Here is a 144,179-nt window from a genome sequence, read left to right on the forward strand (position 1 = left end):
ATTACAGGCATGAGACACGGCGCCTGACCTGCCCAGCATACTTTCATTTCAATCTGAAGGACTCCTTTTAATATTTCTTCTAAGTCTAGCGTTGATTATATCCCTCATCATTTTTTTTTTCTAAATCTGGGAAAGTTTCATTCCTCTATGATTTTTGAAGGACAAATTTGCCAGATGTTATTCTCATTTGAAAAACTTTTTTTTTTAATTTCCTTGCAGCATTTTGAATATATTATCTCACTTACTTTTGGTTTGCATGATTTTTGCTGAGAATCTTGTTGATAATCTTATGGGAGTTTCTTTACATGTGGTAAGTCCCTTTTTTCTTGCTGCTTTCAAGATTTTCTTTTTGCTTATGACTTCTGAAACATTACCTTGTACATTGTTGCAGACTTCTTTGGATTATTCTCATTTGAACTTCACTGAGTTCTTGAATTTGTATGCCTATTATGCTCTGCAAAATTGGTAATTCTTTGTTCACTATTTCTCTCAAATATAATCTCTGCCCCAATATTTTACTCTTTTTTTACTAGGACTCTTATAATGCTTTATTGGTTAGCTTGATGGTGTATTTTAAGTTGTTTAGGCTGACTTCACTTTTTTATTGTGAATTTTTTCTTTAAATTTTTGCTCCCCTTCCTGAATAATTTCAAATAACCTATGTTCTTAAGTGTGTATTTTTTTTTATCTGTTTGATAAAGTCTTCTTGTGTTCTCCTCTAGTGAATGCTAAAAGTTCAGTTATTGTATTCTTCAGCTCCAGAATTTTTGCTTGGTTCTTTTTTTATAGAGTTTTACCTTTTCGTTAATGTTTTCATTTTTATAGGCACTATTTTTATTATTTTATATAGTTGTGTTCTCTCTTTGCTAATTGAGTATTTTAAAATGATAATTATGAATAATTTGACAAATAATTCATAGATCTTCATTTCCTTGAGGTTATTTTCTAGAAGTTTATTTTGGTCCCTTCATTGGGCCATGGTTTAGTGGTGTGTGTGTTTGTGTGTGTGTGTGGGGGGGGGGGTGTATGTATGCCTTGCTGCCTTGTGTTCTTTTGCTGCAATTTGGATATTTGAAAAAATAGCTGCATCTCCCATTATTTACTACTTAGCTTGATACAAAAGACTGTCTTCACCAGTCAGCCCAGCTAGAGATTCTGCAGGTCTCTCAAACCTTTTCTGGGAATGTGTCTTCTCTCAGCTTCTGTATGTAATTACCCAGATAAACTTTTTTTTTTTCTATTTCATCTTTAGGAGTTTGTAGTCTTTTGCTCCCTCTGCTGTCATTCTGTGGTAGGGCAGCCTTTTTAACACTGCCACTCGTGGTTTTGTTCTCAGTAGATCACAGGCATCCAAATTCTGCTAGTTCCTGTGATTTCTTTGAGTTAGGTGTCAGAAACTAGCCCCTTGTGCAGCCCCTCCAAAAACTAGAACATTAAAACACACTTTACTCTTCTCTTTCTTTCCTGTGGGAGAAGGTATGGCTAGGGAATTTTCTCCTAACTGTGCCATGCTGTACTGGCTGTACTCTATAGTGAGCCAATTCTGTGAAATTTCTTAGCAATTTCAATGAAGTTCTTCTTGGCTTTGCTCTTGCCTGGGGTGCTGAAATCTTTGAAATTGTTTCTGGAGTATTTTCATAAAGGCAATTTGGTATATATATATATATATATATTTGTTAAGTCCATTTCTCTGTGAAGAGGAAAGGAACACGGCTTTCCTATTCTGCCAACATCAGTCTCCCTCCACCTACACACCACATATCACTTTCAAAGGATATGTACTGACAACAAGGCAATACACTCTTATGTTCTATATTAGGTAATGAGACTATAGGCACTTATTTAAGTACTTTATACTATTTTGTCAGTTTGTAATATTTCATGTAATTTAAAAAGACTAGAAGATATGCCAAGAAATTCTTGCAATTAGAAAAAATAAAAATGGCATAGTTTTGGTGATGACATAATAATCCATTAGGCCATTATTTGATTTTAATTATAATAATTTATATAGAAATTTATATTCGTATTAATAAATGGGGTTATAATTTGATTTAAGTGTCTTCAGACCATGCTCAACCTAATGTGAACATGCTCCAAAGGTTTAGTTATAGCTGAGTAGTCTGGAATTTAAAATTTCTCTTTTTTTATAGAAACATCTTATATAAATGTATGGCTAACTGGCAAGATTCCAAAATACTAATATGTAAGTACTGACTAAGTATAAAAACAACAGAGCTGAAATATTAGTAGATAAAATGTATACATAAAATCATTAAATGTATAGTAGTCTTTAAAATCATTTAGAGGAAATCAGATGAGAAATTGATGAAGAAGTAGCAATAAGTAATATGGAAAATCTGCTTGTGGTGTTCAGGTCTATGATCGCAACCATTCTTGTGTAATTTATTTTGTTTCTTACATTGAGAAGTTGACTAAAGGCCTATAATGGCAGGGTGTCACAGAGAGTTGAGCCCATTAATATACATTTCAATAATAATACTTGTCCCATGAATCTATTAAGTATTAAATTAATTTATGATAGTCATATAACATGATTTCTGGTAAATTCACTGTAAGAAATCATATATAATAGTACACTAATGTAGCCTTATTAGAACATTTGTACATAAAAAAACAAATAATAATGATAATTTAAAACTTATTTCCTTTTGAGGAAAGCAAAACTTGAAGATAAAGCAAAATAGATTTTAAGGAGATAATTGCTGCTTATAAATAGAATGGATAAAACACGCAGAACAAAATATGAAGTGGAAGAAAAGAGCAAGACACTCATAATGCAAAAATACTTCCCTCCACAAGTTGTTTATGAAAAGAGATACCACGTATACTCATTCGCGGACTGGTGAATAGGTGACACTGTTGAGATAGATTAAAATAATATGAAAAGAGATTGTGACTAAATTCATGTACACCTGTCATGGAAACAAGAAGTGCCACCATTTTGTGAAGTATTAACACATTGGAATAACTCTTTTTTTTTTTTTTTTTTTTTTAGTTTTCCACTACTTTGATGGAAACTGTATGTAGATTTGATATACACAGACAGCTTGTATTTAATTTAGATAATAACTAATGGAATGACTGATAATTAATTAAATATCAATGAAAATAATAACTTCGTTCACTGTTTATCTAGACCTTAACCTAGTGTTTCCAATGTACTGCACATTGGAATCTGCTGGAGATCTTTATAAAACACAAAATCTGGCTCTTAATTCCAAAATCTGTTTTCATTGATATTCAAAATGGGCATCATTCTTGTCAAAAGCTCCCAAGACTGTGTCAATACACAGCAAAATTTGGAACAGCTGCCTTTATTTGATATGCAAAAAACACATATTTTCTATATATATAGGAGAAATGCAAATTTTTCTGCCTTCCCTTCTGATAACATATGAAAACATGACCCTTTCATTAAAAATATTCTTTCTCTCGCCTCCTTTCAATGATTCCCATGGGTTTTAGAACTCTATCCTTTCAGTTCCCTGTTAAAAAAGCAGAGTATCCCTGGACAATGTTGTGAGGGCAGCATAGGTGATCAGGAGAAAACATACCAAAGGCCAATGAGATTCTGATTCCAGTTATCTCAAAAGACAATGCCAAATTGAAGGCCAAGGAAAGTCTTATGAGAAACCATTACTGAGAAGCATAAAGTCTTCTATGCTACAGGTGGTCAGCTTCAGAGACCAAAGGGAGCCTCACAGTGTATGCAGGCTCGGCTGTCTGGATGGCCTCCCACCTTCACAGCATCTTAGCCAATCACTGCATTTAATTAAAGAGAATAGACAGCCTTAGAACAAATACAAACAGTTCTCTCGAGATTACAATAAAATGACAAGCATCATAGTACAAATCAGTATTAATTATTAAAAAAATTTTAAAGACATACCATATAAATTATTGTGCATTCTAAATATATACACATAATGGGGACAGGCTCATGCCTGTAATCCCAGCACTTTGGGAGGCCAAGGTGGGCGAATCACGAGGTCAGGAGTTCGAGACCAGCCTGACCAACGTGATGAAACCCTGTCTCTACTGAAAAAATTAGCCAGGCATGGTGGCATGCACCTGTAATCTCAGCTACTCAGAAGGCTGAGGTGGGAGAATCGCTTGAACCTGGAAGGCAGAGGTTGCCATGAGCCGAGATCTCATCACTGCACTCCAGCCTGGATGACAGAGCGGGACTCTGTCTTAAAAAAAAAAAAAAAAAAAATTTATATACACATCATGGCAATAATACTTAATTTTTCCTTTATATACTTGTTTTAAAACTGCAATTAATTTATAAATATACCCTTTTAAAATTTGTAAGGATTTCAAAAATTTTAGTAAGGCAATTGAGATCATTTATATCTTTAACAAATCAAGCACAAAAATTAAAACTTCAACTAGATATGCCACTAAGAATGTAAGAGATTGAACAGAATAAAAAATGTAATAGACAGGCATACCTCATTTTACTGTTCTTTGCTTTTTTTGAGCTTTGCAGTTATTGTTTTTAAAAAAATTTGAAGGTTTCTGACAACCCTGCATCCAGCAAGATTTTTAGTGTTATTTTTTCAGTATGTGTTTTCTTTGTGTTTTTGTGTCATATTTGGGTAATTTTCACAACATTTTAACTTTATTATTATTATATCTCTGATGACAATCTGCAATCAATGATTTCTGATGTTACTATTATAATTTGGCAGAGGGCTGGGGGGTACCACAATCCACGCCCATATAAGACTGCAAACATAATTGGTAAGTGTGTATATTCTGACTGTTCCACCAAATGGCCATTCTCATCTTTTTTCCCCTCTCCTTGGGCCTTCCTATTTTTTGAGACATAACAATACAATATTAGACCAATTAATAACTCTGCAATGGCCTTTACTTGTCCAAGTGAAAGGAAGAGTTGCACATCACTCACATAAAATCAAAAGCTAGAAATGAAACTTAGTAAGGAGGGCAGGTCAAAACCTGGATAGGCAGAAAGCTAGACTGCTTGCCAGTTAGCCAAGTTACAAATGCAAAAGAAAAAAAATTTAAAGCAATTAACAGTGCTATTCCAGTGAACACATAAAAGATAAGAAAGGGAAATAGGCGTATTGCTGATACGGAGAAAATTTTAGTGGTCTGGATAGAAGATCAAATTATTCTCAACATTCCCTGAAACCAAAGCCTAATCCAAAGCAAGGCCCTAACTCTCTGAATTCTATGAAGGCTGAGAGATGAGGATTCTGCAGATCAAAAGTTTGACACTAGTAGAGGTTGATTCATGAATTTAAGAAGCCATCTTCATAAAATAAGAGTGTAAGGTGAAGCAGCAAGTATTGATAAAGAAATTGCAAGTTATTAGAACAAAGGGGCTACAGGCCCCAGGCAACTCCAAAACCCAGCAGGACACTCATTAAATCTTAAAGCTTCAAAATAGTTTCCTTTGACTCCATGTCTCCCATCCAGGGCACACAGATGCAATGGGAGGGCTCTCAAGGCTTTGGGCAGCTCTGGCCCTGTGGATCTGCCTGTCTTTTTCTCATCTTCCTGTCTTTTTCTGAGCCCTCCAAACTGTTCCAACCTCTGCCCATTACCCAGCTCCAAAGTTGCTTCCACATTTTCAGGTATCTTTATAGCAACGCCCCACCTCTCTAGTTTCCTGTATTAGTTTGTTGTCACATTGTTCTCACATCTTCTGTATTACTTTGTTCTCACATTGTTCTCACATCTTCTGTATTACTTTGTTCTCACATTTGTTCCATATTGCTGTAAAGAACTACCTGAGACTGGGTAATTTATGAAGAAAAGAGGTTTAAATTACTCACAGTTTCCCAGGTTTTATAGGTGCCATGGCTGAGGAGGCCTCAGAAAACTTATAATTCTGAGAAGGTGAATGGGAAGCCAATATGTCCTACCTGACCAGAATAGGAGGAAGGTGGAGGGGAGCTGCTACACACTTTTAAACAACCAGATCTTCTGAAAACTCCATGACAAGACAGCACTTGGGGGGTTGTCCTAAACCATTAGACGTAGAATGCCCTCAAACTTCTCCATTTTACACAAACACTTGCAAATGGAAGCCCCATGAAGCCAAAAAATTGCCCCAATAGAGTTTTTCTCCTTGTCTTTCCTCATTCTTAAATTTTTTTCCCACTTTTTGTTCTTAAAAGGAGGAACCAAGCTGTGGCCTAGGGTTTTTTGTGTGGTGCATCAGTGTGTGATGATTATAAGTGAGACCCCACATGTTTTAATGTTGAGTTGTTTCTGCCTTCTTACATGTATTAGTGAATCTTTGAAATGCTTGTTCTTCAGTGCCATAAAGAAATAGCACTTGAAAATAAATTTAATTGCTTCAGCACGGCCATTTTTTTTTTAACTTTCTGCAGAAAGAGTAAACGCACCAGCAGTTTTGCCACAAGATTACACTGAACAAAGGAGACAGGGTCATTTATAACTTGATGCGTCCATCTTACTGCTGTGTCCAATTTCTATTGGCAGGAATAGGACCTCACATTCTGTATTTGTCCTGATTGGCTAACAACTTAGAACTTTAGTCAAAGGAGAACAAAGGAAGAAGGATGTAATTTGTTGAATGTTGAGAAAGGTTAAAAATATCTTCAAATAACTCTCAACAAACTAGGTATTGATGAGATGTATCTCAAAATAATAGCTATTTATGACAAACCCAAAGCCAATATCGTACTGAATGGGAAAAAACTGGAAGCATTCCCTTTGAAAACTGGCACAAGACAGGGATGCCCTCTCTCACCACTCCTATTCAACATTGTGTTGGAAGTTCTGGCCAGGGCAATCAGGCAGGAGGAATAAATAAAGGGTATTCTATTAAGAAAACAGGAAGTCAAATTGTCCCTTTTGCAGATGACATGATTGCAAAGTTAGAAAACCACATCATTTCAGCTCAGAATCTCCTTAAGCTGATAAACAACTTCAGCAAAGTCTCAAGATACAAAATCAATGGCAAAAATCACAAGCATTCATATACACAAAGAACAGACAAACAGAGAGTCAAATCATGAGTGAACTCCCATTCACAATTGCTTCAAAGAGAATAAAATACCTAGGAATCCAACTTACAAGGGATGTGAAGGACCTCTTCAAGGAGAACTACAAACCACTGCTCAATGAAATAAAAGAGGACACAAATGGAAGAACAGTCCGTGCTCATGAATATGAAGAATCAATATTGTGAAAATGGCCATACTGTCCAAAGTAATTTACAGATTCAATGCCATCCCCATCAAGCTACCAATGACTTTCTTCACAGAATTGGAAAAAACTACTTTAAAGTTCACATGGAAGCAAAAAAGAGCCGGCATTGCCAAGACAATCCTAAGCCAAAAGAACAAAGCTGGAGGCATCACACTGCCTGACTTCAAACTATACTACAAGGCTACTGTAGTAACCAAAACAACATGGTACTGGTACCAAAACAGAGATAAAGACCAGTAGAACAGAACAAAACCCCAGAAGTAATACCACATATCTACAACCATCTGATCTTTGGCAAGCCTGACAAAAACAAGAAATGGGGAAAGGATTCCCTATTTAATAAATGGTGCTGGGAAAACTGGCTAGCCATATGTAGAAAGCTGAAACAGGATCCCTTCCTTACATCTCATACAAAAATTAACTCAAGGTGGATTAAAGACTTAAATGTTAGAACTAAAACCATCAAAACCCTAGAAGAAAACCTAGGCAATACCAATAAGGACATAGGCATGGGCAAGGACTTCATGACTAAAACACCAAAAGCAATGGCAACAAAAGCCAACATTGACAAATGGGATCTAATTAAACTAAACAGCTTCTGTGCAGCAAAAGAAACTACCATCAGAGTGAACAGGCAACTGACAGAATGGGAGAAAATTTTCACAATCTACCCATCTGCCAAAGGGCTAGTATCCAGAATCTCCAAAGAACTTAAACAAATTTACAAGAAGAAATCAAACCACCCCATCAAAAAGTGGGCAGAGGACACTTGAACAGACACTTCTCAAAAGAAGACATTTATGCAGCCAACAGACACATGAAAAAATGTTCATCATCACTGGCCATCAGAGAAATGCAAATCAAAAACCACAATGAGATACCATCTCACAACAGTTAGAAAGGCAATCATTAAAGTCAGGAAACAACAGGTGCTGGAGAGGATGTGGAGAAATAGGAATGCTTTCACACTATTGGTGGGACTGTAAACTAGTTCAACCATTGTGGAAGACAGTGTGGCAATTCCTCAGGGATCTACAACTAGAAATACCATTTTACCCAGCCATCCCATTACTGGGTATATACCCAAAGGATTATAAATCATGCTGCTTTAAAGACACATGCAAACTTATGTTTATTGTGGCACTATTCACAATAGCAAAGACTTGGAACCAACTCAAATGTTCATCAATGATAGAGTGGGTTAAGAAAATGTGGCACATATACACCATGTAATACTATGCAGCCATAAAAAAATGAGTTCATGTCATTTGCAGGGACATGGATGAAGCTGGAAAACACCATTCTGAGCAAACTATCGCAAGAACAGAAAACCGAACAATTCATGTTCTCACACATAGGTGGGAATTGAACAAGGAGAACACTTGGACACAGGGACCATCACACACTGGAGCCTGTAGTTAGTGGAGTGGGGGGAGGGGGGAGTGGTAGCATTAAGAGATATACCTAATGTAAATGTGGAGTTAATGGGTGCAGCTAACAGGTGCAGCACACCAACATGGTACATATATACATATGTAACAAACCTGCACGTTGTGCACATGTACCCTAGAACTTAAAGTATAATAAAAAAATTAAAAAACAAAATAAAAATATAAAAATATAAAAGAAAAAAGTAAATGACCTATCCCTCACCCCCCCAAAAAAAATACCTTCAAATAAGGAAGAGGAACAGACTATATCCTAATGCTTGCTTTGACCAGTATAAGCATGCCAGAGTAAATATTTAGGCTCCATTGTAGGAGCTAAGAACATAAAGTACATAGATTTCTTTATTATGGCTAGCAGATATTTAAAAATGTCAGCACTGGTCTTTGAATAAATTTTGCTTCTAAGAGAACTTACTATTTATTCTTAATTAGATGGGGAGGAAAGTCTTTGAAGAGGAACTTCTACTTTAGTTTTTACAGTGAAGCAGCCTAGGGTCACTGGAGCAGTCTTGTTGTTTGAAGTATCACCAGGAGTTCTTTGTCTCAAGACCCAAAAAATTAAGGATCATGAACACCAACGGTAATGTTGGAAGAGAAGTTTAATAAGCGAAAGAGAAAAGCTGTCTACTATGAAGAGGAAGCATTCACAGTTGAATGCAGACTTTTCTATACAAAAATAAAAGCTAATGAGGCAGAGTGTTTCGTGTGCATAAGGCATGAAAAACCGGTTAGGAATGGATGTCTTATTTGCATACATACAAATTCTTGTTAGCTCCACCTCTTCCCTCTAGTGTGCATGCAGGTCCTTAGCCTGAGTTACTGCATGTTGTTTTATTTTGCTTACTGACTCTGTGTCACTGCGGACGTGTGTGGTTCTGTGTAACTTTCCTTATCTATACAGCTACAGGTCTGTCTTAGGAAAGCACCCTGTGCAAGTTCCTTTATCTGAGTATGTCAGAAAAGAAAAGGAATGTGCTCACTGAAGACCATCGTGAATAGACAGAGCTCACTGGTTGCACAGAAGACAAAGGCTTTGGACTTTTCTTCCTTACCTGCGCTTGCAGCTTGATTTCCTCCAGACTGTTATTTTTGGGGGAGGGCTTCTACCAAGAACCTTGTCCTAACTATTTGCCTAACTGGTTCCTTATTTTCTGTTCTCATTAGTTCTCTCTCCAGACGTCTATCACCTCCATGAGGTCTCAAAACACTGAGTGATCAGCTCTTACATACATTTGCTAGATGAGCTTTTTAAACTCATTGTGTTGGGGGAGTTCTCTGTTTGGCCACTATACATCGTGAAGGTTTAACACCCCAGACATTCCAAATAGGCCCCTTTCGCTTGGAGAAGCAAAATGTCCTTTCTCCTCAGTGCTGAGGAGCTCAGTCTCTCATCTCTCACTGATCTACAAAAATAATAGTTCGGCTCCTCATGCAAATGTGCAGACAAGCCATTTGAGCTTATCTTTGGGAGAAAAGGCAATGGAGAGGACCCTTTAGAATGTACTCCTGAACTATAATTAGGATTCTAAAAGACAACTTCCCAGGAGAAAAAAAAAATTCAGAAAAAAACAAGGACTATCAACCAAAGGGAGGTCCAGGGCTCAAGAAGACTTACCAGTCCCACCGAAGAAGAAGCTCAAAATTGGAGAGGCTTTCAGTGGACCTCTGTTGCTACCTTAGCTTCAAGTTCAGGCATGTTTTATGGTGTCCTGAGTTTTCTCTGAGGCCCCACATATTCAAATGTCAAGTTGTTATTGATGAAAAGAGTCAAACATTTTAAAATATTTAAAGAGTTTTATTCTGAGCCAAATATGAGTCAATGATGGCCTGTGACATAACACTCAGGAGATCCTAAGAATATTTCCCCATGGCGCTCAGGCTACAGCTTAGTTTTATGCAATTTAGAGAGACATTAGTCATCAATCAATACAGGTAAGTTATACATTGACATGGTCTGAATAGGCAGGACAACTGGGAGCAGGGGCTTCCAGGTCATAGGCTAATTCAAGGATTTTCTATTGGCAATTGGTTGAGTTATATTGTTGTCTAAAGATATAGAATTAATAGACAAGAATGTCTAGGTTAAGATAAGGGGCTGTGAATACCAAGGTTTTATCATGCAGATAAAGCGGTCAGGCAACAGGCTTGAGAGAATATAGATTGTAAATGTTTCTTATCAAACGTAATGAGTCTGTTCTATTGTCTTTAAGGTCTGTGTTGATGTTAGTGCTTGTAAGATTTTCCTGAGTTCAAAAAGCGAGGAGGGTATAATGAGGCATGTCCTATCCCACCACCCCACTTCCCATCATTGTCTGAACCAGTTTTTCAGATTAAGTTTGAAATGCTCTTTGCTGAGAGTAAGGGTCCATTTAGGTGGTTGAGGATGCTTAAAATTTTATTTTTGGTTTACATCTACATAGAGTTGTTGAATAATTAGAACATAATGATAATATTTTACCTAATGTCATTATTAGCCTTCTGCTTATTAACACAGAAACCAAAACCATGTCTTTTCTCCTATACATTTTTTCCCGTCTCAGATATTATCAGTAAATACAAATTTCAAATTAATTTCTCACATTTACTATTAACAATTTATGTTTTATTCCATAAGGTTGACATGTCTCAGTAACTAATATACAATTTTTATCATTTTCCCTGTTTCTAAACTCTTATCTTTACATATCACTCTATGTTGAGATGCAAGAATTTCTTGCTAAGGAAAAGCTCGATCTTGTGACTGTCCTTTAAAACTTGAGTAAGTAATTATTTGCCTATAAATTATCATTCAGACTAATAATTGTTTATTTAAAACTAATTTCTCCTATTTCAAACTAACTTTGTTCTGTAACGTCCTGCCCTGAACTTTCTCTGTGATCACTACTCACTGGAATGACTTTTAAATATCCTATACTTTCGTCATGCTTGTATTGATTGTGAAATGCTTCCTTTGGCAACAATAAATCCTAATGAAGCTTTCATCTCACCTCCTAAGTCAAATGTCTTACTAAAGCTTTTATTAATTATCAGATATTAAAGCAATTGTGCATTTTTCTCCTCTGAAATACTGAACACTTTGCACTTAGTATATAGAATTAATGAAAATAGTTACCCAAAGTCTCCAAGTGTATTCCCAGTAATTCTTTGTATTGTCCTTGTGAGCAAAGGATGTGAAACATGAGTTCTTCTAAACCATCTGACACCTTGGATTTAGTGTGGAATGAATGTAAATGTGGTTGTGTGCATATGTTTCTGCACATGAATTATTAAATCTAAAGAATTTTAAAAAATTTCTTTATCATCAATCCAGATAATAAAAGTATCTTTATGTGTTTTATTTCTAAGCTCTAGAAGGTTGGAACAAATTTTCCCTGATACATTGCAACATTGCATTTCTTTTTGATATCTTCAATAAATGTGAAGCTGGCAACCAACCAATGAACTTTATTTACACTTAAAATATTAATTTTTAACTTCTGTGCTTATATTGTCATTTCAATTTCATGCTTAGTAACTACAAAGCTAGTGCAGATCAGTGTGTGAGGGAAATGTCATCATGAGGCCCGAGAAGTCAGCTTTGGTATTTCGGCTCCTGCAACTCTTCTGTGCTAGTTGTGAATTCTGTGAGAAGGTCCTGGTGTGGCCCTGTGACATGAGCCATTGGCTTAATGTCAAGGTCATTCTAGAGGAGATCATAGTGAGGGGCCATGAGGTAACAGTATTGACTCACTCAAAGTCTTTGTTAATTGACTACAGGAAGCCCTCTGCACTGAAATTTGAGGTGGTCCATATGCCACAGGATAAAACAGAAAAAAATGAAATATTTGTTGACCTAGCTCTGAATGTCTTGCCAGGCTTAACAACCTGGCAATCAGTTATAAAATTAAATGTTTTTTTGTTGAAATAAGAGGAACTTTAAAAATAATGTGTCAGAGCGTTATCTACAATCAAACACTTATGAAGAAGCTACAGGAAACCAACTACGATGTAACGCTTATAGACCCTGTGATTCCCCGTGGAGACCTGATGGCTGAGTTGCTTCCAGTCCCTTTTGTGCTCACACCTAGAACTTCTCTAAGAGGCAAGATGGAGCGAAGCTGTGGGAAACTTCCAGCTCCACTTTCCTATGTACCTGTGCCTATGACAGGACTAACAGACAGAATGACCTTTCAGGAAAGATTAAAAATCCAATGCTTTCAGTTTTCTTCCACTTCTGGATTCAGGATTATGACCATCATTTTTGGGAAGAGTGTTAGAGTAAGGCATCAGGTAAGAGATTCTTATTTTATTTTTAATTTAATTATCAAAATAAATTTTTTTTAAAGTTGCCATACATCGTCTATGACACATATATGCAGGTTAATGAGTTTTTATTATAGAAAATGTTATAGCTGTTCTTCATAAAGAAAGTAGATTTGTTCTAAGTGTAAGGTAACCTACTTCCTTAATACCAGTAATAAACTTACAAATGATCATCATTAACAAGGAGATTATATTTTGTATTTCCTCCAAATAGCCCAAATCTACATCGCATATTTTTGAGAATCATTGATTGTTATTTTGACTGTTATACCATTTCTATTGAAACAAGATGCTAATCATTCTTTTCTCTCTCATCAAAAATTTCAAAAAAAAATCTTCAGAAAGTCCTCTTTGAATTATTTTCACAGAGGTGGTTAAATTGAAACATTTTCTAGAATTCTCTAATTTCTTAGTTGATTACTTCACAAAAACTTGAAAAAATATTACAAAAAGTTAAATGACTTATGGTCTTGTGGCGCATGAGATACAATTTTTACTTTACTGATATATATCTATTTGACTTATTTTTATTTCTTTGCTTTACTGATAAAAATTGTTTTACTTTGCAGTTTTCATACACCGTTGTGATCAGAGCTGGTAAATGCAAGACATGATTTTAATCCAAAAATGTTTGAGAAATATGTAGAAACATGAACAAAGGAACAGTCATAATAGACACTAAATTATTGTTTAAAGTATTCCACTGAATTCTAATACATAGATTGTTTCACAGAACTAATATTCAGAGGATCCCACTTCAAATGTCCTTAGCCTTAGACATGTTTTGAAATTACATGTATTGATTTCCTCTAATTAATTTTGTATTCAGTAAGCTCTGCCTAGCTTAACATTTTATTTCCATAAGTTGTTATGCATAGGCATATTTCATTTTATTATCCTTTGCTTTATTGTGCATCACAGAAATTGCAATTTACAAATTAAAGTTTTTTTATTATACTTTAAGTTTTAGGGTACATGTGCAAAACGTGCAGGTTAGTTACATATGTATACATGTACCATGTTGGTGTGCTGCACCCATTAACTTTTCATTTAACATTAGGTATATCTCCTAATGCTATCTCACCCCTCTCCCCCACCCCACAACAGACACCGCTGTGTGATGTTCCCCTTCCTGTTTCCATGTGTTTTCACTGTTCAATTTCCACCTGTGAGTGAGAACATGCGGTGTTTGGTTTTTTGTCCTTGCAATAGTTTGCTGAGAATGATGGTTTCCAGCTTTATCCATGTCCCTACAAAGGACGTGAACTCATCATTTTTTATGGCTGCGTAGTATTCCATAGTGTATATGTGCCTCATTTTCTTAATCCAGTCTATCATTGTTGGACATTTGGTTTGGTTCCAAGTCTTTGCTGTTGTGAATAGTGCTGCAATAAACATACGTGTGCATGTGTCTTTATAGCAGCAGGATGTATAATCCTTTGGGTATATACCCAGTAATGGGATTGCTGGGTCAAATGGTATCTCTAGTTCTAGATCCCTGAGGAATCACCACACCGACTTCCACAATGGTTGAACTAGTTTACAGTCCCACCAACAGTGTAAAAGTGTTCCTATTTCTCCACATCCTCTCCAGCACCTGTTGTTTCCTGACTTTTTAATGAACGCCATTCTAACTGGTGTGAGATGGTATCTCATTGTGGTTTTGATTTGCATTCTCTGATTGCCAGTGATGATGAGCATTTTTTCATGTTTCTTTTGGCTGCATAAATGTCTTCTTTTCAGAAGTGTCTGTTCATATCCTTTGCCCACTTTTTGATGGGGTCGTTTGTTTTTTTCTTGTAAATTTGTTTGAGTTCATTGTAGATTCTGGATATTAGCCCTTTATCAGATGAGTAGATTGCAAAAACTTTCTCCCATTCTGTAGGTTGCCTGTTCACTCTGATGATAGTTTCTTTTGCTGCACAGAAGCTGTTTAGTTTAATTAGATCCCATTTGTCAATTTTGGCTTTTGTTGCCATTGCTTTTGGTGTTTTAGACATGAAGTCCTTGCCCATGCCTATGTCCTGAATGGTATTGCCCAGTTTTCTTCTAGGGTTTTGATGGTTTTAGTTCTAACATTTAAGTCTTTAATCCACCTTGAATTAATTTTTGTATAAGGTGTAAGGAAGGGATCCAGTTTCAGCTTTCTACATATGGCTAGCCAGTTTTCCCAGCACCATTTGTTAAATAGGGAATCATTTCCCCATTTCTTGTTTTTGTCAGGTTTGTCAAAGATTAGATGGTTGTAGATGTGTGGTATTACTTCTGAGGGTTCTGTTCTGTTCCTTTGGTCTATATCTCTGTTTTGGTACCAGTACCATGCTATTTTGGTTACTGTAGCCTTGTAGTATAGTTTGAAGTCAGGTAGTGTGATGCCTCCAGCTTTGTTCTTTTGGCTTAGGATTGACTTGGCAATGTGGGCTCTTTTCTGGTTCCATATGAACTTTAAAGTAGTTTTTTCCAATTCTGTGAAGAAAGTCATTAGTAGCTTGATGGGGATGGCATTGAATCTATAAATAACCTTGGGCAGTATGGCCATTTTCATGATATTGATTCTTCCTATCCATGAGCATGGAATGTTCTTCCATTTGTTGGTATCCTCTTTTATTTCATTGAGCAGAGCTGTGTAGCTCTCCTTGAAAAGGTCTTTCACAGCTCTTGTAAGTTGGATTCCTGCATATTTTATTCTCTTTGAAGCAATTGTGAATGGGAGTTCACTCATGATTTGGCTGTTTGTCTGTTATTGCTGTATAAAAATTCTTGTGATTTTTGCACATGGATTTTGTATCCTGAGACTTTGCTGAAGTTGCCTATCAGCTTAAGGAGATTTGGGGCTGAGATGATGGGGTTTTCTAGACATACAATCATGTCATCTGCAAACAGGTACAATTTGACTTCCCGTTTTCTTAATAGAATACGCTTTATTTCTTCCTCCTGCCTGATTGCCCTGGCCAGAACTTCCAACACAATGTTGAACAGGAGTGGTGAGAGAGGGCATCCCTGTCTTGTGCCGGTTTTGAAAGGGAATGTTTCCAGTTTTTGCCCATTCAGTATGATATTGGCTGTGGGTTTGTCATAGGTAGCTCTTATTATTTTGAGATACATCCCATCAATACCTGATTTTTTGAGATTTTTTTAGCATGAAGCATTGTTGAATTTTGTCCAAGACCTTTTCTGCATCTATTGAGATAATCATATAGTTTTTGTCATTGGTTCTGTTTATATGCTGTATTATGTTTATTGATTTGAGTATGTTGAACCAGCCTTGCATCCCAGGAATGAAACCCATTTGATCATGGTGGATAAGCTTTTTGATGTGCTCCTGGATTCGGTTTGTCAGTATTTTATTGAGGATTTTTGCATCGATGTTCATCAGGGATATTGGTCTAAAATTCTCTTTCTTTGTTGTGTCTCTGCCAGGCTTTGGTATCAGGATGATGATGACCTCATAAAATGAGTTAGGGATGATTCCTTTTTTCTATTGATTGGAATAGTTTCAGAAGGAATGCTATCAGCTCCTCCTTGTACCTCTGGTAGAATTTGGCTGTGAATCCATCTGGTCCTGGATTTTTTTGGTTGGTAAGCTATTGATTATTGCCTCAATTTCAGAGCCTGTTATTGGTCTATTCAGAGATTCAACTTCTTGCTGGTTTAGTCTTGGGAGATGTATGTGTCGAGGAATTTATCCATTTCTTCTAGATTTTCTAGTTTATTTGCGTAGAGGTGTTTATACTATTCTCTGATGGTACTTTGTATTTCTGTGGGATCGGTGGTGATATCCCCTTTATCATTTTTCATTGTGTCTATTTGATTCTTCTTTCTTTTCTTATTTATTAGTCTTGCTATCAATTTTGTTGATCTTTTCAAAAAACCAACTCCTGGATTCATTGATTTTTTTGAAGGGTTTTTTTGTGTCTCTATATTCTTCAGTTCTGCTCTGATCTTAGTTATTTCTTGCCTTCTGCTAGCTTTTCAATTTGTTTGCTCTTGCTTCTCTAGTTCTTTTAATTGTGGGGTTACGGTGTCAATTTTAGATCTTTCCTGCTTTCTCTTGTGGGCATTTAGTGCTATAAATTTCCTTCTACAAACTGCTTTGAATGTGTCCCAGAGATTCTGGTATGTTGTGTCTTGGTTCTCCTTGGTTTCAAAGAACATCTTTATTTCTGCTTTCATTTCGTTATGTACCCAGTAGTCATTCAGGAGCAGGTTGTTCAGTTTCCATGTAGTTGAGCGGTTTTGAGTGAGTTTCTTAATCCTGAGTTCTGCTTTGATTGCACTGTGTTCTGAGAGACAGTGCAATTTGTTATAATTTCTCTTCTTGTACATTTGCTGAGGAGTGCTTTACTTCCAACTATGTGGTCAGTTTTGGAATAGGTGTGGTGTGGTGCTGAGAAGAATGTATATTCTGTTGATTTGGTGTGGAGAGTTCTGTAGATGTCTATTAGGTCTGCTTGGTGAAGAGCTGAGTACAATTCCTGGACATCCTTGTTAACTTCCTGTCTCGTTGATCAGTCTAATGTTGACAGTGCGGTGTTAAAGTCTCCCATTATTATTGTGTGGGAGTCTAAGTCTCCTTCTAGGACTCTAAGGATTTGCTTTATGAATCTGGGTACTCCTGTATGGCGTGCATATATATTTAGAATAGTTAGCTCTTCATGTTGAATTGATCCCTTTACCATTATGGCCTTCTTTGTCTCTTTTGATCTTTGTTGGTTTAAAGTCTCTTTTCATCACAGACTAGGATTGCAACTGCTGCATTTAAAAAAAATATTACCCAGTAGGCTGTACAACGATGCCAATACATAATGTCAAGTTGCAAGGCATGGATAATGGGAGAATGTGAGATGACGCTCTAATGGGTATAAAGCTTCCTTTTGAAGTGAAAAAAATTAATTTGGATCTAGATAGTGGTGGTAATGCCACAACATTTCAAATGTGTTACATGCCAATGAATCATACAGATTAAATGCTTAAAGTGTATAATTTTGTGGTGTGAAATTCGTATATCCGTTATTTTTTTTTAAACAATTACCTGACCAGATGTGATCGACCAAGAGGCCATAGTTTGTCAGCCCTTGGTTTATGCTCCAAGTTTAATTCCCACATGCTTGAAATAGTAAATGTGGGCATTTCTATCATTTGCATTAGAAACTTAGCATGTTTTGAAACTATAATGTATTATGCAATTATGTGAACACTAAAATTATTATTGTGGAAATTTTTTGACTTGTTTAATGATAATAGTACAAATTTTATTTTGCTGTACACACAATTGTTAGTACTTTGCAATATTAATTAATTTGTTCTTTAAATAACGCATGATATTGATAATGTGATGACAACTATTGCCATTTCATTGGTGAGAAAGCTGAGTCAAATAAAGTTCAAGTAACTTGTCCAGTCCCACATCATTATATAGTGATTTCTAAGGCTTGAATCAAGGCCATCTGGATCCAGAGTGCCAGCTCTTAACCACCAGGTTATATTGACTTTCCTATTTGGGGTACAGATATTTTCCAAGTGTAGTATCACAGTTTCCCATTATGTAGATATATATTAATTGTAATTTTATTACAAATGTATAATTTAAAATATGTAGAATTATTATTCCAGGTGTGTATCACTGCATAACAAATAGTTTTCAAATGTAGGGCCTTAAAACAACTGTAATCATTTTATTATCATGTCTCAGAATCTGTGTGTTAGGTGGGCTCAGTTATGTGTTCCTTCACAGAGTTTCTTAGGTAGCTACTTTTCTGTGGTGCCCGGGTCAATAATTATCTGAAGATCATTCACTTACATACTTAGAGATTCATGTTGAAAGGCTCCAAGTGCTAGTGGGCTACCAGGATTCCTTAGGCATATATTAGTGTCTCTCTACAAATTGTCATTTATTATGGGGAATACAGGTTGAGTTATTTAGTAATAGTGAGCGAAAAAAAAAAGACATGAAAAGAAGAAACAGAAAGAGCGAAAGAGAAACAGAGAATATGCTGTGTTTCCAGCAGTGCTTTGAAAGTTTAGCTGCATTATTTTCATTACATTCTTTTTGTTGAGACAGTTACAAAGTTTGCCAAACTTCAAAGGGAGGGAATATTGATAGGAAAATTGTCAGTGTATTTATAGTCATGTCTCAAAATAACAACAAATATAACCCTTTGAAGAAGGCAGCAGAAGTTATTAAACTATTGTAAAATTCATAAAATATTAAAAATGGTACAAGAAAAAATATTAAAATTACATGAATTTAGGTTTCTACAATTATTGCCATTTTTAAACATTGTGTTATATTTATTCATACATATTTTCAAAAATAGAACAAATGTCCTAAAAACAAGCTGCAAGTGGATAAAATAATATATGAGAAACATTGTCAAGTTTTTTGAATGACACTAGCGAATTAATAATGTGATGCCACATTTTGAAACTTCCTGTCTTAAATGGATGTGTTTATTTCACAAATTAAACTTTAAATATCATAATTAATACATGAAAACTTTCTGGAAAGTTAAACATTGCAGAATTATATAGAATAAAAATTTAAATTCTCATCCTTGTAATTACATGTGTTTTTCGAGATTCTTTCTTCTTTGTACCAGTTTGCATATATTTTATTTCATTGCAAAAAATACTTTTTTGTTTTTCTGGAAACTACTTTTTCTGTTTAGCAATGTGATAGTCAGCCTGTTTTCTGCAATGGCTCCCCTCATACATTTGTTGGAGGTACATGTGTTCAGTGGCTGAAAGCCATTTAAGTGCTGGAGGAATAATTCTGTTCATACATGTGCTGATGTGCATGGATTTTTCATGACAGATTCCTAAATGTAGAACTTCAGTTTCAAACGGCATATTTACATTTTATTATAAGGGTTATTTCAAATTATACTCCCTCAAAATAGATTTCTCAGGTTTTTATAGGGTGCAAATCTTCTGTATGACATCAATTTGTTGGCATTAATTCTATTTTACTGAGCATCAGTAACTTTTTAATCTTTTATGTCTTATGGGCCATTTTTACTTTGAATTGCTTCTTCATATTTTAATCACTTTTTAATTAGATTGTTTGTCAGTTTTGGTTAGTGATTTGTAGTTCTCACAGAACAATGGATACCAATCTTTTGTTATGTGTGTTATAGGATAGGTTTTATGTGAATTAATTCAGATTTATAAGCATGATAAAACAACATTATTAATCTTTGGCACTATATAAGTTCTGTGTTTCTTTATATCTGCATTAATTCCTAGATGATTTGTATAAAATTTTCTATAATCTCTCTATCTCATCAATGTTTTTGAGTGTGTGTGTATATGTATATTACATGATTTATCTATGTCTATATAATTATAAAGATACATATATGTATGTATATATGTTTTTAATCAGACCTTATGCTGTAGAATATTTTTGTGAGAAGTGATTAATGGCAAGACTTTTTAGTGACAAAGACAACTGGGTTTCTGTTAATCTGGACTAGTTTGATCATAAAGCGCTTCCCTGATGTGTAGATTAAAGGATATTTATGGCTTGATTTAGCTATTTTCCACAAAATTTATAAACTTTTTGTATCCTTTGTATATATTTTTTGGCTTACTAAAAATTTATGTTTCCATATTACATTTTTAGGAGCGATGAATCAAAAATCTCTGTGGAAAATAAAAAAATAGATATGATCATTTAAAGTACAGTTATGTATAATAATAATAATTATTTCAAGCTGTCTTCAAAATACACATTGAATTTCACCACACACCTATTAGCTAGTTAATTGATGCTGTGTCTTGTTTTAAAAGAAATGGACATATATGTGTACCTGTGTATTTAGCAAGATTGAAAAGTCACTAAGTCCCTTTAGAGTGTAATTTCTATATTATCACAACCTAAAATAAAGGACTTACATTTCTTACTAAAAGTCAAATATGATAATAAAACCCATATCAAATTTAGGATTTTTTTTCTAGTTCTCTTAAGCATGATGATGGTGTTTTGATGAGAATTGAATTGGATTTATAGATTTCTTTTCGCAATATGCTCATTTTCACAAAATTGATTCTACCCATCCATGAGCATGGGATGTATTTCCATTTGTTTGTGTCATCTATGACCTTTTTCAGCAGTGTTTAGCAGTTTTCTTTGTAGAGGTCTTTCACCTTCTTGGTTAGGTAGATTCCTTAGTAATTTGTTTTTTCTTTTTTTTTGCAACTATTTTCAAAATGGATGAGTTTTTTATTTGATTCTCAGCTTTGAAACCTGCATAGCCAAAGAAAGACTAAGAAAAAGAACAAACCTACAGGCATCACATTACCCAACATATTACAAGGCATATTGCAAGTTACCAAAACAACATGGTATCAGTATAAAAACAGGCATATCAATCAATGGAACGGAAGAGAGATTCCAGAAATAAAGACAAATACTTACAGCCCAATGAACTTTGACAAAGCAAACAGAAACATAAAGTGGGGAAATGACATCCTATTCAACAAATGGGGCTAGAATGATTGGCAGTCCCCATGTAGAAGAATGAAACTGCATCTTTGTCTCTCCCTTATAAAAAGCCAACTCAAGATGGATCAAATAATGAAATCTAAGACCTGAAACAATAAAAAATTCTAGAATGTAACATTGGAAAAACTCTTCTAGACATTAGGTTAGGTAAAAACCTCATGACCAAAAATCCAAAAGCAAACACAGCTAAAACAAAGATAAATAGTTGTGATTTAATTAAACTAAAAACTTCTGCCAGGAAAAGAAATAATCATCTGTGTAAACAGACAACTCACAGAATAGTGGAAAATATTCATGAACTATGCATCTGACAAAGGGCTAATGTCCAGAATCTTCAAATGGCAAAAAAAAAAAAAAAAAAAAAAAAAAAAAAAAATCCACAAGAGAAAAATAACCCCCAAAAATTAGGCTAAGGTAATAAATAGACAATTCTTAAAAGAAGATATATAAATGGCCAACATATATGAAAAAATGCTCAACTTCACTAATTATCAGGAAAATGCAAATCAAAACCACAATGCAATACCAGTATACTCCTGCAAGAATGGATATAATTTAAAAATCCAAAAATAATGAAATACTGGCATGAATATGGTAAAGAGGGGACACTTTTATGCTGCTATGGGAATGTAAACTAGTACAACTACTATGGAAAACCATATGAAGATTTCTATAAGAAATTACAGTAGAAGTACAATTTGATACACCTATCACTCTACTGTGTATCTTCCCAGAGGAAAGAAAATTTTTGTATGAAAAAGACCCCCACACATACATGTTTGCAACAGCACTATTTGCAATTAAAAAAAAAAGAATGGAACAAGCCTAAATGCCCATCAACCAACCAATAAGTGGATAAAGAAAATGTGGTATACATACATACACACACACACAGATGTTGCAGGAAGTCAGGGACCCAAATGGAGGGACTGGCTGAAGCTGACGCAGAGGAACATAAATTGTGAAGATTTCATTTTAATATGGACCGGTTCTCTGCTCTCGAACCCTGTTTTCTGTTGTTTAAAATGTTTATCAAGACAATACATGCACCACTGAACATAGACCCTTATCAGTAGTTCTGCTTTTGCAGTTTGCCTTGTGATCTCTGTTGGACCCTTATCAGTAGTTCTGCTTTGCCCTTTGTCCTGTTCCCTCAGAAGCATGTGATCTTTGTTCTGTCTTTTGCCCTTTGAAGCATGTGATCTTTGTACTTACTCCCTGTTCATATACCCCCTCCCCTTTTGAAACCCTTAAACAAAAACTTACTGGTGTGTGGGCATCACGGTCCTAGCAATATGTGATATCACCCCCGGCAGCCCAGCTGTAAAATTCCTCTCTTTGTACTCTTTCTCTTTATTTCTCAGCCATCCAACACTTATGGAAAATAGAAAGAACCTACATTGAAATATTGGGGGTGGGTTCCCCCAATAGTTGGCACACCAACATAGTTTTCTTTTTCCTAACTGCATGTGGGAAGCTGATTCCCTTTGGTAGATGAGGAGAAACGTTCATCTCTCTGGTCCACAGAAATGCTTGTTCAGCTCCCTGACAATTGGTGAGTTGTCTGAGTATTGTCTGGGGTAACTATGGGTCACATGGAGTCTAAACATTATGCTTATTTCTGCTATATTAAACTCTTGTTAAAACAGGGAGGAGTTTGAGTGCCCATGGAAAATATGGTCACCATATTCAGGGCAGTGGAGGACTACAGTCCTTGTTTTCCTGAAAAGCGAACATTAGATGTGGAACTATGGGATCATGTTGGTGCAAAATTCCAGGAACTGGTCCTGATGGGAAATTATGTTCCCATCACTGTTTGGGGTGATTGGACCTTGGTACGTGCTGTCCTAATGACATACCAATCCTGTGACCCCCTGCAGTTACCACAGTTTTCTGAATCTGGTGACCCTCTACCTCTTCCTCAGCTTTTCTCTCCCACTTGGCATTCGTTATCTGCTCAGCCTCTTCCCTTGCCTACTTTTCCTCCACCTGATGATGTTGAGGATTCAATATCTAACTCCGGTGACTTTGGCTTAACGTTCCCCCTGATGATCTTATTTCTTTTCATGAAGAGCCAGTATTTGTAGCTCCCACAGCCCCGACTTGGACAGCCTGGGACCATATCTACACTAACTCTTCCCTCTCCAACTCTTTGCAGTCTTAGCCTCCAGAGCCATCTAATCACTCTAGGACCAAACCACAATTTACCTGTAATTCTGCAAGTCCTCCCCCATCCACTGCAGCCCCTCACCCTCCTGTAATTTTGGTCCCTCAACCGGTCACTTTGCCATCCACTCAACCTGCTTCTCTGTACCCTTCTTCACACGTGGATGCCCCTGCCACTCTGGTTGCACAGGATTGGGCCAATAATCACCAGTATGTTTCTGCCTCTTCTGCTCCCCCAATGCCTCTTTCTCACACTCTTATACCAGTCCGACCTCCTCAACCTCAGTTTGCCTTGTCTACACATACTTTTTCTGTCACTTATATGCCAACTCCATCTCATGTGCCTGTTCTTGAAACTTTCATGCAATGCTTATTACTCCAGAATAAAGAAACAAGTGGATTAGACGCGTGGGCTTATCCAGTTGTGCTGGAATCTCCTAATGCTCAAGGGGTACAAGTGTGTCGATATGTGCCACTCAATCTTACCTTTTTAAAAGAATTCAAGGATGCTTGTACTCAGTATGCTCCTACTTCTACATATGTTAAAATGGTATTACAGACTCTTTGTACTGAGGTCATTTTGCTTCCTTTAGACTGGGACTTCTTGGCAAAAGCTGTTCTAACTCCATCTCAGCATTTACAATTCCATACCTGGTGGTCAGAGGAGGCCTGTCTACAGGCTCAGCTAAATCAGGCTGATGGCATTCTAATTACTCAGGCTCATTTCACAGGCTCCAGTAATTACTCTGACACTACCACCCAATTAGGCGTTGATGCTCTCACCATGGAACAAGTAACAAAGGTGTGTATGAGAGCTTGGGATAAATTTCACACCCTAAGCCAAGCTCCTGTTTCTTTTACTACTGTTAAACAGGGTCACAATGAATTTCATCCTGATTTTTTGGCTAAATAACAAGACGCTGTTCAAAAATCTGTCTCTGATGAGCACGTTCGAGGTATTCTCCTTCAAATGTTAGCTTTTGAGAATGTGAACCGTGAGTGTATAATGGCCATGCGTTCCATCCAATGAGAAAATTTACCTGATCATGAGGTGTTGCCTGCATATATTAAAGCTTGTGAAGGCATTGGATCAGAGACCCACAAAGCTATTCTGTGGGCATGGGCCATGAAGGACGGCAACTAAACTGGCTTGACTGATTCTTTTCTTGGAGCCTGCTATAATCATGGTCAACTTGTTCATACTCAAAAAATTTGCAGTGTTTAAAACTTAAAAGCTACCATGCCAGCTCAACAAACATGGCCAAAAGCTCCTGCTACTGTTTGCCCTCATTGTCATAAAGGTAAACATTGGGCAAGTACTTGCCACTCTAAGTCTGATACAGATGGAAATCCCTTGCCACAGAATCAGGGAAATGGGAAGCAGGGCTAGTCCCAGGCCCCAATATCAAATGGCACACCTCAGACTCAGACCAATGTTGCATTTCCAATTGAAGCGGTCCTAACGCAGCCCCCAGTACAAACAAATTTACCTACAGCAAACCCAGATGGGTCCCAGCCTCTTCTTCTGTCACAGTACACTGCTTGTCTACCTCCACAGTAGGGGGCAGGGTGGTTGATCTCCATAGTACCATTCCTCTAAATTTACTACCTAATTCTTGTCTTTTAATTGTCCCCACAGGGGTCACTGGCCCTTTACCTCAAGGTTCCATGGGCCTGGTGTTAGGTAGGACATCCACCTCTGCTAAAGGTATCATAGTTCCTACTGGTCTCATTAATTCTGATTCCTCTGATGAGATTAAACTTATGGTGTCTGCCAAGGTTCCTGTTTCCATTCCAGTTGGTGAGTCAATTGCTCAATTACTTTTATTACCTAATATTGTTTTAAACAAAGGAGATAAGACAGGGGGCTCTGGGATAGGCTCCAACAGTGAAAAAGCCGCTTATTGGATTAAAGTAATTTCTAAACAATGGCCCACCTGCACCATACACATTCAAGGAAAAAGGTTTGAGGGCATAGTGGATGCTGGGGCTGATGTTTCTATTATTTCCTCTAATGTATGGCCTTCCTTCTGGCTTAAACATCCCACTAACATGGGATAAGTAGGGGTTGGAAAAGCTGATGAAGTTCACCAGAGCACATTTATCTTGCCTTGCACTGGCCCTGATGGTCAAAAGGTACAATTCAGCCTTATATCACACCAATCCCCATTAATCTTTGAGGCAGAGATTAGCTGGAACAATGGGGGGCTGCAATTAATATTCCACATAGCTCTTATAGTGTTCCCAGTCTATATATAATGGAAAACATGACGTTTGTTCCTGGAATCGGTCTCGGTCCAAAACATGAAGGAATTACTAAACCTCTTCAAGTCACTATAAAAAAAGACAAGGCTGGTTTTAAATCATAATTCAACCACTCCTCATGCTCAATTACATTGAGCATTGTTTACTTTAAACTTTCTAAATGTTCCTAAAGTCAATACCCTGACTATAGCTGAACACCATTATACAGGCAAAAAATTCTCCCTAAATGAAAGCAAGCCAGTGTTATGGAAAAACTCCCAGATCAATACCTGGGAATCTGGAACAATTATAACATGGGGAAGAGGATATGCTTTTGTTTCACCAGGAGATCATCAGTCACCGGTCTGATTGCCCACTAGAAGACTTCGTGTGAATACTGACAAAACCACAGGGAAGAGACGTCCGCGTCGGAGACCACCCTCCTACCTGGTGAGATCTGTGCTGACTTCTCAAAAACTGGCATGCCAAATCAAAATGGGTCTGGTTCAATCCTCCCTAATGGCAACGGAGATCCCTCTAACCAATCCCACTTCTCCTAATTCCCTTTCTTTTTCTCCTTATGAACCTAAAAATCTCACCATTTCTATTAGCCTGAAAATAACGTCCCTCTGTTCTTCTCTTCCTCCTTCAGCACTGGATCTCACTTCCAATAGGTTTCATTTAATAATTCTCTTCTTTATACTTTCTGTGTCACCAGTTTCCCCCCTGAATGATCTGCTTCACAGAATTATTCCTACTGGGCTTAAGTGCCTTTTCCTCCACTTATTCAACCTCTCACCTAAATGGATGCTCCTGTGGAAATCTAAAGTAATGATATATGTGTGTATATATGTGTGTGTGTGCATGTATCGGGGGAACCCACCTGCAATATTTCAATGTAAGTTCTTTTTATTTTCCATAAGTGTTGGCCGGCTGAGAAATAAAGAGAAAGAGTAAAAAGAGAGGAATTTTACAGCTGGGTCATGGGGGGTGACATCACATATCAGTAGGACTGTGATGCCCCATAGCTACAGATGACTGTTGTCCCACTCAACCAGGAGAAGAAAGCACTGCGTTTAATGTTACTATGGGTTATAAGTACCCTCCCCTGTGCCTCACACATGCACCTGGTAGTATCCATTTAGAAACTCAAGTCTGGGCTGCTTATCTTCTGGAGATATTAGCTACAGGGGAATGGGGACATTTGGTCTCCGGCACCTCCCTTTCTTCTTTAAGACAAATGAAAAGGGGAGTAATAGGAGATACCCCATACCATCAATATAAACCTGTAGGAAAACAATGTCCTAAAAATTTTGAGTGCCCATCTAAAACTTTAAATTGGGAAGATTGTGTTCACTCACATACAGTATTATTAAAAAATGACTCATGGTTTAGTAATAGAGTGGGCACCAAAGGGCTATTTAAAAAACAATTGCTCCTCTGATGGAAGGGAATGCCTGGAGGCTACTTATTTTATTTCTTATTGGAAGGAAGAGGATCATCATCCTACTTTGCATAGGAGGTTCAGCTCATTCTTTCCCTTAAAATGGGAAGATAAAGGCATTACTCACCTGAGGCCTCATATGATATTCCCCTTTCTGAGCCCAGAACACTCAGAAATTTGGAAACTGGATATTGCCATGTCCAGACTGCGAGTATGGGAAGGAGAAAATTTTCTGTCTGTTGTCCCAATTACTGCCCCTCACATCCGTGATTATGAACCCCATGATAAATCCCGTTTGAACCCTTTTCCTCTGTTTGATGCCGATCCCCCTTTATGGGACTCCAATTGGCATTATGATGATTCTTCTCAACCCAGGTATGCTCCTCTACCTCTTCAGCATCCCCAGGCACCTTGGATTCCTTCTTTATGGCAGAGAACATTGGGCGTGGCCACAGCCACTCCTTTCCCTCAGTATCAGTGTAGATTCAAACATTCTGCTTTTTTTACCTCCAAGTTGTATTTTTCTATACAGTGTTGTGTTAAGCTTCCTTACATGCTGTTAATGGGAAATATCAAAATTTGGACAAACAATCAAACTGTCCAATGCACTAATTGTCATTTATACACTTGTGTTAACTTGTGTTTTGACTCCAGGAAAAGTAAAATGTTAGTTTGAGCTCGAGAAGGAATCTGGATACTGGTAACTTTACCCAGACCTTGGGAATCTTCCCCCTCAGTACATTTAATTAATGAAGTGTTACAATGAATTCTCAAAAGATCTAAGAGATTTGTTTTCACTTCATTCGCTGTGATCATGGGCCTAATCAGAGTCACTGCACTGGCAACCACTGCTGGAGTGGCATTATACCAATCTATTCAAACAGCTCATTTTGTCAATGATTAGCAAGTCAATTCCACCCAAATGTGGAATTCTCAACAAGACATTGATCAAAAATTAGCTAATCAAATTAATGATTTAAGACAGTCTGTTATTTGGCTTGGAAATCAGCTGATGAGTCTCGAACATCACATGCAAATGCAGTGTGATTTGAATACTTCTGATTTCTGTATCACACCATATTCCTACAATGAGACTGATCATTCATGGAAAATGGTCAAAGGACACCTTCTGGGTAGGGAAGATAATTTATTCTTGGACATAACTAAATTAAAGAAACAAATTTCTGAAGCCTCTCAAGCTCATTTACCCATTGTGTCTGGAGCTGAGGCGTTAGATCAGGTGGCAGAAAGTATTTCTGGACTAAACCCCACGACTTGGATTAAGTCTACTGGGGGCTCCACGGTAGTAAATTTTGGAATAATATTTCTCTGTTTAATCGACTTGTTTTTAGTGTGCTGGACCAGTCAAAGATTCCCGTGTCAAAACCTAGAGAACAAACAAGACTTTGCACCATGGCACATTTATATAAAAAGAAAGGGAGGGATGTTGTGGGAAGTCAGGGACCCTGAATGGAGGGACTGGCTGGAGCTGTGGCAGAGGAACATAAATTGTGAAGATTTCATTTTAATATGGACCTTTGTCAGTTCCCAAATAATACTTTTCTAATTTCTTATGCCTGTCTTACTTTAATCTCTTAATCCTGTTATCTTCATAACCTGAGGATGTATGTCACCTCAGGATCACTGTGATAATTGTGTTAACTGTACAAATTGCTTGTAAAACATGTGTGTTTGAACAATATGAAATCAGTGCACCTTGAAAAAGAACAGAATAACAGCAATTTTGAGGGAACAAGGGAAAACAACCGTAAGGTCTGACTCCCTGTGGGATCACACAAAAACAGCCGTATTTTCCTGCTTTCAGAGAGCCTATAAATGGACTTGCAAGTAGGGAAGATATCGCTAAATTCTTAGCCTAGCAAGAAATATTAATATTAGTACTCTGGGAAAGGAATGCATTCCTGGGGGGAGGTCTAAAACCAGCCACTCTGGGAATGTCTGTCTTATGTGGTTGAGATAAGGACTGAGGTATGCCCTGGTCTCCTGCAGTACCCTCAGGCTTATTAGGGTGGGGAAAATCTCCACCCTGGTAAATTTGTGGTCAGACCAGTTCTCTGCTCTCGAACCCTGTTTTCTGTTGTTTAAGATGTTTATCAATACATGCACCACTGAATATAGACCCTTATCAGTAGTTCTGCTTTGCCTTTTGTCCTGTTCCCTCAGAAGCATGTGATCTTTGTTCTGCCTTTTGCCCTTTGAAGCATGTGATCTTTGTACCTACTCCCTGTTCTTACACCCCCTCACCCCACCTTTTGAAACCCTTAATAGAAAACTTGCTAGTTTGAGGCTATGCTGGGCATCACGGTCCTAACAATAGGTGATGTCACCCCCGGTAGCCCAGCTGTAAAATTCCTCTCTTTATACTCTTTCTCTATTTCTCAGCTGGCCAACACTTATGGAAAATGGAAAGAACCTACATTGAAATATTGAACATGGGTTCCCCTGATACACACACACACACACACACACATATATATATACACATGCATATACATACTACGTATATATATACACCATGGAATACTACTAAGCTGTAAAAAGAAACAAACTAATGGCATTAACAGCAACTTGCATGAAGTGGGAGAGCATTATTCTAAGTGAAGAAATTCAGGAATAGAAAACTGAACATCATCAATTGTCACTTCTAAGTCAGATCTAAGCTATTAGGATGCAAAGGCATAAGGATGATGTAATGGGATCTAAGGATTCAGATGGGAGGCCGGGAGGGGGTGAGAGATACAAGACTATACATTCAGTGCAAGGTACACTTCTCACATGATATGTGCAACAAAACCTCAGAAATTACCACTAAAAAACGTACGCATCTAATCAAACACCACCTGTTCCCAAATAACTATTGAAGTAATTAAAAATATCAGAATAAAATCAACCAGACAAATATTTTTACATATCTGGAAAAAATAGAATTTGCTCATGAAACCAAAGATGTGGCAAAACAGTTCAATTTTACAGTAGGAAGCAGGTAAGAGTGGCTATATTTCTAATTCCACATAATTTCCACTGAGAAATGACATGAGCTCTTAAAACAGTAAACATTTGGCCATCAATTTTAGCAAAAAATGTGACAATGAAGCTGCATGCAGTGTAAAAGTAAAGGAATACTACTTATCTCAAAATATCAAAAGGAAGAGAGAGACTTTATATACAATTTAACTATGTAATAGTTTCTTTAGCAACAGTTAAAACAACAGAATCCTGTTCAAAATGAAGCCAAATTATTCTGAGGATGTGACTACTGATACTGTCAGTAGACTTCTTAATGTTCTTGTGTTTATGTAAAATGTGTGAAATATAGTTAAGCTGAGTAAATTTTTTCATGTAACTTGTGAATTCAAACAACAAATCTCAATATAAGTGCAACAAATTTCAATATGAGCTCAAATGGCTTTATATTATTTTTTAATTTTCCTAGTATTTTCTTCATTGCCACAAAATATTTCTAACCATTACCTGGGTGGTAAATCTCTGAAAAACAAATTTTTACTTGACAAGGTAGATTTGAAAATTTTTTTTTTTTTTTTTTTTTTGTCACAGGAAGAAAGAAATCTTGCATAACAATCTTTTCTTTCTTGCTGGAATAAACTGAAGTTGTCCTATCTATCTGGTTTTCCAGCTTCAAATGTCAGACATAACTAATCTCTTTTTCCCTTCTTCCCTTTTCTAGCAAACTTCCAGAAACAAAACAGACAAAACTTTGTGATGATAAATATCACAGTTGCCACACAGGCCAGCAGAAACCCAATCACATCCAAAGAGTGGTACTGGAACCAGGTGAGGTCATGGGCTGCAACTCGAAGGTGTTTGGCTCCTTTGTGGGGCATGACAAATTCAATCCAGAAGACTGCTCGATCCAGGGGCTTTACTGGTTGATCATGTTGAATTCTTGATAATTTCATAATATTCTCTTTATATCTGAAGGATAAAAATAAGGATACCAACACTGAAAGTAAGTTAATTTGCCTGTACATATCAAGTCTATGAAAGGCTTTTAAAGCATCAAATAATTCAAAATAAATGTCAAAGAATTGACAGAGAATTTGTGTATTTTAATTTGAGTTATCATAGATAGTTTGGCTTTTAAATTGGACTTTTCTCATTGACAAACATTTTTAAAGCAGAAATGGAAGGTCAGGTGAGAAAGTTAATTTTTTTCAAGCAGAGAAAATATAAGGCATTTTAACTGGCTTTTAATTGTTTAATGTTAAGTTTTTGTGGGTCCATATTAAGTGTATATATTTATAGGGTACATGAGATGTTTTGATACAATGTGAAATAATCACATCATGAAAAATGGGATATTCATCCTTTAAGCATTTATTCTTTGTATTATGAAAAATCCAATTACATTCTTAGTTCTCAAACAGGCATATGAGTACATGCTCAGCATCATGAGCCATTTTAAGTGCTGTAAGAAAGACTATGAAAATGCGATGTGAGAATTATCATCTGTAAGTTCCTAAAAAGGAATTTTATCAAGGTGAGTGACATACCTCATAGCTCGTCACTTTTCTTCTACATTACTCTTTTGTCTCCTACTGTTTCCCACCCTGTAGCCAGAATGATTTTTTGAAATTAATGTCAGACTATGGCACTCTTCTGATTAAGATTTTTGGCTGGCTTCTCATTCTTTTAATCATAAAATTCAACTCTGTTATTTGGTCTACAGAACCCTACATCGTAAGACACTGGCAAGCTTTTTTCTAACACTTTTCCTCTGCACACTGTCTTCTAGATTGGCCTTCTAATTTTCTTTAAGCTTCCAAAGGTGTTCTCATCTTAGAACTTTACACGTTTTGACCCTTCTCTCCTGCTCTTGGAGTATTCTTTCTTGCTACAACCCAAGGCATGTGTCTGTCCCTTTTTGTGGCTCTAAGTGTTACCTCTAAGAGAGGCTTTTACTGGACAATGATGGAGCCTCCAGGATTTTCTCTATTTTCTGTCCTTATTTTCTATTTGATTCCTAGAATTTTGTAAATGATTTATATATCTCATAAAATATACATTTAAATATAAAACACAAAAGATAAATATACATACACTAAGTGAATAGTTCAAAAATGGAAGATCATCTTGAACATTATCTTGAGATGAAGATACCAATTTACCTACTGTTCAGGTCCTGGTATAAGCTATCACAACCTGCCTACAATAATTCTCTTTTTCTGAACCTTTTAGTGACTACTTTTGTCCTCCAACTAAGGATTAGCCTGACTTCGAATAACAACATTAGTTTTGCTTGTTTATGTAATTGAATTACATAATACGTACTCAAAAGTGTCTTTTTCTTTAATGTAGCAGTTCTTGGGTAATTCCATTACTATGTAGCATTCCATTGATTGATAAACCACAGATTATGTCTTCATTTTATGATGAATAGATATTTGGGTTGCTAACAATTTTTGGACACTGTTGATAATTCTGTCACGAACACTCTGCTATACAGCATGAGATTTATATATTTATGTATATCTGTTGTGTATATAATTGAGAGTAGAATTGCTGAGATAAAAGTGCATGCAAACTTATGATTTACTTCTTGACTGTAAATTTTTTTGAAGTGTATTTTGTTAATTTCCAAAATTTAAAGATATTTTAGTAATAGTATTTTTAACCTCCTTTATTTCCAATATGGCTGGATCATATAGTCTTCATGATATTGAATCTTTTATATTTCGTAAGTCTTGATTTATTGCCCACCACACATCACTTCAAGGAAAGATTAAATATTTGACGTACTCTAGGAAAATGTGTCTTCAAGTTGATATATACAATACATACATGTGTATTGTATATGTATATATGTGTGTATGTCATTTTAGATTGTAAGACTCCATTTGTTAATTGTGTTCTTCAAATGTTTTATGTCCTTACTCATTATTTGCTCCTTTATTAAAAGTCTGTTTAGATTGAGTGAAAGTATTTGTATAATCACATTTAAATCTACCACATTGTTTTATGTTTCTTTTCTATTTGTCCAAGGTGGTTTGTGTTTCTTTTCAATTATTTCCCATCTTCTTTAAAGGTACATTGATCATTCGTTATCCTTCCATTTTCTTTGGGATAAAGTATTTTTAAAGTATTCCTTTAGATGATACCCTCCTTACACAAAAACTTTATTGAGAGTAGTTATAAATGCTGAATTGATGGTAGCTGGACTCCGCAGGTAATTTTTCACATTGTTATCTTTGGGGAGTGAACAAAATCAATTATTAAAAATTTAACTTAAAATTATATTTTTTGTGCTTCAAAGACCATCATCAAAAAGTAAAAAGTTAGTGCACCAAGATTGGGACAAAATATTTAAAAAGTATATATCTGATTTGTCCCATAATATATAAATAGTTCTTAAAACTTAATAATAAGACAAATAGAAAAGTTAAAAATGTTCCAAGCATTGGAATAGACATGTTTTCTAAGAAGATATATGAATGGTCAACAATCACATATAAAGATTCTCAACATCTTCAGCAGTAATGAAAATGCAATCCAAGACCAGGATGAGAGATCATTTTAAACCCTCTAAGAAGGTTGTAACAAAAAGAAAATAAGAGGTCTGGCAACAATGTGGAGGAATTGGAACCATGTTGTACTGCTGATGGTAGTGATGAATGCAACAAGTACTTTGGAAAACAGTTTAGCAGTTCTCCATAAACATACAGTTCTCACATGAGGCAGCAATTCCACTTATAGTATCAACTCAAAAGAAAGTAAAACATATTTATGCAAAAACAAGTATAGCAATATTCCTAGTAGCCACAATTGGAAACAATCAAAAGGCCAATGAACTGACAAATGAACAACTAAATTATGACATATCCATACTATAAAATATTACACAAGTGGAAAGGAAATGAAGTATTATAACACACAACAATATGAAGTAAAATAAAAACCATAAGAAAACAACAAAAAATTAGGCTATGTGAAATGTCATTTACACAGCACCTGAGACTGTATGATTCCATTTATATGAAATATCTAGAGAGAATAACTTATAGAGAAAGAAAACAAATTGGTGTTAGACTAGGACTAAGCAGTTATGAGAAGTGATTTTGGTGTCATTGCAGTTTCTTTTGTGTTGATAAAAATGTTCTAAAATTATATATATAATGGTGATACTTTAATGACTGTAAACATAGTAAAAATATTTGGATTTTATGGCATAAATAGGTGGATTTTAAGCTATCGAAATTAAATCTCATTTTCAAGTCTGTTAAAATAATGATGATAAAAATTAATTTTTCAGCAAGAAAATAGTTATATTCTGAGTCATTTTAGATATTTAATTAAAACATTTTATTATATTATTTCAAGTTTATTCTTCCTTTCTTCTATGGATTCATGTTAAAATTTTAAGAAATGTATTTTTTATATTATCTATATCATTTTAAAATTATTTTTGTTTAGAAAATTGCTTCACTAACTGGTTACTCATTAGATGTATGGGATTCAAACACAATTTTTAAATAATAGATGATAAAAACAAAGCAGATTTCAGATTGGTTATATCATTTAAATTCTTTCAAGATTACTCTCTTATAAAAAGGATGAAACTCATGCTCACTATTGACAAGAGAAGCTGTCCACAAATACCACCTAGTGAAAAACATTGTTCTACTCACAAAGGATCATTAATTACTGTCTTCAGTGCATTCAGCAGGTCTGTACTCGACATTGTGTTGAAGTCCAATCTAACAGCTGCTCCCTTGGCCTTCATGTGAGCAATGTTATCAGGTTGATCAAAAAACAATGGAATGCCCACCATAGGGATCCCATGGTAGATTGCCTCATAGATGCCATTGGCTCCACCATGAGTTATAAAAGCTCTGGTTTTTGGATGACCTAGGATTGGATGAATTTTAGCAAAATTATTCATAGGAATAAAATGAGATGCACAATGAAAGGTTCTGAAAGTGACAGTGTTTTCTAGATAACACATTGAACTAATTTGCTATTACTTTTCAGACTTCAGATGAAAAAGCACGTACTTGTTTAGGAGATGTAACTGAAAGCTATGTGGTGTGTGTGACTTCAGACTGCAAAACTTAATACAAGATTTTCAGTTGGACTAATGAAAAGTGCATTCTAGATTTTTTAAATGTGCACAAAAGAGGACAGCAAAGAGATGGGCATGAAATAAAGTTTTATTTTAACTACAGTCACAGAGTGTGATATGCGGGGTATGCAAGGCAGCAGGCAGTGGGTTGGTGGTGGTGCTAGGATTGAGGAAAGACAGGTCACACTTCATCATGAAATGTGTCGTTACTTTAAGATTAAGATTAGGAATTTAGTCCTCCAGAAAATACAGAGTTACTGGTGATAGAAGAGCTATTATATTTACTGGCATTTGAAATAATCCTGCAGGAGAGGAGAAAACAGGTGTAAAATTGTAGAAACAGGAGACAGAGAGACAGCCCAGGAAGATATTGAAAAATTCTGTGAGATATAATAGCACCTGAAATAAAGATTATCTCTGATTCTGACCATAAAGAATGTGATTATATATCATAAAATGCCAACAATTCTACCATATTCTTTTCCCCTAGGACTGGAAAATAAATACAAAGAAGTTCTTTTTTGTTTTCCTATAACAAATATTCAATAAGCATGTTTCATTAACCCTCTAATGTGCAGTTACTAATATATCCAGTATTTGTTCACCAGAGTGTTACCTAGAAGGTCATTCTGGGGTATCCACTTGTACAGCCGAGTATTGAGACCTAAGGCATCTGGTTTATTCCCGTCAAATCTCCACAGAACCTGTTACAGTAAAGAGAATATCTTATTCCATGAGTGGAACTCAAAAATTATAGAATGTTAGAACTGTAGAAAGCATAGGAATGAGATCAAGGGATGTTAGTAAATAAATCTACTCAAAGATTGATGTAAAAAGAATACTCACATTTTATTTTCTTAACTTTTATAATGATTTAGATATATAAGAAACCATGATTTTCCAAAACAGTACCATAGAAAAATAAGACTATCAATGAAAAGTTCAAATATTCAAAAAATTGTTACACTTTTTAAAAGAAGACCTACCTGCAGTCAACCATCATATGAAGAAAAATAACATCACAGATCATTAGAGAAATTCAAATCAAAACCATAATGAGATAGCATCTCACACCAATCAGAATGGCCATTATTAAAAATTCAAAAAATATCATGATGTTGGCGAGGTTGTATAGAAAAGGAATGCTTATACTCTGTTGGTTGGAATGTAAGTTAGTTCAACCATTGTGGAAGACAGTGTGGCCATTCCTCAGAAACCTAGAGGCAAAAATACCATGAAACCCAGCAATCCCATTACTGGGTATATAAGCAAAGGACTATAACTGGTTCTTTTATGAAGATCCATGAAAATATATGTTAGTTGCAGTACTATTCACAATAGCAAGGACATGCAGTCAACCTAAATGACCATCAATTATGGAATGAATAAAGAAAATATGGCATATATACACTACGGAATATTATGCAGCCATAAAAAAAACAAAAATATGTATTTTGCAGGGATAAGGATGGAGCTGGAGGCCGTTAGCCTTAGGAAACTAACATAGGAATTGAAATCCAAATGTGACATGTCCTCACTTATGAGTGGAAGCTAAAAGATGAGAACACGTGGACACATAGATGGCAACAACATACACTGAGATGTATTGGAGGGTGGAGGGTGGGAGGAAAGAGAGGATCAGGAAAAATAATAAACGAATATTAGTCTTAATACCTGAGTGATGACACAATCAGTACAACAAACCCCCATGACACAAGTTTACCTATGTAAAAAACCTGCACATGTACTCCTGAACTTAAAAGTTAAAAATAAAAGTTAAATTAATTTAATTTAAAAAATAAAAATATTACAAAAAAAGTGTAAAAAATTATATGGAGTGATTGTAATTCTAGTGTAATAAAACAGTTACTATTTAGTAATGACCTGTATGTTTGTTTTATGTATTTTATATTAGTTTTCATCTCCAAATTTAATTGTAATGTATTCGTTTATTTTTGAATAATATGAGAAGTAGTTTAAATGTATCTACTTGTCGGTAGGTTATTATATTGGAGCCTGTTGTCCTTTGATTGACAAAATAGCAAGTCTATAAAATAAGCTACTTATAAGAACTAAATAAATGCTGCCAAGATTTTATGTATAACTTCATTGGAATTACAAATTATCAAGCACTATTTCCCAGAAAAATTTCAAGCGACAATTTTTGACACAAATTCAGAATATTACCATTATTGTTAATTTTGGATTTTTTTTTGGCCTAGAAATGAGGAACCTTTTGGTATCATGAATAAAAATAAAGCTAATGAATAAACTCAAAATTGTACTTTGCTAAATTTGGTCAACTGATTATTAACACTTAGATAACGTGCTACAAATCTTTGTCAACAGTGATTAATATGTTCTGCTATAGCCAAGACATTCTTATTTTAAGTTACTAATTTTGAAACTCCAAAGCAATCCTCACAAACTGAACAATAATTTGCAGTGTTTAACTTTTATTTGCTACATCAGTGTTAAAGTAACTCAGGTTTCAGCAAAAAGTTAGAGGTCATTACAAGAAAGCTTTATCAGATAGGAAATTAAAAAGTCATTCACAAATACACAAAGGTCCCTGGTTTACTCTATACAGAAGAAAATATATTCCTACTATGTTCTATGGAGGGGACATCTGAACCTGTTCCCCTGCCTCTCTTCCTTCTGTTTGACTCCTTCCTATATTTCCTTCTGCTGCCTCCATTGGGAGGAGTTGTTAATCTGGTAGTTAGTGCTGAGTCCTTGTGGGACCATATTTTATACTGTACAGGATCCACCTTCAGGTCAGGATCCATCTCCATCCTTTCTCTTTCATCTTCCTGCTTCAGGCAGTGTTCTCTATTTGTTGTCACATATTTCACATAAGCATTTGACTTAAAGTACAAACAGAAATAGTACATTCCTTAATTGTAAACATTCACCAAGAGCTTCCAGAGTACGGTAAGTAATAGAGGTGGCCCAAGAGTAAGTGAAATCTTCTTCACTCATTGGATACTGCTGAGATTAGCAAAACAGCTTTGAAGAAAATGATCATAAGTCTTCCTTGTATTTCTACAAAGATGCAGTTCTGGATATATATTTTTAGTTGAAAACACTTGAAAGTCATTCTAAAGACTACATTAGGCACCATTTTCACTTACCTGAAATATATTCAGTTAATTTCAGCAGTATGTATGACTCTTAATATCAGAAATTAAAAATAACCATGAGTCTCAAGTTCCCTGTTGTGGATACCTACGGAGTACTGAGTTCCCACTGATACTAATAGGAGCCACTCATGAATACCAAGGGTAGTAACTCCCCCAGGGCCACATGTAACCACTAAGTCTGAGGCACAACTATTACTTGTGTTGGTGGAAGCAACATAAGCATATTTAAGGATGTATTTGGATGTAAAGAGTTCACTCTACTCTTAATATTCTTTCTATGTAGATCACAAACATTAACAGCCTCTTTCAGCAGTTTTCCACACCAGTAAGGCCCTTTATCTTACCTTTTGTGGGATCTTGGCAAGGGCTGTTGCAATTACATTGGCCCTTTCTGCTGTCATGTTACTTATCACTGACCCCAGAGAAAACACCACAACACCATTTTCTCCAGAGCTCTGTACAAACTCCTCCATTTCCTGTGAAAAAAAAATTGTTTCATCACAAAAGAGTATCACCACAGCAGGCACTACTGAAAGAATTGGTACCAAATATTAAAGAGAGAAAATCAAGTATTTTGAGGAATTATTGGAATTAATAATATTTTTTAACTGAATCATTCAGTTTCTTTGCAAGAAGATGTTTGAGATAGTTGGCCTCTGTTAAGGATATTTGTGTAAATATGTGTGTATATGTATGTATGTGTCTGCATGTGTGTAATGGAGGAAAGAAATGGAGCTATTACATTGTAGTCAGGGAGATAATGTTAAAAAATATACCCAGACCCTTCACTTATAATACTATAATTACTAATATAAGTTCTTGGAATAGTGGCACCACTCGGCTTTAATCCTATGTTTTTGTTCTACTAAATCACTTGTGTTTATTTCAGGCATGTTTTCTGTAGAATTCTTTTAGTTTGAAGCCATTAGTGGTCTACTTCCCTAAATATGAGCACTGAGGAAAAGATATTCACAGTTGGGATAATTTTATATCTACATTTATGTTCCTCTACAATGCTTTATGCTTCACTTAAAGTTTGTCAGAGTTTTCCAGTAGTTTTTCAAAAAATAAAAAATGAAAATAAAAGCTGGTGGTTAAGAATCACTGACATTCCTGAGTCTAGTATTGTGATTTGGAATTTTTATGAATCAGTCTTGGGAGTCTCATTTATCATATGGAATTGTAGAGTTTATAGTTAGTTGTTGAATAATTGTACCTTTTGGGTTTTTGTTTAGGTGGAGCACCTATTGCCCTGAAATCACACTGTTAAATTGATGTGCTATTTCTAACTGCATGTGAGGAACTCTCATCATCACTTTGTTGTGTCTCAGAGGCAGCACTGGCACCAGAATAGGAGAGGCCACCAGGCCTTTCTTCAGGAGAGATCTTGTCTCTCTTTTGAGTAGCTCACACACACCACATTACACTGCTGGTGAAGATGTGCTTGGCTGCCATTGATTGAGAATTATTCTGACTTGAGTTCCCCAATGTATACCAATATTTAAATTTAAGTATTTTCAGATTTAATCATTGGGGTAAAACTTTTCCAAATGGTTTTTAACAAAACAAAGAAAAAAACGTCTAAATGTAAACAGTGCATCACATATGGCAGAGTGTTTTCTTAAAATATGATTTTTAATCTTACATTAACGTGAGAGTCCTTGTACTACTATTCCACGTAATACCTGGGGCTTCTAGGTGTTGCGTGTGATTGCAGTTACCTGTAGCCACATTTAATGTAACTCGTTTTCAGTGTTTCATCTCACTGGCTTGATATCAGAGCCTTGTTTTTCTACTAGGTGTTGAAGGAATCTAATCTCTGTTTAGAGATTCATCACTGATATTGACTGGTTGTTTCTCCTTTTGTGATAATATTATAAAAATAATACAAAATTAATGTAAGAAATTGTATAAAAGTATGAAAAGTTTTTTAAAAAATAATTTTTCTAAAATTTCTACCTAGAGATATTATTTATAGAAAATATGTATTTTTTATTATGGATTTTGTCCTATTTATATAGGTCAATGTATACATGTGACACTTATTTAGAAAATTTTAATCTTATTGTATATACATTTTATCCTGCGAAAACTTCCATCTTGTTATATTTATCATTTTCCAACTCACTTTATTTGTACTATGGCTGATGGTGTAATTGAACATTTCATTGATAAAATTATTTTAATGCTATTGTATGCACATACATTTTAATCATTCTTTCATATAAGATGTTGGATTACTTGTAATGTTAATTTTGTGAATATTTTCCATAAGGTTTAATAGGTGCACCTTGATTTTTTTATGATTTCACGTGAATATATTATAAAATTAATAACTACGCATTTTTAAAACACTTGATGCAGTTTGTCAAGTGTCTTATTCTCTTAAAATATATAGAAATTATCTGAGAATGTAATATATAATTGAAAAGAATGCAACCTGGGTTAGCAATTATTTTACATAATAAACAGTTAAATAGCTGGTTTCACAACCGTTGACTTGCATTCAAAGCTTTCTGCAAGTTAATAACAAGACCTAGTATTAGTAATTACCACTATTGTACTACTAGTCAACCTTTTTTCTTGTCCTTTTACACCTCCTACTCTCTTCCTCCTCCAATTTGCACTGTCAGTTTCCCTTAATGTGAATGGGGAAATCTTTCAAGAGTAATGTAGAGTGACATAGATTTTTCATTAGTCTTACTTCAGCTTTTCTCTCTTGAGAAAGTGACTATATAAAGCCCATACAATTTGCATTAAACAGAGATACTGAGTTTTAACAATGGAATAAAATTTCAGTTTTATGTAAGCAAAAACGTTCTTTTAAGAGGTTGCATAATAATGCATTGAAGAATGCTTACTTTGTACATATGTCTTAAAATGTGATATTAATTTAAAATATGTGAGGTTCTTGTGTTCCTTCAAAAAGAATATAATCTTATATGCTGACAGAAGTTTCTTCATATTGAAACTAAGGGCACTATTCAGATACAAGTGGTAGAAATTATTTCGTCTTTATTATGCATGCATTGTTCACTATCTCTGTGCTTCTCTGTCAGGCACCTATGATGTTGAGACAAGTTCATCCAGAAAGCTTTACTGATTTGCTTGTCATAAGGCAGACATCATCTGCTCTAATAGGTATGTTTATGCTCTAAAATGTAAAATTCTGGGATCTCAATGCAGAAATGATTTTAAATACTTTGTTAAAGTCAAGTGAACCCTGGGTTTGTCTGCACATATTTGAGGTACACATTTATATTGTTGAGGAAGAGTTTTAAGCTGGAATACTGGTGAAGATCCTTGTTACTTATGGTAGAATTTTAGAATTTCAACTAGCTCATCTTACTGTCACAATTGGTATGTATAATTTTAATCAAGTCCACAGGGTATCTGTCATCTATGACTTTGCAAGAGAATATAACCTTGATGTGCTGAATAATCTGGTTCTCTTAAATGAGGAATGATATCTCAAGTGACTTGCACATGTTAAGTAGTTAGTAGTATTAGTAATAATCACAAAATAACCATAATTACAAAATTAATAACATTTCTGAGTCACTGACTATATGCCAGAGACATTTTAAGTGTTTTGTCTGTTTTAATATTTTTTCCACACAACACAATATGAAGTTGGCACTATTTCTGTAAATGTGGGCCTAATGATTTCTATCAACATTCTAGTCCACTTTTCCATCATCTGTTACCTGAATCCATGGAAAGTTTCCTGAATGGTTAGCTCTTTACAGTGTGGCCCTTCTGTAATTTAATCCATTGAATATCTTGGAGGCTTTTCTTAAAAAAGAGAATCGTTTCATATATATTTATTTCTTAACTCTTTTTAGTAGTTTTTCAATACTCTTAAGAAATATTTCCACTACTAATATGTATCCGGCTCTAATTTACCTCTTAGTATCATCTCATTCTTAGTCATTCCCTGAAAACAAAACCTGAGGACTTGAGAACTGTCCTGACCACTTTATCTGCTTTCCCTTTTTGTCTGCCCCTCCCCTTCATTCTTTTACCTATTCCTGCATATTTTTTAGCCCTCATCTTACTAATCAGTAACTCCAGGATACTTTCTATTATCTCCACTGATGCTTTTTTGACATTGGGTTTTTCCTTGAGATAATAGTTTTTTATAACATTTTCATTAATTACTTTTCTATATATCAAAGTAGAATGTAAGGTATGTGGGGACGGAAACTGTGTCTATTTTTTTTCTCTGAAATTTCTGCACTTACTTGTGTTTTGTGCTAATCCTTTTATAAGTATTATTTGAATGAATGACCAATACCTTCTTAGGTGTTGCATAATCAACATTTTACTTTAATCAACCCTACATTCAAAGTCTCCTTACTATTCCTCTCTATTTGTAATATGCATAAAACTCACATACGTGTGACGGTATTAACATATACATGAGTTTCTAATTAGTATCTGCTTTACACCACCTACTTCCCATCTTTCTTTCAGTGTAAGTCAAACATTTTGAATGAAAACTATAGACTCATTTCTACTGAAACTTCGAAGCCAACAAAATAAAACCAACAAAAGTATGTTTACCTTAGGTAGGGGTTTGGCAGGTTTGCAGTGGAATCCTCCAACAAAATCAACGTTTGGTAAGAATGGATGAGGAAATTGAAAACTCCAGGAGTTTCGCATAAGCCATATGTCAGCTTTTCCCATTGTCTCAAATAAGGTAGTGGGTCTTCCTGACAGGAATAAAGAAAAGAAAAAGTGGATGATGTAAGATAATTACTTTACATACCTTTCTGAAAAAGGTTAGAACAATGTAAGCAAAGATGTAGGTAAAGTTTATGTGCTTTGAAAAATATATAAATATATATGAATAATATATTATTATGTATTATATATTTTGTCCATGTTTATTTATAAGAAAGGCAAAGTGGTGGGAGAATTATGAGGTTAAGCGACATCTCTAATGTCAAGTCAGTATACTCACAATTATTAAAATAAGTCATAGATAATTAAACATCAATTTATTTTCTCTTTAAAGCTTCAATAGTTGCATATAGATATTTAAACAACTCTTTGAGCTCCATAATCAATTAATTCTACTGTACCCATAAAACCAATTTTCTAACAGTCCAGTTTACACAACTCATTAAGCTAATCCTTTTATCTTTGGTTCAAGTGAACTCTGTACTATTTTGAGTGTATGGCAGAAATCCTGGTACCAACTATTCATTTGGATTTGAGCTAAGATCTTAATAATATTATCATTTAAGTAAATATATTTGTAAATTATAGCTAGAAATTTTGAGAAATTATTGAAATAGAGAACTGTACTCAACCTTAATCTGTCTCATATTTTTAAATAAAGAGACATGGTTTCAATAAACTATATAGATATAACAACCTTCACACTTCAACAAGATAATTGGACTTCAAATGCATGATTTCCAATTCTTTAGTTAGGGAGTATAGAAATATTAGAAACTTCAAATCACCCTTATTGACTTTTGCATCTGAGATGTAGACATTATCTCTCTCTACTGTGAAGGAAACCTTCTGGAAACATGGGAATATCTTTCAATATCTAAATAAGAAAACTGAGATTTACAAGGAAAACTTTCTGCAGTTACATAGATAGTTGTAGAAAAATGTGTAATTACTCATTCTATATCTATGCATTCAGTAAGATGTTACTTGATGGATTTTACTGTTTTTAAGATCTAAAACATTATATAGTAAAACAGATGTGTAATTGCTTAAATTCTTAGGTGTACTAATATATAGGTTTATGATTTCCTGGGGTGTTCTGTTTGAGTGATGGCCACAGGGTTTTAACAGACCTTATAATTTAAGCTTTTCTATAATGTTTGTGAGATTGATAGATCATCTTGTATTTTCATTTCATAAATTCACTTACCAAAAACTCCACTTCCCTGACTTTATGGCTTTATAAAAGCTCTGCTTCAAAGACACAAATAAGTTAGATCTTCACGTTACCGATTAAACAAATTCTTACCTAAAACTTCACTGTAAAACTGATCCCACTTCTTCATATCAGACATTTGGAACCAAAAGTCAAAATAAAGCACATAGATCATATTTTTTACCCTCTCCATGAAAGTCATTTGATCACTTAATTTTGACATAACAATAGGTATGTAGGAAGGAGGGAAAATCAGTCCTCCACTGTGCCTTTCAATTGTGTAGCCAGGAGTAAAGCGGAGACTGTACACAAACCGTATGTTAAGTAGCGCAGCCAGCAGCTCACCACAGGGAAAAACAGCATCTGCAAAAACGATGTCAAATCTTGACTCTTGTAGTTTTTTCATAACTTTCTTATTTGAAACTACATCTTTACAGAAGTTTCTAAATATGTCATATAATTCCCACAGGATTTCTTGTTCTTGTGAAAAATATAACCAAAAGCTATCTTTTCGAATGTCTGACCATCTCTTAACCTGTTGCATGATGATATTCTCAAATTCAGTTTTAGTTAAAGATGTAGGATAAACTTCAAATTTAAGAGTGGATGCATCATTGGGATCAAAAAGAATGGAAGCTGAAGATGCCAGTACAGTCACCTCATGACCTCTCTGAACAAGCTCTTTCAGGATTGTCTTCATATTCATCCAATGGCTGTATTCTGCGGCCCACACCAGCACTTTTCCACAACTCCCAGAGCTAAAGTAACAACTGAGATGTATCAGCAGAAGAACTGAAGTCCATTTCAGAGTCATCCTGGTGCAATGCGATCATTCTTTTCCAGTCACTGTTTCTTTCTCATACTTATATACAGAGATAAATCAATCAAGTTAAAATATAACTCCTCCAATCCAAAGTAAATATATTATAGGAGCATCCTGAGTACATGGATGGCAAGGAGACAAACAAAGTTCGATTACTTCATATTTACTCAAGGATGTTTTATGTTTCTTTTATGTTTATATTCACTGTCATCCACCTAAGATTAATGACCTTGCAAGTACCCTGTTTTATGTAACCTACTTTATAATAGTGTCAAGAACAGTGGCAAGTGAGAGAGTCCTGCAGAGCCCTTGACACAGAATAAGAGATGAAATGATTGTACAATGCAAACAGCATTTTTGAATATCGTGGTTCAATGAATATCTTGTAAATCTTTGTTGGAGTATAATTCAAATACCATATGATTCATCAATTAGTATTTAAAATTAAGTATTTCCTAGTAAATTCACAGACTTGTGCATCCAACGTAACAATCAGTTTTATCTAAAAAAACAAAAAACTCCTGTGTATTAGTTCTCATCTCCCCACCAAATTTCTGCATCCACCCTGCACTAGGCAACCAGTAATCTAATTTCTGCCTCTAGAAACACACCTATTCAGGATCTTTTTAAAAGTAAACGGAACAATATAGTATGTGGTCTTTTGTGGCTGGCTTCTTTTATTTAGTTTAATGTTTTTAAAGGACCATCCGTAGAATAGTGTAAATAAGGACTTCATTTTTATTGCCAAATTGTATCAGATGCTATTTATAAACACAATTTATTTATTCATTTATAAGTTGATAGATATTGATTTTCTTCCACTTTTGGCCATTATGAATAGCATTGATTAACATTGATGTGCATGAATTCTGTGGACATGTTTTTATTTTTCTTGGGGATATGCCTAGAAAGGCAATTACTGAATTATGTGGTAAATGTAAATATAACCTTTTGAGGAATTGCTAGACTTTTTCAGAGTGAGTGAATAATTTTCTATTCTCACCAACAATGTATGAGGGTTTCAATGTCTCCACAACCTTGCCCACCCTTGTCTTTCACATAACCAAAAAAGTTATTTTTTATTTTAATTTATAAACACACTCCAACAGACCCAAAAAAGGAAGGTTTCCTTCCACATATTGGAGGGAAAAGTGAATAAATTAAATAATAACTTACCTAATACTTCACTGTAAAACTAATCTCACTTCTTTTTGTTAAAAATCTCAAATGCAAAGTCAAAATGAAGAAAATGCAACAGATTTTTCACCTTTCTACAAATGTGTTTTGGTACTAAGTTCTGATATGACAACAGTTACATCAGAAGGAGGTAATGTAAGTCCTCCACAGAGTTCTTGGTACATACTGCCAGTTGTAAATGGATGATAGTAGACCAAATGTATAACAAATGTTTAACAGACTAAGCTGTTCAGATAACAGCTCACTACTGAGAACTGACATCTGCAAGAATGACATAAATTCTGGAATCTTGTTGTTCCTCATAATTTTCTTGTTCAAAACAGCATACTCAATGAGCTTTTGAACAGTATCAGAACATTCATGATATGTAGTTTTTGCATCTTTGAATCATATGCCAACAATGTACTCTTTGGAAACTTATATGTCCACATCTTGATCAATTTCATAAATATGAAATCAAGTTCCTTCTGAGTAAAAGATGTGGGATAAACCTCAAATTTAACAGCAGATTGTTGGAATCAATGAGGATGGAAGCTGAAGGTGACAAGCACAGTTACCTCATGGTGTTCTGAGCAAGTTCATCAAGTATCAACATTAAATTGATACAAAGACTGTATTTCATCGGCCACACCAGCACATTCTCGCAGGATTCAGGGCTAAAATACAACTGTCAGCATAAGAAACAAAAAAGCCCATTTCTTAGACAACTTGTTAAAATGCTATCTTTCTTTATAACTTTCTCTAACTTGGTACATATCAATATCAATCAATGTCACAATGATTTAAGTATTGACAATAGAGGTTTTGGAAAGCAAGTGAATAAAGAAAAGGATGAATGATTTTGTGTTTGCATGTGTGAATAATAAATTTCATTCTTATTGTAAATATGGCTGTCTCCAGAACAAGAGATAATTTAATTGTATATGAAGAGTTTCTAGTATAAGAAAGCAGCATTGTGTCAACAATGAGGCAGGGGTGTGATCTATTCTTATTTATCTTAACATTCTCAAATAGACCGTCTTCATTTTCTCTATGTATTTTCACAATTATGATATTAGCATCATTTCATGTTTCCTGACATTATTTTTCTGACCATAGAAATTCATTTTCTTTTTATCCAAACAGATATGTTTTAAGTACAATTACAGTTACTTTGCTTCATTTGCAAATATTTTGTCTAAATTACAATATTTTATTTTTCTGAATATTTGCAGCATTCCTTATGTTTCTCACTCTTAGAAAGTATTTATCTTCTAAATGCCTACTCCTGAACTTGTTTCACAGATTGTCTTGTAATTCAGGTAATTTGTACTTTTAAAAAGTCTCACCAGAAATTTACATCAAAGTAGAATTAGGAAGGAAAAGATGCATGTCACAAAACAGACAAATTTGTTTTTATTCTATTAATAATCTGTTAACCTGAAATGAGATAAGTCTTTCTCAAAAGGATGTTGGAACACAGTTTCTGAGCAAATATTGCCTGCAGAGTGGCAATATTGTTCAATATTTTTAATGTCCTTGAGTGCATGCATTATGTGTCACCCAGATTTTCCCTTTGGGAATATACAAATTACTTTCCAGCTGATGAAGTGATTAACAACTGACATACCTCACCTATAAGCTCTCTGTCTCAGAACAGCACTGCTGAAAGCTATCTAGTATAAAGTGACCTTTCCAAGACAGCCCATATCCAATGCCTGGTCATATGTAAGATTTTGAAGGCCAATTCTCCTCATTTCAATGTGGACCAACTCTGAAGGGCTAACTTAGCTTCAAACTCCCAGTGGGTGAGATGAAACCTATGCTGAGACTGCATGTCTCAGCATGCTCAGGGTGCTATATAGAAAAATACCATACATTGCCTAGCATATAGACAAAAAAAATTTATTTGCCACAGTTCTTGAGGCTGAAATTTTCACAATCAAGATGCTGGTATTGGGCATTCCTCCAAGATGGCAGCCCGTCACCATGTCTTAATGGGGAAAAGAGATGAATGAGTTCTTGTGAGCAAATTTTGGAATGGAATTAATTCCACTAATGAGGACTCTGCCTTCGTGACCTAAACACCTCCTAAAAGGTTCTGTCTGCTAATACAGTCATTTTGGTTATAAGAATTTTAACATATTAATCTTTGGAGCACTCAAACATTCAAACCATTGAATTGAATTATATCCTAATTTGTTCCATAGTCCAATCTTGCTTCCTACTTTTTCACAGGTGTTATTTTCAATAAAACTCCCAAATTATCTTCCTCAAAAGCATATTCAGCTTAGAGTCTACTTCTTGGAGCCACCCAGCATTTGATAATATGTACCAAGAGAGGTCAGAAAAAAAGAACAGACAACAAAATGAGATTTTAGAGTTGGATCATTCACTACCAGTTGTAAGGAGAATCCTATCACTATTGGTAGGGAGAACACAAATAGACCCTGGAATGTGATAATTTAAATTTTTCATACTTTCAGTAATGGCAAATTATGATGGTAATCTTTTGAAAGGGAAAGTGTTACTTATTAGGATATATCACAAATGTATCAATATGGGAAAAGTAGAAATTATGACCACAATAGAGGCAAATGTTTTTTTCTTCAGAGTTAATGCTTGGGATAAAATAATAGAAGAGTGAGGACTAATAACCATCAAATTAAGGCAAACTATGAAAGCCAGAAAAGTCTCCTTGGAAGTGTTCCCAGATAAAGGGGCCTTGATTCAGACACCGAGAGAAGGTTCTCGGATTCCACACAGGAAGGAATTCAAGGTGAGTCACAGAGTGCAGTGAGAAAAGATAGTTCATTGAAAGCTATGACATTACAGAGTAGGGCATCCTCTGAAGGGAAAGAGTTGAATGCAACACCTTTGTTTCAAGTTTTTCTTATATAGGAGTTGTCTCTGTAAAGGACCTATTCACAAAAGTCCCTGGATTTTGTCTGCAGCTCCATCTCTGTGCAATTTCTGGGAGACCCCTCTGCCAGTCCACATGTCCTTGAAGGTATGGAGCCCCATCTAGCCAGAATTCCAGATGTCTATAGTGAGAGGGAGCTGTCTACTATTCCTTTGACTCACCTTTCCCTAGAAACCGCTCAGGGTAGAGAACCAGCTGTAGTATTCAGGCACCCCATTCAGCGTCCTCAGCCTTCTTTCTCTTCAGCCTCAGTGACTACTTCTTTCCTCCATCCACACTCAGTATTTTCTCTCCAAAGATCTGTTCAAATTATGTTGGTATGAAAAAAAAAACCTGGTGTTCCCCTGGTGGCAGTGGCACTTCCTGACTGCATCTAGTTGATCATCTTGAGCACATTCCTGTGTATATATTCTTTTGAGAATTCTTTCTTGATGTCCCTGCCCCATTTTTTAATGGAGTTGTTTGTGTATGTTTTATTAATTTGTTTAAGTTCCTTATAGATTTTTGATATTAGGCCTTTATCAGATGCATAGTTTACAATTATATTCGCCCGTTCTGTAAGTCATCTGTTTATTCTGTTGATAGTTACTTTTGTTGCACAGGGGCTTTTTAGTTCAGTTATGTTCTCTTCTATTGATTTTGTTCTAGGGTTTTATAGTTTATGATACTGTACTAGCGTTTTCTCATGCTGTTACTAAAGACATACCCGAGACTGGGTAATTTAAAAGGAAAGAGGTTTAGTAGATTCACAGTTACACATGGCTTGGGAGGCCTCGCAATGATGAGAAAAGGCAAATGAGAAGCAATGTTATGTAATACATGGAGGCAGGCAAGAAGACTTGTGTAGGGAAACTCTCCTTTATAAAACTATAAGATCTCAAGACACTTATTCACTATCATGGGAATAGCATGGGAAAAATGCGCTACAATGATTCAATTACCTCTCACCAAGTTCCTCCCACAACAGCTGGGAATTATAGGAGCTACAATTCCAGATGAAATTTCGGTGAGGGAACAGCCAAATCATATCATTCTTCCCTTGGCCCCTTCCAAATATCAGGTCCTCACATTTCAAAACCAATCCTGCAGTTCCCCAAAGTCTTAACTAATTTCAGCATTAACTCAAAAGTCCACAGTCCAGAGTCTCATCTGAGATAAGGCAAGTCCTTTTTGCCTATGAGCCTAAAAAACAAAAGCAAGTTAGTTACTTTCTAGATACAATGAAGAAACAGGCATTGGATAAATACACTCCTTCTAAATGGCAGAAATTGGCCAAGACAAAGGGGCTACAGGCTCCATGCAAGTCCGAAATCCAGGTAAGGCAATAAAATCCAGGGGACAGTCATTGCCAAAATGATCTTCTTTGACTCCATGCCTCAAATACAGGTCACACTGATATAAGCGGTGGGATTCCATGGTCTTCGGCAGTTCAACCCTTTAGTTTTGCAGGGTACAGGTCTCCTCTTGGCTGCTTTCATGGGCTGGCATTGAATGTCTGTGGTTTTTCCAGTTGCATGGTCTAAACTGTTTGTGGATGTATCATACTGTGGTCTGGAGGACGGTGGCCCACTTCTCACGGCTCCACTGGGTAGTGCTCTGGTGGTGACTCTCTGTGTGGGTGTGTTGGGGGTGGGGGGGCTCACACTACACATTTTGCACTCACACTGTGCTAACAGAGTTTCTTCATGATTGTCTCAACCATGTGTAAGACTATTTGTAGCTTGATGGCCTCGATCCTGAAGAAAACAAATTTGACAAGGAGGTTAAAAATGCAAGGCCCAAAAGCGAGTAATAGTAGGATGGCTGTCACAGGCCTACAAAAGGGAGGAGCCAAGGTATCCATTGGTTAAACATATTTCAGGGACCTAAGTGTTCAAGCTCCTTTTTTCTACTTTCTATTCATTCTCTTATTTCTTTGACCTTTTCAGTAATGATTCCTGACTGGTTAATGAAATGGCAACATTCTTCTCCTAAGAAGAGGCAGGTTCCTCCTCTTTCAACTGTTAATAAGTCTAGGGCTCTCCGATTTTGAAGGACTACCACAGTTAGAGAATTAAGCTGGCTTTGTAGGGTCACTAGAGAGTCGGTAGCTAATTCCATGTCATCATTTAATTCTCGTGATAATTTATAACAGAATTGTGTGGAGGAGGTTATGCCTCCAATTCCAGTCCCAAGCCTGCCTAGTATTCTGGCTCCTACAATAAAAGGGACAATAAGGGTTCGCGTGTGGCAAGATTGGGGTATAAGGAGACTTTGTAACTCTTGTTCAGTATATATGGACATGGGAGGTGCTAGAAAGGAGAGAAAGCACAGTTCTTTCGGAGTGCCATTTAGGCATGATAGGCTGTGATATCACAGATGAAAAAAATGCCTTAAGGTAGACAGGTGAAACCTGAGGTCTTGCACTAGTCTCCACTGACTATTTGGTTTTTGTATTCCTAGAATTGGGGTGTTCCAAGGACTGGTACATATTTTTACTAAACCTTGAGCTTTTAAATTTCTAACAATATCCTGTAATCCTTTGAGAGCTTCAGGCCTTTAGGGATATTGCCTTTGATAAGGAAAAATGGTGGGGCCTTTTAGCTTGATTTGGACTGGATGAGCATTCTTTGCCCTTCCAAATTGTCCTTCTAAGGCCCAGACCTCGAAGTTGATTTCTTCTTCAAGTAGGGGACAACAAATGGGTAATTTGTTCCCCATATTCATGTAGATAATGGCCCCAGCTTTGGCTAATATGTCCCTCCCTAATAAGGGTGTGGGACTTTCAGGCATTACAAGAAAGGCATGTGAAAGAGCAAAGTCTCCCAATTGCAGCTGAGGAGACGAGAGAAATACCTGGTTACAGGCTGTCCTAAGATTCCTCGGATAGAAACAGACTTTGAGGACAGTCATCTGGGGCAAGAGGTTAAAACTGAGAAGGCCACACCAGTGTCCAGGAGGAAGTCCACTTCCTGGCCCTCAATGGTCAAACTTACCTGGGGCTCTGTGAGGGTGACGGCATGAGCTGGCGCTTGCCCCAGGCACACTCAGTCCTGTTGCTGAATCATCTGGGTGGGTGCTTCTGGTCCAGAGGTCCTTCATCCTCTGGGGCAGTGCACCAATTGCACATGGGTGAGGGGGTGGTTTGTTTTTTGTTGAACACTCTTTCTTAAAGTGTCCTTGCAAACCGCACTGATAACAAGTCCTACTAGGCAATTGGCCTCTCCTCTCTTGATTCCCTCTGAGCCACCAAGGTCTGCCTGTCTGAGGGCCATGACTAAGGCTGCAGCCTTTCTCTTATCTCACTTTTCCCTTTTGGCCTGTTCCTCTTGGTCCCTGTTATAGAACACTGAGGTTGCCAGGTTTAATAATATCTCTAAATTTGTTCTGGGCCTAAGGCAGAGTTTTGGAGTTTTCTCCTAATGTCAGCCACTGATTGGGTGATAAGTTTATCCTTTAAAATAAGTTGGCCTTCAACGGAATCTGGAGTTAAGGAGCTGTGCTTTCTTAGGGCCTTCCTTAGCCTTTCTAGAAAAGCAGAGGGGTTTTCCTCCTTTCCCTTTGTAATTGTGGATAGCATTGAGTAGTTCACAGGCTTTTTCCTGGTCTTCCTCAACCCATCTAAAATGCAAGTTTGCAAATGCCAGCGGCCCCAGTCTCCATGATCTGAGTAAGTATCCCAATGAGGGTCTACACTGAGGACTGCCTGTTGCCCTGTGGGGAATTTTTGCCACTCCTCCAGGGTCATTCAATCATTTAGCTGGCTAAAGTACCATAGATCCCCAAATTACCAGGCTGCTGCTAAAGCTGCTTCTTTTTCAGTAGGACTTAAGGTCTGATCAAGAAGCAACTGATAACTGTCCATGTGAGATCAAAGGACTGCCCCAATTCTTGCAGGACATCTATACAGTCATCAGGATCATCTGAGAATTTCCCTAAATTTGCCTTTATCTGTTTCAAATCTTGAGAGTGAGAAGGGGGCATGCACATGAATGGGCCCAAATTCTCCTCCTACTGCTTATAAGGGACATAGTTTGGGTGCCTTATAAGCACCCAAGTTTAAGTTCTCTTTCCGATGCACCTTTAACACTTCAGTGGGGCTGGATGGAGGAGAGTCAGTGCAGGAGGAGAGTAGGGCTGAGGGAAAAGGCCCTGAGTATGGAGGCAATTGTGGCCCTCTGTCCTTTGGGCAAAGCTTGCAGGCTTGGCACAGGTCAGTACTGTCACGAAGGGCAAAGAAAGCTTGTACATAAGGGACATCACTCCATTTATCTTCCTGTTTACAGAAAAGATCTAGTTGTAGAAATGTGTTATAATTAATACTTCCCTCAGGGGACCACGTTTCTCCATTTTGTAAGGAATACTGTGGCCAGGCAGTGGTACAGAAGACAATCAGCCACTTCTTTTTTAAGGTTTCAGGGTTGAATTTGTCTCAGTTATTCAGGATATATCTTAAGGGAGTGTCCGGTTTGGTGCCCATCTGGAATTTTAAACACAGGGATGCCCGCACCGCTGGTTATTCCTGGGACTCATCTTCTCTTAGGGCGTCCCCCACAGGTCAGGCCCAGATGTGCTCAAAGCTCATGGCCACTTTTCCTGAGCCCTCCATCTACTGGATTTAACCATGCTTACCGGCAGGATGGAAACTTCCGTTGTCCCTGCTGTGCACCCACTGACCACTAAATGGAGCACAAGGACTGTTGGATTTATTGTGGTCCTTCTGCCAATGCATCCTACCTGTTCCAGGGTGGCAAGGCCTGGGACTGAGGCACCACTGATGCCTGCATGCTAAGGCCCAATTTACGTGGGCCTGGCCATAAAATTGTCCTTCAAGGAGAAATCTCTGAATTAGCAACAGGAGGCTTATTAAGCTTAAAGGGGGTGGTGGATGTTCTCTAGGCCAGGGCTGAGAGAACAGCTGCTGTACTCTAGGCTTCTGTCCCCACTTCCCATCAAAGGAGTAAGCCCCTCTCTTACGGTGGTCCAGTAATCTGTGTCCCAACTGACTATATTTTCTTCCTTCCAATACCAACTATTGAATGGTTCAAATAGCAATTCAATGGCTCTAAGAGCTGTACCCATGCACCACAGATTGTACTTGAGAGGTCCCAACAAGGGGGAAAGTCTATCTGGGGAGCAATGGAGGAAATGCCCTAAGGCTTCTACTATCCATATGATAATTACAGACCTATCTTTAAATTGTCTTGATGTGGGGAACCATACACTATGGTGGGGAACTGGCCCTTCAAAATGGCCATGGAACGGAAACACATGCCTGATCCTCGGAGGGCACCATGAACAGGGATCTTCCGGGCACCATCCCAAGAATTTAAGACTTTTAAATAGAGAATCTTCATCCTGCCTAGTGGGAATAACCTTGCTTGCGAGATGAGGAAAGAAGTCTGGCCGGCGGACATTAGGACCCAGGAGGAAGGGGTCAGAAGATGTGGTGGTCTCACACTCAGTAACCCTTGCAGGGAGAGCCTTTGGAGGGGCCATGGTCTCAACCAGGAAATCTGGGTGACTAGAATGTCTGCTGATAACTCCCAGGTGTACTTCCGGACCACCATGAAAAGTGAAAGAGTATGAACCGGATCCAGACTTACCAACATTCCCAGACCCAGAGGGTCAGGGTTGTTAGAGAGCCTTTTTCCAGAGAGCCTGACACCGGTGTCTTTAGTCTCATGGCCGCGCTAATCACCTTTAAGTGGCCCAGAGGTGCCCGGTTTAGCCTCTGAATTCTAAGGAAGGACAGGACAGAATTGCAAGCCAAAGAGGTCTGATCATACTCACCACGTGACGATGTAAATGCCTTTCCTGGAGATCCTCCTGGCTGGTTCACCAAAAATGTAATGCCAAAGGTTCTTGCCTTAGCCACGCCAAAGATTTGGTGTGGCAGCAGCCCTTGGTGAGGGTGAGAGAGAGACACGGATCAACCGAGAGAAAAAAAAAAAAAGCTGTAGGCTTTATCGAGCAGAGTGATGGTACAAAGCTTCCACAGCGTGGAAGGGGTCCCAAGCGGGTAGCTAGTGTTAGATTTTTCGCTCACCTTTTAAACTCTTTAAGGCGGGAAATACATGTGTGGGAAGATGTTACCAGAGCCAGAAACAAAGACAATTAACATGTCTTAGATCTTGAGGAAAACCAGAATTGTAACTTAAGTTTTATCTACTTTATAACCTGGCAGCACCATGGCAAAGGAGTCAGAATCTCACAAGATTTTACAAATTGTGTTTACAAGGAAGTGGAATTGGGAGCACAGACAAGGGCCGCTGGTCATAGAAAAACTGGCTTTTAACATTCCTTTTAGTTTCAGGGGAGGGGGAAGGGAGAGAGGGAGCAAAGACACAGGGAAGCTTACAGCTAAAGTTTCTCTGTGTATAGCTTCGTTGGGGAAGAAAACACATGCACAAATTCTGATGTTAGGAATATTTTAAGCATATATCTTCAATATGATTCATCCAGGACCAAAGTAAGTTCTAATGCAGGAAATGAGTGAGTTTCACAGTTTTCGGAGCCCCTACTTGACCCAGGAAACCGAGCTGGAACCTCCTCTCATTTGTACATACATTTTTTCTTCTGAAACTTTGCTGAAGTTGTTTTTCAGAAGTAGGAGCTTTTGGACAGAGGCTTTGGGGTTTTGTGTGTATAAAATAATACCATCTGAGAAGACAGATAGTTTGTCTTTCCCTCTTTCTATTTGGATGCCTTTTATTTTTCTCTCTTGCTCTGGCTAGGACTTCCAATACCCTACTGAATAGCAATGGTTAGAATGGACATCATTGCCTTGTTCCAGTTCTCAAGAGGAATCCTTTGAGCTTTTGCCCATTCAGTATGCTGTTGACTGTGAGTTTTCACAGATGGCTCATATTATTTTGGAGTATTTTCCTTTAATACATAATTTGCTCAGGGTTTTTTAGAGTAAAATTGAGACCAAACAATCAGAAAACATCAACAATACTGAAAGTTTTTTATTTGAAAGAATAAATAAGATTGATTAATTACTAGATAGACTACAAACGAATAAAAGAGAGATGATCCAAATAAACACACTCAGAAATGACAATCAAGAGATCATCATCAACCTCAGGAAAAACAAACTACCTGCAAAGACCATTATGACCATCTCTATGCATACAAACTTAAAAACCTAGAAGAAGCAGATAAATTTCTGGACACCTACATCGTCTCAAAGTTGAACCAGGTAGAAATAGAAACCCTGAACTGACCCAAAATGAGTTCCGAAACTGAATCAGTAATATAAAGTCCAGCAAACAAAAAAGACCTGATTCAGATAGATTCACAGCCCAATTATTTTATACATATAAAAATAAATACTAGACAGCCTACTGAAACGATTTCAACAAATTGAGGAGGAGGGACTCCTCCTTAACTCATTCTATGAGGCCAAGATTGCTCTGATACCAAAACCTTGCAGAGACACAGGAAGAAAAGAAAACATCAGGCCAATATCTATCATGAATATAACACAAGAATCCTCAACAAAGTACTAATTAATCGAATTCAGCAGCACATCAAAACCTAACTACCACAATCCTGTGTCCATGTGTTTTCATTGTTCAATTCCCACCTATGAGTGAGAACATGTGGTGTTTGGTTTACCTTCCTTGCGATAGTTTGCTGAGAATGACGGTTTCCAATTTCATCCATGTCCCTACAAAGGACATGAACTCATCATTTTTTATGGCTGCATAGTATTCCATGGTGTATATGTGCTACATTTTCTTAATCCAGTCTATCGTTGTTGGACATAGACATCTTATACAGTGCTGGAAATCTATCAAATATTTGCTGGTTGTAATGAATGTTCAACATGTCTATCCTTTGATAGGTCTTTTTTGACTTACCAATCTCACTGATACGATTTATGATCAGATATTGAAATAATAGAGACCTTCAGAAGGGAGATGGTCATAATACACATGAGCACTAAGACTGGGGTATTATCCAGAAAGACCTAATTTAGAAAGCTGTGTACATAGTAATAGAGAAGATAGCACTAGGGACAAAACAGATAGGTGACCAAGGGAATTTCTCAATCTGTAATACCAGAAGAGTTCAAGAATGGATACTAAAAAGTTGAGGGCAGCTGTTCTCACTAGAAATCACAGTAATCTGTCAAGGGTCTGGACCTAAGTTTGTTTTCAGACCTGAAATTTATTTACGGACAAAGACACCAGGCCCTTCAGGGAAAAAAATTCTGTAAAGCCAAATAAACTCCCATGATACTGATTCCATATTTTTTTTTTTTTTCCTGAAAAGGACAGTGACATCCCTAGGATAACTGGTGATTTCCTCAATTTCCAAAATGCGTAATTGTGTAGATACACTTTCTCTTTAGAAAAACCGTGAATTATATCATTGGTGCCTGGATACAAGTCATTTTAGTGGGAAAGGCCAAGTGGATTATCTTTGCATTAGTTTCTTGGGCTGCTTAAAATAGAAATTATTCTCTGATAGCTATCTAAGCCAGAAAGTCAAAATCTGTATTCTCAGGGTTCATTTGTTCTGGAGGCTCTAAGAGAAAAACAATTCAATGCCTGTCTCTTGGCCTTTACTGGTTGCTGACAATTCTTGGAGTCCCATGGCTTATGGCTTCTCACCAACTTCTCTTTCCTCAGCATCATCTTTTCTTTTCTTTCTTCCCAATTTTCTCCTGCCTTTATTCTTTTCAAAAAAATTTGTTTGCTTTTAATTTTTTGTAGAAGCGATGTCTTGCTATGTTGACTTGGCTGGTCTTGGATTCCTGGCCTCAAGGGATCCTCCTACCTTTCTCCTTATAAAGATATCTGTCATTGGATTTAGAGCACATCATAAATCCGGAATAAATTTGTCTTGATTTTCTTTGTTTACATACATCTGCAAAGATCTTCTCTCCAATAAAGTCACTTTAATAGATTCTGGAGGTTACTCACTGGACATATTTTTGGGGAAGACAACTCTTCAATTCACTAGATACATGAAGCTTCTTCATTCCTCCATTACCACAGATGTCAGGTGGCCCAGAAAATGGAAAATAAAATTGCATTGCATACCTGGGTATTGTGAAAATTAAAGACCTTGAAGGTATAAAAGATGCAGGATGATGGGCTCCATTACATCTTTGATTAAAAGTTTGACCACTGCAAAATCCAACAGATCCTAGAGTCTGGTAGTGGACTCCTGCAATTTCCACCAATATTTGCTCCACTGGCATCCCGTGTGTCAGGTGGAGTATCTTTGCTAGACCAGATGAACATTCATATTATTAAAATGGCTGTACTTCTGACAGTGATTAATGGATTTATTGCATTCTCTATTAAATTCCTATGGTATTTCTTATAGAATTGAAAAAAATCTTTAAATTTGTATGAAAACACAAAAGACTGTTAACATTCAAACCTGATTTTTTAAAAAAGCACAAGATGATCTTATATATTACTTTTAAAAAAGCAACTATAAGACTTTATAGAAAAAAGACTTTCTTTTTTTATAGGTTAAAACTGAATCTAGTCAGTTTTATTCAAGATTAAATCTGGCTACTTCTTCTTCACCTCAGAATGTTAAAGTTTTTATAGGGTTATTCAAAAATAGCTTAATTATGCCCTGTTCTCCATGTACAAGCCAGGAGACATTAAGTTCTGAGACTTATGTCCCAACTTTTTGGGACTGACTTTTGTTCCAATTGTGGGAATTGACATTTGGTCTTTCCTTTCTTCTACAGTCAAAATGTCAGTGGACTCATTTTGATCCGTGCCATCTCTCTCTAAAGAAATATGCTGTTTCCAAACTTTAAACTGTACTTAGCTTGGAAAAGAAGGCCTAGTAACAGAGATAGGAGTTATCATTACATATCTAGCTATCGTTACATAATGGAAGCCAGACCTTGTCAACTCAATCCTTTACCAAAATTTTAAACTCATTAATAGATGATTGAAATGATAACATGATTTCCTCTAGTGCTGCTCACAGGCTTCCCACTTTATTTAAGAAAATCCATTATTATAGAGCTTGGGTGATGGATAAAGTAAGGCATTCACTTGTTTTTTTTATGTTATAGACAGAAGCTGGGTTTCGGTCCATAAGATCAAAATGTCCTCTGTTATTTATATTGATATAACTTTCTGAAAACAGTGCAAGTCAAAATTTGCAGTGTTAAAGGCAACCTGGATTTTGAAATTTTATCTCTTTTTGTGGGAAGTAATTTTAAGAATAAGATATAGAGTTTAAAATTTAAATAAATTTCTGTCTGATCTAGGAAACATTATTTCGCTATATTTGTGTTTTTCTCTGTGAAATGTTTGATCATCAGTTCAAATAAAAACCACAATACTATTTTCCCAGACATCTCAATGAATTATTTGATTTCTTGTAGAGAAATAATTTGTACATCAATTTAAGAAATGCATCATATAAATTTCAAAAATAGATGCATATAATTTTAATAGCTTTATTGAAGTACAATTGATATAAAAAACCTGCAAGTATTTTATACATACATATATATATATATATATATATATATATATATATATATATATATATATAAATGGCTGAGTTTGGACATATACATGCACCCATGATGCTGTCATTATAACAGTGAAGGTAATAAACATATCCATCACCTGCAAAAGCTCTCTTTGTCACTCTTTCATTTTGATGGTAATAATGCTTGCGATTTACCCTCTTAGCACATTATTAAGTGCACAATACCACGTTGTTAACCATAGGCATTATATTGGAGAGGAAATCACTATGCTTATGCATAAGCATTAGTGAAACTTTATACCCACTGAGCAACAACTCCCAATTTCTCTCTCTCCCAAACCCCTGGAAAACACTATTTTATTGTCTGCTTCAATTAGTTTGCCTATTTTACTTAACTAATATAAGTGGAATCATAAAATATTTGTCCTTCTTGAACTTGCTTAATTTACTTAGCATAATATCTTCTAGGTTCATCCATTTTGTCAAAAATGGTATCTTTTGTCAAACCTTGGCAACTGAATTAACATTTCCATTGCTTCCATGTACAGAGAAACAATTCTAACTGAACTTGTGAAAATAATTATATTGATATTAAATTAAAATGCTTATGAATAATTTTTGTATTTTTGCAAGATCAGATATGGAGAAAAATCACAAATTTATCTTTATTTTAATGAATAAAAATATTTAGAATCTTGAAATAATTAGCTATGTGAAATTAATTTGGAGATTGTCAGATTATTCTACTGTGTTTTATTATTGACATAACATGATATATCATAGTTATATTTCTATATTTACTTTAAAATACGTTTATATATACATATATACATATACATATATAAATATAGACACTGTGAGTAAGTTAGTGTGTATGTCTTTGTGGGTATGTGTTTTTTTAATGGATTCTATAGTAGCAGTTATCTAGTGTATGTCATGTCCTAATTAATATTACATCCCGGAAGCAACTCCTAAAACTCCTTTGAATTTTTATATTTTCTGTACCTTCTTTTTAATAAATGCATGTATGATTGGAACAATACTGTCTGAATTGTTTCATTTTAGCATACTATGTAATAGTATGGTGAAGGGGTGTGAGGACAGGCAGACAGAGATGGGAATAACAGAGAGACAGAGATGGGAATAACAGAGAGACAGAGAGAGAAAGAAAGAAAGAGAGAAAGAAAGAGAGAAAGAAAGAAAGAGAGAAAGGAAGAAAGAGAAGTTATTATAGTGCAACCTTATTTATCTTTGTATTAGGAGAGGCTAGCTCAGGACCTGGCATGAATGGAGCTCATAAAGTGTATATTAAAAGAAATAGGCCACTTATGACAAGGATTAGGTCATTCATATTCCAAATTCAATGTAAGACTTTCATTCTAGTCTAAATATATACCTTCGGCTTTACAATATATATATATATCTTAGGCTTTACAATATAGTAAAATATTGTTACTTTTATACATATGATATAGGTTTAATTTTGAGAACACCCACAATATTTTTTTTAAAATGCTCCTTAAGTAAACTTAAAAATATACTTCTACATAAATATAATGTGATGTTAAAGATTTTATTATTGAGCCTCCCTTTTTTTCTTGTAAAAGGAACTTACAATGTTAATACATAAGTAAAACTGTCATAATTATACCTACTAGAGACATAAAAGCTTGGAATTGAAGAATAATTTTATAATAATCTGGGCTAGGTTATAATTTTAATTTAGAATTATGGTATTCTAAATTCTCAAACAGATATCATGACTATTTCTTAGTGATGGTACTGAATTCAATAGAATTTTAAATGTGCATCAATTCTGTGAGCTGACATAGAGGAATCATGATTAAGTAAATCAAAATAGTATTAATGCTCAATGATATGTGGTAGAGAGAAACATTTAGTTTTAAGTTAGAAATCAGGCATTCAAAAACAGGAATCACAGCAATAACAAACGAACATAACTCTGAACTATGCACACCAGATAAACATGAAATTTATTTTGCAAATGTTTTTGCAGTTTAGTCCTTTGCATCAGCTTATATTGTGGGAAAGTAAGGGATCAAGAGCAGCTGAAATGATATAGCATATAGAAATAGCAGAGAATTTTTATTATAAACAGATATAAGCTGAACTTGAAAACACCATTGATAAGAAATTAAAGGGGAATATATTTCCCACTTCTTCCTTCTGTATATAAGACCAAAGCCTAAAATTATGATTCTTTATGGAAATATCTCTCTACTTTTCAGTCATTTGTCAAAAGAAGACTAAAATCAATATTTATTTTTAGGACTATATTACTGCATCATGAACCTAAACTTAATTCTGACTCTAGAAACCAAGTGAAACCATTAAGAAATGTAAACAGTGTGCAAATGAGAATAAATGCAATAAAATCACAACCGATATAAAAGGCACAGAGATACTACAAAGAGTAAGATACATCAGAAAGGGTTTAGGTGAAAATATAACAAATATTCCTTTTCTAAAATGTTGTGGTAGCAATAGATTATTACATAGGTTAGAAAAAAAATTATCAGCATTTCCATACTTACCAAAATGAGTATGCAACCTCAAGCTCACTAAAACAGTATTTTTTTTAAACTATTACTATACTACAGTATCATTCAACAACGTTAAAGATTTAATCACAATTTAAATATTAAGTATTAATAATTAGGATAATAAGCCTTTACTATGACCTATGCTATTCATCCCATTCTGGAAATATAATATACAAGACTAGCAGATTACAAGTTAAATAGACCAAAACCCTCTCAAAACCAAGAACAAACAAACGAAAAATACAGACAAAAACATTCAGCTCTGCATTTAAGGGATGTTTTTCATTAATACTGATGTGCTGCCAGGAATATACAAAGAAGTGGTGAGACACCTGGCATTCCTATGGGAAACCAGAAACAAATATATAAATGAAATGTTGAGAAGCCCAGCCATCAACTGTCCGTAGTAAGCTAAAGGGTCAGCAAAACAAATAAACTTGGCCGCCTACGGCCTGCTCAGTAACTCCTCATTTATTACACACTGTCATACATACTTTCGGATATGTACAGTTTTATTTTTATATTCTATTTCTGACAATTTTATTTGCCTGCCACACCATGAAAGACTCTGCAGTTCTAAAGAAGCTGTAAGGAGAAAGGAATATATATCTTCTGTGAGGGTTTCTTAGTTACTGAAAGTAGGAGAACCTTCACATTAAAAGGAATCTTGGTATGATCAAGCAGGAGGCTTGGTGGAGGTACTAATATGGTTATCTCATGTCCATCACGCTGGAGTTTTTCTAGAATAACTTTTAAATTGAGTGACTAAAATTCATGGGCTGGACAAGCAATTTCCCAGACTTTCCAGAGTCGAAGAAACACAGATTCAGCAGGAAAAAAAAAAAAAAAAAAGCCATTCACAGTTTTCATGGCCAACTCTTCCTTTAATTTACTGTGGGCTTAAAATAAGTACAGCAAGCTCATAAGCCAGCAAGCTCATAAGCCACCTTAATCCTAAGTGTGTTTCATGCTTCAATTTCTCAATCAATTGATGGTGAATCAGTCCGGACTTTGGACAGCCTACTTATCTCAATAGTCAAAGTGGAATATAGCTGCCCTCATGGAAAAGATCATCCAATTAAGCAATTTACATAATTACATAAATTACAAATTACATAATTACAAATGACATAAAAGCTTTCTAAAATAATTTTACAGAATAGGAATTTGTGCACTTAAAATTACATGCAATGGAAAGGATTTCTCATTGAGTCTAAGAAAGTTTGCTATAAGACCTTAATTTTTTAATAAGTTGTTTTGCATTGTCTTCTTTAGATGTATTGGAATGTTCATGTGGACACCATATTTCACTTTGTTTATCTTAATGTTGGGAAAATAGAAAGTGTATATGTTGAGAATGCATACTCTACTATTGGTATTTTTTTGGTCAAAATGTATATTTTATTTTGAAATGTTAAATAGTGCTTATAGGCTGAATCATGGCTCATTACTCCGAATTCGTTTGTTTGTGATCTAACACCCAGTTCCTCAGAATAGGACTACATTTGGAGACAGGGCCATTAAGGAAAAAATTAAATTGAGGGCATATAGAGGACATCTTATATGGACATAAGGACAAACACAGAGAAGAAAGTCTATGTAAGGAGGGCAACCATCTACAAACCAATCATGGAGACTTTAGAAGAAGCCAACACTGTTAATCATACCTTGATTACACTTCTAGCCTCTTGAATTGTGAGAAAATATGTTTCTTGTTGTTTAAGCCACCAAGTCTGTGGTACTTTATTATGGCAGCCCTAGCCAACTAACAGAGTGGTATATAGAAATACACTTGAAGTTTGAATGTTGATGTTATATATGAAATGAATTTTGAGAGCATCAGGTATGTATTAAAATATGAAAGAAGGATTATGCACTATTTGGAAGATGATACATACTTTATTATTTAGATATTCTTATCAAATTTGGTCATTTGAGAAAAAAACCTTATATGTTTCCTGGAACATACTGTTTATTTTCTGATTATTCCTTTGCACATTGAATAGCTGTATCCAGATTCTCTTTTATTTTTCATAAATTAGGACTAGCAATAACCATTGACTTTAAGTTTATTAATACATTAGCTTGCTCAATAATATAAAAAGATTTTTTGTTCACTTGAGAATATAGAGCTAGGTCCTTTCTTTCTTTCTTTCTTTCTTTCTTTCTTTCTTTCTTTCTTTCTTCTTTCTTCTTTCTTTTTCTTTATTTTTACTGCACAAGTTCTGGGATACATGTGCAGAATGTGAAGGTTTGTTACATAGGTATACGTATGCCATGGTGGTTTGCTGCATCTGTTGACCCATCCTCTAAGTTTCCTCCCCTCACACCTCACCTCCCAACAGGCCCTGGTGTGTGTTGTTTCCCTCCCTGTGTCCATGTGTCCTCATTGTTCAACTCTCCCTTATGAGTGAGAACATGCAGTGTTTGGTTTTCTGTCCCAGTGTTAGCTTGCTGAGGATGATTGTTTCCAGCTTTATTCATGTCTCTGAAAAGGCTTTGATCTCATTCTACTTTTGGCTGTGCAGTATTTGTTGGTGTCTATGTACCCCATTTTCTTTATCCCATCTATCATTGATGGGCATTTGGGTTAGTTCCATGACTTTGCGATTGTAAATAGTGCTGCAATAAACATATGTGTGCATGTGTCTTTATAGTAGAATGATTTATATTACTTTGGGTATATACCCAGTAATAAGATTGTGGGGTCAAAAGGTATTTGTGTTTCCAGATCCTTGAGAAATCGCCATACTGTCTTCCACAATGGTTCTCAATAGATGCACAAAACAGGATTCCGGTAAAATTTAAGATCTCTTCATGTTAAAAACTCTCAGTAAACTAGTCATTGCTGGGACATATCTCAAAATAATAAGAGCTATTTGTGACAAATGCATAGCCAATATCACATTGAATGGGCAAAAGCTGGAAGCATTCGCTTTGAAAATAGGTACAAGACAAGGACGCCCTATCTCTCCACTCCTATTCAACATAGTATTTGAAGTTCTGGCTAGGGCAATCAGGCAAGAGAAAGAAAAAAAGTGTATTCAAATAGGAAGAGAGGAAGTCAAATTGTTCCTGTTTGTAGATGATGTAATTTTTTATTTAGAAAACCCCATCATCTCAGCCCCCAAACTCCTTAAACTGATAATCAACTTCAGCAAAGTCTCAGGATACAAAATCAATGTGTGAAAATCACAAGGATACCTTTACACTAACAATGCACAATCAGAGAGCCAAATCATGAATCAACTCCCATCAACAATTGCTACAAAGAGAGTAAAATACCTAGGAATATAGCTAACAAGGGATGTGAATGACCACTTCAATGAGAACTACAACCCACTGTGCAAGGAAATAAGAGACGACAAAAACAAATGGAAAAACATTTCATCCTCATGGACAGGATGAATCAATGTCGTGAAAATGGCCATACTGCCTGAAGTAGTGAATAGATTCAATGCTATTCCCCTCAAACTACCATTGACATTCTTTGCAGAATTAGAAAACAGCTACTTTGAATTTCATATGGAATCAAAGAACACCCTGTATAGCCAAGACAATCCTAGGCAAAAAAACAACATTGGAGACATCATGCTGCCTGACTTTAAACTGTAATACAAGGCTACAGCAACCAAACAGCATGGTACTTGTACAAAAGCAGAGATATAGACCAATGGAACAGAACAGACACCTCAGAAATACCACCACACATCTATGACCATCTGATCTTCAACAAACATGACAAAAACAAGCAATGGGGAAAGGATTCCTTATTTAATAAATGGTGATAAGAAAACTGGCTAACCATATGCAGAAAACTGAAACTGGACCCCTTCCTCACACCTTATACAGAAATTAACTCAAGGTTGATTAAAGAATTAAATGTAAAACCCAAAACCATAAAAAACATAGAAGAAAATCCATAGAAGAAAATTGTTGGGTCATATGGTAATTTGATTTTAATTTTTTTGAGGAACCTCCATTCTGTTAACTATAGGTGTGTCATTTTTCATTCCTACCAACAATGCACAAGAGTTTCTATTTATATACATTCTCTTCAAAACTTGTTGTTTTTTCGGCTATGCATGTGTCTGTGTGTGGGTAAATATATGTATTCAAAAATATTCTGAGGTGGCTAATGGTTATGATGTGATAGCTCATTGTAGTTTTGATTTACATTTCTCTAATATTTAGTGATGTTAAGCATCTTTTCATATGCTTTTTGGCCATACATCTATATTTTCTGAATAAATGTGTATTCAAGTCTTTGAATCATTTTAATTGAGTTTTTGCTATTAAAAAATTAATGAATCCAGGAGCTGGTTTTTTGAAAGGATCAACAAAATTTTTAGACCACTAGCAAGACAAATAAAGAAAAAAAGAGAGAAGAATCAGATAGACACAATAAAAATGATCAAGGGGATATCACCACCAATCCCACAGAAATAGAAACTACCATCAGAGAATACTACAAACACCTCTATGCAAATAAACTAGAAAATCTAGAAGAAATGGATAAATTCCTCAACGCATACACACTCCCAAGACTAAACCAGGAAGAAGTTGAATCTCTGATTAGACCAATAACAGGATCTGAAATTGTGGCAATAATCAATAGCTTACCAACAAGAAAGAGTCCAGGACCACATGGATTCACAGCCGAATTCTACCAGAAGTACAATGAGGAACTGGTACCATTCCTTCTGAAAATATTCCAATCAATAGAAAAAGAGGGAATCCTCCCTAACTCATTTTATGAGGCCAGCATCATCCTGATACCACAGCTGGGCAGAGACACAACCAAAAAAGAGAATTTTAGACCAATATCCTTGATGAACATTGATGCAAAAATCCTCAATAAAATACTGGCAAACCAAATCCAGCGGCACATCAAAAAGCTTATCCACCATGATCAAGTGGGCTTCATCCCTGGGATGCAAGCCTGGTTCAATATACGCAAATCAATAAATGTAATCCAGCATATAAACAGAACCGAAGACAAAAACCACATGATTATCTCAATAGATGCAGAAAAGGCCTTTGACAAAATTCAACAACCCTTCATGCTAAAAACTCTCAATAAATTAGGTGTTGATGGGACGTATCTCAAAATAATAAGAGCTATCTATGACAAACCCACAGCCAATATCATACTGAATGGGCAAAAACTGGAAGCACTCCCTTTGAAAACTGGCACAAGACAGGGATGCCCTCTCTCACCACTCCTATTCAACATAGTGTTGGAAATTCTGGCCAGGGCAATTAGGCAGCAGAAGGAAATAAAGGGTATTCAATTAGGAAAAGAGGAAGTCAAATTGTCCCTGTTTGCAGATGACATGATTCTGTATCTAGAAAACCCCATTGTCTCACCTAAAATCTCCTTAAGCTGGTAAACAACTTCAGTAAAGTCTCAGGATATAAAATCAATGTACAAAAATCATAAGCATTCTTATACAGCAATAACAGACAGAGAGCCAAATCATGACTGAATTCCCATTCACAATTGCTTCAAAGAGAATAAAATAGTTAGGAATCCAACCTACAAGGGATGTGAAGGACCTCTTCAAGGAGAACTACAAACAACTGCTCAATGAAATAAAAGAGGACACAAACAAATGGAAGAACATTCCATGCTCATGAATATGAAGAATCAATATTGTGAAAATGGCCATACTGCCCAAAGTAATTTATTGATTCAATGCCATCCCCATCAAGCTACCAATGACTTTCTTCACAGAATTGGAAAAAACTACTTTAAAGTTCACATGGAAGCAAAAAGGAGCCGGCATTGCCAAGACAATCCTAAGCCAAAAGAACAAAGCTGGAGGCATCACGCTACCTGACTCCAAACTATACTACAAGGCTACAGTTACCAAAACAGCATGGTACTGGTACCAAAACAGAGATACAGACCAATGGAACAGAACAGAACCCTCAGAAGTAATACCACACATCTACTGCCATCTCATCTTGGCAAGCCTGACAAAAACAAGAAATGGGGAAAGGATTACCTATTTAATAAATGGTGCTGGGAAAACTGGCTAGCCATACGTAGAAAGCTGAAACTGGATCCCTTCCTTACACCTTATACAAAAATTAATTCAAGATGGACTAAAAACTTAAATGTTAGACCTAAAACCATAAAAACCCTAGATGAAAACCTAGGCAATACCATTCAGGACATAAGCATGGGAAAGGACTTCATGACTAAAACACCAAAAGCAATGGCAACAAAAGCCACAGTTGACAAATGGGATGTAATTAAACTAAAGAGCTTCTGCACAGCAAAAGAAACTACCATCAGAGTGAACAGGCAACTGAGAGAATGGGAGAAAATTTCTACAATCTACCCATCTGACAAAGAGCTAATATCCAGAATCTACAAAGAACTTAAACAAATTTACAAGAAGAAATCAAATCACCCCATCAAAAAGTGGGCAGAGGATATGAACAGACACTTCTCAAAAGAAGACATTTATGCAGCTAAAAGACACAAGAAAAAATGCTCATCATCACGGGCCATCAGAGAAATGCAAATCAAAAACCACAATTGGATACCATCTCACAACAGTTAGAAAGGCAATCCTTAAAAAGTCAGGAAACAACAGGTGCTGGAGAGGATGTGGAGAAATAGGAACTCTTTTACACTGTTGGTGGGACTGTAAACTAGTTCAACCATTGTGCAAGACAGTGTTGCAATTCCTCAAGGATCTACAACTAGAAATACCATTTGACCCAGCCATCCCATTACTGGGTATATGCCCAAAGGATTATAAATCACGCTGCTTTAAAGACACATGCACACGTATGTTTACTGTGGTGCTATTCACAATAGCAAAGACTTGGAACCAACTCAAATGTCCATCAATGATAGACTGGGCTAAGAAAATGTGGCACATATACACCATGGAATACTATGCAGCCATAAAAAATGATGAGTTCATGTCATTTGCAAGGACATGGATGAAGCTGGAAAACACTATTCTGAGCAAACTATCGCAAGGACAGAAAACCAAACAATGCATATTCTCACACATAGGTGGGAATTGAACAAGGAGAACACTTGGACACAGGGAACATCACGCACTAGAGCCTGTAGTTAGTGGAGTCGGGGGAGGAGGGAGTGGTAGCATTAGGAGATATACCTAATGTAAATGACGAGTTAACGGGTGCAGCTAACAGGTGCAGCACACCAACATGGCACATATATACATATGTAACAAACCTGCACGTTGTGCACATGTGCCCTAGAACTTAAATTATAATTTAAAAAATAAAAAAAAAATAAATTTAAAAAAATAAAAATATAAAAGACAAAAGTAAATGACCTATCTCTCACCCCTAAAAAAAAAATACCTTCAAATAAGGAAGAGGAACAGACTATATCCTAATGCTTGCTTTGGTCAATATAAGCATTCCAGAGTAAATATTTACGCTACATTGTAGGAGCTAAGAACATAAAGTACATAGATTTCTTTATTACAGCTAGCAGATATTTAAAAGTGCAGCACACTTCTCTGAATAAATTTTGCTTCTAAGAGAAGTTACTATTTATTCTTGATTAGATGGGGAGGAAAGTCTTTGAAAAGGAACTTCTAATTTACTTTTCACAGTGAAGCAGCCTAGGGTCACTGGAGCAGTCTTGTTGTATGAGGTATCACCAGGAGTTCTTTGTCTCAAGACCCAAACAATTAAGGATTGTGGACACCAATGGTAATGTTGGAAGAGAAGTTTAATAAGCAAAAGAGAAAAGCTATCTACTGTGAAGAGGAAGCCCGAGAGCGTTGTCATTTCACAGTTGAATGCAGACTTTTATATACAAAAATAAAAGCTAATGAGGCAGAGTGTTTCATGTGCATAAGTCATGAAAACCCGGTTAGGACTGGATGTCTTATTTGCATACATACAAATTCTTGTTAGCTCCAACTCTTCCCTCTAGTGTGCATGCAGGTCCTTAGCCTGAATTACTGCATGTTGTTTTATTTTGCTTATTGACTCTGTTTCACTGCGGATGTGTCTTGTTCTGTGTAACTTTCCTTATCTATACAGCTACAGGTCTGTCTTAGGAAAGCACCCTGTGCAAGTTCCTTTATCTGAGTATGACCAAAAAGAAAAGGAATGTGCTCACTGAAGGCCATCGTGTATAGGCAGAGCTCACTGGTTGCACAGAAGACAAAGGCTTTGGACTTTGCTTCCTTACCTGTGCTTGCAGTTTGATTTCCTCCAGACTTATTTTTGGACTTTGCTTCCTTACCTGCGCTTGCAGTTTGATTTCCTCCAGACTGTTATTTTTGGGGGAGGGCTTCTACCAAGAACCTTGCCCTAACTATCTGCCTAACTGGTTCCTTATTTTCTCTTCTCATTAATTTCTCTCTCCATATGTGTATCACCTCCATGAGGGCTCCAAACACTGAGTGATCAGCTCTTACATACATTTGCTAGATGAATTTTTTAAACTCATTGTGTTGGGGGGGTTCTCTGTTTGGCGACTCTGTATGGTGAAGGTTTAACACCCTAGACATTCCAAATAGGCCCCTTTGGCTTGGAGGAGCAAAACGTCCTTTCTCTTCATTGCTGAGGAGGTCAGTCTCTCATCTCTCACTGATCTACAAAAATAATAGTTCAGTTCCTCAAGCAAATGTGCAGACAAGCCATTTGAGCTTATCTTTGGGAGAAAAGGCAATGGAGAGGACCCTTTAGAATGTACTCCTGAACTATAATTAAGATTCTAAAAGACAACCTCCCAGGAGAAAAAAAAATTCAGAATAAACCAAAGACTATCAACCAAAGGGAGGTCCAGAGCTCAAGAGGACTTACCAGTCCCACTGGAGAAGAAGCTCAAAATTGGAGAGGCATTCAGTGGGCCTCTGTTGCTACCTTAGCTTCAAGTTCAGGCACGTTTTATGGTGTCCTGAGTTTTGTCTGAGGCCCCACATGTTCAAATGTCAAGTTGTTATGATGAAAAGAGTCAAACATTTTAAAATATTTAAAGAGTTTTATTCTGAGCCAAATATGAGTCAATGATGGCCTGCGACATAACCCTCAGGAGATCCTAAGAACATTTCCCCATAGCGCTCAGGCTACAGCTTAGTTTTATACAATTTACAGAGATATTAGTCATCAATCAATACATGTAAGTTATACATTGACTTGGTCTGAATAGGCAGGACAACTGAGAGCAGGGGTTTCCAGGTCATAGGCTAATTCGAGGATTTTCTATTGGCAATTGGTTGAGTTATATTGTTGTCTAAAGATATAGAATTAATAGACAAGAATGTCTAGGTTAAGATAAGGGGCTGTGAATACCAAGGTTTTATCATGCAGATAAAGCGGTCAGGCAACAGGCTTGAGAGAATATAGATTGTAAATGTTTCTTATCAAATGTAATGAGTCTGTTCTATTGTCTTTAAGGTCTTTAAGGTCTGTGTTGATGGTAGTGCTTGTAAGATTTTCCTGAATTCAAAAAGGGAGGAGGGTATAATGAGGCATGTCCTATCCCACCACCCCACTTCCCATCATTGTCTGAACCAGTTTTTCAGATTAAGTTTGAAATGCTCTTTGCTGAGAGTAAGGGTCCATTTAGGTGGTTGGGGATGCTTAAAATTTTATTTTTGGTTTACATCTACATAGAGTTGTTGAATAATTAGAACATAATGATAATATTTTACCTAATGTCATTATTAGCCTTCTGCTTATTAACACAGAAACCAAAACCGTGTATTTTCTCCTATACATTTTTTCCTGTCTCAGATATTATCAGTAAATACAAATTTCAAATTAATTTCTCACATTTACTATTAACAATTTATGTTTTATTCCATAAGGTTGACATGTCTCAGTAACTAATATACAATTTTTATCATTTTCCCTGTTTTTAAACTCTTATCTTTACATATCACTCTATGTTGAGATGCAAGAATTTCTTGCTAAAGAAAAGCTTGATCTTGCGACTGTCCTTTAAAACTTGAGTAAATAATAATTTGCCCATAAATTATCATTCAAACTAATAATTGTTTATTTAAAACTAATTTCTCCTATTTCAAACTGACTTTGTTCTGTAACATCCTGCCCTGAACTTTCTCTGTGGTCACTTCTCACTAGAATGACTTTTAAATATCCTATACTTTCGTCATGCTTCTATTGATTGTGAAATGCTTCCTTTGACAACAATAAATCCTAATGAAGCTTTCATCTCACCTCCTAAGTCAAATGTCTTACTAAAGCTTTTATTAATTATCAGATATTAAAGCAATTGTGCATTTTTCTCCTCTGAAATACTGAACACTTTGCACTTATTATATAAAATTAATAAAAATAGTTACCTATGTCTCCAAGTGTATTCCCAGTAATTCTTTGTATTGTCCTTGTGAGCAAAGGATGTGAAACATGAGTTCTTCTAAACAATCTGGCACCTTGGATTTAGTGTGGAATGAATGTAAGTGCGGTTGTGTGCATATGTTTCTGCACATGAATTATTAAATCTAAAGAATTTAAAAAAAATTTCTTTATCATCAATCCAGATAATAAAAGTATCTTTATGTGTTTTATTTCTAAGCTCTAGAAGGTTGGAACAAATTTTCCCTGATACATTGCAACATTGCATTTCTTTTTGATATCTTCAATAAATGTGAAGCTGGCAACCAACCAATGAAGTTTATTTACTCTTAAAATATTAATTTTTAACTTCTGTGCTTATATTGTCATTTCAATTTCATGCTTAGTAACTACAAAACTATTGCAGATCATTGTGTGAGGGAAATGTCATCATGAGGCCCAAGAAGTCAGCTTTGGTATTTCTGCTCCTGCAACTCTTCTGTGATGGCTGTGGATTCTGGGAGAAGGTCCTGGTGTGGCCCTGTGACATGAGCCATTGGCTTAATGTCAAGGTCATTCTAGAGGAGATCATAGTGAGGAGCCATGAGGTAACAGTATTGACTCACTCAAAGTCTTTGTTAATTGATTACAGGAAGCCTTCTGCACTGAAATTTGAGGTGGTCCATATGCCATAGGATAAAACAGAAGAAAATGAAATATTTGTTGACCTAGCTCTGAATGTCTTCCCAGGCTTACCAGCGTGGCAATCAGTCATAAAATTAAATGTTTTTTGTTGAAATGAGGAACTTCAAAAATGATGTGTGAGAGCATTATCTACAATCAGACACTTATGAAGAAGCTACAGGAAACCAACTACGATGTAGCACTCATAGACCCTGTGATTCCCCGTGGAGACCTGATGGCTGAGTTGCTTGCAGTCCCTTTTGTGCTCACACTTAGAACTTCTCTAAGAGGCAATATGGAACAAAGCTGTGGGAAACTTCCAGCTCCACTTTCCTATGTACCTGTGCCTATGACAGGACTAACAGACAGAATGACCTTTCAGGAAAGATTGAAAAATCCAATGCTTTCAGTTTTCTTCCACTTCTGGATTCAGGATTATGACCATCATTTTTGGGAAGAGTTTTAGAGTAAGGCATTAGGTAAGAGATTCTTGTTTTATTTTTAATTATCAAAATAAATATTTTTAAAAATTGCCATACATCGTCTATGACACATATATGCAGGTTAATGAGTTTTTATTATAGAAAATGTTGTAGCTGTTCTTCATAAAGAAAGTAGATTTGTTCTAAGTGTAAGGTAACCTACTTCCTTAATACCAGTAATAAACCTACAAATGATCATCATTAACAAGGAGATTATATTTTGTTTTTCCTCCAAATAGCCCAAATCTACATCTCATATTTTTGAGAATTATTTATTGTTACTTTGAATGTTATACCATTTCTATTGAAACAAGATGCTGATCGTTCTTTTCTCTCTCATCAAAAATTTCAAAAAAAAATCTTCAGAAAGTCCTCTTTGAATTATTTTTTCAAGAGTGGTTAAATGGAAACATTTTCTAGAATTCTCTAATTTCTTAGTTGATTACTTCACAAAAACTTGAAAAAATATTATAAAAAGTTAAATGACTTTCGGTCTTGTGGGGCATGGGATAGAATTTTTACTTTACTGATTTATATCCATTTTACTTATTTTTATTTCTTTGCTTTACTGACAAAAAGTTGTTTTGCTTTACAATTTTCATAAACAGTTGTGACCAGCGCTGGTCAATGAAAGACATGTTTTTGATCCAACTCTGTTTGAGAAATATGTAGAAACATGAACAAAGGAACAATCATAATAGACTCTAAAAATATTGTTTAATATATTCCACTGAATTCCAATACATAGACTGTTTCACAGAACTAATATTCAGAGGATCCCACTTCAAATGTCCTTAGCCTTAGACATGATTTGAATTTACATGTATTGATTTGCCCTAATTAATTTTGTTTTCAGTAAGCTCTGCCTAGCTTACCATTTTATTTCCATATGTTCTTATGTATAGGCATATTTCATTTTATTATACTTTGCTTTACTGTGCTTCACAGAAATTGTAATATACAAATTAAGTGTTTTTGAAAACCCTGAATGAAGCAAATCAATTTGGCATAATATTTCCAACAGCAAGTGTGTACTTTTTGACTCTGTATCACATATTGGCATTTATCATGCTTTTTCAAATTTTTCATTATTATATCTGTTATGGTGATCTGAGATCAGTGATCTTTGATGGTTCCATGTTTACTAGCTTTGGGGCACCTTGAGCTCTTCTGATATAAAACAGCAAACTTAATTATAAATGTTGTGTGTGTACTAACTGCATCCACCTTTATGAGGTTTCTGTCAGCCCCTACTGGGAGGTGTCTTCCAGTTAGGTTACACGGGGTTCAGGGACCCACTTGAAGAGCAGTCTGTCCATTCTCAAGAGTTCAAACCCTCTGTGGGGAGAACCACTGCTCTCTCCAGAGCTGTCACACAGGGATATTTAAGTCTCAGAAGTTTCTGCTGCCTTTTGTTCAGCTATGCCCTGCCCACAGAGGTGGAGTCTATAGAGGCAGTAGGCCTTGCTGAGCTGCAATGGGCTCCACCCAGTTCAAGCTTCCTGGCCACTTTGTTTACCTACTCAAGCCTCAGCAATGGTGAATGCCCCTCCCCTCGCCAGGCTGCCGCCTGGCAGGTCAATCTCAGACTGCTGCACTAGCAGTGAGCAAGGCTCCGTGGGCATGGGATGCCTGAGCCAGGCACCAGAGATAATTTCCTGGTCTGTTGGTTGCTAAGACCATGGGAGAATCCCGGTAGTTGGGCAACAGTGTCCCATTTTTCCAGGTACAGTCTGTCATGGGCTCTCAGCTAGGAAAGGAAAATCTCCCCAGCCCTTGCACTTCCCAGCTCAGGTGACGCCCCGCCATGCTTCGGCTGGTCTTCCTTGGGCTACTGCACCCACTGTCCAACTATTCCCGATGAGATGAACCACGTACCTCAGTTGGAAATGCAGAAATCAACCATCTTCTGTGTCAATCATGGTGGGAGCTGCAGACCGGAGCTGGTCGCATCTAGCCATCTTGGAACGGGAGCCCTCTAGGTGATATATTTTGAAATCAGGTAGTGTGATGCCTCCAGTTTTGTTCTTTTTGGTCAAGGTTGCTTTGGCCTTGGTCTTTTGCAGTTCTGTACAAATTTTAAAAAAAGCTTTTCCCCATTTCTGTTTAGAATGTCATGGTATTCTGATAGAGATTGTTAAGAATCTGCAGTTTCCTTTGGGTACTATGTACATTTTAATAATACAAATTCTTCCAATTCATGAACATGATGTATCTAATTATTGTGTCTTTTTAAATTTCTTTCATCCTTGTTTTATAATATTCATTCTAGATATTTTATACCTCCTTGGTTAAACATATTCTTAGGGGTTTTATTCTATAGCTATATTAAATGAAATTGTTTTTCTAATTTTTTGCAGATAGCTATTTCCGTACAGAATAATACCAATTTTTGTATGATAATTTTTTTTCAAAAAGTTTTCTGAATTTTTTTTATCAATCATTATGTTGTGTTTTCATGGAGTATTTAGTTTTCTCTCTTTATAAGTTCATGTCATCTGCAAAGAGGAACTATTTGATTTCTTCCTTTCCGATTTGTATGTGCTTCATTTCTTTCTCTTGGTTAATTACTCTGGCTAGACGTTTCAGTATTAGGTTGGATAAGAGTGGAGAAAGTATGCATCTTTATCTTTTTCCAGATCTTAGGAAAAAAAAGAAAGCTTTCTACTTTCCCTGCTCAGTATGATGGTAGTAGCTGTGTGTTTATCATGTATTGGCTTCATATATGAATAAGTTCTTTGATGAACTTCTTCATATATGAAGAAGTTCATTGAAGAGTACAGTATTCTTGGATTAAAAGTTTTACAAATTTCTGTTTACTTCAGCATTTTGACTATATTATCCCACTCTCTTCTGTCCTGAAAGATTTTTGTTTGTTTGTTTGTTTGTTTGTTTTTCCTGGGAAATTCACTGAAAACAGTTCGGGACCACTATTGAAAGTGTTATGTTTTGTTGTTGTTGTTTTGTTTTGTTTTTCTCTCTCTCCTACTGCTTTCAATATTCTTTTTGTTCTTTGAGTTTTGGTAATTTGATTATAATGTACCTTTGGGAATTACTTTTTGGGTTGAATTTGTTGGGTGATGTCTAAGCTAACTGTTCCCAGATATTATTGTCTTTCTCCAAATTTGGAAAATGTTGAGTCTTTATTATCTTGAGTATGTTTTCTAGGCCTTTCTTTTCTATCTCATATCCTTTAGAAATTTATATTATATGGCAGTATTTCCCTTCATAGTGTCATATAATTTCTGTGAACGCCACTATTTCTTTTTTCTTCTATTCCTCTGATTGGGTAATTGCATGTTTTCTTTGAGCTTACTGATTCTCTCCTGTTTGATCAAGTCTGCTGTTAAAGATTTCTAGTGAGTTTTTAGTTTAACAATTTTTATCTTGCATTTCAAGGATTTCATTTTTTATTTTTCTGATTTCATTCTCAAATGTTGTATTTGAATCGCTGCCCTGAGGATGCTTTCTGTTCTGAGGAGAGCTTATAGTTGATAACAGAACCTAAATAGTGCACCAGAGCTAAATCTCTTCCATGCTATTGTTTTCCTGTCTGAGGAAGACTTATCATGGTGATAAAAAGATAATGTTGTGCCAGAACTTAAACTCAAACCTGTAGTAATTTCTGGGTTGGGGAAGGCTTAAGAAATAACTGGAACTTAGTTACTAACCTGATAGTTGTTTCTGGGTCAGAGAAAGGCTCTGTATGATCACCTGGGATATTTGTAAAATCTGACCAAAGATTCTAGCTTTCCCTCGGATTGTGCCTCCTGTACTATTGTAGTGCTGGCTAGGCCCCCATCAGTGTGAGTTCCCTGCTGATAGGACCGCAAAGCATCTGCCAAGATCTGTTTGCCATTTGCCGTGATTAGTGCTTCTGCTCTTTGCTTCCAATTCAACCCAGGTGGTTCAGCCCTTCTGACGCTCCTAATACCTCCTGTGGGATGGAACAAAGAAGGCTTCTCACAGTGATTCACACACTCATATGGGGATTTAGTGTCCACCTGCAATTATTTTCTTCCACCTGTGTAATTGCAGGTACAGGGAAGTTTTCTGGGAGTGGTGCTATTTTGCTTTGGAGAATGGGGTGACGCAGCACAAATGACCTTTCTTCTTTCTGGTCATGGATTTTTTAATTTCCATGAACCTATAAGATTTTTCACTTTTCTCCTGAGCTCTGGTGCATTCAGAGTGGTATTTTTATATTTGAATAGTTGCTAGTTGTACTTTTAAGAGGGATTGATGCTGGACGTCTTCTATTCCACCATCTTGCTGATGTCACTCCTCAAATAATATTTGTAAATGTTAGTAAATTATTTTGTTTTTAGGATTCTGTGTCTACATGACACAGACATGAAAAGTACTCTTGTCACTGAAACTTTTCATATACTGTTTGATTGTGTGCCTTTTCTAGTAATGAATGATTATGTATTTAAGCCATATGTTTTACACATAGACTTTCTTATAAAGAGACTACATGGTTCTGTGTGTCAGAACATAAGAATAGAATACAACTATACAGTAATAATTTCTCAACTCTTTATTTTAGAAATGTAAGTAACCTTTACTTTAATCTTTGTTATATTACCCCTCTGTAATGCAGATAAATTTTTATCTTCCGGAAATGGAAAATGTTGTCCAGAGTTCAGGGGAAGATGATATTGGGTTGTTTTCTCTGGGGTCACTGTTTCCAAATGTTATAGAAGAAAAGGCTAATATCATTGCTTCAGCCCTTGCCCAGATCCCACAGAAGGTCAGTAAAACCTCCATTCCTGATAAGCAGCTATTCACATAATGAGAAAGTATGGCTTTTGCCCTACTCAGTCTTGCTGTTGTTACTGGAAACAACTCTCTTGATTGTCGTTCATTTATAATAAAATAGAAATAAAAAATCAAGCCCCTACATCATATTTTAGAATTTGAAATCTAAAGGCATGTGCCAACTATTCCAAAAAAGTTCTGACATGTATTATTTCCAAGGGCCAGAAAAAGGAAAACTGATATAAAAAAGAAAAAGAAGAATCAATCTCAAGAATATCCTTCTCATATTTGAGTGCATAAAAACTGTATTCAGGGTACTTTTGCATAGAAATAAAAGCTCAGATTAATGTAGTCTTTCTCGATAATTAGAGCTTTCTTCCAAAGTTAAATGTCAATTACAATTATATTATAGTAACTTAATTATTTCAGTTATGTAATTATTTATAATACTTAACTGATTTTAACTTTATTACTGTAATTCTAGAATTTCACACTTTAGGTAGTGCTATATATAAACTATCCAAAAGATGTTTTATTTCATATTTAGCTAAAATACATCAAACACAATAAAGGCAAATATACTAATTAGGAATGTGAAATCTCATAATTTTAATTAAGAAATTATCTGTTAAGTAGTTTGAAACATCTGTGCCATCCTTTCTTTTCAAATGTATGAATTTTTTTATAAGTTCCCACAAATCAAAATTATGGAAAAAAAAGACACAATCCCAAAGAAAATTTATCATAGAACAATGGAACATAGGTAATTCTCTAGCTCATTCGTCTTCAATAAAACAAATAAATATAAGAAGACAAAGGTCAGGAAGGAAATAGAGAAGAAAAGATAACCGATTATCCAAAACACACACAAAATTGAAAGCAAATTTTATCTGTGGGGAACTGTAAATTTGATGGTAGAACCAGAATAGTTCCATGATTTGAAATGACACAGAGATCATGTACTTATAAAATATTTTATTCTTATAAGAAAATTGAGTAGCCAGTGCTGAATTACTTTTTAATGATTCACTGATATTCTCATACTCAGATATTTTAATTGATATTAAAATAATAATAGTATACTTAATAGTCAACTGGTACACATTATTTGAAAGGACTTTTGTAAAAAGTCCTACTATGTCTTTTACTGTTTACACAGTACCTCTACATACCCCTGTCTCAACCAACACCTGAAGTACAATGAGTTTATAATTTATAACTATATCTACATCCTTAGAGTGCTAATATCCTGTGGTTCAATCTGTGAAATACATGTGTTTCTTCCATAGGTGTTATAGAGATACAATGGAAAAAAAACCATCCACATTAGGAACCAATACTCGGCTGTATGATGGGATACCCCAGAATGATCTTCTTGGTAGGACTATGAGAAAGTAAAAATATGAACTAGATGAGGAAAAGATGAATAAATGTTAAACAGTGAGCAAATTCAGCAAATATTTAAAATTATAAAACTTTATTTTACTTACACTTTTGAAGCAGATATAATTAAAAGATTGACTAAAATTGTATAGACTCACACTTTCTATTGTTAAGGTGAGAGTGATAGGATATGCAGAAGGAATTAATGCCTCTTTTTCTTAAGTTAGAAATGATCTTTAGTAGCAAAGCTCCATGTGCTCTCCTTTTAAAGAAAATACTGTACGCTTCAGGGAGTTATCTCATAATTCCCATCTTTAGTCCTGAAATTATTTTAAAAATTCATAATAAAGTATCTCACCATTTCTCATCCATTTTGCATACTAGGTGACCTCAAACCAAAGCTTTTATCGCTCATGGAGGAATGAATGTGATCTATGAAGCTATTTACCATGAGGTCCCTATGGTGGGAGTTCCCCTATTTGGTGATCAGCTTGATGCCATAGCTCACATGAAGGCCAAAGGAGCAGCTGTAGAAATAAACTTCAAAACTATGACAAGCAAAGATTTACTCAGGGTTTTGAGAACAGTCATTAACGATTCCTCGTAAGTACTACTGCTTGTAAAGACTGATCTAACATCGATTATATTATACATTATGTCGGAAAATGTTAAATATCATGCTGGTAGATATTTTAAGGGATTTTTCCCTTCGATATTAAGTCATTCATCACCTTGGTATTGGAATAGTTCTGGAAATTATAGTTCATAGAGTGTCAATCTTCATGGAAATATTAAGTTTAAATTAATAACTGGCTTATTCAGGTTTTACTCACATCTTTGCTTTACCCCATTTTGTTAAAAATGTACTCTTTTTCACTCTCCGCATTATATCTGTTTAATCCTATGCAACCAATAATGTTCATGTCACAACCGGAATCAATCTTTTATTCAACAAGTTTTGGCTTGCATAACATATACTACAGTTTATCTACCTGTCTTTTATGAAAACAAAACTACAACTTTCTAAGTTCTATGTGTGTTTTTGCCTTCCAGTTATAAAGAGGATGCTATGAGATTATCAAGAATTCACCATGATCAGCCTGTGAAGCCCCTGGATCAGGCAGACTTCTGGATCGAGTTTGTCATGTGCCACAAAGGAGCCAAGCACCTGTGGTCAGCTGCCCATGACCTCACCTGGTTCCAGCACTACTCTATAGATGTGATTGGGTTCCTGCTGGCCTGTGTGTCAACTGCTATATTCTTGGCCACAAGATGTTGTTTATTTTCCTGTCAAAAATTTAATAAAACTAGAAAGATAGAAAAGAGGGAATAGGTCTTTCCAAATTTAGAGAAGACATGATGGGGTAATCCTGTTAATTCCAGACACAAAGAATTTAGTGAAAACATGTTACTTTCCTATTTTCTTATTATCTATTCTGATATTTTATCTTAGCTAAGTAGCCTAGAATTCCACGATCATGAACTTGTGAGTATATCTCATTCTTTCATTGTATTTTCCTAGGTGTGCTTACTCTCTTCTCTCACTTTGTGACACAAGGACATGAATACATCTAAATTTTCCTATTTCTGATATCACTGTTTCCATGACGTCATTACTTCTCTAACCTTAAGTGATAGGGTGACCTGCAATATGCTGATTCCTGGTGTTTGCACAAACACATGGATGTAAAGAAGTAAAAAATGTAAAATTCACAAAATTCAGTAAACCACACAAATCAATGAAGCATTCTATGACATTAGCTTGTTATGAGTAACATAATGATTTTTCTTTTTCAATTTAAATAAGCCCTTCTACATACCCAGCATTACTGATCTCAGACAATGAATTGCTAAAAATGACGATAGGGCATTACACTCAGAATAGTTTGCTATATTTCCACATACCTCATCTAGATGTCATAGCCTACATTTCTGCCATCACTTAACTGACATTTTTTGTGTGTTCTTGATGATAAATAGACAGTTCTTATTATTGTCCTCAAATAATAAAAGAAACTGAAATTTTCTTACATGGAGAAAATGTCCATAAGATATTCAAGTTAAACAGATTATTTTGAGATAAGTAACCATTAGAAATATGTGATTGTAATTTCTGATTTTATAAAATTTTAATTGATAGTACACTTGATTTAAATGTCTATTCTTTAAAATGATGAATACTCATAATTCTTATCTCTATAATCAAAAGTATAATTTACTGTAGAAAAATAAAGAGATGCTTGTTCTGAAAGTAAGATCAGTATACTGCTTTCCGGTCTCAAAATTTGAGAATTGCAAATTCATCAAGTAATGGCTTACATGGTAAAAATTTAAGATATTAGAATACCTGCTTAACAAATATTAGTATATATTAAATATTTAGATAAGTAAAGCTCTACACTAAATATAGTTTAATAATCTTTACACTAATTAAGCAAATATGTTACACTTTTCATTTTGTTTACTGTCGTATAATCTTAGTGACATGCTTATTTAAATTTTAATTTAAGGACTTGATTTATTAAATGAATAAATTGGCTCAACTGGCTTTTTGAAAATTTTGAAATTGTTACACATGTTGACAAAGTATATCTATAAATTAATTCCAATTTTAAAATGACTATATAAAAAGAAATAAATATTTTATTGCGTGTGTATACAATTAAATGTAAATAAAATTATTTAGTAGATTTTTAAAATTTGTTAAGTTTTTACACTGATATGTTTTTGACTTTTACAATATTATCATAATCTAGGAAAAGCTGATTATATCTGTTTAAGCCTCATCTTTTCTCTGAAATTAAATACAGCAATTGATCAACATGCTGTGACAGGTGGGAAGCCATTTCTGGAGTTGAGCCTGCTGACACTCTGGGGCTTTTTAGGTTGGACATTCATTGTACATGGGACTCCCTTCCTCTCAAGAGCTATTGCTCATAAGACTCTCCTTCATCAATCTGGCATTACCTTTTCAGATCAGTTGTAATCAGAATACAACTGGTCTTGTAGTTGTAATATGTTCTATCTTAACCACCACTTTCGTACCAGGAACCTGCTCAGGTTTGTTCTCTAGAAGCTCCCAACATAGATAGTCTACATTTCAGACTACTAAGTTATTAACAAACCTTTGGACCATGTTCACTTTAGGTTGAGCATAGTGTGAGGAGATGTAAATTAAATTATAATCCTATATGTGTGTGTAATAAATATTAAAGTGTATAAATTAAACAGCAGATTCTAAGTATCCAACAAGAGTCAAATAAATGATACAAAGTCACCAAATAAATAATATTTAATCTCATCTAATTTCAGAAATTTTCTTGTAATATCATCTTTTGTTTTTTATATCAATTATTGCAAACAAAGAAAAATCTCCAATGAATTTTTAATAATTACCTAGAGCCTCTCTTCTAGACCTAACAACTAACAGCAAATTGCCATATTTTCATCACATTGTCTTTAAAATTTGCACATGGTGTGGTGGCAAAATTGATGTTTTAAAGGTGGCAGAGTAGGAATGCCCTGTCCCTGTTCCCCCATGCAGAATGAAACTTGACAACATTATATTGACCAAATTGCCATGGTGATAATCTCAGAAACCAGTGAAAAGGTTGCAGCACCCCAGAAAAGAGCAAAGCCAAGAAGAATTTTGTTTTAATATCTAAGAAATATTGTACCATACACTCTCTATAGATCCTTCCCTAGCCCGTACAGCATTATACAATCAGGAAAAAAATCTTTAGTCATCAGTTTTCCCACAGGAGTGAAAAAAGAGTGAAATGTGGTCTAATGTTCTGTCTCCTTAGAGGACTTCCCAAGGGTCTGATTTCTGTCACCGAACTTAAATCACTTATGGAAACCCCAGCATTTGAATGCCTGGGAACAAAGGCAGTGTGGCAGTTTTGGGCAGTACCGGAAGAGCTGCATTATTGCTACAGAATGACAAGAGGTGAAGCAAAATATTACAAAATCCTGAAAACAAACAAAAAACCCTATTTAACTTGGTAATTACATTCAAAAGCCCAGAGAAGATACAGCTCTTGGAATGGTTTGCAAAGCTCCCAGCATCTCTAGCTGGGGTGATTGATGAAGGTTTTCCACTACACTAAGCCAGTGCATAAAGACTGGGAGATGTGGATGTTTCTTTAAATCTCAAAGTGTAAACAAAGAAATGTGAAGCATGCAGACACTGGTAACCATGGCCTATTTGAAGTAACAAAATAAACCTTTTTTTCAATCCTGAATAAACAAAGATTTATTAATTACCTGTCAAAAAATTCAAAATATATTAAATACCTATCAAAAATTTCAAAAATAATTAAAGATGCTGGATTACCTAAAATAACCCAGACAAGTTTCTAAAAATCAGGAATACAAGGCATATATAAAATAAGAGTATCAACAAAGACATAAAAGCATAGAAAAAAACCAGAGCTAAGTCATACAATAACCAAAATTGAAAAATTTACTAGAAAAATTCAATAGATGACTTGACCTGCTAGAAAAAATAATTCATGAATTTGAAAATATTGACCATTTGAAACTTAAGGAAGAAGAGCAAAAAGAATGTGATAATAAAGTGAAATCCTGAGACATATGGGACATTGCTAACCTGACTAGTTATGCATTTGAGAGCCCTCATGGGAGAAGAGGAAAAGATTGAGACAAAAAGTCTATTTAAAGAAATAATGGCAGGCAGAAAATTTCCCAAATTTGAGGAAGAATATGGACATAGAATTGTTTTAAAACACAACTACTGTACACTGAGATCAATTCCAAAATTTTACACCAATAAATATTATAATCAAACTTTCAAAAGTCACAGACAAAGAATCTCAGAAGCCGTAAAAGAAAAATGAATTATGACATAAAAAGGAACTCACATATATTATCAACAAGATACCAGCAGATATCTTTTTAAACCAAAAGTAAGTGACATAATATATTCAAAGTGTTCAAAGAAAAACAAGAAAACAACCCGACCACATAAAACATCCATTTGGCAAGCCTGTCATTCAGAAATTATGGAAAATGGAATACTTACTCACGTTAAAAAAAAGGTAGAAGAAGATAATTATTACCATACCTGTCCTACAAGAAAAGCAAAAAGCAGTCATTCAAGTTGAAATGAGGGAGGCTAGGAAGCAAAATGAATGAATGTAAAAGTGTAAATCTATCTGGTAGAGATAAATAAGAAATTAAATATAAATTCCTGTAAGTTTTTAATGTTGATGCACAAGTTAATTTTAATTCTGATATGCAATTTAAAAGAGAAAAGCATAAAAGTAACATTACATTTATATTAATTGGGACACAACATAAAATATAAAATTAGTGATATTACTAACATAAAGTAGGAATGTGAGATCTAAAGGAATAGAGTTTTCATATATAATTAAAGTTTTTGTTGGGTTTAAAATGGACTGTTATAACTATAAAATATTTTATTCAATCCTCATGGTAACCACAAAATATACCCATAGAACAAGACTGTCCAATCTTTTGCCTTCCCTGGACCATATTGGGAAAAGAAGAATTGCCTTGGACCACACATAAAATACACTAACATTAGCCATAGCTGATTAGCCGGGAAAAAAATCGCAAGAGAAATCACAATGTTTGAAGAAAGTTTACAAGTTTGTGCTGGGCCATATTCAAAGCCATCCTGGGCTGCATGCAGCCCTGAGGCTGCAGGTTGGATAAGCTTGCTGTAAAAGATACACAAAAAGAAGTGAAAAAAGGAACCTGAACTTACGAATGTACCAAAAACAGTACTATGACGATAGTTTACAGTAGTAAATGCCTATGTTAAAAAAGAAGAAATATCTAAAACAATCTAACTTTACATATCAAACAACTGACCAAAATTATCAGAAAGAAAAAAGTAATAAAGATTACAGCAAAAATAAATACAATAGGAAGTAGCGAAAAATCAGCAAAACTGAGTTGTTCCTTTCTTTTTATGAAAAGATCAACAAAATTGAGAAACTGTTTTCTTGACTAAAGAAAAAAAGTGAATAGTTGTATAACAAAATCAGTCTGAGGTTGGTGGTTTAATCTTGTATTCCCAGCAGTTTGGAATGCTGAGGCAGGCAGATTGCTTGAGCCCAGCAGTGGAAGCCCAGTCTGGGCAACATGGTGAAACCCTGTCTCTGCTAAAACTACAAAAATTAGCCAGGTGCGGTGGCATGTACCTGTAGTTCCAGCTACTCAGGAGGCTGATGTGAAAGAATCGCTTGAACTCGGGAGGTGAGCGTTTCAGTGAGCCAAGATGGTGCTGCTGCTGCACTCCAGCCTTGGGTTAGAGCAGAGACGCAGTCAAAAAAAAAAAAAAAATTCAGAAATGAAAGAGAAGACATTACAATTGATGCCATAGAAATAAATAGGTTACAAGAGAGAAAATATTGGCAAACCACTTATCTGCTAAGTGTTTTATATTTAAAATATGTGACAATTATCTATAATTTAATAGCAAAAACTCAAAATAATTCAAAGACGTGAATACACATTTATTCAGAAAATATAGACGTATGGCCAAAAAGCATATGAAAAGATGCATAACATCACTGAATATTAGAGAAATGTAAATCAAAACTACAATGAGCTATCACATCATAACCATTAGCCACCTCAGAATATTTTTGAATACATATATTTACCCACACACAGACACACAGACACACACACAGCCCAAAAAACAACAAGTTTTGAAGAGAATGTATATAAATAGAAACTCTTGTGCATCGTTGGTAGGAATGAAAAATGACACACCTATAGTTAACAGAATGGAGGTTCCTCAAAAAAATTAAAATCAAATTACCATAGACCCCACAATTTTCTTCTATGGATTTTCTTCTATGTTTTTTATGGTTTTGGGTTTTACATTTAATTCTTTAATCAACCTTGAGTTAATTTCTGTATAAGGTGTGAGGAAGGGGTCCAGTTTCAGTTTTCTGCATATGGTTAGCCAGTTTTCTCATCACCATTTATTAAGTAGGGAATCCTTTCCTCATTACTTGTTTTTGTCAGGTTTGTTGAAGATCACATGGTGGTAGATGTGTGGTGTTATTTCTGAGGTGTCTGTTCTGTTCCATTGGTCTATATCTCTGCTTTCATACAAGTACCATGCTGTTTGGTTGCTGTAGCCTTGTATTACAGTTTAAAGTCAGGCAGCATGATGTCTCCAATGTTGTTTTTTTGCCTAGGATTGTCTTGGCTATACAGGGTGTTCTTTGATTCCATATGAAATTCAAAGTAGCTGTTATCTAATTCTGCAAAGAATGTCAATGGTAGTTTGAGGGGAATAGCATTGAATCTATACATTATTTCAGGCAGTATGGCCATTTTCACGATATTGATTCATCCTGTCCATGAGGATGAAATGTTTTTCCATTTGTTTTCATCCTCTCTTATTTCCTTGCACAGTGGGTTGTAGTTCTCATTGAAGTGGTCATTCACATCCCTTGTTGGCTATATTCCTAGGTATTTTATTCTCTTTGTAGCAATTGTTAATGGGAGTTGATTCATGATTTGGCTCTCTGCTTGTCTATTGTTAGTGTAAAGGTATCCTTGTGATTTTCGCACATTGATTTTGTATCCTGAGACTGTTGAAGATGCTTATCAGTTTAAGGAGTTTGGGGGCTGAGATGATGGGGTTTTCTAAATAAAAAATTACATCATCTACAAACAGGAACAATTTGACTTCCTCTCTTCCTATTTGAATACGCTTTTTTTCTTTCTCTTGCCCGATTGCCCTAGCCAGAACTTCAAATACTATGTTGAATAGGAGTGGAGAGAGAGGGCGTCCTTTTCTTATACCTATTTTCAAAGGGAATGCTTCCAGCTTTTGCCCATTCAATGTGATATTGGCCATGGGTTTGTCACAAATAGCTCTCATTATTTTGAGATATGTCCCATCAACGACTAGTTTACTGAGAGTTTTTAACATGAAAAGATGTTAAATTTTACCAGAGGCCTGTTTTTGTCCATCTATTGAGATCCATTGTGGAAGACAGTATGGCGATTTCTCAAGGATCTGGAAACACAAATACCTTTTGACCCCACAATCTTATTACTGGGTATATACCCAAAGGAATATAAATCATTCTACTTTAAAGACACATGCACACATATGTTTGTTGCAGCACTATTTACAATAGCAAAGTCATGGAACTAACCCAAATGCCCATCAATGATAGATGGCATAAAGAAAATGTGGTACATAGACACCACCAAATAATGCATAGCCAAAAGTAGAATGAGATCAAAGCCTTTTCAGAGACATGAATAAAGCTGGAAACAGTCATCCTCAGCAAGCTAACACTGGGACAGAAAACCAAACACTGCATGTTCTCACTCATAAGTGGGAGTTGAACAATGAGGACACATGGACACAGGGAGGGAAACAACACACACCAGGGCCTGTTGGGAGGTGAGGTGTGAGGGGAGGAAACTTAGAGGATGGGTCAACAGATGCAGCAAACCACCATGGCATACGTATACCTATGTAACAAACCTTCACATTCTGCACATGTATCCCAGAACTTGTGCAGTAAAAATAAAGAAAAAGAAAGAAGAAAGAAAGAAAGAAAGAAAGAAAGAAAGAAAGAAAGAAAGAAAGAAAGAAAGGACCTAGCTCTATATTCTCAAGTGAACAAAAAATCTTTTTATATTATTGAGCAAGCTAATGTATTAATAAATTTAAAGTCAATGGTTATTGCTAGTCCTAATTTATGAAAAATAAAAGAGAATCTGGATACAGCTATTCAATGTGCAAAGGAATAATCAGAAAATAAACAGTATGTTCCAGGAAACATATAAGGTTTTTTTCTCAAATGACCAAATTTGATAAGAATATCTAAATAATAAAGTATGTATCATCTTCCAAATAGTGCATAATCCTTCTTTCATATTTTAATACATACCTGATGCTCTCAAAATTCATTTCATATATAACATCAACATTCAAACTTCAAGTGTATTTCTATATACCACTCTGTTAGTTGGCTAGGGCTGCTATAATAAAGTACCACAGACTTGGTGGCTTAAACAACAAGAAACATATTTTCTCACAATTCAGGAGGCTAGAAGTGTGTAATCAAGGTATGATTAACAGTGTTGGCTTCTTCTAAAGTCTCCATGATTGGTTTGTAGATGGTTGCCCTCCTTACATAGACTTTCTTCTCTGTGTTTGTCCTTATGTCCATATAAGATGTCCTCTATATGCCCTCATTTTAAATTTTTCCTTAATGGCCCTGACTCCAAATGTAGTCCTATTCTGAGGAACTGGGTGTTAGATCACAAACAAACGAATTCGGAGTAATGAGCCATGATTCAGCCTATAAGCACTATTTAACATTTCAAAATAAAATATACATTTTGACCAAAAAAATACCAATAGTAGAGTATGCATTCTCAACATATACACTTTCTATTTTCCCAACATTAAGATAAACAAAGTGAAATATGGTGTCCACATGAACATTCCAATACATCTAAAGAAGCCAAAGCAAAACAACTTATTAAAAAATTAAGGTCTTATGGCAAACTTTCTTAGACTCAATGAGAAATCCTTTCCATTGCATGTAATTTTAAGTGCACAAATTCCTATTCTGTAAAATTATTTTAGAAAGCTTTTATGTCATTTGTAATTATGTAATTTGTAATTTATGTAATTATGTAAATTGCTTAATTGGATGATCTTTTCCATGAGGGCAGCTATATTCCACTTTGACTATTGAGATAAGTAGGCTGTCCAAAGTCCGGACTGATTCACCATCAATTGATTGAGAAATTGAAGCATGAAACACACTTAGGATTAAGGTGGCTTATGAGCTTGCTGGCTTATGAGCTTGCTGTACTTATTTTAAGCCCACAGTAAATTAAAGGAAGAGTTGGCCATGAAAACTGTGAATGGCTTTTTTTTTTTTTTTTCCTGCTGAATCTGTGTTTCTTCGACTCTGGAAAGTCTGGGAAATTGCTTGTCCAGCCCATGAATTTTAGTCACTCAATTTAAAAGTTATTCTAGAAAAACTCCAGCTTGATGGACATGAGATAACCATATTAGTACCTCCACCAAACCTCCTGCTTGATCATACCAAGATTCCTTTTAATGTGAAGGTTCTCCTACTTTCAGTAACTAAGAAACCCTCACAGAAGATATATATTCCTTTCTCCTTACAGCTTCTTTAGAACTGCAGAGTCTTTCATGGTGTGGCAGGCAAATAAAATTGTCAGAAATAGAATATAAAAATAAAACTGTACATATCCGAAAGTATGTATGACAGTGTGTAATAAATGAGGAGTTACTGAGCAGGCCATAGGCGGCCAAGTTTATTTGTTTTGCTGACCCTTTAACTTACTACGGACAGTTGATGGCTGGGCTTCTCAACATTTCATTTATATATTTGTTTCTGGTTTCCCATGGGAATGCCAGGTGTCTCACCACTTCTTTGTATATTCCTGGCAGCACATCAGTATTAATGAAAAACATCCCTTAAATGCAGAGCTGAATGTTTTTGTCTGTATTTTTCATTTGTTTGTTCTTGGTTTTGAGAGGGTTTTGGTCTATTTAACTTGTGATCTGCTAGTCTTGTATATTTCCAGAATGGGATGAATAGTATAGGTCACAGTAAAGGCTTATTATCCTAATCATTAATATTAATATTTAAATTGTGATTAAATCTTTAACGTTGTTGAATGATACCGTAGTATAGTAATAGTTTAAAAAAATACTGTTTTAGTGAGCTTCAGGTTTCATACTCATTTTGGTAAGTATGGAAATGCTGATAATTTTTTTTTCTAGCCTATGTAGTAAACTATTGCTACCACAGCATTTTAGAAAAGGAATATTTATTATATTTTCACCTAAGCCCTTTCTGATGTATCTTATTCTTTGTAGTATCTCTGTGCCTTTTATATCGGTTGTGATTTTATTGCATTTATTTTCATTTGCACACTGTTTACATTTCTTAATGGTTTCACTTGGTTTCTAGAGTCAGAATTAAGTGTAGGTTCATGATGCAGTAATGTAGTCCTAAAAATAAATATTGATTTTCGTCTTCTTTTGACAAATGACTGAAAAGTGGAGAGATATTTCCATAAAGAATCATAATTTTAGGCTTTGGTCTTATATACAAAAGGAAGAAGTGGGACATATATTCCCCTTTAATTTCTTATCAATGGTGTTTTCAAGTTCAGCTTATATCTGTTTATAATAAAAATTCTCTGCTATTTCTATATGTTATACCATTTCAGCTGCTCTTGATCCCTTACTTTCCCACAATATAAACTGATGCAAAGGACTAAACTGCAAAAACATTTGCAAAATAAATTTCATGTTTATCTGGTGTGCATAGTTCAGTTATGTTCTTTTGTTATTGCTGTGATTCCTGTTTTTGAATGCCTGAATTCTAACTTAAAAATTAAATATTTCTCTCTACCACATATCATTGAGCATTAGTACTATTTTGATTTACTTAATCATGATTCCTCTGTGTCAGCTCACAGAAATGATGCACATTTAAAATTCTATTGAATTCAGTACCATCACTAAGAAATAGTCATGATATCTGTTTGAGAATTTAGAATACCATAATTCTAAATTTAAATTATAACCTAGCCCAGATTATTATAAAATTATTCTTCAATTCCAAGCTTTTATGTGTCTAGTAGGTATAATCTTGACAGTTTTACTTACGTATTATCATTGTAAGTTTCTTTTACAAGAAAAAACGGAAGCTCAATAATAAAATCATTAACATCACATTATATTTATGTAGAAGTATATTTTTAAGTTTATTTAAGGAGCATTTTAAAAAAAATATTGTGGGTGTTCTCAAAATTAAACCTATATCATATGTATAAAAGTAACAATATTTTACTATATTGTAAAGCCTAAGATATATATTTAGACTAGACTGAACGTCTTACACTGAATTTGGAATATGAATGACCTAATCCATGTCATAAGTGGCCTATTTCTTTTGATATACACTTTATGAGCTCAATTCATGCCAGGTCCTGAGCTAGCCTCTCCTGATACAAAGATAAATAAGGCTGCACTATGATAAGTTCTCTTCCTTTCCTTCTTTCTTTCTCTTTCTTTCTTGCTCTTTCTTTCTTTCTTTCTTTCTTTCTTTCTTTCTTTCTTTCTTTCTTTCTTTCTTTCTTTCTTTCTTTCTTTCTTTCTTTCTCTCTCTGTCTCTCTGTTATTCCCATCTCTGTCTCTCTGTTATTCCCATCTCTGTCTGCCTGTCCTCACACCCCTTCACCATACTATTACATAGTATGCTAAAATGAAAAAATTCAGACAGTATTGTTCCAATCACACATGCATTTATTAGAAAGAAGGCAAAGAAAATATAAAAATTCAAAGGAGTTTTAGGAGTTGTTTCTGGGATGTAATATTAATTAGGACATGACATACACTAGATAACTGCTGCTAGAGAATCCATTAAAAAAACACATACCCACAAAGACATACACACTAACTTACTCACAGTGTCTATATATATGTATATGTATATATGTATATATAAACATGTATTTTAAAGTAAATATAGAAATATAACTAAGATATATCATGTTATGTCAATAATAATCAAAACATGGTAGAACAATCTGAAAATCTCCAAATTAATTTCACATAGCTAATTATTTCAAGATCCTAAATATTTTATTCATTAAAGATAAATTTGTGATTTTTCTCCATATCTGATCTTGCAAAAATTCAAAAACTATTCATAAGCATTTTAATTTAATATCAATATAATTATTTTCACAAGTTCAGTTAGAATTGTTTCTCTGTATATGGAAGTAATGGAAATGTTAATTCAGTTGCCAAGGTTTGACAAAAGATACCATTTTTGACAAAATGGATGAACCTAGAAGATATTATGCTAAGTAAATTAAGCAAGTTCAAGAAGGACAAATATTTTATGATTCCACTTATATTAGTTAAGTAAAATAGGCAAACTAATTGAAGCAGACAATAAAATAGTGTTTTCCAGGGGTTTGGGAGAGAGAGAAATTGGGAGTTGTTGCTCAGTGGGTATAAAGTTTCACTTATGCTTATGAATAAGCATAGTGATTTCCTCTGCAATATAATGCCTATGGTTAACAATGTGGTATTGTGTACTTAATAACGTGCTAAGAGGGTAAATCGCAAGCATTATTACCATCAAAAACAAAGAGTGACAGAGCTTTTGTAAGTGATGGATATGTTTATTACCTTCACTGTTATAATGACAGCATCATGGGTGCATGTATATGTCCAAACTCAATCATTTATATATATATATATATATATGTATAAAATACTTGCAGGTTTTTTATATCAATTGTACTTCAATAAAGCTATTAAAATTATATGCATCTATTTTTGAAATTTATATGATGCATTTCTTAAATTGATGTACAAATTATTTCTCTACAAGAAATCAAATAATTCATTGAGATGTCGGGGAAAATGGTATTGTGGTTTTTATTTGAATCGATGATCAAATATTTCACAGAGAAAAACACAAATATAGCGAAATAATGTTTCCTAGATCAGACAGAAATTTATTTAAATTTTAAACTCTATATCTGTTTCTTAAAATTACTTCCCACAAAAAGAGATAAAATTTCAAAATCCAGGTTGCCTTTAACACTGCAAATTTTGACTTGCACTGTTTTCAGAAAGTTATATCAATATAAATAACAGAGGACATTTTGATCTTATGGACCGAAACCCAGCTTCTGTCTATAACATAAAAAAAACCAAGTGAATGCCTTACTTTATCCATCACCCAAGCTCTATAATAATGGATTTTCTTAAATAAAGTGGGAAGCCTGTGAGCAGCACTAGAGGAAATCATGTTATCATTTCAATCATCTATTAATGAGTTTAAAATTTTGGTAAAGGATTGAGTTGACAAGGTCTGGCTTCCATTATGTAATGATAGCTAGATATGTAATGATAACTCCTATCTCTGTTACTAGGCCTTCTTTTCCAAGCTAAGTACAGTTTAAAGTTTGGAAACAGCATATTTCTTTAGAGAGAGATGGCACGGATCAAAATGAGTCCACTGACATTTTGACTGTAGAAGAAAGGAAAGACCAAATGTCAATTCCCACAATTGGAACAAAAGTCAGTCCCAAAAAGTTGGGACATAAGTCTCAGAACTTAATGTCTCCTGGCTTGTACATGCAGAACAGGGCATAATTAAGCTACTTTTGAATAACCCTACAAAAACTTTAACATTCTGAGGTGAAGAAGAAGTAGCCAGATTTAATCTTGAATAAAACTGACTAGACTCAGTTTAATCTATAAAAAAAGAAAGTCTTTTTTCTATAAAGTCTTATAGTTGCTTTTTTAAAAGTAATATATAAGATCATCTTGTGCTTTTTTTAAAAATCAGGTTTGAATGTTAACAGTCTTTTGTGTTTTCATATAAATTTAAAGATTTTTTTCAATTCTATAAGAAATACCATAGGAATTTAATAGAGATTGCAACAAATCCATTAATCACTGTCAGAAGTACAGCCATTTTAATAATATGAATGTTCATCTGGTCTAGCAAAGATACTCTACCTGACACACGGGATGCCAGTGGAGCAAATACTTGGTGGAAATTGCAGGAGTCCACTACCAGACTCTAGGATCTGTTGGATTTTATAATGGTCAGACTTTTAATCAAAGATGTAATGGAGCCCATCATCCTGCATCCTTTATACCTTTAAGCTCTTTAATTTTCACAATCCCCAGGTATGTAATGCAGTATCATTTTCCATTTTCTGGGCCACCTGACATCTGTGGTAATGGAGGAATGAAGAAGCTTCATGTATCTAGTGAATTGAAGAGTTGTCTTCCCCAAAAATATGTCCAGTGAGTAACCTCCAGAATCTATTAAAGTGACTTTATTGGAGAAAAGCTCTTTGCAGATGTATGTAAAAAAAGAAAATCAAGACAAATTTATTCTGGATTTATGATGTGCTCTAAATCCAAGGACAGATATGTTTATAAGGAGAAAGGTAGGAGGATCCCTTGAGGCCAAATTCCAGACCAGCCAAGTCAACATAGCAAGACACCATTTCTTCAAAAAATTAAAAACAAACAAACAAATAAATTTTTTTGAAAAGAATAAAGGCAGGAAAAAATTAGGAAGAAAGAAAAGAAAAGATGATGCTGAGGAAAGAGAAGTTGGAGAGAAGCCACAAGCCATGGGACTCCAAGAATTGTCAGCAACCAATAAAGGCCAAGAGACAGGCATTGAATTGTTTTTCTCTTAGAGCCTCCAGAACAAATGAACCCTGAGAACACAGATTTTGACTTTCTGGCTTAGATAGCTATCAGAGAATAACTTCTATTTTAAGCAGCCCAAGAAACTAATGCAGAGACAATCCACTTGGCCTTTCCCACTAAAATGACTTGTATCCAGGCACCAATGATACAATTTCACATTTTTTCTAAAGAGAAAGTGTATCTACATAATTATGCATTTTGGAAATTGAGGAAATCATCAGTTATCCTAGGGATGTCGCTGTCCCTTTCAGGAAAAAAAAAATATGGAATCAGTAGCATGTGAGTTTATTTGGCTTTACAGATTTTTTTTCCCTGAGGGGCCTGGTGTCTTTGCCCATAAATAAATTTCAGGTCTGAAAACACACTTAGGTCCAGACCCTTGACAATTTACTGTGATTTCTAGTGAGGACAGCTGCCCTCAAATTTTTAGTATCCATTCTTGAACTCTTCTGGTATTATAGATTGAGAAATTCCCTTGCTCACCTATCTGTTTTGTCCCTAGTGCTATCTTCTCTATTACTATGTGCACAGCTTTCTAAATTAGGTCTTTCTGGATAACACCCCAGTCTTAGTGCTCATGTTTATTATGGCCATCTGCCTTCTGAAGGTCTCTATTATTTCAATATCTGATCATAAATCATATCATTGAGATTGGTTTGGTAAGTCCAAAAAGACCTAGTCCTCAGAGGATAGACATGTTGAACATTCATTATAACTTCAGCAAATATTTGATAGATTTCCAGCACTGTATAAGATGTCTATGTTAATATATCCACTGTCATAAGCCTTCTGATTCCCTCTTTCATTCACTGGCAAGGCCTTTCCAGCACACAAGTTTCATTTTGTAGTAGCCATAGTTTTTCCCAAGATTATGAATGTATCTTAGTAGTAGTCTGTTACCACCACCTTCTGAAGTTTGAGCACAACTATTAAATTCTATTTCCTTTGAGAGTGCTTCAAAACAAAAAAGGAAAGTGATGTTGAACTTTTTGAAAGTGTTTGCTGCATCTATTGAAATGATCATGATGTATTTGTTTTTAGTCCTGGGTATGTGATGAATCACATTTATTTATTTGCATATGTTTAATGAATCTTGCATCCTAAGATTAATGCCTACTTGATTGTGGTAGTTAGGTTTTGATGTGCTGCTGAATTCGATTAATTAGTACTTTGTTGAGGATTCTTGTGTGTATATTCATGATAGATATTGGCCTGATGTTTTCTTTTCTTCCTGTGTCTCTGCAAGGTTTTGGTATCAGAGCAATCTTGGCCTCATAGAATGAGTTAAGGAGGAGTCCCTCCTCCTCAATTTGTTGAAATCGTTTCAGTAGGATGGCTAGTATTTCCTTTTATATGTATAAAGGAATTTGGCTGCGAATCTTATCTGAATCAGGTCTTTTTTGTTTGCTGGACTTTATATTACTGATTCAGTTTTGGAACTCATTTTGGGTCAGTTCAGGGTTTCTATTTCTACCTGGTTCAACTTTGAGAGGATGTAGGTGTCCAGAAATTGATCTGCTTCTTCTAGGTTTTTAAGTTTGTATGTATAGAGATGGTCATTATGGTCTTTGCATGTAGTTTGTTTTTCCTGAGGTTGATGATGATCTCTTGATTGTCATTTCTGAGTGTGTTCATTTGGACCATCTCTCTTTTATTCTTTTGTAGTCTATCTAGTAATTAATCAATCTTATTTATTAATCTAGTAATTAACCTTATCTAGTAATTAATCAATCTTAGTTATTCTTTCAAATAACAAACTTTCAATATTGTTGATGTTTTCTATGATTGTTTGGTCTCAATTTTACTCTAAAAAACCCTGAGCAAATTATGTGTTAAAGGAAAATACTCCAAAATAATAAGAGCCATCTGTGAAAGCTCACAGTCAACATCATGCTGAATGCGCAAAAGCTCAAAGGATTCCTGTTGAGAACTGGAACAAGGCAATGATGTCCATTCTAATCATTGCTATTCAGTACAGTATTGAAAGTCCTATCCAGAGCAAGAGAGAAAAATAAAAGTCATCCAAATAGAAAGATGGAAAGACAAACTATCTCTCTTCTCAGATGGTATTATTTTATACATAGAATACCCCAAAGCCTCTGTCCAAAAGCTCCTACTTCTGAAAAACAACTTTAGCAAAGTTTCAGAAGAAAAAATGTACATACAAATGAGAGGAGGTTCCAGCTGGGTTTCCTGGGTCGAGTAGGGGCTCTGAAAACTGTGAAACTCACTCATTTCCTGCATCAGAACTTACTTTGGTCCTGGATGAATCATACTGAAGATATATGCTTAAAATATTCCTAACATCAGAATTTGTGCATGTGTTTTCTTCCCCAAGAAAGCTATAAACAGCGAAACTTTAGTTGTAAGCTTCCCTGTGTCGTTGCTGCCTCTCCCTTCCCCCTCCCCTGAAACTAAAAGGAGTGTTAAAAGCCAGTTTTTCTATGACCAGCAGCCCTTGTCTATGCTCCCAATTCCACTTCCTTGTAAACACTATTTGTAAAATCCTGTGAAATTCTGTCTCCTTTGCCATGCCGCTGCAAGGTTATAAAGTAGAGAAAACTTAAGTTACAATTCCGGATTTCCTCAAGATCTAAGACATGGTAATTGTCTTTGTTTCTCGCTCTCGTAACATCTTCCCAACACATTTATTTCCCGCCTTAAAGAGTTTAAAAGGAGATCAAAAAATCTAACACTGGCTACCCGCTTGGGACCCCTTCCATGCTGTGGAAGCTTTGTACCCTCACTCTGCTCAATAAAGCCTACAGCTTTTTTTCTCTCGGTTGACCCGTGTCTCTCTCTCACCCTCACCAAGGGCTGCTGCCACACCAAATCTTTGGCGTGGCTAAGGCAAGAACCTTTGGCATTTTTGGCGAGCCAGCCAGGAGGATCTCCAGGAAAGGCATCTAGATCGTCATGTAGTGAGTACGATCGGACCTCTTTGGCTTGCAATTCTGTCCTGTCCTTCCTTAGAATTCAGAGGCTAAACCGGGCACCTCTGGGCCACTTAAAGGTGATTAGTGCCGCCTTGGGACTAGAGACATGGGTGTCAGGCTCTCTGGAAAAGGGCTAACAACCCTGACCCTTTGGGTCTGGGAATGTTGGTAAGTCTGGATCCAGTTCATACTCTTTCACTTTCCGTGGTGGTCCGGAAATACACCTGGGAGTTATCAGCGGACATTCTAGTCTCCCAGATTTCCTGTTTGAGACCATGGCCCCTCCAAAGGCTCTCCCTGCACGGGTTACTGAGTGTGAGACCACCACATCTTCTGACCCCTTCCTCCTCGGTCCTAATGTCCACCGGCTAGACTTCTTTCCTCATCTCGCAAGCAAGTTTATTCCCACTAGGCAGGATGAAGATTCTCTATTTAAAAGTCTTAAATTCTTGGGATGGTGCCCAGAAGATCCCTGTTCATGGTGCCCTCCAGGGATTAGTCAGGTTTTTCCGTTCCATGGCTATTTTGAAGGGCCAGTTCCCCTCCATAGTGAATGGTCCCCCACATCAAGACAATTTAAAGATAGGTCTGTAATTTTCATGTGGATAGTAGAAGCCTTAGGGCGTTTCCTCCATTGCTCCCCAGATAGACTTTCCCCCTTGTTGGGGCCTCTCAAGTACAATCCGTGGTGCATGGGTACAGCTCTTAGAGCCATTGAATTGCTATTTGAACCATTCAATAGTTGGTATTGGAAGGAAGAAAATATAGTCAGTTGGGACACAGGATACTGGCACCGCCATAAGACAGGGGTTTACTTCTTTGATGGGAAGTGGGGACAGAAGGCTAGAGTACAGCAGCTGTTCTCTCAGCCCTGGCCTAGAGAACATCCACCACCTCCTTTAAGCTTACTAAACCTCCTGTCGCTAATTCAGAGATTTCTCCTTGAAGGACAATTTTATGGCCAGGCCCACGTAAATTGGGCCTTAGCATGCAGGCATCAGTGGTGCCTCAGGTCCAGGCCTTGCCACCATGGAACAGGTAGGATGCATTGGCAGAAGGACCACAATAAATCCAACAGTTCTTGTGCTCCATATAGTGGTCAGTGGGTGCACAGCAGGGACAACGGAAGTTTCCATCCTGCCGGTAAGCATGGTTAAATCCAGTAGTTGGAGGGCTCAGGAAAAGTGGCCATGAGCTTTGAGCACATCTGGACCTGACCCTTGGGGGACGCCGTAAGGGAAGATGAGTCCCAGGATGTCCCAGGTGCGGGCATCCCTGTGTTTAAAATTCCAGATGGGCACCAAACCGGACACTCCCTTAAGATATATCCTGAATAACTGGGACAAATTCAACCCTGAAACCTTAAAAAAGAAGCGGCTGATTGTCTTCTGTACCACTGCCTGGCCACAGTATTCCTTACAAAATGGAGAAACTTGGCCTCCTGAGGGAAGTATTAATTATAACACATTTCTACAACTAGATCTTTTCTGTAAACAGGAAGACAAACGGAGTGAAGTCCCTTATGTACAGGCTTTCTTTGCCCTTCGTGGCAATACTGCCCTGTGCCAAGCCTGCAAGCTTTGCCCAAATGGCAGAGGGCCACAATTGCCTCCATACTCAGGGCCTCTTCCCTCAGCCCTACTCTCCTCCCGCACTGACTCTCCTCCATCCAGCCCCACTGAAGTGTTATAGGCACACTGGAAAGAGATCGTAAACTTGGGTGCTTATAAGGCACCCAAACTACATCCCTTATAAGCAGTAGGAGGAGAATTTGGGCCCCTTCATGTGCATGCCCCCTTCTCACTCTCAAATTTGAAACAAGTAAAGGCAGATTTAGGGAAATTCTCAGATGATCCCGATAACTATATAGATGTCCTGCAAGGATTGGGGTGGTGCTTTGATCTGACATGGACAGATATCAGTTGCTTCTTGATCAGCCCTTAAGTCCTACTGAAAAAGAAGCAGCTTTACCTGCCGCCTGGCAATTTGGGGATCTGTGGTACCTTAGCCAGCTAAATGATTGAATGACCCTGGAGGAGAGGCAAAAATTCCCCACAGGGCAACAAGCAGTTCCCAGTGTAAACCCTCACTGGGGATACTGACTCACATCATGGAGATTGGAGCTGCAGGCATTTGCAAACTTGCATTTTAGATGAGTTGAGGAAGACTAGGAAAAAGCCTATGAACTACTCAGTGCTATCCACAATTACACAGGGAAAGGAGGAAAACCCCTCTGCTTTTCTAGAAAGGCTAAGGAAGGCCCTAAGAAAGCACAGCTCCTTAACTCCAGATTCCGTTGAAGGCCAACTTATTTTAAAGGATAAACTTATCACCCAATCAGTGGCTGACATTAGGAGAAAACTCCAAAACTCTGCCTTAGGCCCAGAACAAATTTAGAGACATTATTAAACCTGGCAACCTCAGTGTTCTATAAGAGGGACCAAGAGGAACAGGCCAAAAGGGAAAAGCAAGATAAGAGAAAGGCTGCAGCCTTAGTCATGGCCCTCAGACAGGCAGACCTTGGTGGCTCAGAGAGAATCAAGAGGAGAGGCCAATTGCCTAGTAGGGCTTGTTATCAGTGGGGTTTGCAAGGACACTTTAAGAAAGAGTGTTCAACAACAAAAAAAAAACCACCCCCTCACCCATGTCCAATTGGTGCACTGCCCCAGAGGATGAAGGCCCTCTGGACCAGAAGCACCCACCCAGATGATTCAGCAACAGGACTGAGGGTGCCTGGGGCAAGCGCTAGCTCATGCCATCACCCTCACAGAGCCCCGGGTAAGTTTGACCATTGAGGGCCAGGAAGTGGACTTCCTCCTGGGCACTGGCGCGGCCTTCTCAGTTTTAACCTCTTGCCCCAGACGACTGTCCCCAAAGTCTGTTACTATCCGAGGAATCTTAGGACAGCCTGTAACCAGGTATTTCTCTTGCCTCCTCAGCTGCAGTTGGGAGACTTTGCTCTTTTCACATGCCTTTCTTATAATGCCTGAAAGTCCCATACCCTTCTTAGGGAAGAACATATTAGCCAAAGCTGGGGCCATTATCTACATGAATATGGGGAACAAATTACCCATTTGTTGTCCCCTACTTGAAGAAGGAATCAACTTCGAGGTCTGGGCCTTAGAAGGATAATTTGGAAGGGCAAAGAATGCTCATCCAGTCCAAATCAAGCTAAAAGACCCCACCGTTTTTCCTTATCAAAGGCAATATCCATTAAGGCCTGAAGCTCTCAAAGGATTACAGGATATTGTTAGAAATTTAAAAGCTCAAGGTTTGGTAAAATTATGTAGCAGTCCTTGGAACACCCCAATCCTAGGAATACAAAAACCAAATAGTCAGTGGAGACTAGTGCAAGACCTCAGGTTTCACCTGTCTACCTTCAGGCATTTTTTTCATCTGTTATAACACAGACTATCATGCCTAAATGACACTCTGAAAGAACTATGCTTTCTCTCCTTTCTAGCACCTCCCATGTCCATATATATGGAACAAGAGTTAAAAAGTCTCCTTATATCCCAATCTCACCACAGGCAAGCCCTTAGTGTCCCTTTTACTATAGGAGCAGGAATACTAGGCAGGCTTGGGACTGGAATTGGAGGCATAACCTCCTCCACCCAATTCTATTATAAATTATCACGAGAATTAAATGATGACATGGAATGAGTTGCCAACTCTCTAGTGACCCTATAAAGCCAGCTTAATTATCTAACTGTGGTAGTCCTTCAAAATTGGAGAGCCCTAGACTTATTAACTGCCAAAAGAGGAGGAACCTGCCTCTTCTTAGGAGAAGAATGTTGCTATTTCATTAACCAGTCAGGAATCATTACTGAAAAGGTCAAAGAAATAAGAGAACGAATAGAAAGTAGAAAAAAGGAGCTTGAACACTCAGGGCCCTGAAATATGTTTAACCAATGGATACCTTGGATCCTCCCATTTGCAGGCCTGCAACAGCCATCCAACTATTATTCGCTTTTGGGCTTTGCATTTTTAACCTCCTTGTCAAATTTGTTTCCTCCAGGATCAAGGCCATCAAGCTACAGATGATCTTACACATGGAACCTCACATGAGCTCAACTCACGTTTCTACCAAGGACCCCTGGATCCACCCGCTGGTCCCTCACTGGCCTAAAAAGTTCTCCTCTGGAAGACACCACAACTACAGGTCCCCTTCTTTGCCCCTAACCAGCAGGAAGTAGTCAGAATGACCGCCGCCCAGTTCCCAACAGCAGTTGGTGTGTCCTATCTAGAGGGGGGACTGAGGAGGTTCCAGCTGGGCTTCCTGGGTTGAGTAGGGGCTCAGAAAGCTGCGAAACTCACTCATTTCCTACATCAGACTTACTTTGGCCCTGGATGAATAATAATATTGAAGATATATGCTTAAAACATTCCTAACATCAGAATTTGTGCATGTGTTTTCTTCCCCCAAGAAAGCTATAAAAAGTGAAACTTTTGCTGTAGGCTTACCTGTGTCCGTCCTCCCTCTCTCCGTTCCCCCTCCCCTGAAACTAAAAGGAATGTTAAAAGTCAGTTTTTCTGTGACCAGCAGACCTTATCTATGCTCCCAATTCCAATTCCTTGTAAACACAATTTGTAAAATCCTGTGAGATTCTGTCCCTTTTGCCATGCCACTGCAAGGTTATAAAGTAGATAAAACTTAAGTTATAATTCTGGTTTTCCTCAAGACCTAAGACATGTTAATTGTCATTGTTTCTTTCTCTGGAAACATCTTCCAGCCACATGTATTTCCCGACTTAAAAGAGTTTAAAAGGTGATCAAAAAATCTAACACTGGCTACCCGCTCGGGACCCCTTCCACACTGTGGAAGCTTTGTACTGTCACTATGCTCAACAAAGCCTACAGCTTTTTTTTCTCTTGGTTTATCCCTGTCTCTCTCTCACTGAGGGCTGCCGCCACACCAAATCTTTGGTGTGGCTAAGTTAAGAACCTTTGGTGTTACACAAATATCAGTAACATTTGTTTATACCAACAACATCCAAGCTGAGAGCCAAATCAAGAATGCACTATCATTTACAACAGCCACATATAAAATACCTAGAAATACAGCTAACCAGGGAGGTGAGAAATCTCTGCCCTAAACATTACAAAATGCTGTTGAAAAAATTAGAAACAGCATCAACAAAAAGAAATGTATTTCATGCTCAATTATAGAAAGAATTAATATTTTTAAAATGACCATACTGCCCAAAGTAATTTACTGACTCAGTGCTATTTCTATCAAACTACCATGAACATTTTCAATGCAATTGGAAAAAAAATTCTAAAATTCCTATGAAACCAAAAATAGCCCAAAAGTCAAAACAGATCTAAGCACAAAAACAAAGCCAGAGGCATCACAATACCCAACTTCACACTCTAATACAAGGCTACAGTAACTGAAACAGCCTGGTACTGGTACAAAAACAAACACATAGACCAATGGAACCAGTTAAAGCACCCAGAAATAAAGCCTTACACCTACAGTCATCTGATTTAAACAAAGTCAATAAGAACAAACAATGGGGAAATAACTCACTCTTCAATAAATGGTGCTACATAACTGGCTAGCCATATGCAGAACACTGAAACTAGATATCTTCTTTTTACCATATGCAAAAACCAACTGAAGATGAGTTAAAGATGTAAATGTTTAACTAATATGGTTTGGCTGTGTCCCCACCCAAATCTCATCTTCAATTGTGGCTCCCACAATTACCACGTGTTGTGGGAAGGATCCAGCAAGAGGTAATTTAATCATAGGGGTGGGTCTTTCCCATATTGTTTTTTTGATAGTAAATAAGTCTCATGAGATATAATGGTTCTATATAAAGGGGAATTTCCCTACATAAGCTCTCTTACCTGCCGCTGTGTAAGATGTGACTTTGCTCCTCATTCACCTTCCGCCATAATTGTGAGATTTCCCTGGTTATGTGAAACTGTGAGTCCATTAAAACTCTTTCCTTTATAAATTAGCTTTGGGTGTGTCTTTTTTAACAGCATGAGAATAGATTAATACAGTAAATTGGTACTAGGTAGTGGGGTACTGCTGTATAGATATCAGGAAATATGGAAGCAACTTTGGAACTGGGTAACAGGCAGAGTTTGAAATAGTTTGGAAGACTCAGAAGAAAACAGAAAGATGTGGGAAAGTTTGAAACCTCCTAGAGACTTGTTGAATGGCTTTGAGCAAAATACCGATAGTGATAGGGACAATAAAGTCCAGGCAGAGGTGGTCTCAGATGGAGATAAGGAACTTGTTGATAACTGGACCAAAGGTGACTCTGCTATGTTTTAGCAAAGACCTGTGGCATTTTCCTCCTGGCCTAGAGATTTGTGGATCTTGTAACATGAGAGAGCTGATTTAGAGCATCTGATGGAATAAATTTTAAGCAACAAAGTATTCAAGAGGTGACTTGGGTACAGTCAAAAGTATTCCATTTTATGTATTTACAAAGATATGGTTTGGAATTGGAACTTACGTTGAAAAGGGAAGTAGAGCATAAAAGTTTGGAAAATCCATAGCCTGATGATGTGGTATAAAAGAAAAATCCCATTTTCAGAGGAGAAATTAGAGCTAACTGCAGAAACTTGCATAAGTAATTAGAAACCAATTGTCAATAGCCAAGACAATGGAGAAAGTGTCTCCAGGGCATATCAAAGGTCTTCCTGGCTGTAGCCCTTCCCATTACAGGCTGGGAGGCCTAGAAGGAAAAAAATGGCTTTTTGAGCTAGGCCCAGCATCTTGGTGCTTTGTGCAGTGTCAGAACACAGTCCCTGTGTCTCAGCTGTGGCTAAAAGTGGCCAAGGTAGAGCTCAAGCCATGGCTTCAGTGGGGCAACGTCCAAGCATTGGCAGATTGTCAGCTTTGATGTGGTGTTGAGTCTGTGGGTACACAGAAGTCAATAATTGAGGCTTGGGAACCTCTACCTAGATTTTAGAAGATTTATGGAAATGCCTGGATGTTCAAGCAGAAGTTTCCTGCAGGGGTGAGACAATCATGAAGAAACTCTGTTAGCACAGTGTGAAAGGAAAATGTGTGGTGTGAGCCCCCCCCCACCCCCAACACACCCACACAGTCACCACCAGAGCACTACCCAGTGGAGCTATGAGAAGTGGGTCACCATCCTTCAGACCCCAGTATGATACATCAACAAACAGTTTAGACTATCCAACTGGAAAAACCACAGATATTCAATGCCAGCCCATGAAAGCAGCCAAGAAGAGGGCTGTACCCTGCAAAGTCAAAGGGGTTGAGCTGCCCAAGACCATGGAATCCCAACGTTTATATCAGTGTGACCTGTATTTGAGACATGGAGTCAAAGAAGATGATTTTGGCAATGACTGCCCCTGGATTTTACTGCCTTACCTGGATTTTGGACTTGCATGGAGCCTGTAGCCCCTTTGTCTTGGCCAATTTCTGCCATTTAGAAGGAGTGTATTTATCCAATGCCTGTTTCTTCATTGTATCTAGGAAGTAACTAATTTGCTTTTGTTTTTAGGCTCATAGGCAAAAAGGACTTGCCTTATCTCAGATGAGACTTTGGACTGTGGACTTTTGAGTTAATGCTGAAATTAGTTAAGACTTTGGGGGAACTGAAGAGAGTGCATGACTGGTTTTAATATGTGAGGACCTGATATTTGGAAGGGGCCAAGGCAAGAATGATATGATTTGGCTGTGTCCTCACCGAAATTTCATCTGGAATTGTAGCTCGCATAATTCCCACCTGCTGTGGGAGGAACTCGGTGAGAGGTAATTGTATCATCATAGGGCATCTTTCCCATGCTATTCCCATGATAGTAAGTGTCTTGAGATCTTATAGTTTTATAAAGGAGAGTTTCCCTACACAAGGCTTCTTGCCTGCCTCCAAGTATTATATAACATTGCTTCTCATTTGCCTTTTGTCATGATGGTGAGGCCGCCCAAGCCATGTGTAACTGTGAATCTATTAAACCTCTTTCCTTTATAAATTACCCAGTCTCGGGTATGTATTTAGAAACAGCATGAGAATAAGCTAGTACAGTATCCTAAAACTATAAAACCCTAGAACAAAATCAAGAGAATAGAACATAACTGAACTAAAAAACCTCTGTGCAACAAAAGTAACTATCAACAGAATAAACAGATGACTTACAGAATGGGAGAATATAATTGTAAACTATGCATCTGTTAAAGATCTAATATCAAAAATCTTTAAGGAACTTAAAGAAATTAACAAAACATACACAAATAACTCCATTAAAAAATGGGGCAGGGACATCAAGAAAGAATTCTCAAAAGAATATATACACAGGAATGTGTTCAAGATGATCAACTAGATGCAGTCAGGAAGTGCCACTGCCACCAGGGAAACACCAGGGTTTTTTTTTTCATACCAAAATAATTTGAACAGATCTTTGGAGAGAAAATACTGAATGTGGATGGAGAAAAGAAGTAGTCACTGAGGCTGAAGAGAAAGAAGGCTGAGGACGCTGAATGGTGTGCCTGAATGCTACAGCTGGTTCTCTACCCTGAGCTGTTTCTAGGGAAGGGTGAGTGAAAGGAATAGTAAACAGCTTCCTTTCACTGTAGACATCTGGAATTCTGGCTAGATGGGGCTCCATACCTTCAAGGACATGTGGACTGGCAGAGGGGTCTCCCAGAAATTGCACAGAGATGGAGATGCAGACAAAATCCAGGGACCTTTGTGAATAGGTCCTTTACACAGACAAGACTCCTATATAAGAAAAACTTGAAACAAAGGTGTTGCATTCAACTCCTTGCCTTCAGAGGATGCCCTACTCTGTAATGTCACAGCTTTCAATGAGCTATCTTTTCTCACTGCACTCTGTGACTCACCTTGAATTCCTTCCTGTGTGGAATCCGAGAACCTTCTCTCAGTGTCTGAATCAAGGCCCCTTTATCTGGGAACACTTCCAAGGAGACTTTTCTGGCTTTCATAGTTTGCCTTAATTTGATGGTTATTAGTCCTCACTCTTCTATTATTTTCTCCCAAGCATTAACACTGAAGAAAAAAACATTCACCTCTATTGTAGTCATAATTTCTACTTTTCCCATATTGATACATTTGTGATATATCCTAATAAGTAACACTTTCCCTTTCAAAAGATTACCATCATAATTTGCCATTACTGAAAGTATGAAAAATTTAAATTATCACATTCCAGGGTCTATTTGTGTTCTCCCTACCAATAGTGATAGGATTCTCCTTACAACTGGTAGTGAATGATCCAACTCTAAAATCTCATTTTGTTGTCTGTTCTTTTTTTCTGATGTCTCTTGGTGCATATTATCAAATTCTGGGAGCTTCCAAGAAGTAGACTCTAAGCTGAATATGTTTTTGAGGGAGCTAATTTGGGAGTTTTATTGAAAATAACATCTGTGAAAAAGTAGGAAGCAAGACTGGACTGTGGAACAAATTAGGATATAATTCAGTGCAATGGTTTGAATGTTTGAGTGTTCCAAAGATTAATATGTTAAAATTCTTATAACCAAAATGACTGTATTAGCAGACAGAACCTTTTAGGAGGTGTTTAGGTCACGAAGGGAGAGTCCTCATTAGTGGAATTAATTCCATTCCAAAATTTGCTCACAAGAACTCATTCATCTCTTTTCCCCATTAAGACATGGTGATGGGCTGCCATCTTGGAGGAATGCCCAATACCAGCATCTTGATTGTGAAAATTTCAGCCTCAAGAACTGTGGCAAATAAATGTTTTTTGTCTATATGCTAGGCAATGTATGGTATTTTTCTATATAGCACCCTGAGCATGCTAAGACATGCAGTCTCAGCATAGGTTTCATCTCACCCACTGGGAGTTCTGAAGACAAGTTAGCCCTTCAGAGTTGGTCCACATTGAAATGAGGAGAATGGGCCTTTAAAGTCTTACATATGACCAGGCATTGGATATGGGCTGTCTTGGAAAGGTCCCCTTATACTAGATAGCTTTCAACAGCGCTGCGCTGAGAGAGAGAGCTTATAGGTGAGGTATGTCAGTTGTTAATCACTTCATCAGCTGGAAAGTAATTTGTATATTCCCAAAAGGAAAATTTGGGTGACACATAATGCATGCACTCAAGGACATTAAAAATATTGAACAATATTGCCACTCTGTAGGCAATATTTTCTCAGAAACTGTGTTCAAACATCCTTTTAAGAAAGATTTACCTCATTTCAGGTTAACAGATTATTAACAGAATAAAAACAAATTTGTCTATTTTGTGACATGCATCTTTTCCTTCCTAATTCTACTTTGATGTAAATTTCTGGTGAGACTTTTTAAAAGTACAAATTACCTGAATTACAAGACAATCTGTGAAACAAGTTCAGGAGTGGGCATTTAGAAGACAAATACTTTCTAAGAGTGAGAAATGTCAGGAGTGCTGCAAATATTCAGAAAAAGAAAATATTGTGATTTAGACAAAATATTTGCAAATGAAGCAAATTAACTGTAACTGTACTTAAAACATATCTGTTTGGATAAAAAGAAAATGAATATCTATAGTCAGAAAAACAATGTCAAGAAACACAAAATGATGCTAATATCATAATTGTGAGAATACATAGAGAAAATGAAGACGGTCTATTTGAGAATGTTAAGATAAATAAGAATAGATCACACCCCTGCCTCATTGTTGACACAATGCTGCTTTCTTATACTAGAAACTCTTCATATACAATTAAATTATCTCTTGTTCTGGAGACAGCCACATTTACAATAAGAATGAAATTTATTATTCACACATGCAAACACAAAATCATTCATCCTTTTCTTTATTCACTTGCTTTCCAAAACCTCTATTGTCAATACTTAAATCATTGTGACATTGATTGATATTGATATGTACCAAGTTAGAGAAAGTTATAAAGAAAGATAGCATTTTAACAAGTTGTCTAAGAAATGGACTTTTTTGTTTCTTATGCTGACAGTTGTATTCTAGCTCTGAGTCCTGTTAGAATGTGCTGGTGTGGCCGATGAAATAGTCTTTGTATCAATTTAATGTTGATAGTTGATGAACTTGCTCAGAACACCGTGAGGTAACTGTGCTTGTCACCTTCAGCTTCCATCCTCATTGATTCCAACAATCTGCTGTTAAATTTGAGGTTTATCCCACATCTTTTACTCAGAAGGAACTTGATTTCATTTTTATGAAGTTGATCAAGATGTGGACATATAAGTTTCCAAAGAGTACATTGTTGACATATGATTCAAAGATGCAAAAACTACATATCATGAATGTTCTGATACTGTTCAAAAGCTCTGTGAGTATGCTGTTTTGAACAAGAAAATTATGAGGAACAACAAGATTCCAGAATTTATATCATTCTTGCAAATGTAAGTTCTCAGTAGTGAGCTGCTATCTGAACACCTTAATCTGTTAAACATTTGTTATACATTTGGTCTACAATCATCAATTTACAACTGGCAGTATGTACCAAGAACTCTGTGGAGGACTTACATTACCTCCTTCTGATGTAACTGTTGTCATATCAGAACTTAGTACCAATATACATTTGTAGAAAGGTGAAAAATCTGTTGCATTTTCTTCATTTTGACTTTGCATTTGAGATTTTTAACAGAAAGAAGTGGGATCAGTTGTACAGTGAAGTATTAGGTAAGTTAGTACTTAATTTATTCACTTTTCCCTCCAATATGTGGAAGGAAACCTTCCTTTTTGGGGTCTGTTAGAGTGTGTTTATAAATTGAAGTAAAAAATAACCTTTTTGGTTATGTGAAAGACAAGGGTGGGCAAGGTTGTGGAGACATTGAAACCCTCATACATTGTTGGTGAGAATAGAAAATTATTCACCCACTCTGAAAAAGTCTAGCAATTCCTCAAAAGATTACACTTACATTTACCACATAATTCAGTAATTGCCTTTCTAGGCATATCCCCAAGAAAAATAAAAACATGTCCACAGAAATCATGCACATCAATGTTAAACAATGCTATTCATAATGACCAAAAGTGGAAGTAAATCAGTATCCATCAACTATTAAATGAATAAATAAATTGTGTTTATAAATAGCATCTGATAACTATTTGGCAATAAAAATGAAGTCCTTATTTACACTATTCTATGGATGGTCCTTTAAAAACATTAAACTAAGTAAAGGAAGCCAGCCACAAAAGACCACATATTATATCGTTCCATTTACTTTTAGAAAGAGCCTGAATAGGTGTATTTCTAGAGGCAGAAATTAGATTACTGGTTGCCCAGTGCAGGGCGGGTGCAGAAATTTGGTGGGGAGATGAGAGCTAATACACAGGAGTTTTTTGTTTTTTTAGATAAAACTGATTGTTATGTTGGATGCACAAGTCTGTGAATTTACAAGGAAATACTTAATTTTAAATACTAATTGATGAATCATATGGTATTTGAATTATACTTCAACAAAGTTTTACAAGATATTCCTTGAACCACGATATTCAAAAACGCTATTTGCATTGTACGATCACTTCATCTCTTACTCTGTGTCAAGGGCCCTGCAGGACTCTCTCACTTGCCACTATTCTTGACACTATTATAAAATAGGTTACATAAAACAGGGTACTTGCAAGGTCATTAATCTTAGGTGGATGACAGCGAATATAAACATAAAAGAAACATCAAACATCCTTGAGTAAATATGAAGTAATCAAACTTTGTCTCCTTGTCATCCATGTACTCAGGATGCTCCTATAATATATTTACTTTGGATTGAAGGAGTTATGTTTTAACTTGATTGATTTATCTCTGTATATAAGTATGAGAAAGAAACAGTGACTTGAAAAGAATGATTGCATTGCACCAGGATGGCTCTGAAGTGGACTTCAGTTCTTCTGCTGATACATCTCGGTTGTTACTTTAGCTCTGGGAGTTGTGGAAAGGTGCTGGTGTGGACCGGTGAATACAGCCATTGGATGAATATGAAGACAATCCTGAAAGAGCTTGTTCAGAGAGGTCATGAGGTGACTGTACTGGCATCTTCAGCTTCCATTCTTTTTGATCCCAATGACGCATTCACTCTTAAACTCGAAGTTTATCCTACATCTTTAACTAAAACTGAATTTGAGAATATCATCATGCAACAGGTTAAGAGATGGTCAGACATTCAAAAAGATAGCTTTTGGTTATATTTTTCACAAGAACAAGAAATCCTGTGGGAATTTCATGACATATTTAGAAACTTCTGTAAAGATGTAGTTTCAAATAAGAAAGTTATGAAAAAACTACAAGAGTCAAGATTTGACATCATTTTTGCAGATGCTTTTTTTCCTTGTGGTGAGCTGCTGGCTGCGCTACTTAACATACCGTTTGTGTACAGTCTCTGCTTCACTCCTGGCTACACAATTGAAAGGCACAGTGGAGGACTGATTTTCCCTCCTTCCTACATACCTGTTGTTATGTCAAAATTAAGTGATCAAATGACTTTCATGGAGAGGGTAAAAAACATGATCTATGTGCTTTATTTTGACTTTTGGTTCCAAATGTGTGATATGAAGAAGTGGGATCAGTTTTACAGTGAAGTTTTAGGTAAGAATTTGTTTAATCGGGAACTTGAAGATCTAACTTATTTGTGTCTTTGAAGCAGAGCTTATATAAAGCCATAAAGTCAGGGAAGTGGAGTTTTTGGTAAGTGAATTTATGAAATGAAAATACAAGATGATCTATCAATCTCACAAACATTATAGAAAAGCTTAAATTATAAGGTCTGTTAAAACCCTGTGGCCATCACTCATACAGAACACCCCAGGAAATCATAAACCTATATATTAGTACACCTAAGACTTTAAGCAATTACACATCTGTTTTACTATATAATGTTTTAGATCTTAAAAACAGTGAAATCCATCAAGTAACATCTTACTGAATGCATAGATTTAGAATGAGTAATTACACATTTTTCTACAACTATCTATATAACTGCAGAAAGTTTTCCTTGTAAACCTCAGTTTTCTTTTTTAGGTATTAAAAGATATTCCCATGTTTCCAGAAGGTTTCCTTCACAGTAGAGAGAGATAATGTCCACATCTCAGATGCAAAAGTTAATCAGGGTAATTTGAAGTTTCTAATGTTTCTATACTCCTTCACTAAAGAATTGGAATTCATTCATTTAAAGTCCAATTATCTTGTTGAAGTGTGAAGGTTGTTATATCTATATAGTTTATTTGAAACTATGTCTCTTTATTTAAAAATATGAGACAGATTAAGGTTGAGTACAGATCTCTATTTCAATAATTTCTCAAAAATTTCTAGCTATAATTTACAAATATATTTACTTAAATGATAATATTATTAAGATCTTAGCTCAAATCCAAATGAGTAGTTGGTACAAGGATTTCTGCCATACTCTCAAAATAGTCCGAGTTCACTTGAAGAACCAAAGATAAAAGGATTAGCTTAAGGAGTTGTGTAAACTGGACTGTTAGAAAATTGGTTTTATGGGTACAGTAGAATTAATTGATTATGGAGCTCAAAGAGTTGTTTAAATATCTATATGCAACTATTGAAGCTTTAAAGAGAAAATAAATTGATGTTTAATTTTCTATGACTTATTTTAATAATTGTGAGTACACTGACTTGACATTAGAGATGTCGCTTAACTTCATAATTCTCCCACCACTTTGCCTTTCTTATAAATAAACATGGACAAAATATATAATACATAAAAATATATTATTCATATACATGAATATATGTATATATTTTTCAAAGCACACAAACTTTACCTACATCTTTGCCTACATAATTCTAACCCCTTTCAGAAAGTTATGTAAAGTAATTATCTTACATCATCCACTTTTTCTTTTCTTTATTCCTGTCAGGAAGACCCACTACCTTATTTGAGACAATGGGGAAAGCTGACATATGGCTTATGCGAAACTCCTGGAGTTTTCAATTTCCTCATCCATTCTTACCAAACATTGATTTTGTTGGAGGACTCCACTGCAAACCTGCCAAACCCCTACCTAAGGTAAACATACTTTCGTTGGTTTTATTTTGTTGGCTTCGAAGTTTCAGTAGAAATGAGTCTATAGCCTTCATTCAAAATGTTTGACTTACACTGAAAGAAAGATGGGAAGTAGGTGGTGTAAAGCAGATACCAAATAGAAACTCATGTATATGTTAATACCATCACATGTATGTGAGTTTTATGCATATTACAAATAGAGAGGAATAGTAAGGAGACTTTGAAAATAGGGTTGATTAAAGTCTTGATTATGCAACACCTAAGGAGGTATTTGTCATTCATTCAAAGAATATTTATAAAGGGATTAGCACAAAACACAAGTAAGTGCAGAAATTTCAGAGAAAAAAAATAGACAGTTTCCGTCTGCACATACCTTACATTCTACTTTGAAATATAGAAAAGTAACTAATGAAAATGTTTTAAAAAACTATTATCTCAAGGAAAAACCCAATATCAAGAAAGCATCAGTGGAGATAATAGAAAGTATCCTGGAGTCATGGATTAGTAAGATGAGAGCTGAACAATATGCAGAAATAGGTAAAAGAATGGCGGGGAGAGGCAGACAAAAAGGGAAAGCAGATAAAGTGGTCAGGACAGTTCTCAAGTCCTCAGGTTTTGTTTTTAGGGAATGATTAAGAATCTAGATCATACTAAGAGGTAAATTAGAGCCAGATACATATTAGGAGTGGAAATATTTATTAAGAACATTGAAAAACTACTAAAAAGAGTTAAGAAATAAATATATATGAAACGATTCTCTTTTTTAAGAAGAGCCTCCAAGATATTCAATGGATTAAATTACAGAAGGGCCACACTGTAAAGAGCCAACCATTTAGGAAATTTTCCATGGATTCAGGTAGAAGATGATGGAAAAGTGGACTAGAAAGTTGATAGAAATAATTATGCCTACATTTGCTAAAATAGTGCCAACTTCATATTGTGTTGTGTGGAAGAAATATTAAAACAGACAAAACACTTAAAATGTCTCTGGGATATAGTCAGTGACTCAGAAATGTTATTAATTTTGCAATTATGGTTATTTTGTTATTATTACCAATACTACTAACTACTTAACATGTGCAAGTCACTTGAGATATCATTCCTCATTTAAGAGAACCAGATTATTCAGCACATCAAGGTTATATTCTCTTGCAAAGTCATATATGACAGATACCCTGTGGACTTGATTAAAATTAGACATATCAATTGTGACAGTAAAATGAGCCAGTTGAAATTCTAAAATTCTACCGTAAGTAATAAGGATCTTCACTAGTATTCGAGCATAAAACACTTCCTCAACAATACAAATGTGTGCCTTAAATATGTGCAGACAAACCCAGGGTTCACTTGACTTTAATAAAGTATTTAAATCATTTCTGCATTGAGATCCCAGAATTTTACATTTTAGATCATAAACATACCCTATTAGAGCAGACGATGTCTGCCATATGACAAGCAACTCAGTAAAGCTTTCTGGGGGAACTTATCTCAACATCATAGGTGCCTGACAGAGAAGCACAGAGATAGTGAACAATGCATGTATAATAAAGAACAAATAATTTCTACCACTTGTATCTGAATAGTGCCCTTAGTTTCAATACGAAAAAAAATTCTGTCAGCATATAAGATTATATTCTTTTTGAAGGAACAGAAAAATCTCATATATTTTAAATTAATATCACATTTTAAGACATATGTACAAAGTAAGCCTTCTTCAATGCATTATTACTCAACCTCTTAAAAGAACATTTTTGCTTACATAAAACTGATATTTTATTCCATTGTTAAAACTCAGTATCTATGTTTAATGCAAATTGTATGGGCTTTATATAGTCACTTTCTCAAGAGACAAAAGCTGAGGTAAAGACTAATGAAAAATCTGCGCCACTCTACACTACTCTTGAAAGATTTCCCCATTCACATTAAGGGAAACTGACAGTGCAAATTGGAGGAGGAAGAGAGTAGGAGGTGTAAAAGGACAAGAAAAAAGGTTGACTAGTAGTACAATAGTGGTAATTACTAATACTAGGTCTTGTTATTAACTTGCAGAAAGTTTTGAATGCAAGTCAATGGTTGTGAAACCAGTTATTTAACTGTTTATTATGTAAAATAACTGCTAACACAGGTTGCTTTCTTTTCAATTATATATTACATTCTCAGATAATTTCTATATATTTTAAGAGAATAAGACACTTGACAAACTGCATCAAGTGTTTTAAAAATGCGTATTGTTATTAATTTTATAATATATTCACGTGAAATCATAAAAAAATCAAGTTGTACCTATTAAACATTATGGAAAATATTCACAAAATTAACATTAGAATTAATCCGACATCTTACATGAAAGAATGATTAAAATTTATTTGCATACGATAGCATTAAAATAATTTTATCAATGAAATATTCAATTACACCATCAGCCATAGTACAGATAATATGAGTTAGAAAATGATAAATATAACAAGATGGAAGTTTTTGCAGGATAAAATGTATATACAATAAGATTGAAATTTTCTAAATAAGTGTCACATGTATACATTGACCTATATAAATAGGACAAAATCCATAATAAAAAAATACATATTTTCTATAAATAATATCTCTAGGTAGAAATTTTAGAAAAATTATTTTTTAAAACGCTTTTCATACTTTTATACAATTTCTTACATTAATTTTGTATTATTTTTATAATATTATCACTAAAGGAGCAACAACCCGTCAATATCAGTGATGAATCTCTAAACAGAGGTTAGATTCCTTCAACACTGGGTAGAAAAACAAGGCTCTGATATCAAGCCAGTGAGATGAAACACTGAAAACGAGTCACATTAAATGTGGTTACAGGTAACTGCAATCACACACAACACCTAGAAGCCCCAGGTATTACGTGGAATAGTAGTACAAGGACTCTCACGTTAACGTAAGATTAAAAATCATATTTTAAAAAACGCTCTGCCATACGTGGTGCACTGTTCACATTTAGACATTTTTTTCTTTGTTTTGTTAAAAACCATTTGGAAAAGTTTTACCCCAATGATTAAATCTGAAAATACTTAAATTTAAATATCGGTATACATTGGGGAACTCAAGTCAGAATAATTCTCAATCAATTGCAGCCAAGCACATCTTCACCAGGCGTGTAATGTGGTGTGCGTGAGCTACTCAAAAGAGAGACAAGATCCCCCTGCAGAAAGGCCTGGTGGCCTCTTCTATTCTGGTGCCAGTGCTGCCTCTGAGACACAACAAAGTGATGATGAGAGTTCCTCACATGCAGTTATAAACAGCACATCAATTTAACAGTGGGATTTCAGGGCAATAGGTGCTCCACCTAAACAATAACCTGAAAGGTACAATTATTCAACAACTAACTATAAACTCTACAATTCTGTATGATAAATGAGACTCTCAAGACTGAGTCATAAAAATTCCAAATCACAATACTAGACTCAGGAATGTCAGTGATTCTTAACCACCAGCTTTTATTTTCATTTTTTATTTTTTGAAAAACTACTGGAAAACTCTGACAAACTTTAAGTGAAGCATAAAGCATTGTAGAGGAACATAAATGTAGATATAAAATTATCCCAACTGTGAATAGCTTTTCCTCAGTGCTCATATTTAGGGAAGTAGATCACTAATGGCTTCAAACTAAAAGAATTCTACAGAAAACATGCCTGAAATAAACACAAGTGTTTAAGTAGAAGAAAAATATAGCATTAAAGCCTAGTGGTGCCACTTTTCCAAGAACTTATATTAGTAATTATAGTATTATAAGTGAAGAGTCTGGGTATATTTTTTCACATTATCTCCCTGACTACAATGTAATAGCTCCATTTCTTTTCTCCATTACACACATGCAGACACATACCTACATAAACACACATATTTACACAAATATCCTTAACAGAGGCCAACTACCTCAAACATCTTCTTGTAAAGAACCTGAGTGATTGAGTCAGTTAAAAAATATTATTTACTCCAATAATTCCTCAAAATACTTGATTTTCTCTCTTTAATATTTGGTACCAATTCTTTAGTAGTGCCTGCTGTGGTGATACTCTTTTGTGATTAAACAATTTTTTTTCACAGGAAATGGAGGAATTTGTACAGAGCTCTGGTGAAAATGGTGTTGTGGTGTTTTCTCTGGGGTCAGTGATAAGTAACATGACAGCAGAAAGGGCCAACGTAATTGCAACAGCCCTTGCCAAGATCCCACAAAAGGTAAGATAAAGTGCCTTACTGGTGTGGAAAACTACTGAAAGAGGCTGTTAAAGTTTGAGATCTACACAGAAAGAATATTAAGGCTAGACTGAACTCTTTACAGCCAAATACAGTCTTAAATATCTTGTGTAGCTTCCACCGACACAAGTCATAGTTGTGCCTCAGACTTAGTGGTTACATGTGGCCCTGGGGGTGTTACTACCCTTGGTATGCATGAGTGGTTCCTATTACTACCAGTGGGAACTCAGTACTCCATATGTATCCACAAAAGGGAACTTGAGACCCATGATTATTTTTAATTTCTGATATTAACAGTCATACATATGGCTGAAATTAACTCAATATATTTCAGGTAAGTGAAAATGGTGCCTAATGTAGTCTTTAGATGACTTTCAAGTGTTTTCAACTAAAAATATATATCCAGAACTGCATCTTTGTAGAAATACAAGGAAGACTTATGATCATTTTCTTCAAAGCTGTTTTCCTAATCTCAGCAGTATCTAATGAGTGAAGAAGATTTGACTTACTCTTGGACCACCTCTATTACTTATTGTACTCTGGAAGCTCTTGGTGAATGTTTACAATTAAGGAATGTACTATTTCTGTTTGTACTTTAAGTCAAATGCTTATGTGAAATATGTGACAACAAATAGAGAACACTGCCTGAAGCAGGAAGGTGAAAGAGAAAGGATGGAGATGGATCCTGACCTGAAGGTGGATCCTGTACAGTATAAAATATGGTCCCACAAGGACTCAGCACTAACTACCAGATTAACAACCCCTCCCAGTGGAGGCAGCAGTAGGAAATATAGGAAGGAGTCAAACAGAAGGAAGCCAGGCAGGGGAACAGGTTTAGATGTCCCCTCCATAGAACATAGTAGGAATGTATTTTCTTCTATATAGAATAAACCAGGGACCTTTGTGTATTTGTGAATTACTTTTTAATTTCCTATCTGATAAAGCTTTCTTGTAATGACCTCTAACTTTTTGCTGAAACCTGAGTTACTTTAACACTGATGTAGCAAATAAAAGTTAAACACTGTAAATTATTGTTCACTTTATGAGGATTGCTTTGGAGTTTCAAAATTAGTAACAAAATAAGAATGTCTTGGCTATAGCAGAACATATTAATCACTGTTGTCAAAGCTTTGTAGCACGTTGTCTAAGTGATAATAATCAGTTGACCAAATTCAGCAAAATACAATTTTGAGTTTATTCAACAGCTTTATTTTTATTCATGATTCCAACAGGCTCCTCATTTCTAGGCCAAAAAAAAAAAAAATCCAAAATTAACGATACTGGTAATATTCTGAATTTGTGGCAAAAATTGTCACTTGAAATTTTTCTTGGAAGTAGTGCTTGAAAATTTGTAATTCCAATGAAGTTATACGTAAAACCTTGGCAGCATTTATTTATTTCTTATAATTAGCTTATTTTATAGACTTGCTATTTTGTCAATCAAAGGACAACAGGCTCTAATATAATAACCTACCGACAAGTAGATACATTTATACTACTTCTCATATTATTCAAAAACAAATGAATATATTACAATTAAATTTGGAGATGAAAACTGATATAAAATACATAAAACAAACATATAGGTCATTACTAAATAGTTACTGTTTTATTACACTAGAATTACAATGACTCCATATAATTTTTTATACTTTTTTTATAATATTTTTATTTTTTAAATTAAATTAACTTTTATTTTTAACTTTTAAGTTCAGGAGTACATGTGCAGGTTTTTTACATAGGTAAACTTGTGTCATGGGGTTTTGTTGTACTAATTGTTTCATCACCCAGGTATTAAGACTAATATTCGTTTATTATTTTTCCTGATCCTCTCTTTCCTCCCACCCTCCACCATCCTATACATCTCAGTGTATGTTGTTGCCATCTATGTATCCACGTGTTCTCATCTTTTAGCTTCCACTCAAAAGTGAGGACATGTCACATTTGGATTTCAATTCCTGTTAGTTTCCTAAGGCTAATGGCCTCCAGCTCCATCCTTATCCCTGCAAAATACATATTTTTGTTTTTTTATGGCTGCATAATATTCTGTAGTGTATATATGCCATATTTTCTTCATTCAGTCCATAATTGATGGTCATTTAGGTTGACTGCATGTCCTTGCTATTGTGAATAGTACTGCAACTAACATATATTTTCATGGATCTTCATAAAAGAACCAGTTATAGTCCTTTGCTTATATACCCAGTAATGGGATTGCTGGGTTTCATGGTATTTTTGCCTCTAGGTTTCTGAGGAATGGCCACACTGTCTTCCACAATGGTTGAACTAACTTACATTCCAACCAACAGAGTATAAGCATTCCTTTTCTATACAATCTCGCCAACATCATGATATTTTTTGAATTTTTAATAATGGCCATTCTGACTAGTGTGAGATGTTATCTCATTATGGTTTTGATTTGAATTTCTCTAATGATCCGTGCTGTTAAGTTATTTTACTTCATGTGATGGTTGGCCGCAGGTAGGTCTTTTTTTAAAAAGTGTAACAATTTTTTGAATATTTGAACTTTTCATTGATAATCTTATTTTTCTACGGTACTATTTTGGAAAATAATGGTTTCTTATATATCTAAATCATTATAAAAGTTAAGAAAATAAAATGTGAGTATTGTTTTTACATCAATCTCTGAGTAGATTTATTTACTAACATCCCTTGATCTCATTCCTACCCTTTTTACAGTTCTAACATTCTATAATTTTTGAGTTCCACTCATGGAATAAGATATTCTCTTTACTGTAACAGGTTCTGTGGAGATTTGATGGGAATAAACCAGATGCCTTAGGTCTCAATACTCGGCTGTATAAGTGGATACCCCAGAATGACCTTCTAGGTAACACTCTGGTGAACAAATACTGGATATATTAGTAACTGCACATTAGAATGTTAATAGTTTATCTTGAAACATGCTTATTGAATATTTATTATAGGAAAACAAAAAGAACTTCTTTGTATTTATTTTCCAGTCCTAGGGGAAAAGAATATGGTAGAATTGCTGGCATTTTATGATATTCACTCATATACTTTATGGTCAGAATCAGAGATAATCTTTATTTCAGGTGCTATTATATCTCACAGAATTTTTCAGTATCTTCCTGGGCTGTCTCTCCGTCTCCTGTTTCTACAACTTTACACCTGTTTTCTCCTCTCCTGCAGGTTTATTTCAAATGCCAGTAAATATAATAGCTCTTCTATCACCAGTGACTCTGTATTATCTGGAGGACTAAATTCCTAATCTTAATCTTAAAGTAGTGACACATTTCATGATGAAGTGTAACCTGTCTTTCCTCAATCCTAGCACCACCACCAACCCACTGCCTGCTGCCTTGCACACCCCACATATCACACTCTGTGACAGCACCTAAAATAAAACTTTATTTCATGCCCATCTCTTTGCTGTCCTCTTTTGTGCACATTTAAAAAATCTAGAATGCACTTTTCATTAGTCCCGCTGAAAATCTTGTATTCAGTTTTGCACCCTGAAGTTATGCACACCACGGAGACTTCAATTACATCTCCTAAACAAGTACGTGTTTATTCCTCTGAAGTCTGAAAAGTAATGGCAAATTAGTTTAATGTGTTATCTAGAAAACACTGTCACTTTCAGAGCATTTCATTGTGTATCGCATTTTATTCCTATGAATAATTTTGCTAAAATTCATCCAATCCTAGGTCTTCCAAAAACCAGAGCTTTTATAACTCATGGTGGAGCCAATGGCATCTATGAGGCAATCTACCATGGGATCCCTATGGTAGGCATTCCATTGTTTTGGGATCAACCTGATAACATTGCTCACATGAAGGCCAAGGGAGCAGCTGTTAGACTGGACTTCCACACAATGTCGAGTACAGACCTGCTGAATGCACTGAAGACAGTAATTAATGATCCTTCGTGAGTAGAACAGTATTTTTCACTAGGTGGTATTTGTAGATAGCTTCTCTTTTCAATAGTGAGCATGAGTTTCATCCTTTTTATAAGAGAGTAATCTTGAAAGAATTTAAATGATTTAACCAATCTGAAATCTGCTTTGTTTTTTATCTGTTATTTAAAAATTGTGCTTGAATCCCATACATCTAATGAGTAACCAGTTAGTGAAGCAATTTTCTAAACAAAAATAATTTTAAAATGTCATAGATAATATAAAAAATACATTTCTTAAAATTTTAACATAACGAATCCATAGTAGAAAGGAAGAATAAACTTGAAATATTATAAAATGTTTTAATTAAATATCTAAAATGACTCAGAATATAACTATTTTCTTGCTGAAAAATTAATTTTTATCATCATTATTTTAACAGACTTGAAAATGAGATTTAATTTCGATAGCTTAAAATCCACCTATTTATGCCATAAAATCCAAATGTTTTTACTATGTTTACAGAGTCATGAAACTATCACCATCATATAATTTTAGAACATTTTTATCAACACAAAAGAAACTGCAATGACACCAAAATCACTTCTCATAACTGCTTAGTCCTAGTCTAACACCAATTTGTTTTCTTTCTCTATAAGTTATTCTCTCTAGATATTTCATATAAACGGAATCGTACAGTCTCAGGTGCTGTGTAAATGACATTTCACCTAGCCTAATTTTTGTTCTTTTCTTATGGTTTTTGTTTTACTTCATATTGTTTTGTGTTTTAATACTTCATTTCCTTTACACTTGTGTAATATTTTATAGTATGGATATGTCATAATTTAGTTGTTCATTTGTCAGTTCATTGGCCTTTTGATTGTTTCCAATTGTGGCTACTAAGAATATTGCTATACATGTCTTTGCATAAACATGTTTTACTTTCTTTTGGGTTGATGCAGAAGTGGAATTGCTGCCTCATGTGAGAACTGTATGTTTATGAAGAACTGCTAAACTGTTTTCCAAAGTAATTGTTCCATTCATCACTACCATCAGCAGTACAATATGGTTCCAATTCCTCCACACTGTTGTCAAACCCCTTATTGTCTGTCTTTTTGTTACAGCCTTCTTAGTGGGTGTAAAATGATCTCTCATCCTGGTCTTGGATTGCATTTTCATTACTGCTGAAGATGTTGAGAACATTTATAAGTGCTTATTGATCATTCATATATCTTCTTAGAAAACATGTCTATTCCAACGCTTGGAACATTTTTAACTTTTCTATTTGTCTTATTATTAAGTTTTAAGAACTACTTATATATTATGGGTCAAATCAGATATATAATTTTTAAATATTTTGTCCCATTCTGGGTGCACTAACTTTTTACTTTTTGATGATGGTCTTTGAAGCACAAAAAATATAATTTTAAGTTAAAGTTTTAATAATTGATTTTGTTCACACCCCAAAGATAACAATGTGAAAAATTCCTTGCGGAGTCCAGCTACCATCAATTCCACATTTATAACTACTCTCAATAAAGTTTTTGTGTAAGGAGGGTATCATCTAAAGGAATGCTTTAAAAATACTTTATCCCAAAGAAAATAGAAGGATAATGAATGATCAATATATGTTTAAAGAAGATGGGAAATAATTGAAAAGCAACACAAACCAGCTTGGACAAATAGAAAAGAAATATAAAACAAAGTGGTAGATTTAAATGTGATTATACAAATACTTTCACTCAATCTAAACAGACTTTTAATAAAAGAGCAAATAATGAGTAAGGACATAAAACACTTGAAGAATACAATTAACAAATGGATTCTTACAATCTAAAATGATATACAAACACATATATACATATACAATACACATATATGTATTGTATATATCAACTTGAAGACACATTTTCCTGGAGTACGTCAAATAGTTAATCTTTACTTGAAGTGATATGTGGTGGGCAATAAATCAAGACTTAGGAAATATAAAAAGATTCAATATCATGAAGACTATATGATCCAGCCATAGTGGAAATAACGGAGGTTAAAAATACTATTACTAAAATATCCTTAATATTGGAAATTAAAAAAATACACTTCAAAAAAATTTAAAGTCAAGAAGTAAATCATAATTATGCATGCACTTTTATCTCAGCAATTCTACTCTCAATTATATACACAACAGATATACATAAATATATAAATCTAATGCTGTATAGCAGAGTGTTCATGAGAGAATTATCAACAGTGTTCAAAAATTGTTAGCAACCCAAATATCTATTCATCGTAAAATGAAGACATAATCTGTGGTTTATCAATCAACAGAATACTACATAGCAATGGAATTACCCAAGAACTGCTACATTAAAGAAAAAGACACTTTTGAGTACATATTATATAATTCAATTACATAAACAAGCAAAACTAATGTTGTGATTCGAAGTCAGGCTAATCCTTAGTTGGAGGACAAAAGTAGTCACTAAAAGGTTCAGAAAAAGGGAGTTATTCTAGGCAGATTGTGATAGCCTATACCACGACCTGAACAGTAGGTAAATTGGTATCTTCACCTCAAGATAATGTTCAAGATGATCTTCCATTTTTGAACTATTCACTTAGTGTATGTATATTTATCTTTTGTGTTTTATATTTAAATGTATATTTTATGAGATATATAAATCATTTACAAAATTCTAGGAATCAGATAGAAAATAAGCACAGAAAATAGAGAAAATTCTAGAGGCTCCATCACAGTTTGGCCAATAAAAGCCTCTCTTAGAGGTAACACTTAGAGGGAAGCCACAAAAAGGGAGAGAAGCATGCCTTGGGTTGCAGCAAGAAAGAGTACTCCAAGAGCAGGAGAGAAGGAACAAAATGTGTAAAGTGCTAAGATGAGAACACCTTTGGAAGCTTAAAGAAAATTAGAAGGCCAATCTAGAAGACAATGTGCAGGGGAAAAGTGTTAGAAAAGAGCTTGCCAGTGTCTTAAAATGTAGGGTTCTGTAGACCAAATAACAGAGTTGAATTTTATGATTAAAAGAATGAGAAGCCAGGCAAAAATCTTAATCAGAAGAGTGCCATAATCTGACTTTAATTTCAAAAAATCATTCTGGCTACAGGGTGGGAAACAGTAGGAAACAAAAGAGTAATGTAAAAGCAAAGTGACAAGCCATGAGGTATGTCACTCGCCATGATAAAATTCCTTTTTAGGAACTTACAGATGATAATTCTCACATCGCATTTTCACAATCTTTCTTACAGCACTTAAAATGGCTCATGATGTTGAGCAGGTACTCATATGCCTGTTTGAGAACTAAGAGTGTAATTGGATTGTTCATAATACAAAGGATAAATGCTTAAAGGATGAATATCCTATTTTTCATGATGTGATTATTTCACATTGTATCAAAATATCTCATGTACCCCATAAATATATACACTTAATATGGACCCACAAAAACTTAAAATTAAAGAATTAAAAACAATTAAAATGCCTTATATTTTCTCTGCTTGAAAAAAATTAATTTTCTCACCTGACCTTCCATTTCTGCTTTAAAAATGTTTGTCAATGAGAAAAGTCCAATTTAAAAGCCCAACTATCTATGATGACTCAAATTAAAATACACAAATTCTCTGTCAATTCTTTCAAATTTACTTTGAATTATTTGACACTTTAAAAGCCTTTCATAGACTTGATACATACAGGCCAGTTAACTTACTTTCAGTGTTGGTATCTTTATTTTTATCCTTCAGATATAAAGAGAATGTTATGAAATTATCAATAATTCAACATGATCAACCAGTAAAGCCCCTGCATCGAGCAGTCTTCTGGATTGAATTTGTGATGTGCCACAAAGGAGCCAAACACCTTCGAGTTGCAGCCCGTGACCTCACCTGGTTCCAGTACCACTCTTTGGATGTGATTGGGTTTCTGCTGGCCTGTGTGGCAACTGTGATATTTGTCGTCACAAAGTTTTGTCTGTTTTGTTTCTGGAAGTTTGCTAGAAAAGGGAAGAAGGGAAAAAGAGATTAGTTATGTCTGACATTTGAAGCTGGAAAACCAGATAGATGGGTTGACATCAGTTTATTCCAGCAAGAAAGAAAAGATTGTTATGCAAGATTTCTTTCTTCCTGTGACAAAAAAAAAAACTTTTCAAAATCTACCTTGTCAAGTAAAAATTTGTTTTTCAGAGATTTACCACCCAGGTAATGGTTAGAAATATTCTGTGGCAATGAAGAAAACACTAGGGAAAATAAAAAATAATATAAAGCCATATGAGCTCATATTGAAATTTGTTGCACTTATATTGAGATTTGTTGTTTGAATTCACAAGTTACATAAAAATATTACTCAGTTTAACTACATTTCACACATTTTATATAAACACAAGAACATTAAGAAGTCTACTGACAGTATCAGTAGTGTTTTGCACATACTCAGAATAATTTGGCTTCATTTTGAACAGGATTCGGTTGTTTTAACTGTTGCTAAAGAAACTATTACATAGTTAAATTGTATAAAAAGTCTCTCTCTTCCTTTTGATATCTTGAGATAAGTAGTATTGCTTTACTTTTACACTGCATGCAGCTTCATTGTCACATTTTTTGCTAAAATTGATGGCCAAATGTTTACTGTTTTAAGAGCATAAGTCATTTCTCAGTGGAAATTATGTGAAATTAGAAATATAGCCACTGTTACCTGCTTCCTACTGTAAAATTGAACTGTTTTGCCACATCTTTGGTTTCATGAGCAAATTCTATTTTTTCCAGATATTTAAAGATATTTTTCTCGTTGATTTTATTCTGATATTTTTAATTACTTCAATAGTTATTTGGGAACAGGTGGTGTTTGATTAGATGCATACGTTTTTTAGTGGTAATTTCTGAGGTTACGTGGCACATATCATGTGAGAAGTGTACCTTGCACTGAATGTATACTCTTTATCCCTCACCCCCTCCCACACTCCCATCTGAATCCTTAGAGCCCATTACATCATCTTTATGCTTTTGCATCCTTATAGCTTAGATCCCACTTAGAAGTGACAATTGACGATGTTCAGTTTTCTATTCCTGAATTTCTTCACTTAGAATAATGCTCTCCCACTTCATGCAAGTTGCTGTTAATGCCATTAGTTTGTTTCTTTTTACAGCTTAGTAGTATTCCATGGTATATATATATATATATATATATATATATATATATAGTGTATATGCGTGTGTATACGTGTGTGTGTGTGTGTGTTTGTGTGTGTTTGTATCAGGGGAACCCACCTTCAATATTTCAATGTAGGTTCTTCCCATTTTCCATAAGTGTTGGCCAGCTGAGAAATAAAGAGAAAGAGTACAAAAAGAGGAATTTTACAGCTGGGCTGCCGGGGGTGACATCACATATTGGTAGGACCATGATGCCCACCTGAGCCTCAAACCAGCAGGTTTTCTATTAAGGGTTTCAAAAGGTGGGGTGGGGAGTTGTGTAGGAACAGGGAGTAGGTACAACGATCACATGCTTCAAAGGACAAAAGGCAGAACAAAGATCACATGCTTCTGAGGGAACAGGACAAAGGGCAAAGCAGAACTACTGATAAGGGTCTATGTTCAGTGGTGCATGTATTGTGTTGATAAATATCTTAAACAACAGAAAACAGGGTTCGAGAGCAGAGAACTGGTCTGACCACAAATTTACCAGGGTGGAGATTTTCCCCACCCTAATAAGCCTGAGGGTATTGCAGGAGACCAGGACATACCTCAGTCCTTATCTCAACCACGTAAGACAGACATTCTCAGAGTGGCTGTTTATAGACCTCCCCCCAGGAATGCATTCCTTTCCCAGATTACTAATATTAATATTCCTTGCTAGGCTAAGAATTTAGCGATATCTTCCCTACTTGCACGTCCATTTATAGGCTCTCTGAAAGAAGAAAAAATGGCTCTTTTTGCCCCACCTCACAGGCAGTCAGACCTTATGGTTGTCTTCCCTTGTCCCCTAAATGTTGTTGTTATTCTGTTCTTTTTCAAGGTGCACTGATTTCTTATTGTTCAAACACACATGTTTTACAAGCACTTTGTACAGTTAACACAATTATCACAGTGGCCCTGAGGTGATGTACATCCTCAGGTTATGAAGATAACAGCATTAAGATATTAAAGTAAGACAGGCATAAGAAATTCTAAAGGTATTATTTGGGAACTGATAAATGTCCATATTAAAGTGAAATCTTCACAATTTATGTTCCTCTGCCTCAGCTCCACCCAGTCCCTCCATTCGGGATCCCTGACTTCCTGCAACATCTGTGTGTGTGTGTTTGTATGTATACCACATTTTCTTTATCCACTTATTGGTTGGTTGATGGGCATTTAGGCTTGTTCCATTCTTTTTCTTTTTTAATTGCGAATAGTACTGTTGCAAACATGTATGTGTGTGGGTCTTTTTCATATAAAAATTTTCTTTCCTCCGGGAAGATACACAGTAGTGCGATAGGTGGATCAAACTGTACTTCTACTGTAATTTCTTATAGAAATCTTCATATGGTTTTCCATATTACTTGTACTAGTTTACATTCCCATAGCAGCATAAAACTGTCCCCTTTTTACCACATCTATGCCAACATTTTATTATTTTTGGATTTTTAAATTATATTCATTCTTTCAGGAGTATAGTGGTATTGCATTGTGGTTTTGATTTGCATTTTCCTGATAATTAGTGAAGTTGAGCATTTTTTCATATATGTTGGCCATTTATATATCTTCTTTTAAGAATTGTCTATTTATTACATTAGGCTACTTTTTGGTGGGTTTTTGCTTTTTTTTAGCCATTTGAAGATTCTGGACATTAGTCCTTTGTCAGATAAATAGTTCATGAATATTTTCCACTATTCTGTGAGTTGTCTGTTTACACAGATGATTATTTCTTTTGCTGGCGGAAGTTTTTAGTTTGATTAAATCACAACTCTTTATCTTTGCTTTAGTTGCATTTGCTTTTGGATATTTGGTCATGAGGTTTTTGCCTAACCTAATGTCTAGAAGAGTTTTTCCAATGTTACTTTCTAGAATTTGTTATTGTTTCAGGTCTTAGATTTCATTATTTGATCCATCTTGAGTTGACTTTTTATAAGGGAGAGACAAAGATGCAGTTTCATTCTTCTACATGGGGATTGCCAATTATTCCAGCCCCATTTGTTGAATAGGGTGTCATTTCCCCACTTTATGTTTCTGTTTGCTTTGTCAAAGTTCAGTGGGCTGTAAGTACTTGTCTTTATTTCTGGAATTTCTCTTCTGTTCCATTGATCGATATGCCTGTTTTTATACTGATACCATGTTGTTTTGGTAACTTGTAATATGCCTTGTAATACTTTGGGTAATGTGATGCCTGTAGGTTTGTTCTTTTTCTTAGTCTTTCTTTGGCTATGCAGGTTTCAAAACTGAGAATCAAATAAAAAACTCATCCATTTTGAAAATAGTTGCAAAAGAAAAAGAAAAACAAAACAAATTACTAAGGAATCTACCTAACCAAGAAGGTGAAAGAACTCTACAAAGAAAACTACTAAACACTGCTGAAAAATGTCGTAGATGACACAAACAAATGGAAATATATCCCATGCTCATGGATGGGTAGAATCAATTTTGTGAAAATGAACACATTGCCAAAAGAAATCTATAAATCCATTTCAATTCTCATCAAAACACCATCATCATGCTTAAGAGAACTAGAAAAAAAATCCTAAATTTGATATGAGTTTTATTATCATATTTGACTTGTAGTAAGAAATGTAAATCCTTTATTTTAGGTTGTGATAATATAGAAATTACACTCTAAAGGGACTTAGTGAATTTTCAATCTTGCTAAATATACAGGTACATATATATGTCCATTTCTTTTAAAACAAGACACAGCATCAATTAACTAGCTAATAGATATCCTGTGAAATTCAATGTGTATTTTGAAGACAGATTGAAATAATTATTATTCTACATAGCTATACTTTAAATGATAATATCTGTTTTATTATTTTCCACATAGATTTTTGATTCATTCCTCCTATAAATGTAGTACGGACACATAAATTTCTAGTAAGTCAAAAAATATATACAAAGGATACCAAAAAGTTTATAAATTTTGTGGAAAATAGCTAAATCAAGCCAAAAATCTCCTTTAGTCTACACATCAGGGAAGCACTTTATGATCAAACTAGTCCAGATTAACAGAAACCCAGTTGTCTTTGTCACTAAAAAGTCTTGCCATTAACCACTTCTCACAAAAATATTCTACAGCATAAGATCTGATTAAAAACATATATGTATACATATATGTATCTTTATAATTATATAGACATAGATAAATCATGTAATATACATATACACACACACTAAAACATTGATGAGATAGAGAGATTATAGAAAATTTTATACAAATAATCTAGGAATTAATACAGATATAAAGAAACACAGAACTTATATAGTGCCAAAGATTAATAATGTTGTTTTATCATGCTTATAAATCTGAATTAATTCACATAAAACCTATCCTATGACACACATAACAAAAGATTGGTATCCATTGTTCAGTGAGAACTACAAATCACTAACCAAAACTGACAAACAATCTAATTAAAAAGTGATTAAAATATGAAGAAGCAATTCAAAGTAAAAATGGCCCATAAGAATAAAAGATTAAAAAGTTACTGATGCTCAGTAAAATAGAATTAATGCCAACAAATTGATGTCATACAGAAGATTTGCACCCTATAAAAACCTGAGAAATCTATTTTGAGGGAGTATAATTTGAAATAACCCTTTTAAATAAAATGTAAATATGCCATTTGAAACTGAAGTTCTACATTTAGGAATCTGTCATGAAAAATCCATGCACATCAGCACATGTATGAACAGAATGATTCCTCCAGCACTTAAATGGCTTTCAGCCACTGAACACATGTACCTCCAACAAATGTATGAGGGGAGCCATTGCAGAAAACAGGCTGACTATCACTTTGCTAAACAGAAAAAGTAGTTTCCAGAAAAACAAAAAATTATTTTTTGCAATGAAATAAAATATATGTAAACTGGTAAAAAGAAGAAAGAATCTCAAAAAACACATGTAACTACAAGGATGAGAATTTACATTTTTATTCTATATAATTCTGCAATGTTTAACTTTTCAGAAAGTTTTCATGTGTTAATTATCATATTTAAAGTTTAATTTGTGAAATAAACACATCCATTTAAGACAGGAAGTTTCAAAATGTGACATCACATTATTAATTCGCTAGTGTCATTCAAAAAACTTGACAATATTTCTCATATATTATTTTATCCACTTGCAGCTTGTTTTTAGGACATTTGTTCTATTTTTGAAAATATGTATGAATAAATAAAATGTTTAAAAATTGCAATAATTGTAGAAACCTAAATACATGTAATTTTAATATTTTTTATTGTACTATTTTTAATATTTTATGAATTATACAATAGTTTAATAATTTCTGCTGCCTTCTTCAAAGGGTTATATTTGTTGTTATTTTGAGACATGACTATAGATACATTGACAATTTTCCTATCAATTAATATTCCCTCCCTTTGAAGTTTGGCAAAGTTTGTAACTGTCTCAACAAAAAGAGTGTAATGAAAATAATGCAGCTAAACTTTCAAAGCACTGCTGGAAACACAGCATATTCTCCCTCTGTTTCTCTTTCGCACTTTCTGTTTCTTCTTTTCATGTCTTTTTGTTTCGCTCACTATTACTAAATAACTCAACCTGTAGTCCCCATAATAAATGACAATTTGTAGAGAGACACAAATATATGCTTAAGGAATCCTGGTAGCCCACTAGCACTTTGAGCCTTTCAACACGAATCTCTAAGTATGTAAGTGAATGATCTTCAGATAATTATAGACCCAGGCACCACAGAAAAGTAGCTACCTAAGAAGCTCTGTGAAGGATCACATAACTGAGCCCACCTAACATACAGATTCCGAGACATGATAATAAAATGATTACAGTTGTTTTAAGGCCCTACATTTGAAAACTATTTGTTATGCAGTGATACACACCTGGAATAATAATTCTACATATTTTAAACTATACATTTGTAATAAAATTACAATTTATATATATCTACATAACAGGAAACTGCGATACTACACTTGGAAAATATCTGTACCCCGAATAGGAGAGTCAATATAACATGGTGGTTAAGAGCTGGCACTCTGGATCCAGATGGCCTTGATTCAAGTCTTAGAAACCACTATATAACGATGTGGGACTGGAAAAGTTACTTGAACTTTATTTGCCTTAGCTATCTCACTAAAGGAATGGCAAGATTTGTCATCACATTATCAATATCATGTGTTATTTAAAGAACAAATTCATTAATATTGCAAAGCACTAACAATTGTGTATACAGCAAAATAATATTTGTACTATTATCATTAAACAAGTCAAAAAATTTCCGCAATAATTTTAGTGTTCATATAATTGCATAATACATTATAGTTTCAAAACATGCTATGTCTCTAATGCAAATGATAAAAATGCCCACATTTACTATTTCAAGCATGTGGGAATTAAACTTGGAGCATAAACCAAGGACTGACAAACTATATGGCCTCTTGGTCGATCAAATCTGGTCAGGTAATAGTTTTTTTTTTAAATAATTGATATATGAATTTCACACCACAAAATTATACACTTTAAGCATTTAATCTGTATGATTCCTTGGCATGTAACACATTTGAAATGTCGTGCCACTACCACCACTATCTAGATCCAAAGTGGTTTTCTTCACTTCAAAAGGAAGCTTTATACCCATTAGAGAGTCATCTCACATTCTCCCATTATCCATGCCTTGCAACTTGGCATTATGTATTGGCATCGCTGTATAGCCTATTGGGTAATATTTTTTTTTAAATGCAGGGGTTGCAATCCTAGTCTCTGATAAAAACAGACTTTAAACCAACAAAGATCAAAAGAGACAAAGAAGGCCATTACATAATGGTAAAGGGATCAATTCAACAGGAAGAGCTAACTATCCTAAATATACATGCACCCAATGCAGGAGCACCCAGATTCATAAAGCAAGTCCTTAGAGACGTAGAAAGAGACTTAGACTCCCACATAATAATAATGGGAGACTTTAACACCACACTGTCAACATTAGACTGATCAACGAGACAGAAAGTTAACAAGGATATCCAGGAATTGAACTCAGCTCTGCACCAAGCAGACCTAATAGACATCTACAGAACTCTCCACCCCAAATCAACAGAATATAAATTCTTCTCAGCACCACACCACACCTATTCCAAAACTGACCACATAGTTGGAAGTAAAGCACTCCTCAGCAAATGTAAAAAAACAGAAATTATAACAAACTGTCTCTCAGACCACAGTGCAATCAAAGCAGAACTCAGGATTAAGAAACTCACTCAAAACCGCTCAACTACATGGAAACTGAACAACCTGCTCCTGAATGATTACTGGGTACATAACGAAATGAAAGCAGAAATAAAGATGTTCTTTGAAACCAATGAGAACAAAGACACAACCTACCAGAATCTCTGGGACACATTCAAAGCAGTGTGTAGAGGGAAAATTATAGCACTAAATGCCCACAAGAGAAAGCAGGAAAGATCTAAAATTGACACCTTAACACCACAATTAAAATAACTAGAGAAGCAAGAGCAAACACATTGAAAAGCCAGCAGAAGGCAAGAAATAACTAAGATCAGAGCAGAACTGAAGATTATAGAGATACAAAATCCCTTCAAAAAATCAATGAATCCAGGAGTTGGTTTTTTGAAAAGATCAACAAAATTGATAGACCGCCAGCAAGACAAATAAAGAAGAAAAGAGAGAAGAATCAAATAGATGCAATAAAAAATGATAAAGGGGATATCACCACTGATCACACAGAAATACAAACTACCATCAGAGAATACTATAAAGACCTCTACACAAATAAAATAGAAAATCTAGAAGAAATGGATAAATTCCTCGACACATACACCCTCCCAAGACTAAACCAGGGAGAAGTTGAATCTCTGAATAGACAAATAACAGGCTCTGAAATTGAGGCAATAATCAATAGCTTACCAACCAAAAAAAGTCCAGGACCAGATGGATTCACAGCCAAATTCTACCAGAGGTACTAGGAAGAGCTGGTAGCATTCCTTCTGAAACTATTCCAATCAATAGAAAAAGAGTAAATCATCCCTAACTCATTTTATGAGGCCAGCATCATCCTGATACCAAAGCCTGGCAGAGACACAACAAAAAAAGAGAATTTTAGACCAATATCCCTGATGAACATCGATGAAAAAATCATCAATAAAATACTGGCAAACCAAATCCAGCAGCACACCAAAAAGCTTATCCACCATGATCAAGTGGGTTTCATCCCTGGAATGCAAGGCTGGTAGGCTGGTTGAAGATACTCAAACCAATAAACATAATACAGCATATAAACAGAACCAATCACAAAAACCATATGATTATCTCAATAGATGCAGAAAAGGCCTTTGACAAAATTCAACAACGCTTCATGCTAAAAAACTCTCAATAAATCAGGTATTGATGGGATGTATCTTAAAATAATAAGAGCTACCTAGGACAAACCCACAGCTATTATCATACTGAATGGGCAAAAGCTAGAAGCATTCCCTTTGAAAACTGGCACAAGACAGGGATGCCCTCTCTCACCACTCCTACTCAACAGAGTGTTGGAAGCCCTGGCCAGGGCAATGAGGCAGGAGAAGGAAATAAAGGGTATTCAATGAGGAAAAGAGGAAGTCAAATTCTCCCTGTTTGCAGATGACATGACTGTATATCTAGAAAACCCCATCATCTCAGCCCAAAATCTCCTTAAGCTGATAGGCAATTTCAGCAAAGTCTCAGGATACAAAATCCATGTGCAAAAATCACAAGCATTTTTATACACCAATAACAGACAACCAGAGAGCAAAATCATGAGTGAACTCCCATTCACAATCACTTCAAAGAGAATAAAATACCCAGGAAACCAACTTACAAGGGCTGTGAAGGACCTTTTCGAGGAGAACTACACAGCACTGCTCAATGAAATAAAAGAGGATACCAACAAATGGAAGAACATTCCATGCTCATGGATAGGAAGAATCAATATCATGAAAATGGCCATACTGCCCAAGGTAATTTATAGATTCAATGCCATCCCCATCAAGCTACCAATGACTTTCTTCACAGAATTGGAAAAAACTACTCTAAAGTTCATATGGAATCAAAAAAGAGCCCACATTGCCAAGTCAATCCCAAGCCAAAAGAACAAAGCTGGAGGCATCATGCTACCTGACTTCAAACTATACTACAAGGCTACAGTAACCAAAACAGCATGGTACTGGTACCAAAACAGAGATATAGACCAATGGAACACAACAGAAACCTCAGAAGTAATACCACACATCCACAACCATACAAAACAAGAAATGGGGAAAGGATTCCCTATTTAATAAATGGTGCTGGGAAAACTGGCTAGCCATATGTAGAAAGCTGAAACTGGATCCCTTCCTTACACCTTATACAAAAATTAATTCAAGATGGATTAAAGACTTAAATCTTAGAACTAAAACCATCAAAACCCTAGAAGAAAACCAGGCAATACCATTCGGGACATAGGCATGGGCAATGACTTCATGTCTAAGACACCAAAAGCAATGGCAACAAAAGCCAAAATTGACAAACAGGATCTAGTTAAACTAAACAGCTTCTGCACAGCAAAAGAAAATATCATCAGATTGAACAGGCAACCTACAGAATGGGAGAAAATTTTTGCAATCTACTCATCTGACAAAGGGCTAATATCCAGAATCTACAATGAAGTCAAACAAATTTACAAGAAAAAAAACAAAAACCCCATCAAAAAGTGGGCAAAGGATATGAACAGACACTTCTGAAAAGAAGACATTTATGCAGCCAAAAGACACATGAAAAAATGCTCATCATCACTGGCCATCAGAGAAATGCAAATCAAAACCACAATGAGATACCACCTTACACCAGTCACAATGGCGTTCATTAAAAAGTCAGGAAACAACAGGTGCTGGAGAGGATGTGGAGAAACAGGAACACTTTTACATTGTTGGTGGGACTGTAAACTAGTTCAACCATTGTGGAAGTCAGTGTGGCAATTCCTCAGGGATCTAGAACTAGAGATACCAGTTGACCCAGCCATCCTATTACTGGGTATATACCCAAAGGATTATAAATCATGGTGCTATAAAGACACATGCACACATATGTTTATTGCGGCAGTATTCACAATAGCAAAGACTTGGAACCAAGCCAAATGTCCAACAATGATAGACTGGATTAAGAAAATGTGGCACATATACACCATGGAATACTATGCAGCCATAAAAAATGATGAGTTCACGTCCTTTGTAGGGACATGGATGAAGCTGGAAACCATCATTCTCAGCAAACTATCACAAGGACAAAAAACCAAACACCGTATGTTCTCACTCATAGGTGAGAATTGAACAATGAGAACACATGGACACAGGAAGGGGAACATCACACAGCGGTGCCTGTGGGGGGGGGGGGGTAGTGAGATAGCATTAGGAGATATACCTAATGCTAAATGACGAGTTAGTGGCTGCAGCACACCAACATGGCACGTGTATACATATGTAACTAACCTGGACGTTTTACATGTACCCTAAAACTTAAAGTATAATAAAAAAACTTTAATTTGTAAATTGCAATTTCTGTGAAGCACAATAAAGCAAAGGATAATAAAATGAAATATGTCTACGCTTAAGAACTTATGGAAATAAAATGTTAAGCTAGGCACAGCTTACTGAATACACAATTAAATAGAGCAAATCAATACATGTAATTTCAAAACATGTCTAAGGCTAAGGACATTTGAAGTGGGATCCTCTGAATATTAGTTCTGCAAAACAATCTATGTATTAGAATTCAGTGGAATACATTAAACAATAATTTAGTGTCTATTATGATTGTTCCTTTGTTCATGTTTCTACATATTTCTCAGACATATTTGGATTAAAATCATGTCTTGCATTGACCAGCTCTGATCACAACTGTGTATGAAAACTGCAAAGCAAAACAACTTTTTATTAGTAAAGCAAAGAAATAAAAATAAGTCAAATGGATATATATCAGTAAAGTAAAAATTGTATCTCTTGCACCACAAGACCAAAAGTCGTTTAACTTTTTATAATATTTTATCAAGTTTTTGTGAAGTAATCAACTAAGAAATTAGAGAATTCTAGAAAATGTTTCCATTTAACCACTCTTGAAAAAATAATTCAAAGACGACTTTCTAAAGATTTTTTTTTGAAATTTTTGATGAGAGAGAAAAGAATGATTAGCATCTTGTTTCAATAGAAATGGTATAACAATAAAAGTAACAATCAATGATTCTTCAAAAATATGCGATGTAGATTTGGGCTATTTGGAGGAAATACAAAATATAATCTCCTTGTTAATGATGATCATTTGTAAGTTTATTACTGGTATTAAGGAAGTAGGTTATCTTACACTTAGAACAAATCTACTTTCTTTATGAAGAACAGCTACAACATTTTCTATAATAAAAACTCATTAACCTGCATATATGTGTCATAGACGATGTATGGCAGTTTTTAAAAATATTTATTTTGATAATTAAATTAAAAATAAAACAAGAATCTCTTGCCTAATGCCTTACTCTAAAACTCTTCCCAAAAATGATGGTCATAATCCTGAATCCAGAAGTAGAACAAAACTGAAAGCATTGGATTTTTTAATCTTTCCTGAAAGGTCATTCTGTCTGTTAATCCTGTCATAGGCACAGGTACATAGGAAAGTGGAGCTGGAAGTTTCCCACAGCTTCACTCCATATTGCCTCTTAGAGAAGTTCTAGGTGTGAGCACAAAAGGGACTGGAAGCAACTCAGCCATCAGGTCTCCATGGGGAATCACAGGGTCTTTAAGCATTACATCGTAGTTGGTTTCCTGTAGCTTCTTCATGAGTGTCTCATTGAAGATAATGCTCTCACCCATCATTTTTAAAGTTCCTCTTATTTCAACAAAAAAACATTTAATTTTATAACTATTTGGTAAGCCTGGCAAGACATTCAGAGCTAGGTCAACAAATATTTCATTTTCTTCTGTTTTGTCCTGTGGCATATGGACACCTCAAATTTCAGTGCCGAAGGCTTCCTGTAGTCAATTAACAAAGACTTTGAGTGAGTCAATACTGTTACCTCATGGCCCCTCACTATGATCTCCTCTAGAATGACCTTGACATTCAGCCAATGGCTCATGTCACAGGGCCACACCAGGACCTTCTCTCAGAATCCACAGCCAGCACAGAAGAGTTGCAGGAGCAGAAATACCAAAGCTGACTTCTGGGACCTCATGATTACATTTCCCTCACACACACATCTGCAATAGTTTTGTAGTTACTAAGCATGAAATTGAAATGACAATATAAGAACAGAAGTTAAAAATTAATATTTTAAGAGTAAATAAAGTTCATTGGTTGGTTGCTAGCTTCACATTTATTGAAGATATCAAAAAGAAATGCAATGTTGCAATGTATCAGGGAAAATTTGTTCCAACCTTCTAGAGCTTAGAAATAAAACACATAAAGATACTTTTATTATCTGGACTGATGATAAAGAAATTTTTAAAAATTCTTTAGATTTAATAATTCATGTGCAGAAACGTATGTACACAACCACACTTACATTCATTCCACACTAAATCCAAGGTGTTGGATGGTTTAGAAGAACTCATGTTTCACATCCCTTGCGCACAAGGACAATACAAAGAATTACTGAGAATACACTTGGAGACTTTGGGTAATTATATGAATTCTATATAATAAGTGCAAAGTGTTCAGTATTTCAGAGGAGAAAAATCCACAATTGCTTTAATATCTGATAATTAATAAAAGCTTTAGTAAGACATTTGACTTAGGAGGTGAGATGAAAGCTTCGTTAGGATTTATTGTTGCCAAAGGAAGCATTTCACAATCAATACAAGCATGACAAAAGTATAGGATATTTAAAAGTCATTCCAGTGAGTAGTGATCACAGAGAAAGTTCAGGGCAGGACGTTACAGAACAAAGTCAGTTTGAAATAGGAGAAATTAGTTTTAAATAAAAAATTATTAGTTTGAATGATAATTTATAGGCAAATAATTATTTACTCAAGTTTTAAAGGACAGTCACAAGATCCAGCTTTTCTTTATCAAGAAATTCTTGCATCTCAACACAGAGTGATATATAAAGATGAGTTTAAAAACAGGGAAAATGATAAAAATTGTACATTAGTTACTGAGACATATCAACCTAATGGAATAAAACATCAATTGTTAATAGTAAATGTGAGAAATTAATTTGGAATTTGTATTTACTGATAATAACTGAGACAGGAAAAAATGTATAGAAGAAAAGACATGGTTTTGGTTTCTGTGTTAATAAGCAGAAGGCTGATAATGACATTAGGTAAAATATTATCATTATGTTCTAATTATTCAACAACTCTATGTAGATGTAAACCAAAAATAAAATTTTAAGCATCCCCAACCACCTAAATGGATCCTTACTCTCAGCAAAGAGCATTTCAAACTTAATCTGAAAAACTGGTTCAGACAATGATGGGAAGTGGGGTGGTGGGATAGGACATGCCTCATTATACCCTCCTCCCTTTTTGAATTCAGGAAAATCTTACAAGCACTAACATCAACACAGACCTTAAAACCAATGGAACACACTCATTACGTTTGATAAGAAACATTTACCATCTATGTTCTCTCAAGCCTGTTGCCTGACCGCTTTATCTGCATGATAAAACCTTGGTATTCGCAGCCCCTTATCTTAACCTAGATGTTCTTGTCTATTACTTCTATATCTTTAGACAACAATGTAACTCCACCAATTGCCAATAGAAAATCCTTGAATTAGCCTATGACCTGGAAGCCCCCGCTCTCAGTTGTCCTGCCTATTCAGACCAAGTCAATGTTTAACTTACATGTATTTATTGATGACTAATGTCCCTCTAAACTGTATAAAACTAAGCTGTAGCCTGAGCACTATGGGGAAATGTTCTTAGGATCTCCTGAGTGTTATGTCACAGGCCATCATTGACTCATATTTGGCTCAGAATAAAACTCTTTAGATATTTTAAAATGTTTGACTCTTTCCATCCATAACAACTTGACATTTGAATATGTGGGTCCTCAGACAAAACTCGAGACACCATAAAACATGCCTGAACTTGAAGCTAAGGTAGCAGCAGAGGCCCACTGAATGCCTCTCCAATTTTGAGCTTCTTCTCCAGTGGGACTGGTAAGTCCTCTTGAGCCCTGGACCTCCCTTTGGTTGATAGTCCTTGGTTTATTCTGAATGTTTTTTTTTTCTCCTGAGCTGTTGCCTTTTAGAATCCTAATTATAGTTTAGGAGTACATTCTAACGGGTCCTCTCCATTTCCTTTTCTCCCAAAGATAAGCTGAAATGGCTTGTCTGCACATTTGTATAAGGAGCTGAACTATTATTTTTGTAGATCAGTGAGAGATGAGAGACTGAGTTCCTCAGCAATGAAGAGAAAGGACATTTTGCTCATCCAAGCCAAAGGGGCCTATTTGGAATGTCTGGGATGTTAAACCTTCATAATGTACAGTGGCCAAACAGAGAACCCCCCCAACAAAATGAGTTTAAAAAACTCATCTAGCAAATGCATATAAGAGCTGATCACTCACTGTTTTGAGCCCTCATGGAGGTGATAGACATCTGGAGAGAGAAACTAATGAGAGAAGAGAAAATAAGGAACCAGTTAGGCAGATAGTTAAGGCAAGGTTCTCAGTAGAAGTCCTCCCCCAAAAATAACAGTCTAGAGGAAATCAAGCTGCAAGCGCAGATAAGAAGCAAAGTCCAAAGCCTTTGTCTTCTGTGCAACCAGTGAGCTCTGCCTACACACACACGGTGGTCTTCAGTGAGCACATTCCTTTTCTTTTCGGACATACTCAGATGAAGGAACTTGCACAGGGTGCTTTCCTAAGACAGACCTGTAGCTGTATAGATAAGGAAAGTTACACAGAACCAGACACGTCCGCAGTGACACAGAGTCAATAAGCAAAATAAAACAACATGCAGTAACTCAGGCTAAGGACCTGCATACACACTAGAGGGAAGAGGTGGAGCTAACAATAATTCATATGTTTGGAAATAAAACATCCAGTCCAAACTGGTTTTTCATGCCTTATGCACATGAAACACTCTGCCTTATTAGTTTTTTTTTTTTTTGTATATAAAAGTCTTTGCATTCAACTGTCAAATGACAACCCTCTTGGGCTTCCTCTTCAAAGCAGACAGCTTTTCTCTTTCATTTATTAAACTTCTCTTCCAACAGTACCATTGGTGTCCATGATCCTTAATTTTTTGGGTCTTGAGAAAAGAACTCCTGGTGATACTTCAAACAACAAGACCGCTCCAGTGACCCTAAGCTGCTTCACTGTAAATAGAAAAGTAGAGGTTCCTCTTCAAAGACTTTCCTCCCCATCTAATTAAGAATAAATAGTAACTTCTCTTAAAAGCAAAATTTATTCAAAGACCTGTGCTGACATTTTTCAATATCTGCTAGCCGTAATAAAGAAATTCATGTACTTCGTCTTCTTAGCTCCTACAATGTAGCCTAAATATTTACTCTGGCATGCTTATACTGGTCAAAGCAAGCATTAGGTCATAGCCTGTTCCTCTTCCTTATTTGAAGGTATTTTTTTTTTGCATGAGGGATAGGTCATTTATTTTTTCTTTTTTTAAATTTTTATTTATTTATTTATTTTATTATACTTTAAGTTCTAGGGTACATGTGCGCAACGTGCAGATTTCTTACATATGTATACATGTGCCATGTTGGTGTGCTGCACCTGTTAGTTGCACCCCTTAACTCGTCATTTACCTTAGGTATATCTCCTAATACTACCACACCCCCCTCCCCCCACTCCACTAACTACAGGCTCCGGTGTGTGGTGTTCCCCACCCTGTGTCCAAGTGTTCTCCTTGTTCAATTCCCACCTATGTGTGACAACATGCATTGTTTGGTTTTCTGTCCTTGTGATAGTTTGCTCAGAATGGTGTTTTCCAGCTTCATCCATGTCCCTAAAAAGGACATGAACTCATCGTTTTTTATGGCTGCATAGTATTCCACGGTGTATATGTGCCACATTTTCTTAATCCATTGTTGGACATTTGGGTTGGTTCCAAGTCTTTTCTATTGTGAATAGTGCCACAGTAAACATACGTGTGCATGTGTCTTTAAAGCAGAATTATTTATAATCCTTTGGGAATATACCCAGTAATGGAATGGCTGGGTCAAATGGTATTGCTAGTTGTAGATCCTTGAGGAATTGCCACACTGACTTCCACAGTGGTTGAACTAGTTTACAGTCCCACCAACAGTGTAAAAGCATTCCTATTTCTACACATTCTCTCCAGAACCTGTTGTTTCCTGACATTTTAATGATTCCCTTTCTAACTGTTGTGAGATGGTATCTCATTATGGTTTTTGATTTGCATTTCTCTGATGGCCAGTGATGATGAGCATTTTTTCATGAGTCTGTTGGCTGCATAAATGGCTTCTTTTGAGAAGTGTCTGTTCATATCCTCTGCCCACTTTTTGATGGGGTGGTTTGATTCTTCTTGTAAATTTAAGTTCTTTGTAGATTCTGGATATTAGCCCTTTGGCAGATGGGTAGATTGTAAAAATTTTCTCCCATTCTGTCAGTTGCCTGTTCACTCTGATGATAGTTTCTTTTGCTGTGCAGAAGCTCTTTAATTTAATTAGATCCCATTTGTCAACTGTAGCTTTTGTCGCCATTGCTTTTGGTGTTTTAGTCATGAAGTCCTTGCCCATGCTTATGTCCTGAATGGTATTGCCTAGGTTTTCTTCTAGGGTTTTGATGGTTTTAGGTCTAACATGTAAATCTTTAATCCAGCTTGAATTAATTTTGGTATAAGGTGTAAGGAAGGGATCCAGTTTCAGCTTTCTACATATGGCTAGCCAGTTTTCCCAGCACCATTTATTAAATAGGGAATCCTTTCCCCATTCCTTATTTTTGTCAGGCTTGTCAAAAATCAGATGGTTGTAGATGTGTGGTATTACTTCTGAGGGTTCTGTTCTGTTCCATTGGTCTATATCTCTGTTTTGGTACCAATATCATGCTGTTTTGGTTGCTGTAGGCTTGTAGTATCCTTTGAAGTCAGGTAGCATGATGCCTCCAGCTTTGTTGTTTTGGCTTAGGATTGTCTTGGCAATGCCGGCTCTTTTCTGCTTCCATGTGAACTTTTGAGTAGTTTTTTCCAGTTCTGCCAAGAAAGTCATTGGTAGCTTGATGGGGATGGCATTGAATCTATAAATTACCTTGGGAAGTATGGCCATTTTCACAATATTGATTTCTCCTATCCATGAGCATGGAATGTTCTTCCATTTGTTGGTACCCTCTTTTATTTCATTGAGCAGTGGTTTGTAGTTCTCCTTGAAGAGGTCCTTCACATCCCTTGTAAGTTGGATTCCTAGGTATTTTATTCTCTTTGAAGCGATTGTGAATGGCAGTTCACTCATAATTTGGCTCTCTGTCTGTTCTTTGTGTATATGAATGTTTGTGATTTTGGCACTTTGATTTTGTATCCTGAGACTTTGCTGAAGTTGCTTATCAGCTTAAGGAGATTTCGGGCTGAAATGATGGGGTTTTCTAACTTTGCAATCATGTCATCTGCAAACAGGGACAATTTGACTTCCTCTTTTCCTAATTAAATACCCTTTATTTCTTTCTCCTGCCTGATTGCCCTGGCCAGAACTTCCAACACAATGTTGAATAGGAGTGGTGAGAGAGGGCATCCCTGTCTTGTGCCAGTTTTCAAAGGGAATGCTTCCAGTTTTTTCCCATTCAGTATGATATTGGCTGTGGGTTTGTCATAAAAAGCTCTTATTATTTTGAGATACATCCCATCAATACCTAGTTTATTGAGAGTTATTTGAAGGTATTTTTAACCTTTCTCAGCATTCCACAAGTTACATCCTCCTTCCTTTGTTCTCCTCTGCCTTTGGCTCTTTTATAAAGTTCTAAGTTGCTAGCCAAATAGGACAAATGCAGAATGTGAGGTCCTATTCCTGCCAATTGAAACTGGACACAGCAGTAAGATGGATGTGTCAAGTTATAAATGTCCCTGTCTCCTTTGTTCGGTGTAATCTTGTGGCAAAACTGCTGGTGCATTCACTCTTTCTGAAGAAAGCAAAAAAAAAAAATGGCCTTGCTGAAGAAATTAAATTTATTTTCAAGTGCTATTTCTTCATGGCACTGAAGAACAAGCATTTCAAAGATTCACTAAGACATGTAAGAAGGCAGAAACAACTTAACATTAAAACATGTGGGGTCTCACTTACAATCATCACACATTGATGCACCACACAAAAAACCCTAGGCCACAGCTTGGTTCCTCCTTTTAAGAACAAAAAGTGGGAAAAAAATTTAAGAATGAGGAAAGACAAGGAGAAAAATTCTTCTGGCGCAATTTTTTTGGATTCATGGGTCTTCTATTTGCAAGTGTTTGTGTAAAATGGAGAAGTTAGAGGGCATTCCACATCTAACAGTTTAGGACCACCCCCCCAGTGCTGTCTTGTCATGGAGTTTTCAGAAGATCTGGTTGTTTAAAAGTGTGTAGCAGCTCCCCTCCACCTTCCTCCTACTCTGGTCAGGTAGGATATATTGGCTTCCCCTTCACTTTCTCAGAATTATAAGTTTTCTGAGGTCTCCTCAGCCATGGTACCTATACAACCTGGG

General features: G+C 35.7%; 2 protein-coding genes, 1 long non-coding RNA gene and 4 pseudogenes across 8 annotated transcripts, besides 1 other annotated feature; 4 read left to right on the forward strand and 3 right to left on the reverse strand.

Annotated features, from left to right (window-relative positions):
* Nucleotides 9,839-10,039: a silencer, noted in NCBI's record as "peak5051 fragment used in MPRA reporter construct". NCBI's record gives its function as "represses an SCP1 promoter by STARR-seq MPRAs in K562 erythroleukemia cells {active_cell/tissue: K562}" and the evidence as "EXISTENCE:reporter gene assay evidence [ECO:0000049][PMID:32103011]".
* LOC642474 (UDP glucuronosyltransferase family 2 member A3 pseudogene) lies at nt 12,197-12,954 on the forward strand (annotated as a pseudogene).
* LOC105377267 (uncharacterized) lies at nt 12,681-47,348 on the forward strand. The gene is made up of 6 exons (NR_136191.1): nt 12,681-12,953; nt 26,249-26,352; nt 31,053-31,159; nt 31,753-31,865; nt 41,647-41,728; nt 45,054-47,348. It is a non-coding gene; the product is annotated as an uncharacterized LOC105377267 (long non-coding RNA).
* Nucleotides 30,532-55,565, reverse strand: UGT2B11 (UDP glucuronosyltransferase family 2 member B11). 4 transcript variants are annotated; one of them, XM_017007660.3, is made up of 7 exons: nt 55,440-55,565; nt 55,184-55,294; nt 43,154-43,302; nt 38,932-39,063; nt 36,061-36,148; nt 35,011-35,230; nt 30,532-31,300 (listed from the first exon to the last, which is right to left on the reverse strand). In XM_017007660.3, the coding sequence occupies exons 3-7, from the start codon at nt 43,274-43,276 to the stop codon at nt 31,021-31,023; spliced, it is 843 nt and encodes a 280-aa protein (XP_016863149.1). In that variant the 5' UTR covers nt 43,277-43,302; nt 55,184-55,294; nt 55,440-55,565; the 3' UTR covers nt 30,532-31,020. The 4 variants fall into 4 exon arrangements, with proteins under 4 accessions (XP_016863149.1, XP_047305499.1, XP_011529852.1 ...); XM_047449543.1 differs by lacking the exon at nt 55,440-55,565 and having other exon boundaries at nt 55,184-55,295; XM_011531550.3 differs by lacking the exons at nt 55,184-55,294; nt 55,440-55,565 and adding an exon at nt 44,835-45,329.
* Nucleotides 46,179-47,110, reverse strand: LOC100422021 (UDP glucuronosyltransferase family 2 member B4 pseudogene; annotated as a pseudogene).
* Nucleotides 73,165-81,692, forward strand: LOC100533845 (UDP glucuronosyltransferase family 2 member A3 pseudogene; annotated as a pseudogene).
* UGT2B28 (UDP glucuronosyltransferase family 2 member B28) lies at nt 111,056-125,631 on the forward strand. Of its 3 annotated transcripts, none has more exons than NM_053039.2 (6): nt 111,056-111,802; nt 113,095-113,243; nt 117,333-117,464; nt 120,246-120,333; nt 121,173-121,392; nt 125,111-125,631. In NM_053039.2, the coding sequence occupies exons 1-6, from the start codon at nt 111,082-111,084 to the stop codon at nt 125,388-125,390; spliced, it is 1,590 nt and encodes a 529-aa protein (NP_444267.1). In that variant the 5' UTR covers nt 111,056-111,081; the 3' UTR covers nt 125,391-125,631. The 3 variants fall into 3 exon arrangements, with proteins under 3 accessions (NP_444267.1, XP_016863792.1, NP_001193933.1); XM_017008303.2 differs by having other exon boundaries at nt 121,173-121,252; NM_001207004.2 differs by lacking the exons at nt 120,246-120,333; nt 121,173-121,392.
* LOC100422022 (UDP glucuronosyltransferase family 2 member A3 pseudogene) lies at nt 137,049-137,798 on the reverse strand (annotated as a pseudogene).

The sequence above is a fragment of the Homo sapiens genome, chromosome 4 (genome assembly GCF_000001405.40).
Source record: "Homo sapiens chromosome 4, GRCh38.p14 Primary Assembly".
Lineage (NCBI taxonomy): Eukaryota > Metazoa > Chordata > Mammalia > Primates > Hominidae > Homo > Homo sapiens.

Coding starts and splice junctions, on each gene's coding strand:
- UGT2B11 (NM_001073.3), bottom strand. CDS start 45,303: ATGACTCTGAAATGGACTTCAGTTCTTCTGCTGATACATCTCAGTTGT. Junction 39,064..43,153: donor CTGCCAAACCCCTACCTAAG/GTAAACATACTT, acceptor TTTTTTTCACAG/GAAATGGAGGAGTTTGTACA. Junction 36,149..38,931: donor TTGCCAAGATCCCACAAAAG/GTAAGATAAAGG, acceptor TTACTGTAACAG/GTTCTGTGGAGATTTGACGG.
- UGT2B28 (NM_053039.2), top strand. CDS start 111,082: ATGGCTCTGAAGTGGACTTCAGTTCTTCTGCTGATACATCTCGGTTGT. Junction 111,803..113,094: donor GTTTTACAGTGAAGTTTTAG/GTAAGAATTTGT, acceptor TATTCCTGTCAG/GAAGACCCACTACCTTATTT. Junction 120,334..121,172: donor ACCCCAGAATGACCTTCTAG/GTAACACTCTGG, acceptor ATCCAATCCTAG/GTCTTCCAAAAACCAGAGCT.